Below are 138,220 nucleotides of genomic sequence, written 5' to 3'. Positions count from 1 at the left end.
AAAGAGGCCAAGTCATACAAATGAGAGTCTTACCGGTGAACATAACACTCTGTTCCACAGCAGAAAGGACTCTAATCCCCAGCAGAAAGAGTCATACCGACAACACTCCAAATCCCCAGCTGGAAAGTGATACAAATGAGAGAGTCTTATCGGTGAAAATCTTTACGGACACCGTAAGGCGATGAAAGCTGAGAGAAAAACCAAAATGAGAGAGACTTGATAGTGAAAACCTTTTGGGCACTACAAGTCGAATAAGATTGAGAATCAGATGGGGAATTGCCAATTGAAGGTCTTGAAAGATGATTGACGGTAGAGGATAGGCCACATGTGCATGTCATGACCATTAGAGTCGGTATCTGCGTTTGATAGGTTTTTATTTATAGTTTCTTTTGTTAAAGAGTCATCTTTTTCCTTTGTCTTTTTATTCTGTTCCCTTTTATCTTTTCCTTTCATAGAAAAATTCCCCAGTAGAGTCTGTTTGGTCAGAACAAGTGAGAATTGACTTCAAAATATGCCATCAGCTTTACAATTATGCAAGATGAGATCTGGCTAGTACATCCAAGTGGTATAGTCAGCAAGGAACAAACGCGAGGCTAGTGTCAAGAAAGATATCCCTAGCAAAAGGGAATTGACAAAAGGATTGACGAGTGTCAAGAGGGATATCCCAGCCGAAATCAAAGGTTATTAAAACCTCAAGGCCGAGGCATGTGGACAAAGCAATGAGAGCAGTGAGCATGATTTGGGAAATTCATACTAGACTAAAAGGTCGGGAAAATGCCAGTTTCCGAGCTATGCCACAAAAGAAGAGGGATATCCCCAGCAGAAAGGGATTATCCCGGGCAAATAATATCATCCCCAACAAGTTTTGGAACGCAGAGCATGGAAGGAGAAAGGGAAAAACCATCCCATTAGGAGTATCACAACCAACCACCGCGTTTTAAACTAACAAATTTTGTTCGATTTGAAACAGGTAAAGGAAATGGCATTGATGACAGAAATGCATGCCACATGGGATATTATCAAACTGGGGCAGAAAATTTTCCTTTCATTTAGAAAATTTTCTGGAAGTCAGGTACCCATTTGGGGGAAGAATAAAGATAACACCAGTCTCAAATAAAGTGGTCTTTGAACCAGTGTTGCCCCCAACATAATAAGTTTCAATGGAGGAAGTTGTTCCCCAGCGGACAGAACAAAAGGGATGAAACTTGTGCTCAGAAAAGCGAAAGGCCAGTATCATTCCCAACAGCCTTCCGAAGAGTGAAGCACTAGTTCTGAAGGAATCAGAATCCCCCAGCAGTGTTATCCTCGACATCGTTATCCCCAGCTGATAACATTTTATCCCCCAACAGGTAAGTAAATAATTCCCCAACAGTGTTATCCCCAGCAGTTTCGAGGAGTCCAACACAAGTTTGGTGAAAATCGGTATCCTCAGTGGTTCCTTTTGGGGAAAGGCAAAACGAATCTTAAGGGAGGTAGTCTTCGAAGGAAGAAGCTAGCAAAAAAAAAAAGAAAAAAAAAGGGAAGTAGTTTGCAGAGGAATGAAACATCCTATTTAAAAGGAAGTAATTTTGGAAGGAGTAAGATAACATATTTACTCAGCAGAGTTATCCTCAGCAGTGTTATCCCCAGCAGGGTTACTCAGCAGTTCGCAGTGTTATCCCCAGTGGATCATCGAGATGTAGAAGCATCCTCGACAGAGTTTCGACCAAGTTTCAAGAGGGTTGGACAACCCAGAGTGGGTAAGGAAGAAAAGGAAAATTCATCCCCAGCAAAATAATCCCCAGCAAGTTTTGAGGATATTTTGGGTTCATCCGCCCTCGAATAGGATATTTTGGGTTCATCCGCCCTCGAATAGGATATTTTGGGTTCATCCGCCCTCGAATAGGATATTTTGGGTTCATCCGCCCTCGAATAGGATATTTTGGGTTCATCCGCCCTTGAATAGGATATTTTGGGTTCATCCGCCCTCGAATAGGATATTTTGGGTTCATCCGCCCTCGAATAGGATATTTTGGGTTTATCCACCCTCGAATAGGATATTTTGGGTTCATCCGCCCTCGAATAGGATATTTTGGGTTCATCCGCCCTCGAATAGGATATTTTAGGTACATCCGCCCTCGAAAAGGATATTTTGGGTTTATCCGCCCTCGAATAAGATATTTTATTTTTCAAAGTTGTTGAAGTCAGGAGCCACCTGGAGAATGGAGGTGTTAAAATTTTGAGGAAGTTGCTGAAGTCAGGAGCCCGCCTAGAGAATGGAGGCTGATTTATTTTTAAGAAGTTGTTGAAGTCAGGAGCCCGCCTGGAGAATGGAGGCTGATTTATTTTTAAGAAGTTGTTGAAGTCAGGAGCCCGCCTGGAGAATGGAGGCTGATTTATTTTTAAGAAGTTGTTGAAGTCAGGAGCCCGCCTGGAGAAAGGAGGCTAATTTATTTTTAAGAAGTTGTTGAAGTCAAAAGCCCGCCTGGAGAATGGAGGCTGATTTATTTTTAAGAAGTTGTCGAAGTCAGGAGCCCGCCTGTAGAACGGAGGTTGTAAAATTTTAAGTTGTCAAAGTCAGGAGCCCGCCTGGAGAATGGAGGTGTTAAAATTTTAATTGTTGAAGTCAGGAGCCCGCTTGTAGAACGGAGGTTGTTAAATTTTAAGTTGTAGTCAGGAGCCCGCCTGGAGAATGGAGGCTGATTTATTTTTAAAAAGTTGTTGAAGTCAGGAGCCCGCCTGGAGAATAGAGGCTGATTTATATTAAGAAGTTGTTGAAGTCAGGAGCCCGCCTGGAGAACGGAGGCTAAATTATTTTTAGGAAAGTTGTAGAAGTCAGGAGCCCGCCTGGAGAACGGAGGCTAAATTATTTTGAGAAAAGTTGTTGAAGTCAGGAGCCCACTTGGAGAATAGAAGCTGATTTATTTTAAGAAGTTGTCGAAGTTAGGAGCCTGCCTGGAGAACGGAGGCTAAATTATTTTTAGGAAAGTTGTAGAAGTCAGGAGCCCGCCTGGAGAACGGAGGCTAAATTATTTTGAGAAAAGTTGTTGAAGTCAGGAGCCCGCCTGGAGAATGGAGGCTGAATTAAATTTTAAGAAGTTGAAGAAGTCAGGAGCCCGCCTGGAGAACGGAGGCTAAATTATTTTGAGAAAAGTTGTTGGAGTCAGGAGTCCGCCTGGAGAATGGAGGCTGATTTATTTTTAAAAAGTTGTTGAAGTCAGGAGCCCGCCTGGAGAATAGAGGCTGATTTATTTTAAGAAGTTGTCGAAGTCAGGAGCTCGCCTGGAGAACGGAGGCTAAATTATTTTTAGGAAAGTTGTAGAAGTTAGGAGCCCACCTGGAGAACGGAGGCTAAATTATTTTGAGAAAAGTTGTTGAAGTTCCCGCCTGGAGAATAGAGGCTGATTTATTTTAAGAAGTTGTCGAAATCAGGAGCCCGCCTGGAGAACGGAGGCTAAATTATTTTAGGAAAGTTGTCGAAGTCAGGAGCCCGCGTGGAGAACGGAGGCTAAATTATTTTGAGAAAAGTTGTTGAAGTCAGGAGCCCGCCTGGAGAATGGAGGCTGAATTAAATTTTAAGAAGTTGAAGAAGTCAGGAGCCCGCCTGGAGAATGGAGGCTGAATTAAATTTTAAGAAGTTGAAGAAGTCAGGAGCCCTCCTGGAGAACGGAGGCTAAATTATTTTGAGAAAAGTTGTTGAAGTCAGGAGCCCGCCTGGAGAATAGAGGATGATTTATTTTAAGAAGTTGTCGAAGTCAGGAGCCCGCCTGGAGAACGTAGGCTAAATTATTTTTAGGAAAGTTGTAGAAGTCAGGAGCCTGCCTGGAGAACGGAGGCTAAATTATTTTGAGAAAATTTGTTGAAGTCAGGAGCCCGCGTGGAGAATAGAGACTGATTTATTTTAGAAGTTGTCGAAGTCAGGAGCCCGCCTGGAGAACGAAGGCTAAATTATTTTGAGAAAAGTTTTTGAAGTCAGGAGCCCGCCTGGAGAATAGAGGTTGATTTATTTTAAGAAGTTGTCGAAGTCAGGAGCCCGCCTGGAGAACGGAGGCTAAATTATTTTTAGGAAAGTTGTAGAAGTCAGGAGCCCGCCTGGAGAACGGAGGCTAAATTATTTTGAGAAAAGTTGTTGAAGTCAGGAGCCCGCCTGTAGAATGGAGGTTGTAAAATTTTAAGTTGTCAAAGTCAGGAGCCCGCCTGGAGAATGGAGGTGTTAAAATTTAAATTGTTGAAGTCAGGAGCCCGCCTGTAGAACGGAGGTTGTTAAATTTTAAGTTGGAGTCAGGAGCCCTCCTGGAGAATGGAGGCTGATTATTTCTAAGAAGTTGTTGAAGTCAGGAGCCCGCCTGGAGAATGGAGGCTGATTTATTTTTAAGAAGTTGTTGAAGTCAGGAGCCCGCCTGAAGAGAGGAAAGGCGTTTTATTTTCAGAGTTGTTTATTGAAGTCAGGATCCCGCCCGGAGAGCAGAAGGTTACAACAAAAATCCCCAGCATTCAATCCAAGTTAGAAATAGCAGAAGCTCGCCTCAAGAATGCGAGTCAACAGTCTGAGATGATCAACGGAAGCTAGTCACAAAAACAAAAACAAGAAAAGAAAAAAAGCAAGCATAAAAAAAATGAATCCAAAGTACGGAAGTGGAGAACAGATGTGGCCTGCTCAAGAACTAGCACCTACAACCAGCAAGTATCAAGGTTCAAATCCAAAGTCTGTATGAAGCACTATTCAAGACTCAAGATCATGTTTCAGAAGACTTATAGATAGGAATCCTTGTAACTAGTAGCTGATAGGCTTAGTTAGTCTTTTTCATTTTTCATTTTTGTAACAGCAGGACCGCGGACTGGAACCTCAACGGAATGACACCTCGATCGGCTCTTCACCTCGGTACACTCTACCATCTCTCTCATTTCCGAACTACACGTGGCCTGATTCCTTTATAACCAAGGATATGTAGACAGCTCAGATACCATGGCTCGGTCACATTCCCTTCCTTTCCTTAGTGTAGTCCCTCCAAATAATGGTCGGGTTAAAAACATGTCTAGTCGTTCTTTGTCGGAAAACTCTTCGTGTTTTCAGTCAAAGAGGGGCAGCTGTAGACGTGTGATTTTTGACCCTCCCCGAGAATTTTCACATTTTTAGCGTAAATATTTAATTTAGGTCTAATATAGCTATTTTAGCTAATTTTGACTATTTTTATTTTATTTCGTCACAAAAAGAAAATTACAAAATATATATATATAAATTTTAGTTTATGCATTTCTCATAAACTTGAAAAATACAAAAATGGTACTTTATATTTTTTATCTTCATATAATTTCGAAAATTACAAAAAAAAATAGTTTCGTTAACATTTTATAGTCATTTTAATCTTTAGAGAAAAAAAACAATACTTTATATTTTATCTTTATATAAAAAACGAAAATTACAAAATAGTTTTATTAATGTTTTGTAGCTATTTTAATCTTGAAAAAATATTAAAAAATAGTTTTGTTTCAAATGTCAGTCTTATTTTGGTAGTTATTTTACTTACATAGGATTAATTGAACAACGTCGTGTTCTTATTCTCGGGTCTGGGCAAAAGAATAATATTTGGGTTCAAACTACCCATTTTTATGCCTAATTTTCGGACCTAGCCCACAACAATCCAAACCCCCCACACATGGGGAACACGCATGGGGAACATGAACATAACACAATGTGATGGGGCTCACATTTGGAGACATTTGTCTCTCGCGCTTGTACACGTAAGACCCATCACATGCTTTTATATACACGGATAAGGCTAGAAGCTGGGGGAGGAGAAAAAAGAAAATTTTGAAAACAAATTGGAAGAAGGCACTGTTCACCTTCTTTTTCATCTTTTGAACTGAAGAAAACGAAAAAAAAAACGAAAAGGTTGGCCATTGCTTCATCGTTTTTCACGTCCAAACGATACCAATTTTCCGTCCCGTAGACCACTCCGTCGAGCAGCAGTTGCTGCAGCTGCTTCACGCCATAACCATCGCCACCCCTTCTTCCTCCATTGAAACCAGCTCCATACACATCCCGTCGACCACCCTCCGTCGCTGTTTCTGTCCAAACGACCCAGTCGCCATAACTAGCCCCAACTCCCACCGTCGTCCATCACCCACGAACAGCCACGAACACCATAGCCAGCCATTCGTTTCTGCTGCCTCTGCTTCGTCACCACGAACAACCACAGCAACAAGTTTAACCCCCGTTTCCTATCGTCAATACCACCCTAAATGACGACCATGACTGCCTGAAACCGGCGACCACCAGCAGTCCGTCACTCCAGCCACAGTCTTCTTCTCCAGCCAGCGACCCAAAACCCCGAATTAGCAAACCGCCGAGCAGCTGTTGCTACGTTCTTCTCCTTCGTCGACCACCTGCTTCGTCGACCACCTGCTTCGCCGCCCCAGTTTCTACTTCAGTCCGAAGAACCAGCAGTCTGCTTCTTCCTCACATCCAAATGACCCCTTCTGCTTCATCTTCTCGTATCAGTCTGTTGCGTCGGAAAAAACCAGCAGCAGCCAACATCTCGGGTCGCTGACAGTCTTGGTTCGAGCTTTCTATTTCCGTTGAGGTCGTCGTTGTTCGTCGAGGTCCGGTACGTCGAGGTTGTTGTCCGAGGTTTTGTCGCAGTTCCAACGCATCAGACGTTAATCACAAGTAGGTCACCTCTGCCCATGTCCTTCATATTTGCTTTTGGTAATATGTATATGTGATTTTTGAAATACAATCCTAGTTCATGCGGATAGTATGCAATTGAGCGATACATATATACATGATGTTTGTAAATTGCTATTTCATGCTAATTAACTCCGTATGGTATTGAAATTTGGCCGTTAATGTCTTTTCCTTTGTTTCGTTACTTTAAGTAGTTATTTGGCATTTTGTTTCTTCATGTTTAGATTGTTGTTATCCAAATATTTGTCACAATAGGTGTTTGGTACACATTCTGAAAGATGTTAATTATTTTAGTTTGTCTTAATAGTTGCTTATACGTGTAGTAGTAATTTTAAAATTATAGTAGTAATTTTAATTCCACGAAAAATACTCTTTTCATCAAATAAGTTCAATCTACAACCCATTGCCTCCACTTAATTAATTTTAGTCCTTTAGAAATCGAGGTGTGCCATCAGTTGAATTTTCCATGACATCGCAAAGTAGAAAATTGTAGTTGCCTTATGTTTGCCTTTTAAATAATAAAAATAAGACGAGCCTCGCCAAATAAAACGTACAGATTACGGGGCCCTCACAAAAAATGTATGGTTTAATTAGAATTCGGGAGGGCCGTTTAGCGAATTTCACGGCCTTCCCAAAATAATAACGTGATAGTCTCTTTAGGCGCGTGTTTAATAATTTAATTCACTTAAACTCGGGTGCACATTTATCTGACCCAAATCCAAATCTCAACGGAGTCAAAGTGTGTCGACGACCACGGGTACATTGATTGTGACACGGTTCGAGATACATTTTCACAACGTTGCAATTCCCTGTAAAATAATAATAATAATTTTTATGAAAGCGGTAAAAAGTTAAAATTTGCACATAAGTTCATATTTGTATAAAATCAGATAATCAAGCCGAAATGACAGTTGAGCGACCGTTCTAGAACCATGGAATTCGGGAATGCCTAACACCTTCTCCCGGGTTAACAAAATTCCTTATCCGGATTTCTGGTTCGCAGACTGTAATATGGAGTCATTCTTTTCCTTGATTCGGGATTAAAATTGGTGATTTGGGACACCCTAAATCTCCCAAGTGGCGACTCTGAAATAAGCAAACAAATCCCGTTCCGATTGTCCTTTAACTGAAAAAACTCCTTCACTCCTCACGGGGGCAGAAAAAGGAGGTGTGACAATAAGTGTGGTGCACAACACACCCATAAGCAAGACTCTACTAGACACGGCTTGTGGACTCCCTGGGACACGACTGTTGCGGAAGCCAAATGTATATAGTGTGAATAAGTCACAACTACTATACCAAAAAATATGACAGCCACCAAATAATAAATAAGACAATAAAACAACAATAAAGGAAACACCAGAATTTACGAGGTTAGGCTAATTTTGCCTACTCCTCGGATACAACCAATATTTTATTCCACTCCAAAAATACAAGTGACATAATACTAAAGAGAGAAGATACAAATGCCTTAAACAGATGAGAAGACAAATGAGAGGTGTGTTTAAATCCTAAACATTAAGCCTTCTTTTATAGGGGGAAAATCCCCCCATCCCTTCTTTTCCCACCGATGTGGGGCAAAAGGTTTTGCCAAATTCAACAAATCTCCACCTTGGCAAAATTCCACATCTTCAATTTTCTCTCAATAACAAATTTTGATTGTGTCTTCATCTTCAATCTTCAGTTTTCAACAATGTTGATCAAATCCAAACAATGTTGAAACTTGACCGCAGTCACCACCTTTGTCAGCATATCAGCAGGATTCTCCGTAGTATGAATTTTATTCACCGTGACTCCACCTTCTTCTATGATTTCTCGTACGAAATGATACCGAACATCAATGTGCTTCGTCCTTGCATGATAAACTTGGTTCTTCGCTAATTGAATAGCACTTTGACTATCACAAAAAATTGTGATACCTTTTTGTTCAACACCAAGCTCCTTTAGCAATCCTTGAAGCCAAATTGCCTCTTTCACAGCCTCTGTAATAGCCATGTACTCTGCCTCTGTTGTAGACAAAGCAACTGTTGACTGCAAAGTAGACTTCCAACTAACTGGTGCCTTTGCAAAAGTAAACACATAACCAGTAGTTGATCTTCGTTTGTCCAGATCACCCGCAAAATCTGAGTCACAATATCCAACTACAGACTGATTGTCTTCCTGCTCAAAAACTAACCCGACATCTACAGTATTATGAATATACCGTAGAATCCACTTCACAGCTTGCCAATGCTCCTTCCCTGGATTGTGCATATATCTGCTAATAACTCCAACAGCTTGTGAAATGTCAGGCCTTGTGCAAACCATTGCATACATCAAGCTACCAACAACATTTGCGTATGGTACCTTTGACATATACTCTCGTTCAGCTTCATCCATTGGCGACATAATAGTACTTAGCTTAAAATGGGAAGCAAGTGGAGTACTAACTGGCTTAGTCTTGTCATCTATGCCAAAACGTTGAAGTACTCTCTTCAAATATTCCTTTTGAGATAAACAGAGTTTCTTTGAACGTCTATCTCTAATTATCTCCATGCCAAGAATTTTCTTTGCCTCACCCAAATCCTTCATCTCGAACTCCTTCTTCAGTTGAATCTTCAACTTATCAATTTCTTCCGAATTCTTGGAAGCTATCAACATATCATCAACATATAGGAGAAGATATACAAAGGAACCATCTTTAAGCTTGTGCAAATACACACAATGATCGTATTTGCTTCTCTTGTACCCTTGCCGCAACATAAACTCGTCAAATCGCTTGTACCATTGTCTAGAAGATTGTTTCAATCCGTACAACGATTTTTCAAGTTTGCACACCATATTTTCTTTTCCAGCAACTTTGAATCCTTCTGGCTGAGTCATGTAGATTTCCTCCTCCAAGTTTCCATGTAAAAACGCAGTTTTTACATCCATCTGAACTAGTTCCAAATCCAATTGTGCTACCAAAGCCAACATAATTCTAATGGAGGAATGTTTTACAACTGGAGAAAACACTTCATTGTAATCAATTCCCTCCTTTTGAGCATATCCTTTGGCCACCAATCTTGCTTTGTAGCGAACATCTAATTGGTTAGGAAATCCTTCTTTCTTTGCAAATACCCATTTGCACCCAATTGCTTTCTTTCCCTTCGGGAGATTGGCCAATCTCCATGTATGATTCTGATGAAGGGACTGTATTTCATCATTCATGGCAATCCTCCACTTATCTTCTTCTGAACTTTGGACAGCGTCTTTATAAGTAGTAGGAACATCATCAGCTACAATTGAGGTTGCACAAGCAACCGTCTCTATGAGACGAACAGGTTTCGTTATTGTTCTTTTTGGCCTGCTGGTTGCTATTGATTCAAGTTGTTGTTGAGGTTCCTGAGTTGGAATCTCCTCTACTGGCTCTCCTTCCAGAGGGTAATCTTCATTTGTTTCCTCCTCTGCTTCTTGTGTAGGAAAAATAAATTTTCCCTCAAACTCCACCTGCTTAGAAGCACCTTTATTTTGTTTGGTATCTTCTGTTACCTTATTTACCATAGCAGATTCATCAAAGGTAACATCCCTGCTGAATATTACTTTCTTTGTCATAGGACACCATAAGCGATATCCTTTGACTCCAGAAGTAATTCCCATAAAAATAGCCTTCTTTGCCCTTGGATCCAATTTTGACTCTGTCACATGATAATATGCAGTTGAGCCAAACACGTGCAAAGAGTCATAATCTACAGCAGGCTTTCCATATCATTTTTCAAATGGTGTCTTGCCATCAATAGCAGCAGATGGTAAGCGATTAATGAGGTGGCATGCATATGTAACTGCCTCAACCCAAAATTCTTTGCCCAAGCCAGCATTGGACAACATACACTGTACCTTCTCCAGCAAGGTCCGGTTCATACGTTCTGTCACTCCATTCTGTTGTGGTGTATGTCTAACAGTGAAGTGTCGGACGATGCCATCATTTTCACAGACCTTATTGAAATGATCATTTTTGTATTCACCTCCATTGTCCGTGCGAATACACTTGATCCTCTTGCCTGTTTGATTCTCCACCATCGTCTTCCATTTGAGAAAAATTCTCAACACTTCATCTTTGCTCTTCATTGTATACACCCATACTCTTCGGGAAAAATCATCAACAAAGGTTACAAAATAGTGCTTCCCACCCAATGAAGGTGTTTTGGAAGGACCCCAAACATCAGAGTGTACATAATCCAAAATGCCTTTAGTATTATGGATCGATGTACCAAATTTAACCCTTGTCTGTTTCCCTTTAACACAATGCTCACAAAACTCCAAGTTGCAAGCCTTGACTCCTTTTAACAATCCTTGATCTGATAGAGTTTTCAAGGATTTTCCTCCAGCATGTCCCAAGCGCATGTGCCATAGCTTGGTTGCTTCTGCCTCTTTGTCGTCACTGGATGTCACTGTCGCTGTCCCAATAACTGTACTGCCACGATAGCGGTACATATTATTATTCTTCCGATTAGCCTTCATTACCACTAGTGCACCGGAGCATACTCTCATCACTCCATTTTCTGCAATGATTTTGAACCCTTTTGATTCAAGGGCTCCCACAGAGATGAGATTCTTCTTCAAATCTGGTACATATCGAACATCTGTTGATGTTCTGATCATTCCATCGTGGTTCCTTAATCGTATTGAACCAATCCCATATGAGGTAAGAGGGCTGTTATCTGCTGTGTAAATAATTCCATATTCTCCTTCTTGAAAATCCACGAACCAGTCCCTGTTGGGACACATATGATAGCTACAAGCCGAGTCCATCAACCATATGTCTGATGATGTTGATGACTCTGTTATAACTAATGAGAAGTCTGAATCATCACAATCAGCTACATTTGAATCCATAATGGCCTTTCCATTATTATATTTGGCCTTATTCTTCAACTTCAGACAATCTTTCTTCCAGTGCCCTTTTTCTCGACAAAAGGCACATTCATCTTTGCTGGGTCTGGATCTTGACTTGGATCTTCCCTTCTTTGTCCTCGTTTGATTTTGAGGACGACCCCTCACAAATAGTGCTTCTCCTTCTCCGCCCTTCTGTTTTTCTCGCTTTCTTTGTTCATAGCTGTACAAAGCCGAACAAACTTCTCTGAGAGAAACTTCGTCATTTCCATGGAGTAGAGTAGTTTCAAGGTGCTCGTACTCATCAGGAAGTGACGCCAACAACATCAAGGCCAAGTCACCATCATCATAAGTTGTATCCATATTTTGCAAATCTGTGACCAACTTATTGAAACTGGTGATATGTTCATTCATCGTGGTACCAGGAACATAGGTGAAGTGAAACAGTCTCTTCTTCATGTACAATTTATTTTGACTGTTTTTCTTCAAAAATTTATCCTCCAGTGCTTTCCATAATTTACTTGCAGAAGTTTCCTTTGTGTATGGATATTTCTGCTCTCTAGCAAGGTAGGATCGAATGGTACCGCAAGCAACACAGTTGATAATTCTCCAATTTTCTTCTCCAATAACATCTGGTTTCTTTTCTTCAATGGCCAGATCTAGCCCTTGTTGAAAAAGGACATCTAGAACCTCGCCTTGCCACATCCCAAAATGTCCGGACCCGTCAAATATTTCTACCGCAAATTTCGCATTTGACACAATTCTTGTCATAAGCGAAGATGCCAATGATGACGTATTGTTGACACTTGATGTAGATTCTTCTTGTTTATTGTCTCCCATCTTTGACACAAATATTATTTAATAGCTGACGACACAAATCAAGATTATTTCCTTTCTGGTGTGGAAGATCAGACTAAGCTGCAACCACAGAGCATACTCAGACAGAACCTTGACTCAGTTACCAAGATAAATCTTTTCTGATGTGGAAGATCAGACTATGCTGCAACCACAGAGCATACTTAGACAGTACCTTGGCTCTGATACCAATTGTTGCGGAAGCCAAATGTATATAGTGTGAATAAGTCACAACTACTATACCAAAAATTATGACAGCCACCAAATAATAAATAAGACAATAAAACAACAATAAAGGAAACACCAGAATTTACGAGGTTCGGCTAATTTTGCCTACTCCTCGGACACAACCAATATTTTATTCCACTCCAAAAATACAAGTGAAATAATACTAAAGAGAGAAGATACAAATGCCTTAAACAGATGAGAAGGCAAATGAGAGGTGTGTTTAAATCCTAAACATTAAGCCTTCTTTTATAGGGGGAAAATCCCCCCAACTTTTGTTTTCCCACCGATGTGGGACAAACATTTTGCCAATTTCAACAAATCTCCACCTTGGCAAAATTCCACATCTTCAATTTTCTCTCAATAACAAATTTTGGTTGTGTCTTCATCTTCAATCTTCAGTGTTCAACAATGTTGATCAAATCCAAACAATGTTGAAACTTGATCCTAGGCCATTAAGGTCATGACCTGAATAACAATAAGCCATATAAACAAAGGTAGACGAGCCAATCTGGATTGTTATGAGAAAAATCACTTTGTTAATCTGGATATATTGTGCAGATAATAATTAAATAGTCATGAAAATGAGTTCTTGATTGCTGTGGAAGGATTTTATAGTCCAATCGAAGCAGCTGGTGCCCTAGACGTTATAAGGCAGATAACGTTTTATACAAACAAGAGAAAATATGGCCCTTATGGGAGTGAAATCTGAAACTTATTTTAGTTCTTCAGCAGCAAGAGGAAAGATTGTTGGTTTTCATGGGAGAAATGGTGTTTACTTGTATGCCATTGGTGTTCACATGGAGTATTTCTAATTTCTTGTGATGCAGAACTTCAATATGAAGTTTAGATGTATGTTTGATTATGGTTTTAATATTGGCGGGATTAGCTGATATATCTAGAATGGATTTGTTATCCAACATACAATTTATTATCTGTAGACCTTTTTTCCTATGAATTTACTATATTTAATCTCTTTCTTAAGTTTGTTTTGAATCTCATTGATTTTATATCTTTCAGTTTCTTTTTTGTTGAATTTGTGTTACACTAAGCTAGCGTTTGACCATAAATTCCTAAATTTGTTTTGAAAAATTTGATTTGGATGAAATTTGGTTTGAAGATGAAAATGTGTTTGGACATCCGTTTCCAAAACATATTTCCCAAATTTATTTTGGAAAAACATGTATTTTATTAGCGTTTGTAAATATTTTGGCCCAAAACCAACTATTGAGCTGGTTTTAGGATTTGAGATTTGGGATTTTGCCATTTACAATTGAAAAATAGCTCATTTACAAAGTCAGTGAAAAATAGTCATTATTTAATGGAGAGATAAAATTTGGGCAAAAATATCCTTAGCTAAAACACAGAAAAAATCTAGTATAATATGTTTGATTATGAAGCTCATGCGTACATATACAACATATTGGGTTGCACTTCAAACTTCAAAGACACCTTGTAGTTAAAACTCTAACATAATATGCTGGAATATACATACATGGTATTTTGAACTCCAATATATTATGCTGGAATTCTATGTGTAATCAAAGAGTTCAAATTCCAATATATTATATTGGAATTTTTTCAGATTATAACTTAGGAGTATTTTTGTTCAAATTTTATTACTGCATGGAAAAGTAACTAAATTTCAATTACTTTTAAGACAATCGCTAATTTTCAACTGCCAATTATAAATCAGGCTATTATTGACTTTTACGCTATGAAATGCTTTTGCATATATATATAAAGGAGGGAATAGAAAAGATGACTTGGCACCTCTCTTTGGTCAAGAAACCTATTTATCTTTTTTCTCCCTTTTTTCCTTTTCTCCCTATTTTTTCCTCATATAGTAAGAATGAAAGCCTCAATTATTACTGCCTCAACGTTTCATATTCCTTAATAAATGCAGACAAGGAAGTTTACTGCTGATTTATTAATTTAATAATTGCTTCTTTATGACACCAAATAACATAATTGTAGTTTACTAAGAATTTAGAGAGTCAAGAATTTCAAACGGCTTAAAGCATGCACTAGAAAGGCAAAGAATGTTTTCTTCAACTTCCCCTCACTATCTAACTATAAAATGCATGTCTTTATATTTTTCGGTTCTATGGATAACTAAATTTCTCTCTCTAAATCTCTTCCCAATTTATAATTGTTTTTGAAGGATGCTTTCAGTGTGTGTTGGTTGTGCTTGGTGTGTTTAGCAAGGGTAGGTTAAAGGTGCTTTGTACTAACAATTGTTGTAATTGGAAAATATTACTTCTGTTATTTAGCATTCCTCAACACACTATAAGAATTTATTTTGGTCGATACCAAAAGGAATGTGAAGAGTTCTCAAGCTTGCAAGATAAATCCTTGAATAATTTCCCAGGCTTGCAAGATAAAAGGTCTTTTTGCTTTTTCTTTTTTCCCTTTTATATTTACTCATTTTATTTGAAAATTGTACTTTTTTGTTCACTATTTTTTCTTCTCTTTTAGGTAACAAAACTAAATTCTCTTGACGGTTTTTGGCTTTTTGAAGAAATTATGGAAAAAATACACGAACCAATCACAAATTAACCTGTAATGTAACTAGAGTAAGAGCTTTATATAAGTCCAACATGAACATTTGATATACTCCCTATTTACATGTTGAATTTGATTCTCTTCTAAATTAATTTATAATATGTTTATATAAAAATATTTTCTCTAATATATAGTATTATTTATGTATACCTGATAATATAGTGAGATGTATAAAGTTCTTTTTAATATTATTCATGTACTTTGAAGTTTTGTATACGAAATGTAGTATTAAATATTTACATGTTACTTTTAAATAAAAATTTACTCGCATCAAGTTATGTTTTATGAATTATAAAATGAGTTTTGAAGAACTTATAGCGGTAATCTATGTGAAAAAAAGTAAATTGATTGTACTTGGTTTCAAGTCAATACGTCTTTGATAATTCGTTTGAGTTCTCATTTAGCTATTAATTACTACTACAATATATTAGTATTAATTAAACAAAAGGTAACTGCAGAAAATAAGAAAGGGCCAACAAAAGTTGGTGTGATCAAGATAGTGTGAGTTAGTATTTGTAATGTGATAGTGAATGTTCATCAATTTTCTTTTTTTGATCAATGTTGAGTTCTCGGTAAGGGACGTTAATGAAAAGTAATGAGTTTTAAATATGTTTTGTAATCTAATAGTATTATGAAATTATTATTTCATAGATTTAATGAGATCTGTTATGATCGTGCGAAACGCGGGCAAATTAACTAGTTAACGAATAAATGTGTTTGGTTTGATCTGGATGCGCCCTAATTCAGTTTATTGGATTCTTAATTTTGTTGGTTGGCTTGGTTAATTGAAAAGTTTAAACAGAATTACTTTCATTTAGTGCTAAAATAATATGTCCGACTGATGACCTTCATTTAAATTTATATTTGTCGAGCATGGTGAGCTATTTGATGCCCCTTTTTCTTTTTTTCCTCTCTTCTAATGTAATCCTTTGCTATAAATGAATTTTTTCTAAAAAGATGCCACTGTGGTTCTTCTATGTGTTTCTAGGTGTCATGTATATACACAAACACATATCTATAGCATTTTTCCTTTTCCTTTTTCTCTTTTTTCAGTTTCTTCTCTATATCACTTTTTTCTTCTTCTCAACGTTTCTATTATTTGAGTATCTATACATAATACTCTACGATGTAGGTGGCACACCATGCATTTCGAAAATTGACTAGTGGATTGTGGTAATGGACCACGCTGAACTTGGTTCAAGGTGAGACATGTGGATCGTGGTACTCGGCCATATGAAACTTAGTTCGTGGTGATGAGCCACGCGAAACTTAGTTCGAGCGGGAGATTGTTGGGTGTAGGACTTTTGAAAATATTGAAGGCAAAAAGGAAAATATTTTTTGTATATATATACATTTCTGTCATGTGACCAGGAGGTCAGGGTTCGAGCCGTGAAAATAACCACTTGCAAAAATGCAGGATAAGACTGTGTGCAATAGACCCTTATGGTCCTGCCTTTATCCGGACCTCGCACATAGTGGGAGCTTAGTGCATCGGAATGCTTTTTTTTTTATACACTTCTATATGTTATATACAAAAAAATATATAAGTTTTATACAGCTATCAAATGTAAATAGTTTTGGCTGCGGGCTAATATTGATCTTTGCCCATCTCTTAATGGTATAAGACCTTTTGAGGAAAATTGTGCAAACTTGACCCAAAGTGGATAATATGTTCTAAAAGCGTAAGTCAGATTTTTGAGAAAATACCTTTAGATCATGTTTGTTAGTTGTTATGTTTTAGGACTGCAGTTTAGCTTTGAATAGTAGCAGTTACTTTGATTGCAGTTACTTAGTTTAAATTCTGCAGTTATTATTTTCTCAGTATCTTTGTTAGTCTTTTTAAGTAGATTATGTGCTGATATTCAGGACTATGAAGTTAGTAGTTAAGTTTTTCTTATAAATTGTAACTTAGATTACAATGAAAAGTATCTTTGTTCTGTATTAGTCTTATGCTCTCTCTTTTTAGATTTCTACTCTGCTCTTCATTCTTTTAATATCCTGCTCTTTCATTAATCACAAATATTCACTTATCTTCTGGTTTGTTGATTAAAGTTAACAACAATTTTAAAAGTATCTTCTGACTGGTTTGGACCAACAATTTTTTAAAGTATGATTCCTAATTTATCCATACTAGGTAGTGGTACAGAGAGGGCCTTTACTCTCAAATCATGCAATGTAGTTTTTGAAGTCATCAGCCTACACATTGATTTTACTACAGTCCAATTTGTTATTCATATAAATTAAAATAAATATCAGTTATACATCCTATCTCTAAAAGAAGAAGAAAATTTTAATTTCTTTTAATCTGATACTTTTAAGATCAACCAATAACTGGAGCTGGATTTATTAAGTATGAACGCATGATCTTCTCTGCTCTACTTTTAATGTCAAACGTTTGGCCTTTTAGTTGCCATTACTTCTCATGTTTCTAGATTGAACTCTTATTTGGTTATTTTTTAGGCAGCATGCCATTAGGCCTTCTATATTCTCTAGGTGTAACATCTAATTCAGTAATGTGTATATATGTTTAGTTCTCTTCACCCAAGCCTTGTCACTCTCTAGCACATCATATCTGGTGAAAGGGAGAACTCGAAAAACAAACAGTAGATAACCAAAATGGTAACTGTTAGACCTCCGCCAATTGAACAAAAGTGTTGTCATGAGGCAATTGAGCTCGACTTGGCAACAAAAGTGTTGTCATGAGGCAGCAAGAGTGTTGCAAAGCTAGGTGCACGAGCAGCACCAATGTCAAAAATGGAAAACGGGCAAGTGATGGCCAAGGCTTTGACGGAGGCGAGGCAGCTTGGTAAGGGCTTGACAATGAGTTGCGGGCTGAGGGTGGAACTTGATCATGACAAAGACATCAAGGCATGAGGCATTGATGCCATTCCAAGGCAAAAAACGATGAGGCAAAGGAAGTCTAATGTGCAACGGGAAGGCGGTGCGCAGACAGACTTGTCATGACATTGAGTTGCGGCAAACGGGCCAAGTTCGTAGGCAATGGCAAAGGCAAATTGTGGCATAATGAAGCTGGACACAATCGCATTGGTGCCTGGTTCAAGCCAAGGCACGAAATTGGGCAGCAAGTCTTGGATTGACAAAGTCAATGGCGGTTACGGCACATGCTGAGCACATGGGCAGCAGTTGGGCTTTGCTAAAATGCTAGCAGGAGTTAGCAACGTTTTTGGGGCCATGATCCCACTATCCTTTAGCATGATTTACATTATCCTAGTAGTTGGGGGTGTCAACTACATTAATCTAAAGTAGTGGGTTGAGTGGGCAAATGCCTAAGCCTAAAAATAGGCAACTATTGTGTAAATGGGGCTAGTTCACATATTATAAATGGACAGCACCCTTTTCCTTTGGAGCATAGAGTGAAAAATGTGTAGAGTGCATGTTTGAGTTAGCAAGAGTCCTAAATCTGTTTTCATGAGTGAAAACAACCTAAGGCTAAGAGTAATCTTGTGAGGGCCAAGAGTGATCTTCATTTTTGTACACGGATGTACTTCGAGTTAAGTTTCTTTATATTCTCGAGTTAAATACAAAGTTGGGAAAAGAGTTTCCTGTATATTGTGCCTTTTGTTCACTTTAATTTTCTGTCCCTTCATCTGTTTTCGTTGCCTAAAATCAGTCTAAGCTTACTACATTGAAAAGCTGCCTAAATTAATCTAAGTCCAAAGTTACTGAAATTTTGGCCAAGTGTTGGAGCAGGCTGAAGTCAAGTCGAGACTTGGCTGCCGCACGGGCTATTTTTGTGTGACATAAAACACGCCTATGACAACTGGTATCAGAGCAGAGCAGATTTGTGACGGAGACACGATGGGCAGTGGCAAATTTCGTGGTCTTGTTCGAGAACATGACTGGTGGTAACAATGAACTGCGGGAAAGGCTAATGAAACTGGAAGCATTGGTGGGAAATGTTCCTGATGGTGAAAAAATTCAGACCCTTATGACAAGGCTTGCCTACCTTGAGGCAGAATTGGCAAGGCTGAGTCGAGAGAATGCGGATCTGAAGGCCGAGACAGTGGTACTACGACGCGTTGTGGGCGAAGATGCTCCTCAACGTGGTGTTGAATGTCTCAAGGTGAGAATTCCTGAACCTAAGGCATTTAGTGGTGCAAGGAGTGCACGTGAATTGGAGAATTTTCTTTGGGATATGAAGCAGTACTTTCATGTAATTCGTGTGCAAGACGAGATGGAAAAAGTAACCCTTACTAGCATGTACTTGAGTGAAGATGCTAAGTTATGGTGGCGCACTCGTGTGGCTGAAGATGAAAGTCTAGATAGACCAAAGATTGAGTCGTGGGAGCGGCTTAAAAAGGAATTGAAGGATCAGTTCCTTCCTAGTAATACGTCTTGGATTGCTAGGGACAAAATGAAAAAGTTGAAACACACCGAATCAGTTAGAACATATGTGAAAGAGTTCACATCCTTGATGCTGAGCATCAGCAACATGTCGAAAGAAGACAAGTTGCACAACTTCATGAGCGGGCTGCAAAAATGGGCACAACTTGAGTTGCAAAGGTAGAATATTCAAAACCTCGCAAGTGTTGTGGCTGCGGCTGATGCATTGGGTGATTTTCACTAGAGTGATGAGACTTCTGCTTCAAAGTCCATAGACGGAAAGAAGGACAAGGCAAAGGAGTGGAAGAAATGTGAAAATGGCAATGCAAATGAAGACAAGGGGAAGGGAAAACATGAAGCTCGAACTTCAAAGAGTAAGGAGAAGGGCAACAAATTCAGTGGTTGTTTCCTTTGTGATGGACCACATCGAGCGAGGGACTGTCCGAACAAGGCAGTGTTAAATGCTATGACTGCCGCGGAGAAGAAGGCTGCATTGGAGGTGCTAAATAGTGACAAACAAACTGTTGGTGTCAATGCAATTGTAGCTGAAGAGAAAGGGGTCAAGGTGTGTTGCCTGTCAACCCCTTAGGACTCATATATTGAGCTAACCTCGACGAGGGCGTCGAGTTTCAAAGGGTGTGGGTGGTTTGTTAGACCTACGCCAATTGATCTCGACTTGGCAACAAGAGTGTTGTCATGAGGCAGCAAGAGTGTTGCAAAGCTAGGTGCACGAGCAACACCAATGTCAAAAATGGGAAACGGGCAAGTGATGTCCAAGGCTTTGACGGAGGCGAGGCAGCTTGGTAAGGGCTTGACAATGAGTTGTGGGCTGAGGGTGGCATTTTATCATGACAAAGGCATCAAGGCATGAGGCATTGATGCCATGCCAAGGCAAAAACGATGAGGCAAAGGCAGGCTAATGTGCAACGGGAAGGCAGTGCGTGGACAGACTTGTCATGACATTGAATTGCGGCAAACGAGCCAAGTTCGTAGGCAATGGCAAAGGCAAATTGTGGCACAATGTAGCTGGATACAATGGCATTGGCGCCTGGTCCAAGCCAAGGCACGAAATTGGGCAGCAAGTCTTGGATTGACAAAGTCAATGGCGGTTACGGCACATGCTGAGCACATGGGCAGCAGTTGAGCTTTGCTAAAATGCTGGCAGGAGTTAGCAACATTTTTGGGGCCATGATCCCACTATCCTTTAGCATGATTTACATTATCCTAATAGTTGGGGGGTGTCAACTACACTAAGCTAAAGTAGTAGGTTGAGTGGGCAAGTGCCTAAGCCTAAAAATAGGCAACTATTGTGTAAATGGGGCTGGTTCATATATTATAAATGGACAGCACCTTTTTCCTTTGGAGCATAGAGTGAAAAACGTGTAGAGTGCATGTTTGAGTTAGGAAGAGTCCTAAATCTATTTTCATGAGTGAAAACAACCTAAGGCTAAGAGTAGTCTTGTGAGGGTCAAGAGTGATCTTCATTTTTGTACACGGATGTACTTCGAGTTGAGTTTCTTTGTATTCTCGAGTTAAATACAAAGTTGGGAAAAGAGTTTCCTGTATATTGTGCCTTTTGTTCACTTTAATTTTCTGTCCCTTCATCTATTTTTTGTTGCCTAAAATCAATCTAAGCTTACTACGTTGAAAAGCTGCCTAAATTAATCTAAGTCCAAAGTTACTAAAATTTTGGCCGAGTGTTGGAGTAGGCTGAAGTCAAGTCGAGACTTGGCTGCCGCGCGGGCTGTTTTTGTGTGACATAAAATACGCCTGTGACAGTGACCATGACTTTTCTTTCTTTTTTTTCTTGGCAATCTACTTTACTTTTTGTTTTGGTTTTTCTTGTTTTCCACTGCAAAATACTATTGATAAGATCTCTTCGAACTTCTGAATTCCATGCAGATATATAAAGCCATGTTCTTACTTAAGTATTTCTTCACCCTGGCCGGGGCGGATTTAGGGGTGGAAGGGGTTCCGAACCCTCCTTCGTCCAAAAATTACATTATATATATAAGGCAAAATCTTTTTTACCTCTATATATTAATTTTTGAACCCCTTAACATAACTCAAAAGTATAGTTTAGTGGTCAAGGGGCTTCAAAATCTTCATAATATCATAGGTTCAATTCCCACTAGCTACAAAAAATATTTTTGAACCCCCTTCGTGGAGATCCTGCCTCCGCCAGTGACCCTAGCCATTCTTCATATCTTTCTTGTAATTTTATATACTATTAGTTTGTTTATTTTTCAAAAGAGAGCCATTATAACTTGATAAGTACATGTTTTATGAAGGAATATCAAACAAGTTATGATCAAGCAAGGTCTATCTTGGTTGAGCCATGGGGAGGCACCAATGGATCAGAATGGAATTACAAGCTTAAAAATCCAATCAAGGAGATACTAATAGCTCATGGAGAAGTTATAGACTCCATTATTTTCCGAACCATTGGTGAAGAAGGTATCATAGATTCACCAAAGTTTGGTGGCAGGGGAGGAGATAAAAGACTCAAGGTATGTCAAAAATTATTGTAACCGCATAATTTTCTCACCATTTTGCACTTTCTTCATAAGTAAATGTTATTTAATGTCAAAGTAATACAATTCTTTTATAGAATAGTTATGTTTATTTTCATACTTCTCTTCACCAACATCTTCTTAGAAGTTTTAATTTATTTTGGCTATTTGAGTTTCTAATCCAATGTTCAGAGTAAGGATGTGTATAATAGATCCTTGTGATCCAGTCCTTCCCCGGACCACGCACATAGCTGGAGCTTAGAGCACCAGGTTGCCCTTTAGTTTCTAATCTAATGTGCATTATTCCCAACTTTGTTTTCTTTTCCTTATCTATTTCCAAGGGAAGGTTTGAATTACACAAATAACCAATCTACCATCTCTTAGTAATATCTGAATACTGAGAATTATTTAGATCATTTGTATAGCCAACATAGTAGCTTGATTTATTGGTTGATTGTTTGTCAGGTTACTATTGAGAATGCTCCCCGGGAATATTTGATAGGGATTAACGGCACATTAGGACATTATGCTGGCAATTTGGTTGTAAAATCTCTTTGTTTTACAACTAACTTAAAGATTTATGCACCATTTGGAACCAAGGCTGATGGAACTAAGTTTTCACTTGTAATGAAAGAAGGTGGTGCAGTTGTGGGTTTCCACGGGCGTTCTAGTTGGTACCTTGATGCCATTGGTGTTTATTTGCAGCAAGTTACTACATTCACTCAAGTTGAAAAAGTTGCGCCAAAGAAACCTAAAATTGAAGAAACTGCTGAATTCCATGACGTACGTACTTGCCACTCCTTTTTCTTGTACTATCTTTTATTTTCTTAGAGCTTGGAAGCAACGGTAAAGATGTCTCCGTGTGACCTATAGGTCACGGGCTAATGCTGGCATTAGGTTAAGCTGTTTACATTACACCACCTTGCATGCAGCCCTTTCGCGGACTCTGCGTAAATACGGAATGCATTGTGCACCGGGCTGCCCTTATATTTTGTTTTCTTGTCCGAATATGATTTTCCTACAGCTGGTAGTTAGACTTAGAGGTATTTGCTTATACTACTTTATCACAAATATGTGTGCCAATTTAGTATATAAACCAAAATTTCTGTAAGAATTTCAAACTACATGTAGAGTTTGTTCATGGTAATTTGTGTGGTTGTACCTGATATGTTATAGGCCTACATCTGGCACTGCTGGTAGAATGAAGTTCGAGTATTAGCAATTATAATTTTTAATGAAATTGATGGTGAACGTACATACAATATAATTGTACACCTCTCTTTTAACTGTATCAAATTGTTAACAGAACATCGATGTGATGAATACTCTTGTGCCGCGAAGCGCTGGACCTTGGGGAGGATGTAGTGGAAAACCTTGGGATGACGGAGTATTTACTACTACCACGCGACTGATCGTTCATGTGGACACAAATGTTTCAGCCATAACCGGACTGGAAGTTGATTATGTAAAAGAAAAAGCATCGTTTATGTCACACCATGGTGATAGAGCTGGGAGCGACAGAATTATAGTAATATTCTTCTTCTATTCTTTTCAACAAAAATTGTTCTTGTTATTTGATTTCGTTGGCATGACTCTGAATATGCTACAGATAAACATTGATCGTGAAAATGAGTTCTTGATTGGAGTTGAAGGATTTTATGGTCCGGTTGTGGTTGAGGAGGTTGGTGGGAGCGCTGTAGACGCAATAAAACAGATTACATTTTATACAAACAAGAGAAAATTTGGCCCCTACGGACGTGATATTGGAACTTATTTTTGGTCTGCAGCAGCAAGAGTGGGAGAAGTGGTGCTTGCTTGTACGCTATTGGTGTTCATATGGATTATTTCTAAATTCTGATATTTCTAGTTATGGTTTGTAATATTGGAAGGATTACCTGATCTATTTTGTATGTTTTTGTGATGTCCTGCTTGTGCTACTCGAGCATTTTATTTAATACTATGAGAATTTTCTTTTCTTGAATTACTTCTTTATTAGTCTATTCTCAAATTTGAGTTGTGTCGCATATTTTTTGCTATCTCAATTGATTTTGTGGAATCAACGTTAAGACTACGATAGCCAAAAACCATAGTGGACTAGGTACTTTGTAGAATCTGGCCCGTTATTTACGTAACAATCCTTTTTTAAGTGGCATAAACTTTTGTCAATGTGTGCCTCTAATTCCTTATTTTTTCATTTAAGCAATCTCTAGTCGAAGTTAAAGACTATAGTAGCATTGTCTGATTCGAAAGATGTTTTAGCAAGTGGTTCCTTTCAAATTTGCTTATTACTTTGATATTGGATCTTAACTTGTAACGTTTTTCCGCTCCCAATTCCTAATTTTAACAGTTCTATTTTTCGTTTAATCTCCTAGTTGAGTTTTAACATAACCATGATATTTTCGAAAAACTTTTAACATGGGTAAATACACCATAACAACGGTGAGTAGACTATAAATATCATCCACTTCTGATTTTAGCTAACACTTAAGTGGATTACTCAAACCTTTGTCTTGATAAGTTTGTAGTGTAATATCTCAATAATATCATTTATAATTAATCATCTGAAGACAAGTCATGGTGTTCGACATTTGCTCAATGTAAATAATCAAGGAATAGTAATTCATATCACGAAAACACTTTGCATGGAGTTATATTTAGCAGTATTAATTAGGCGACCATGATTAAGGGTCAAATAGCGGCACTTTGCATGGAGTTATATTTAGCAGTATTAATTAGGTGACCATGATTAAGGGTCAAATAGCGGCACTTAATTAGCGACGGTCACCGGTAACTCCCACAAATTGTATCAAAATTGTGGGACTTTCTCTGGCCGACGCAATTAATTATAATTTGCTTTCCCTCTTTTTTTTTCTCCCCCAAAACCTTTAAACCTTATTACCCAAAAAGTCGTCTCAGACCCGTCTCTCTCTTTCTCTCTCTAGTATCCCTGCCTCTCTCTTACAGTACTGAAAGAGCGTAGTTGTAACACCCCACACTTTAGACAGAGTCCCACATCGGTAAAACACAAGAGAGATGCTGGGTATATAAGTTAACAAGCCTTAGACCCTAGTGGTGCGTATTAAACCCGTGAGGGTGTCATGACCCGGTTCACCCTCCATGAACCATCGTGACGACACCTAGTCTCTACGACTAGGTAAGCCTAAAATGCAGAAGATAAACCAATTTGCGGAAGAAAAATAATTAAAAACAAAAATAGTAAAGTAAAACAGCGTTTAAAAGTGACGCTCGACATACACAATATCAACTCTAAAAAACTAATACATTTTCCCAAAACCCAGAATCTCATGAAACCACAAGCCTTTGAATGTCTACCAGTGTCTAACTCCAGAATATCTAATAAAGAAAAGAAATACAGAAGGGCTAATACTTAAAAGAGAGAATAAAAAGGGACTCCTCGGTCTGCGGACGCGGAAGATATACCTCGAAGTCTCTAGAGCAGTCGCCTCGCCTCAAGGGTGACAGAACTGAGTCGAAGTACCTGGATGTGCACATGAAAAACATGCGCAGAAAGGGCATGAGTGCACCACAGCGGTACTCAGTAAGTGCCAAGCCTAACCTCGGTCGGGTAGTGACGAGGAAGGTTAGGGCCCTACTGAGGTTAAATAAAATATAGGGTTCAACAGTGTAGAAATAAATAGTATAAATAAATACAACAGTAAAAGTAACGCAGGATATAAAGGACAACAACAACTACTACATAGGCAAAATAAACACAGAAAGAGATACAACTCAACACAAAGGTAACAACCGGGGATCTCCTAGGATACCGTCTTGTAGTCCCAAATGTAAATATCCAATGGATCTCCCACGATATCATCCCATAGTCCAACTCATAATGCGAGGGGATCTCCCGGAATACCAATCCGTAGTCTCAAATGTAAATACTCAGTACATGGGAAATCTACCGGGTGCGGTCCCGTATTTCCAATGTAAATGTGCAGGGGGATCTTCCGGAAAACCATTTCTTAGTCCTAAAGTAAACAAATAGGGGGATCTCCCAAGATACCGTCCCGTAGTCCCAAAGTAAACACACATCAACAACAAGAAAAGTTGCACAGTTCAATTCAAGTTCCATACCAAGGTAAATCAGGTATTTCTAACCTAGCATGTCGCACGTAATCCAAATAAGGAAGTTTGAACAAGTAAGGCAGTTAAGTCAATTTGACATGTTTTCCTATGCTAACAATAGGCTAAAATTGCAAGTAATATAAACAGGAAAGGAAACATACTAGTAATTACTTAATGAAAATCGGATTTCCAATAATTAGCACAAGTACGCACTCGTCACCTCACGCACATGGCATTTCAATTATCAATAATACCAAATCCTAAGGGGAAGGTCCCACACACAAGGTTAGGCAAGCCACTTACCTCGAACCGGCTCAATATTCAACCCGAGACCACGTTCTTGCCACGAGTACTCGACTCCAAATGGCCCAAATCTATTCAATTTAATTTCATTATGTAAATAAACTTCAAGTAACTGATTCTACAAAGAAATTCTAAGCTAATACGCAAAATTAGGTAACATGACCAAAACACCCCTCGGGGCCACGTCTCAGAATCGGGTAAAATTTACATTTCCAAAATCCTCATGCTCTCACGAGTTCAGTCATATCAAAAGTACCGAAATCGGACCTCATATGGTCCCTCAAATCATCACTCAAAGGTCTCTAATTAATCAAGCCCTAATCCCCAATTTACCACTGATTTTTCTTTAAATTTTCATGCTTATAATGATAAAATCACTCTAATAACGAGTTCAGGGACCAAAGACCTTACCCCAATAAATTCCTCTGAAAATCTCCCTTGAAAATGCTCCCAAAGGCTTCTTCCCATTTGAAAAGAGGTGAAAATAACTCAAATTTCGTGAAGGCAACTATTTATATGTTCTGCCGAGTTAATCTGCTTCTGCGGCTCTGAAACCGCATCTGCGGTCCCGCTTCTGTAAGGACATGGTCACATCTGCGACATTTCACTTAAGCCCAGCTACCGCACCTGCGGTTAATCTTACGCAGATGCAGTGCCGCTTCTGCGGTGAAACACCCGTTTCTGCGGTCCCTGTTGGCTTCTCCCCTTTCCGCTTCTGTGATGACTCTGTTGCTTCTGCGGCTCCGCACCTGTGGGACCTAACCGCAGGTGTGGTTATGACAAAGATCAGCAGCTTCAGCTGCTTCAAACCACTTCCATTTCTTCCGACAACTCTCTGAAATCACTCCGAGGCCCTCGGGACCTCAACCAAAAATATGAACAAGTCCAATACCACTGTCCAAACTTATACCAATCCTTAAAACACCTAAAACAACATCGAAACGACGAATCAACCACAGATTCAAGCCTAAGAACTCTCAAACTCTAAATTTACGCTTTTGATCAAAAAGTCTATCAAACCTCGTCTGAATGACCTAAAATTTTGCACACACGTCACATTCAACACTACGGAGTTTCTCCAACTTCCGGAATTCCATTCCGACCCTCGGATCAAAATCTCACTATCGAACTGGAAACTTCAAAATTTGACTTTCGGCATTTCAAGCCTAAATTAGCTACGGACCTCCAAAACACAATCCGAACACGCCCCTAAGCCCAAAATCACCCAACGGAGCTAACGGAACCATCAGAATTCCATTCCGAGGCCATATTCACACTGTTCCGAGTACCATCAAATTCTCAAGACTTAAAACTCTCATTTCGAGACTAAGTGTCCCAAAACTCTCCGAAACTCAAAACCGAACATCCCGGAAAATCAAAATAGCATAAATAAATACGGGGAGTGCAGTTAATAGGGGATCAGGGCGTTAATTCTTAAAACGACTGGCTGGGTCGTTACATCCTCCCAAACCTAAACATTCGTTCGGCCTCTAACAAGCAAAGAGACATACGCGAAGTAGTGAAAAAAATATGGGTAACGGCTGCGCATATCCTACTCGGTCTCCCAGGTCGCCTCCTCGACCGGCTTACCCCGCTGTTGAACCTTTACTGATGCAATGTTATTTGACCTCAACTTTCAAACCTGCCTGTCCAATATCGTCGTTGGCTCTTCAATATAATATAGATCCTTGTCTAACTGGACTAAACTGAAATCCAACAAGTGCGATGGATCACTGTGATACTTCCGGAGCATCGAAACATGAAATACCAGATGAACCCATGCCAAGCTGGGAGGTAAGGAAAGCTCATAAGCAACCTCCACAACACACTGCAATATCTCAAAAGGGCCAATAAACCTCGGACTCAACTTCCCTTTCTTCCCAAATCTCATCATGCCCTTCATAGGCGAAACCTGAAGCAAAACCCACTCTCCAACCATATAGGAAACGTCACGAACCTTCCGGTCTGTGTAACTCTTCTGTGTGGACTGGGTTGTACGAGTCTATCCTAAATCACCTTAACCTTCTCCAAAGCATCCTGAACCAAGTCTGTGCCCAATAATCTAGCCTCACCCGGCTCAAACCAACCCACCGGGGATCTACACCGCCTACCATATAAAGCCTCATACGGTGTCATCTAAATGCTGGACTAATAGCTGTTGTTGTAAGCAAACTCCGCCAATGGCAAGAACGGATCCCAAGACCCTCCAAACTCAATCACACACGCACGAAGCATATCCTCAAGGATCTGAATAGTGCACTCGGACTGTCCGTCTGTCTGAGGGTGAAATGATGTGTTCAACTCCACCCGAGTACCCAACTCATGCTGATAGGCCCTTTAGAACCATGATGTGAGCTGAGTACCTCTATCTAAAATGATAGAAACTGGAATACCATGCAGACGAATAATCTCCCGGATATAAATCTCCGCCAGACGCTCTGAAGAATAGGTAGTACACACAGAAATGAAATGTGCGGACTTGGTCAGCCGATCCACAATCACCCAAATGGCATCAAACTTCCTCAAGATCCATGGGAGACTAACTATGAAGTCTGTGGTGATACACTCCCACTTCCACTCTAGAATCTCTATATGCTGAAGCAACCCACCCGGTCTCTGGTGCTCATACTTCACCTGCTGACAGTTGAGGCACCGAGATACAAACCCAACTATATCTTTCTTCATCCGCCTCTACCAATAGTGATGTCTCAAATCTTGATACATCTTCGTGGCACCCGGATGAATGGAATACCGCGAACTATGGGCCTTGTCTAGAATCAACTCCCGAAGCCCCTCAACATTGGGTACACAAATCCGACCATTCATCCTCAATACCCCATCATCACCAATAGTCACATATCTGGCATCACCATGCTGAACCTTGTCCTTGAGGACAAGCAAATGAGGGTCATCATACTAACGCTCCCTGATACGATCAAATAAGGAAGACCGAGAAACCACGCAAGCTAGAACCCTACTGGGCTCCGAAAGATCAATCTTACAAATTGGTTGGCTAAGGCCTGAACATCCATCGCCATAGGCCTTTTCGATGCTGGTAAATAAGTCAAACTCCCCAAACTCTCTGCCCGGCGAATCAAGGCATCGGCTGCCATATTGGCCTTGCCCGGGTGATACAAAATAGTGATATCATAGTCCTTTAACAACTCTAACCATCTCCTCTAGCGTAAATTTAGATCCTTTTGCTTGAACAGGTGCTGCAAGCTCTGATGATCAGTATAAATCTCACAAGGAACCCCGTACAAATAATGATGCCAGATCTTTAAGGTGTGAACAATGGCAGCTAACTCAAGGTCATGGACAGGGTAATTCTTCTCGTGAACCTTCAACTGTCTGGACGCGTAGGCAATAACCCTACCGTCCTGCACCAAAACCGCTTCAAGGCCAATCCTCGAGGCATCACAATAGACAGTGTAAGATCCCTAACCAGTAGGCAGTATCAAAATTGGGGCTGTAGTCAAAGCTATCTTGAGCTTCTGAAAGTTCGCCTCACACTCTTTCGTCCGCTGGAATGGAGCACCCTTCTGGGTCAGTCTGGTCATAGGGGCTGTAATCGATGAAAACTCATCCACAAAATGACGGTAATAACCTGCCAAGCCAAGAAAACTGCAGATCTCTGTAGCTAAGAATGGTCTGGGCCAACTCTACACTGCCTTTACTTTCTTCGGATCCACCTGAATACTCTCACTCGACACCACTTGGCCTAAGAATACCACAAAATCCAACCAAAACTCACATTTCGAGAACTTAGCATATAACTTCTTTTCTCTCAAGGTTTGAAGCACTGTCCTCAGGTGCTGCTCATGATCTTCCCGACTCCAGGAATACACCAGAATATCATCAATAAAGACAATGACGAACGAATCAAGATACGGTCGGAACACATTGTGCATCAAATGTATGAAGGCTGCTGGGGCATTGGTTAGCCCAAATGACATAACAAGGAACTCGTAATGACCATATCGAGTCTTGAAAGCAGTCTTTGGGATATCTGGCTCCCGAATCTTCAACTGATAGTAACCTGAGCGCAAGTGAATCTTAGAAAACACCTGTGCGCCCTGAAGCTAGTCAAACAGATCATCAATACGAGGCAAAGGATAGCGATTCTTCACTGTAACTTTGTTCAATTGGCGATAATCAATACACATACGCATAGAACCATCCTTTTTCTTCACAAACAAGACAGGAGCTCCCCAAGGTGATATACTGGGCCGAATAAACCCCTTATCAAGCAATTCTTGTAACTGACCCTTCAACTCTTTCAACTTAGGAGGAGCCATACGATATGGAGGGATAGAAATGGGCTGAGTGCCCGACAACAGATCAATGCCAAAATCAATATCTGTATCAGGCGGCATGCCCGGAAGATCAGCTGGAAACACATCAGGAAAATCCCGTACTACTGGGACTAAATCAACTGAAAGGGTATCAATACTGACATCTCTCACATAAGCTAGATACGCATCACACCCCTTCTCAACCATATGCTAAGCCTTAAGGAAAGAAATAACTCTACAGGGAGTGTGATCTAAAGTACCCCTCCACTCAACACGCGGTACACCTGGTATAGCCAATGTCACGGTTTTGGCGTGACAATCAAGAATAGCATAATGGGGCGACAACCAGTCCATGCCTAAGATAATATCAAAATCTACCATGCTGAGCAACCATAAATCGGCTCTGGTCTCAAAACCACTAAGAGTAACCAAACATGACCGATAAACGCGGTCCACAACAAGGTAATCTCCCACAGGAGTAGAAACATAAATAGGGGAACTCAAAGAATCCCGAGGTACACCCAAATCCAGAGCAAAATAAGAAGACACATAAGAGTAAGTGGAGCCTGTATCGAATAGAACCGATGCATCTCTATGACAAACTAGTATAATACATGTGATGACAGAATTGGAGGCAACAACCTCGGTACGGGCAGGAAGGGTATAGTATCTGGCTTGGACTCCCCCTCTAGGGAGACCTCTACCTCCCCGACCTTCACTTCTAGCTGGCTGAGCAGGTGGGGTAGTAACTAGAGCTGTAACCATAGCCTGAGAACTCTACAGGGCACGCTGTGGCTGAGAAGTCTGTGGAGGTGCACCCCTCCTAAGTCTGGGGCAATACCTCACCATATGGCGTGTATCACCACACTCAAAACAAGCTCTGGGAGGATATGGTGGCTATGAATGGCTCGGGCCAGGTCTGCTGGACTGACTACTGAAAGCACCCCGCGCAGGAGGCATAGTAGATACTGGAGGTGCATAATAAAGTTCCTGAGGTCTAGAATGAGCCGGAATACCACTATCTGCTAGAAGAGCTAAATGAACAGGGCGACTTATATAACCCCTACCATGACGAACTGCAGCTGGGGCATATGCACCAGATTAATGGCCCGACTCTCGATACCTCTTGGCCTCTCTCTCCTCTCTCTCCCTAGCATGCATACCCCCAATCCTCCTAGCAATGCTCACCACTTGCTGATAAGAAATATCCATCTCCAACTCATGAGCCATGCTAGACCTAATGCTGGGAATAAGCCCATCAATAAACCGGCGAACTCTCTCACGAACAGTAGAAACCAAGGCTAGGGCATGTCTAGCCAAGCTAGTGTAATAGACAACATATTCCGAGACAGTCATAGCACCTTGGCGCAAATGCTTAAACTCTGCGCGCCATGCGTCCCTGAAGCTCTGAGGAACAAACTCTCTCAGGAACATATCTGAAAACTGAGTCCAGGTTAGTGAAACAACCTCTTCCGGACTGTTTAACTCATACGTGCGCCACCACTTATAGGCGGCTCCTTGAAGCTGGAAGGCATTTAAAAAAACCCCACTCGATTCCGATATACCCATAGTGCGGAGGATACGGTGACACTCCTCTAAAAATCCCAAGTCATCATCTGATGCTAACCCACTGAACATCGGAGGATCATACTTCTTGAACCTCTCAAGTCTCCGCTACTCATCCTTTGAAGTCGTTGCCCTGTCCTCGGCCTGAACTGGCACTGCAAGTGTTACACGAATAACCTCTGGGTCCTGATCAACATGCACACGCTGCTTAGGAGTGCGGGCGGCGGGAGTTTGTGCTCCTCCCTCGACTTGAGATGTGGCTGCAACAAGGGGAAGCAACCCTGCCTGAGCCAAAGTGGTGTACATGCTCATGAACTACGCAAGAGTCTGCTAGCGAGCTGGAGAAGTAGTAGCAGTAGGCGTACCAGGTGCCTGGACTCCGGCTGGAACTGCTGGTGGTACCTCGGCGGCAGCTTGCGCAGGTGCTCTGGCTGCACCACGTGCGCGTCCTCGGCCTCGACCCCAGCCCCGGCCTCTGACGGCTGCAGTAGGAAGCGCGCGTACCTGATCATCTCAGGTAGCACGTGTCCTCACCATCTATGAGAGAATAGAAGACAGAAGTTTAGAATTGTGATGTCAAAATCTCGCACGACAAGGAAATCAAATGAAGTGGAATTTTCCTAACAGTTACAAAGCCTCTCCTAGATAAGTACAGACGTTTCCATACCGATCAGCGAGACTCTAATAAACTGGCTTGCGATTCATGACTCCTATGAACCTAGAGCTCTAATACCAACTTGTCACGACCCGGTTTGCCCTCCATGAACCATCATGACGGCACCTAGTCTCTACAACTAGGTAAGCCTAAAATGCGGAAGATAATCCAATTTGCGGAAGAAAAATAATTAAAAACCAAATTAGTGAAGTAAAACAGTGTTTAAAAGTGTCGCTCGGCATACACAATATCAACTCTCAAAAACTAATACATTTTCCCAAAACTCGGATCTCATGAAACCACAAGCCTTTGAATGTCTACCAGTATCTAACTCCATAATATCTAACAAAGAAAAGAAATACAAAAGGGCTAATACTTAAAAAAGAGAATAGAAAGGGACTCCTCAGTCTGCGGACGCAATAGATATACCTCGAAGTCTCTAGAGCAATCGTCTTGCCTCAAGGGTGATAGGACTGAGTCAAAGTACCTGGATCTGCATATGAAAAACATGCGCAGAAAGGGCATGAGTTCACCACAGCGGTACTTAGTAAGTGCCAAGCCTAACCTCGGTCGGGTAGTGACGAGGAAGGTCAGGGCCCTACTCAGGTTAAATAAATATAAGGTTCAACAGTGTAGGAATAAATAGTATAAATAAATACAACAGTAAAAGTAATGCAGGATATAAAGCACAGCAACAACTACTACAGAGGCATAATAAACACAGAAAGAGATACAACTCAACACAAAGGTAACAACCGGGGATCTCCTAGGATATCATCTTATAGTCCCAAATGTAAATATCTAGTGGATTTCCAGGGATACCGTCCCATACTCCAACTCATAATGCAAGGGGATCTCCCGGAATACCGATCCGTAGTCCCAAATTTTCATACTTAGTACAGGGGGAATCTACCAGGTGCAGTCCCGTAGTTCCAATGTAAATGTGCAGGGGGATCTTCCAGAAAACCGCTCCATAGTCCCAAAGTAAACAAACAAGGGGATCTCCCGGGATACTGTCTCGTAGTCCCAAAGTAAACACATAGCAATATCAAGAAGATGTACACAGTTTAATTCAAGTTCTATACCAAGGTAAAACAAGTATTTCTAACCTAGCATGCTGCATGTAATCCAAATAAGGCAGTAGGAACAAGGTAGTTAAGTCAATTAGTCATGCTTTCCTAAGCAAACAATGTGCTAAAATTGCAAGTAATATAAAAAGGAAAGGAAACATACTAGTAATTACTTAATGAAAACCGGATACAGTGACCAAGGTGCAAAATTTGAAAGTTAAGTTTGATGGAAAAACAATCAATAACTACCTAGGCTTCCCGGAGGAGGGTGAGACTTTATACTTAGAAAATGTAGCATTGGGGGAGGATGCCCATCCATGGTTAGCTGAGTACTTGGCAATCCCAGGTACCACCCCAGCATGGTTGACAGCAGGGGTCAAAATTTGGAGGAGAACACTGAACTTCGAGGCGAAAGGGTGGGAGATATTTGTATGCAGCAGGCTAGACCCCACCACTCATGAGAACTCTCTTCCTATCTCTCGGGCTATATTGGTGGCGTCTATCATAACGGGGTACCCGATAAACATCGAGAATGTTATGTCCAGGATAATTATACGGGTGGTGAATGAAGGTGATAGATCCTACCCCTTCCCAAATTTCCTTACTATGTACTTTGAGGATCAAGATGTAGACAAAAGGAGATTTGATGTGAAGGTGAAAGCAAAAGCACCCTTTTACTGGTACAGCCTACAGGGTGATGACAACCCCAAAGGCAAAGCTCCTAAAGGCAAATTCACTGCTTCTACTGGCCAATCTGAAGAGCTAGTAGTAGTAGCTCCTACTCAGCCTCCTTTAGCTACCCCAGATATGGCCCAAGGACCCTTTACTGCAACTGCCCTAGATATCCCCTCATCTTCAGCCTACCCATTGACTGCCCACCGGTTGAGCCAAACCCTTGCGAGTATTAACAACTGGATGCAGGCAGCGACTTCTAAGCTGTCTATGCATTCGAGCTCGGTGGAGACCCTGTCTGTACCCCCACATCCACAAGTCGCAGTCTCAGTGGAGGAGACTCTTAAGGAGCTTCTGGATAACCAGAAGAAGTTCCTGGAGAACCAGAAATTGATATTGGATGTTGTAGATTCTCATGGAAAGGCACTGAAGGAGCTTGCAAAGGAGACAAAGAAGCTGAGAAAGACTCGAGCATCCAAGGAGTCGGTGAAAGAGTTGAGGATGGAGGTAGAGAAATTGAAGGCTGATCACTTGCCTTTGGACCTTTTATTGTATGACCCGGTTCCAGCAGCACAGCCTGAGTCAGAGCAGGAGACAGAGAGGCCAGCAAAGAGGAAGAGGGTGATCCCCCGAGTTGATGATGCAGTGATATATCTGGAGGACCCGCAGGGAGGTTCCTCTAGCCAGCCATAGGCCCCAATGCAGGTCCAGGTCCCAGTGGAGATACAGGTTACAGGGATCCAGTCACAGGTTCCCGAGCAGTCCGAGGACCCAGGGATCCAGGCTCATGAACCCATATAGACAGAGCGCTAATAGGGAATTTCTCTTTACTCTCTATCTTTTATTGATATTATTTTGGTTAGTTAGCATTGAGGACAATGCTAGCTCTCATTTGAGAGGGTAAGCCCTATTTTGATGACATTGGGTTGTATATATGACATTACTTTCTTTTTATTATGATTTCTTTTTACTTTTGGTATGTACATAATTTTACCATTTTAGTTCACTTTTCGTACTTTGTAACTTTGGTCTGTATATAAAGTTTTTCTGATGTATATATTCATTCCCCCTTATGTATATTCATCTAAATCCCCTCTTGTACATATTCATTCTACTTTCCGCATTTTCTCTTTCATAGCTTCTTATTTTATTTTGATGGCTTCTTATTTTGAGTTTTGTGTTCAATAAGCCTTTGATTTTCTTAATGTCATGGTTCTTTCCAAAGGTGGAATTTGTGTGAACCGGGTGGCTCTTCCCGATGATAGATGGCATGACAACCTTCTTAATGGTTTGAGTCTGTTTTCTTTTGCTTTTTGTGTAAGTAGTAGCTAGTGAGCAAGGGTGCCTCAAGCAAAGCTTCACTTGGGCCTAACACATTTGCCTTTGATCATATGGTCAAAAACAAATCGTTGTGTATAGGATGGTGAAAGTTATGGCCTTGAAACTCTTGTGTTGGCTGATAATCATCAAGTGGTTTTCGAGACCATTCGTGTTGCTCAAATCTTAGCTAAGGTTGTTGTGGGCCCCCGACACTATCTCTTTAGCAATCCTATAGCTTGTGTGGTGAGAATTTGAATTGCAAGTCCAAGTCCCAAGCCATTAGTCTAAAACTTGCCCTGAATGTTTGTCTAGGCAAAATTCTAAGTGTAGTTTAACTTGAGATGTGATTATAGGATCTCCTTGATCCGAATGATGTCTTGAAAACTTCCATAGCTACCAATGATAATATCCATAGTCAACCCTTTTGAGCCATAAACCTTTTTCTTTCAAAAATCATGATACAAGCATTTATCCATTCTAAAAATACCCTCTCTTGGCACCCAATCTTTCCTTAGCATAAGGCAAAAGTATAAGTTTGGGGGAGAGACAAGGAATGCAACAAAGTGGTAAAAGGTACAAAATGAAGAAAAGTAAAGGCAATGAAAAAGAAAGAAAATCAAAAAGTCAAAAATAATGATCAATGTAGAAAAAAATGAAGGGATTCAATAAAAGTAAAGAGATGAAAGGTGTGAAAAGTTGAGAAAGGAGAAAAAGGTTTGAAATGAACAAGAAAGAGTGACAGTGTGTTTCTTTAACCCTTAAGAAAGAAGTTAATGACTCAAAAAAGTCAAGAGAATGTGTGCCAAAATGAAGCAAATAAAGTGCTTAAAGGAAGACGTAACCTACTTAGACCAAATATTTCCTACCCTAAACCAAAAGCCTTCACTATATCTCCACAAAAGCCCTATATGATCTTGAGTTAGGTGAATCTTACATTAGTGGTGACTCACATAAGGGGCAAGCTTATGGTACTTAGAGCCGAACTTGTGACCTTTCTTTGAGAGAGATGAGTGTGTTTTCCACAATCCTTGTTCTGAGTGCTACAACCTAAAGGTGAGGTTTGCTTAGGGAGATTTGAGGAGTATGAGTTTGGGTTCCACAATAACCAAAGTAGTAAAAAGAGTTTCTTTGATGGGTTGAGTCAACTCTTGATGCTCTTGTGTCGTACTAAATCCATGGTGCTTAGAAGGTCGAATGTTGTTAATGAATCATTTGAATTGAGGGCAATTGTTAGTCCCAATTGATGCTAGATGAGGTCACTTTAGGTCAGCTGAATTTTCTTGGATTTACTCTTAAGGAGGTGGGTCTTATTTTGTTTGCTTGAGAACAAGCAAAAGCTTAAGTTTGGGGGAGCTGATAACTAGGGATTCTAGTTCATTTTACACTCTTTTTTACTTGAGTTTTGATTTAAAATGTATACAAAATAGTCCCAAAGGCTTACATGTTGTACTTGTTTGCAGGGTTTGGTCAAAAAGGTGACAGTTAGTCAAAATCAGCTCAAAAAGGAGTGAAACATGCACAAGTACTAAGAACAAGTCAAAGCACAGCTGCAACAGACCCACCGCGGCCGCAAGCCATTTAGTGCGATCCGCAATAAGAAGATTCAAAGAGGTGCACTTTTGGGATCCCAATGCAATTCGGTCCGCTGAGGATTTTGTGCAGTCGTAGTAGCCTCTTCGCGGCCGCAATCCATTTTTTGCGGTCCGCGAAGATGGGGGTTCAGAGAGTTGGGAGTTTTAAGATAAAGGCCAATACGGTCCACGGTCCTTTTTGTGCGGACCGCAATTGAAACCACTGTGGCTGCGGTGCATTTTATGCGGCCCGCGGTGGCCAGATTCAGAGGATGATTAATCAAGCCAAGAAGCCTCATTACGGTCTGCGGTGCATTTTATGCGGACCGCAGTACCTCGTCAGGGGTATTTTTGTCTAGAAAATTTGGCCTAGTATAAATATTTTCTTTTCACATTTTTATGGCAACTTTTTGTAATCTGTAAAAGATCAGAGCACGTGAACGGCATTTTATGTCCATTTTGAGTAATTTGTAGCTAGATTAATACTGAATCTTCTTTATCTTAGTTTGTAATTAAATCATATAGGTTATTCTTCATCTATTTTTTTGCTTTCTTCCATTATTATGAGTAGCTAGACCCATTAGCTAGGGTTGTAGCTCAACCCTAGTGTGGGTATTTGATGGGTCTTTTGATTTAAGGGTTAGATGTTTATGGGTAGTTGATATTTGGACTGATTTGTGTTTTCCACATTGAATTAGTGGTTGCAAACACTAATTTGTGTCTATTTGACTTGGGATCTTCTTGAGAAAGAGAGCTTGAGTCTAGAAAAATCAGCCCAACAAGGAATTGGGGTGTCATCAAGAGATTGATAGACTCAATTAAAGGTTTAAACCTAGAGATAGTAATACCCGACTTGAGCCTATATTGCTTGCATAATTTTGACACCCAATTGGTCTTGAGAAAGTCAATTAGGGCAAAGTCACTCAAGCTACCGAGAGGTATAGAGTGAGAAATTCCGTGCATTAGCTGTATCACAATCCCCAACGTAACGTCTTTGCTTTAGGCTTTAGATCCCGTCAAGTATTCACCTAGGAGAATTCACTTCCCTAGTGCCTCTTTAACTATTTAGAAAACCTTACAAGCAATCATTCTTAGTTTAATTTAGCTTATTATTATCATAAATATTAGAAGTAATAACCAACCAAAAGATGATTGGAAGCGTAATTAAGAGCACTATGCATCTCTAGTTTAGATAGGAATCTAATTCCCACTTCTAGTTCCCTGCGGATTCGATCCCGACTATCTCGGGTAAAAGCTGCTTCAACCGCTCTCGCCACTTTGTAGTGGTGTAGGGTTGGCTCCGATCAGGGTCCGATGATGTCCATTCCCTATTTGATGAAAGACCTGGCTGAGGTGACTGAATGAAGGTGCTCGCCCGCTTGGTGAATCATGGGGGCGTATTTTTTGCATTGCTCGCACCTTTTGACGAAGTCGGTGGCCTCTGTTTTCATCATGGGCCAATAGTAGTCTGTCGTATGAGGCATCTAATGAGGAATCGGTTACCGGTGTGAGCTCCGTAGTGGCCTTCGAGTACTTCTTCGAGGACGCGCTGTGTTTTATTTCGTCTTAGGCACTTTGCTAGGGGACCACCAAACATTCTTTTATACAAGTCGTTATTGACGATGTTGTACCTGGCCACTTGCATTCGAAGCTTCTTGGCTTCTTATTTATCGGGTGGTAGCACTCCGTCCTGCAAGTATAAGAGAATACGATTACGCCAGTCCCAAGTCAGGTTTATAGATTGTACCTCGATTTGATCTATTGATGAATGGAGGAGAGTGACCACGTCCCCCTCTTTGATTATGATTTTGGTGGACGCTGCCAGTTTGGCAAGGCCGTTTTCCTCGATGTTCTATGATCGGGGTATTTGGTCGAGCTGGCATTTATTGAACTCGGGTAATAGTTTGCAAATTTCGGCCTAATATTTCTATAGTCGTTGCTCCTTAATTTGAAAAGTCTCTGTGACTTGGTTGATGATGAGTTGTGAGTCGCATCGAAGGATGAATCATCGTGCTCCATACTTGAGTGCCAACTTTAACCATGCAATCACGGCCTCACACTCGGCCTCATTGTTAGTCATATCAAGGCACCGTATGGACTAGCAGACAATTTCGCCTGTTGGGACCTCGAGCACAAGTCCCAGTCCAAATCCTGATGCGTTAGAAGAGCCATCGGTATACAAAATCCATTGGCCATGTATTTTTGCAGAAGTACTGGCAGTTTCCCTTTCTACTTCAGACATTATCTTCGTACTGAAGTGGCGACGAAGTCGGCAAGAACTTGTTACTTTATCGTCGTTCGCAGCTAATGGGTTATATCGTGATCGCTCATCTCTATGGCCCACCTGGCCAATTTGCCCGATAACTAGGGTTTGTGCAGGATACTCATTAAAGGGAAAGTCATGACCACCGAGATGGGGTGGCACTAGAAATAAGGTTTAAGCTTTTGTGAAGCTACGACCAGGGCCAGAGCTAACTTCTCGAGTTGGGGTCACCTTGTTTCAGCGTCGACCAAAGTTTTGCTAATGTAATAGATCGGAGATTACGTACCTTTATTTTCACGTACCAAGACTGCACTTACTGCGATATCAGACACAGCCAGGTAAACAAGGAGGCTTTCTTCGGGTTCTGACTTAGTGAGCAACAGTGGTGAAGAAAGGTAGGCCTTCAGTTCTTTTAAGGCATTGACACACTTAGAATTCCATTGGAGTCCGTTATCCTTTTTGAGTACGCCAAAAATTTGTGTTACCTATCGGAGGACCGCGAGATGAATATTGACAAGGCGGCTATCCAGCCAGCTTTTGCACTTGTTTTTTGCTGGTTAGATTTTTGGGATTCCTTCTATGGACTTGATTTGGTCGAGATTGACCTCGATGCCTCATTGTGATACCACAAAACCGAGAAACTTTCCATATATCACGACGAAAGCACATTTCTCGGGGTTTAGTTTCATGTCGTACCTTCTGAGTATGTCGAAGGCCTCCCTCAAGTGGTTGATATGGTCTTTATTTCTTTTTGACTTGACCAACATGTTGTCTATATATACTTCCATGGTCTTGCCGAGGTGATCTTTGAACATTTTGGTCACTAGCCTCTAGTACATTGCCCCCGCATTTTTTAACACGAACAACATCACCTTGTAGTAGTACGTCCCCTGGTGGGTGATGAAGGTGGTTTTTCCTGGTCCTCCTCCTCCATGAGGATTTGGTTGTAGCTCGAGTAGGCATCCAAGAAGCTCAGCAGTTCGTGCCTGGCTGTGGCGTCGATGAGTTGGTCGATGGGGGGCAGCGAGAATGAGTCTTTTGGGCAGGCTTTGTTCAGATTTGTGAAGTCTACGCACATCCTCCACTTACCGTTCTTCTTTTTCACCATGACCACATTTGCGACCCACTGAGGGTACTTCGATTCTCTGATAGGACCTTTCACTAGTAATTTCTCGACCTCTTCACGAACCACGTAGTTTATTATAGAGTTTAACATTCGTCTAATTTGCCTTACTGGGGGGGGGGGTAAAATGGGTCAACGTTCAACTTGTGAGTTGCTATTTCCTTTGGGATACCTGGTTTGTCTGCATGGGGAAAAGCAAATAGGTCTACGTTACTTTTTAAGAATTGGTGAAATTTACCTAGATCTTGGAGTTTATGGTCGATGAAAGTTTTCTTGTTGTGGTCGTTGTCGTCTAATTGGACGGGGTCGAGGTCTTCAACGGTTGACCTCGTGTCTTCTATGATTTCAGGGTCGTTGATGATGTCTTTCCTTTCATCGCCATTTGACCCCGACTTTGTTAATTGTTATGCTTCCTCGGCCTTTTCTTTCAACTGTTGGGTGTATGTGCAGTCTTGGGTTATGCGGTAGCATTCTCGGGCCGTACGTTGCTCTCCCCGGATGCAGAATACTCCCCAAGGGGTGGGAAATTTAATGACTTGGTACAAACTAGAGGGAATGACTTTCATGGTGTGTATCCACTTTCGGCCTATGATGGCATTGCATGTCGTATCTTGGTCCATGATGTGGAACGTAGTCTCCAAGGTGACGCCACTGGCTAGGACGGGCAGTGTGATCTCTCCAGATGTCCGCTCAATTGCATTGTTAGAACTTGTTAGTGTGATGCAACATGGCACTATCGAGGATGGATGATGCATGCGCCATTTCCATCATCGACCATAATGTGTCTTACATCAAAATCAAAAACATGTAAAGTAATGATAAGGGCATCATAGTGAGGAAAAACCAAACCGTGGGTATTTGACTTATCAAAGATGATACTTTCTTCGAGTTTGTCATACCATCCATAGGTGATTGACCGCTTGAGTTTTTGGGTGGTGATGAACTTCAAGCTGTTGATAGATGCGTTGTCGCCTTTTCCGCTGATCATTTGAATGGTCCGGACTAGGGAAGGTGGTTTGGGCAGCCCCTGGAGTTGTTCTCGCCCTCGGGCAAAGTTGGCCCTCCCAGGATCGCTCATCAGCTTTTTCAGGTGCCCTTGGTGAAGCATGTTCGGACCTCCTGTCTAAAGGCGATGCAATCGTCGGTCTTATGACCGCGTTCCTAGTGGAATTCGCAGAGGGAATTTGACTTTCTGGTGCTCGAGTTGGACTTCATCTTCTATGGCCATTTTACCTTTGAGCTGAGCTTTTCCAGTGCGTAGACTATTTCTGAGGGGGAAACACAAAAATTGTGAGCTGATAATAAGGGGGCATACCTTTTTCGTTTCGGTGGATTCCCGTTCACGGCCTGGAAGGATCTTCATCGTGGCATGGAGGTGGTATGAGGGTGCCCCTGACATAAGGCTGATGTCTTTCTCGATTAGGTCGGGACCCTGCTAGTTCTCTCCTACTGTCGTTTCTTCGGTCTTTTCTAGACACCATTTGTACCGAGGTCAGATGTTGGGTAGGTCCGTTGAGATCGTCCTCATTGGCTCTTACCTTGGCACAATAGGCGTTATGTATCTCATCCCAAGTGGTTGGAGGGTATTTCATGAGGCGATTTAGCAACTTTTTGGTCGCCCGCGACCCATTTCTGCTCAGCCCATTCAGAAAAGCGGTTACCGCCATTCCTTCAGATACATTCGAAAGGGTCATTCTTACAAGGTTGAATCAAGCGAGGAAGTCCCTTAGCCCTTCGCTAGGCGATTGCTTAATGGCGAGTATGTTGTTCACCCTCGCCTCTGCTTTTTTGGCTCCGGCATAGGCAGTGACAAAATTGTCTGCCATTTCCTCGAACGTTTCTATGGATCACGCAGGTAGCTGTGAGTACCAAGTCAGGGCTCCGCTAGTTAGGGTCTCTCCAAACTTCTTTAGCAATATGGATGATACTTGTTCCTTTGTGAGGTCGTTGCATTTCACCGCAGTGACATAGTGGGTCACATGATCCTCCAGGTCCATCGTGTCGTCATATATTTTCAAGTACGGTGGCATTTTGAAGGCTTTTGGTATGATGTGTGATGCATCCTTGTCACTATATGGTTTCTCGACAAAACGACCGACGTCTCTTTTTGGCAGAAGTTTTGGGGCACCTGGTATTTGGTCTACCCTTTCTTGGTGCTCCTTCATTTGGCTACGGAGCATTTTTTTTCTTGTTATCCATCTCCTCTATTTTCCTCAAAATGGTTGTGAGGGTGTCATTACCTACATCACTAATATTATGAGTAATACCTAATGCGGGGGGAGCGTGCTGTTCGTCAGTTGTTGATGTGGCACCAGCTCTTGTTTATTCCCTATTCGAACTCTGAGCGGGCTTGTCGAGGAAGCCGGTTAGCGTATTTTCCAACCATGCCTCAAGTAACTTTTTTAGTGCTGGTGGTGCTTCTTCTATCGTGGACGTAGACACACCCTTTCCGTGCGAGGTCGTGACATTGTCGGGAGGTGGAGGTGAGCTATTTTGCCTGGGAGAGGTGTTTGGTTTTATGTCTTCACCCCCGTTTCGTCTACTTAGTTAATGGTGTTGAGGAGATTGCCGGTGAGATCGGCTACCGCCTTTCTCTTTTCCTCTCCATTGCCTGCCATAATAGATTTGTGCAAACATGGAAATATGAGATTTTGCAAAGTTTTGTTTATTCTTTTTTTTAGATCTAGAAGAAACTAAAATTTTAACTAGAAAATCCCAACAAATGACGCCAAATTGTTTGACCAAAAAGTGTTAAGCCTTTTAGCTAAACTAATTATATAAATGATAATGGAAAATTCTAGTTAAATATAATAAGTCATAGATCCAAGATTTATGGATATCAATAACATAAAAACCACATTCAAAGCTATTAAATATCAATGGGGTGTTTAATGATATTGTTATGAATGAATGAGGGGATAGTGACAATCAATAAATATGATAAATGGCAATAAATGTAAATAGAGAGAATGAGTCACCCAAATATTAAATGAGGTGGATGATTCTCCCTCTGACAGTGATGTAAGGTAACCAAACGTGAGAATATAAAGAACTTTATCAGATCTGATGTAAGAAAGCTTGGGACAAACAACAAATCGAATCTTTGGTAAAGATAATGTTTGTAGTTACTTGAGAGTCAACTTTTCTAGAGAGAGCTTATCATATATAATATTATATAACCCTTTCTTTTTCTCTCTCGTCCTACTTATATGGGACATATCCTTACCTAAAAGTACAAATGCAGACAATATTCGGCAGAATAGTTCTTTAAAATATCTTATTGCTAAACTAGCCGTTTTGGCCGATCTGAATGCTCGACCTCGACCTTAGCTGCTCGGCTCGCCAATGTTATTTCTTAAGCATGACCGCGGCCTAATTGATTCTTGATTGCCCTCTTTCAGACAAGGTCTCCTTGATCAGATTTTGACCCATACATCTATGAAGACATTTTTAAGTCAATATTAACCGATCATGGTACTCGTCTATTTTCAATAGTTCATCATGGAAAATCGTGCAGTAAATAAGAAAATTAAATAGTATACTTAAATATTACTTCAAGATCCAGGGTTTGATAACACCTCTATGTGATGACCCGCCATGTCATCATACCACATAGGCGCCATTTGGCATATATTAATGCTATGTGGAAGCTTACATAAGAAGAATGCTAGCATTTGTGAGAAGATTCTAGAGAGGCATGGACATTTCCTTAGGAAGAACCTAGATCTTTATGGATTTGCTAGGAAAGTCCTTGGAATCTTCTAGGCTTGTAGAGAATTCTAGAAAAAAACCCTTATCTTGTAAATATCAAGGACTTGTGTAATAATTAATATTTACACACTAGCCCCTAGAAAACTAGTATATAAAGGGGGTCATTCATTTGTAATTCACCAAGAAAACAATTCAAGTTCTCTCTAATACAAAGCTTCCTTTAACAATTCTCTTGTGTTCTTTCTTCCATTCTCTTGGAGATCTTGAGTGTAGTAAGGCTGACTTGACATAGCAAGAACGTGAGCAAGTTGTGCAAGATCGTGAGCGAGTTGTCAAGTGTCGCACGTGTACTTAGTTAGCAACTAAGGACGTGACATCGTGGTATCAGAGCGAAGGTTTCAACTAAGGGAATGGCGAACGATGGAGAAATTAACGTTGCCAACACCCAAGCCAACGTCATCCAGGATGCTGCTGGCAAGAGCGGCCGTAGCAAAAAAGAGGAATGCCACCAACAAGAGCCAGGAGGTGCCACCTGAGGTTGTGTCAAACAAAGGGCTTACATCCCAAGAACCATCTGCCACTGAGGCGAGCGAGGATGAAGTGGAGGTCCTTCCAGAGGACGTCTTGCTCGGTAAAGAGTTGGTGATGAAGATGAACGCGGGGATAGATACCGTGGAGATATTTGGCCAACGCTTGGGGAAGGTGGAAGGCACCCTTAATGTTCTTGAGGGGCACACTCTTGAAGAGATTGAGAGTATCCGAAATGACTTGGAGGGACGTACACAGACTGAGATGGAACTAAGGCAAACCATCACTGCCTTAGAGTGCAGACTCATGGAGGCTTTGAGTACTATCGATGCTATGAAGGCAAAGATAGAGTCACTCGAAGAGCATGTCAATGCTGGCGTGACCGAGGTAGACAGCAATGTTGTGGTGACGAGGGAGGCCAAGATCGAGGCTCCCAAACCCTCGGTGTTCAAAGGTGTTCGTGATGAACAAGAAGTGGAAAACTTCCTTTGGCACTTGGAGAACTACTTCAGGCACGACAAAGTGAGGGACGACGAGGCTAAGATTAATATTGTGGTATTGTACCTCTCAGAAACTGCCATGCTATGGTGGAGAAGGAAGATGGCTGACGTGGAAAAAAGTCTAGGTACTATTAGCATATGGGATCAGTTCAAAGGGGAGTTCAAACGACAGTTCTTTCCAAAGAATGTCTTGTACGAGGCAAGGCGCAAGCTTAGGGAATTGAAGCAAATAGGGAGCATACATATCTATGTCAAGGAGTTCACTACCCTTATGCTTCAAATACCCAACCTGACCAATGATGACTTATTGTTCCACTTCATGGACGGGTTGCAAAATTGGGCTAAGTAGGAGTTGCAACGCCGACAAGTCACTGATATAGACCAAGCCATAGTGGAGGCCGAATCATTGATGGATTTCAGGCACGACAAAGGCAATGGCAAGGAGTCAAAGGTTAACAATGTCAAAGGTGGGGGAGACCGTGGCAAAGTCAAGGAGATACAACAACAATACTCCAAGACTCAAGACTTCAAAAGGTCGAGTGGTCGTCAGGGCTACGCCGAGAAGAAGGCACAGGTCAAGAAGAAGGGATGCTATATATGTGGAGGGCCACATGGCTTCAGGAATTGTCCTGACCTCAAGAGCCTCAGTGCCATGGTACGTGAGCGGAAGGAGAAGCCACAAGGAGAGAGTCCGAGAACCGCACAGTTGGGTATGATCAGATTATGTGGTGTTGTCACGAAGCAAGCTATCCAACCTACCGAGAATGGCAATCAGTACGTGGATATCACCATCAATAACAAGCCCACTCGTGCAATGGTGGACACTGGAGCAACTCATATTTTCGTGATTGAGGCTGCCGCAAAGAGACTGGAATTGAAGCTTGCTCCAACCAACTCTCGCGTCAAGACCGTGAATGCCGAAATACAGAATGCTCGTGGGGTAGCTAATGGATTTGGTGTCAAATTGGGAACTTGGAAAGGTATGACAAACTTTACCGTAACCGCTATGGATATCTTTGACATCATACTGGGGCAAGAGTTCTTTAGACATTGTCATACTTTAATCAACCCCTACCTCCAACGTCTCTTGGTTATGGAGAGAGAAGGAGCTTGCATGGTATCTACATTGACTATGCCACACGAACAGAGCCAAACACAACTCTCAGCTATGCAGGTTGTCAAGGGGATCAAGAAGGGGGAGCCGACGTTCGTGGAAACCATCACAAGTCTGGAGGAAAATAAGAGTTTTCAAGAGACACTGCCGCCTTGCATAGAGAAGTTGCTTGAGGAAAACAAAGATGTCATGCCCGAGGAGTTTCCTAAGCACCTGCCTCCTAGGCGAGAGGTGGATCACAAGATTGAGTTGGAGCTAGGGGCTAAGCCACCCGCATTTGCCCCATATCATATGGCACCTCCCGAGCTAGAGGAGCTCAGGAAACAATTGAAGGAGCTGCTAGATGTTGGTCACATTCGCCGATCAAAGGCACCTTTTGGCGAACCAGTATTGTTCCAGAAGAAGAAGGATGGATCGTTACGTTGTTCATAGACTACCGAGTACTTAATAAAGTCACCGTGAAGAATAAGTACCTGATCCCGCTCATTGCTGACTTGTTCGATAGACTTGGGCAAGCCAAGTACTTTACCAAGGTGGATCTTCGAAAGGGCTACTACCAGGTTCGCATTGCAGAAGGGGATGAGCCAAAGACACCATGTGTGACGAGATATGGAGCCTTTGAGTGGTTGGTGATGCCCTTCGACTTAACCAATGCATCGGCCACATTTTGCACCCTTATGAACAAGATCTTCCATCCCTACCTTGATCAGTTCGTGGTAGTCTACCTAGACGACATAGTCATCTACAACAACACCTTGGAGGAGCACATAGAGCACTTAAGGAAGGTTTTCCAAGTCTTGCGAGAGAACGAGCTATACATCAAGAGGGAGAAATGTGAGTTCGCACAATCAAAGGTGCACTTCTTGGGCCATGTCATTAGCAATGGAGAGCTACGCATGGACGAGGCTAAGGTACGTGCTATCCAGGAGTGGGAGGCACCTATAAAGGTAACTGAGTTGAGATCCTTCCTTGGCCTTGTTAACTACTATCGTCGGTTCATCAATGGATACTCAGCAAAGGCCTCTCCATTTACTGAGTTGCTAAAGAAGAACAAGCCATGGGTTTGGACGGAGCATTGTCAAAAGTCATTTGAATGCCTTAAGGCAGCTGTAACAAAGGAGCCAGTCTTGGCATTACCTGACTTTGCCAAGATTTTTGAGGTGCACACAGATGCCGCAGACTTTGCCATTGGGGGTGTCCTGATGCAAGATAAGCATCCCATAGCATTTGAGAGCAGCAAGTTAAATGAGACGGAGCAGGGTTACACGGTACAAGAGAAGGAAATGACTGCCATTGTGCATTGCCTTCGTACATGGAGACATTATCTGCTCGGGTCGAGGTTCGTGGTCAAGACTGATAATGTGGCTACTAGCTACTTTCAGACACAGAAGAAGCTCACACCAAAGCAGGCTAGGTGGCAGGATTTCTTGGTCGAGTTTGATTATGCGATGGAGTATAAGCCAGGAAAAGGTAATGTTGTAGCCGATGCCTTGAGCCGGAAAGCCGAGCTTGCTGCAATTACTTCAGCAAGATGGGACATTAGGGAGGCTATAAAAGAAGGCATGCAGCATGATCTAGTAGCCAAACAGCTTATCGAGTTAGCCAACAAAGGCAAGACGAGACGGTTTTGGATAGAAGACGGCCTACTACTTACCATAGGTTGGCGGGTCTACGTGCCTAAGTTTGGGGACATTAGACGACGGATCATAAGGGAGAGTCATGATACAATGTGGGCTGGTCATCCAGGTCAACGTCGCACTAGGGCCTTGGTTGAGTCAGTCTACTATTGGCCATGCATGCGAGATTATATAGAATGTTATGTGCAAACTTGTCTTGTATGTCAGCAGGACAAGGTGGAGCAACAACAGCCCGGAGGACTTTTGGAGCCACTACCAGTTGCAGAGCTTCCATGGGAGAGCGTGACTATGGACTTTATTACTTGCCTACTGAAGTCCGACGGTTATGGTACTATTATGGTGGTCGTGGATAGATTTTCCAAATATGCCACCTTCATACCTGCCTCACCAGGTTGCACAGCCAAGGAAGCCGCCAAGCTGTTCTTTAAGAGCGTGGTGAAGTATTGGGGCTTACCAAGGCATATAATCAGTGATCGAGACCCCTGCTTTATTGGAAACTTTTGGAGAGAGTTGTTTGACATACTTGGTACGGAGCTGCACTTTTCTACTAGTTTCCACCCACAGACGGATGGACAAACAGAACGAGTCAATGCCTTACTAGAATGCTACTTGAGGCATTATGTAAGCGCGCATCAGAAAGATTGGGCAAAGCTCCTAGACATCGCCCAATTCTCTTATAACTTGCAATGGAGTGAGTCCACTAGGCGGACACCATTTGATCTAGCCACATGCCAACAACCACAAACTCCACATTCATTACCAGTCGTGTCCTAGGGAAAGAGTTTGGGGGCTTATCATATGGCCAAAGGATGGGAGGAGCAGCTCGACACTGCTAAGTCCTACTTGGATAAGGCAACTAAGAAGATGAAGAAGTTTGCTGACCGTAAGCGGCGTCCCATAGACTATAGAGTTGGGGACATAGTCATGGTGAAGTTTAACCCAAGACAGCTCAAGGCACTACGGGGCATGCATCAGAATCCAATTTGCAAGTACGAGGGGACATTTAAGATTGTCACAAAGGTAGGCAAGATCTCATGCAAGCTTGACATGCCATCGTATCTTAAGATCTACCCTGTCTTCCATGCCAGCATGCTTAAACCATATCATGAAGATAAGGATGATCCAAGTAGGGGTCAATCAAGTCGAGCGCCAATGACTATCACCGCCACACATGATCGAGAGATTGAGGCTATCATAGATTACCAGGCCAGGCGAAAACAAGGGCAAAAAGCCACCGCTATGTTCCTCGTCCATTTGGAAAGGGCAATCACCGGAGGAGGCCACGTGGGAACGATATGAAGACTTGTGGCAATTCAAAGATAAGATCCGAGAGTTTATGCAGCAGCACTGTGTCGCGGTCGTCGCAATATTGGGTGGGGGAGAGTGTGATGACCCGCCATGTCATCATACCACATAGGCGCCATTTGGCCTATATTAATGTCATGTGGAAGCTTACATAAGAAGAATGCTAGCATTTGTGAGAAGATTCTAGAGAGGTATGGACATTTCCTTAGGAAGAACCTAGATCTTTATGGATTTGCTAGGAAAGTCCTTGGAATCTTCTAGGCTTGTAGAGAATTCTAGAAAAAGCCCTTATCTTGTAAATATCAAGGATTTGTGTAATAATTAATATTTACACACTAGCCCCTAGGAAACTAGTATATAAAGGGGGCCATTAATTTGTAATTCACCAAGCAAACAATTCAAGTTCTCTCTAATACAAAGCTTCCTTTAACAATTCTCTTGTGTTCTTTCTTCCATTCTCTTGGAGATCTTGAGTGTAGTAAGGTTGACTTGACATAGCAAGAACGTGAGCAAGTTGTGCAAGATCGTGAGCGAGTTATCAAGTGTCGCACGTGTACTTAGTTAGCAACTAAGGGCGTGACATCTATCTCTAAAAGGAACAACAAAGAATATTTCAAGAATCAATGTTCTGTAACCCTTCTTTCTTTAAAGGGAATAACAATAACCACTTTTTTCCGTAACTTTATGTGTGGCTTAGTTATCCCAATACTCTTTTTCTTCCCATATATCTCTCCATGCACCAACGTCAAACCCAAAGACCATTATTCCAAGCTTCTCTATGAAAAATGATTTAAGCTCATGGTTAGCGATTGTTTCCATAGTCTTATTGGTTCGCCCATGGAATTCTGAACTTCCTGAGAATAGAGAATTTTTTCAATTTCGACGCTCAGAATATGCAGGTATAAAAATGTGAACATACAATAAATTAATATTGCTCTGCTTCTTCCATAAATAGGCTGAAATTGGTATCCTTATGATCAGAAGATAATTTTCACAGAGATAAGATAATACCAAAGAGTTTATGTGCAAAGATTAATAGAATTTTTTTAATCTATTCCGAAATCAGTCTCCTCGCAAAGTTACTTGAACCCCTCATGACTTCAGGTGCATCTTTGAATTTTAAAAATCCGTTATACAAACTATAAAATATCAATCTATTTATTGGAGATTGCCACTACTCAACACATTGAAAATTTTCAAAATAATTGATAGCGCACCACAATACCAAGAATAAATATATACAGGATTTCTAAAGTTTATCAAAAGCTTGAGATTACGTCTTTGGTATTTCCTATGCACGGCAAAATTTAAAGACGCCAAAATTTACGTCTTTGGATAAAATAAATTTTCTGCCTCTTCCATGAAATGGGATGCATTTTTATCCTTATGAGTAGTCAATTTTTGCGAGACAAGATAATACAAAGAACTTTGTGCCAAAATAAATGATTTTTTAGCCGAGCTAAGACTGAAGAGGAGTAAGTTATTCGAGACGTTGTAAACTTGACATACGATTATCATAGAAAATTTAGCACAAAGGATGAGTAGATACAAAAATACATCAAGAAATTAATATATACAAATCAGAGATTTTAGCTCCCCCTATATATTAACAGTTCAATGGGATTATAGAGGCGGTTTCCTTTCAGACACTTCTTGTCCATTTCTCTCATATGTTTTGTTTGACTTTACCTCCCAAATTAATCAATGTAAATATAAAGACATGAGCTTAGAGCGAAAAAGAGCAAATTTTCCTAAGGAAGGCCGAGAATTTGATTGCAACATCAATACAAATAATTGCCAAGTCTAAAAAAATATATATAAGAAACTGCGTAGTTATGATGCCAAAGGAAGGCTGTCACGATCCCAAACCGGACCCGATCGTAATGGCGCCTTTCGTGAAGACAAGGTCAGCCGACACAATTTCCAAATCAACCATTTCCCATTAAAAGTTGTTTTTATACCATTTATAACTCAATAATCTCATAATGAATATCAAAAGAAAAATGCGGAATAATTACACATGCCCGACATCGGAGTGTCACTAGTCATGAGCATCTACCAAGGTCTGAATACAACAACAACAGTCAAAAGTGTACTAAGTACAGTAATGAAAATGAGAGGAAAGAAGCAGTGTTGCGAACGTCGTGCAACCACCTTGCTAACTCTAATGACCCCGCATCTGAGCAATCAACATCCGCTACCGGGTTCCGAAATACCTGAATCTGCACACGAGGTACATGGAGTAATGTGAGTACTCCAACCCAGTAAGTAATAAGAGTAAATAAAGACTGAGCAGTAGGAAACGATGAATCCATAAATATGATAACTCAATAAGCACAACATGCTTTCAATCAGAATACAAGTCAAACGTCTCATTTAAAATCCAGCTTTTGGTAAAAATCATTTAAAATACTTTCCAACAGTTTCAGTAGGGGTTCGATACCATTTATAATAAAAGAGATGAAAACCATAATCGGCCCCTCAGGCAAAACATAGTTCGTAAACAGCCCCTCGGGCAAAACAAGAATCATAAACACCTCACAACATAAAAATCTTAGTGGAAATAACAAAGCCAACTCAGTGATTAAATACTGAATATCTCATAAAAACTCCAGCTTAAATGAAAGTTGTTTAAAAATATTTGTTCCACATTTTCAACAGAGGCTCAGTATAAAAAGGAGTGAAAACAACAATTACATCAAAACAAGCCCCTTGGGTAGAGCATCACTCATATATGTATACAGCCCCTCGGGCAAGCCTCTCAGTCACTCGAGACTCAACTCTCATCAGTCCATGCTCACACTCAGCACTCACACTCAATAAGTGCAATCCAATCCGTATATCGCTGCGGCGTGCAACCTGATCCATATATATATAGTCGATTGCGCTCACTGGGGCTGTGCAGACTCCGGAGGAGCTCCTACAGCCCAAGCGCTATATCGCTACGGCGTGCAGCCCGATCCATATATATATAATCCTCACAACCAGGCCCTCGGCCTCTCTCAGTCATTAGCCTTACAATCAGACTCTCGGTCTATCTCAGTCATCAACCTCACAATCAGACCCTCGGTCTATCTCAGTCATCAACCTCACGATCACTCGGACCATCAGTAAAACAGGGAACTCAGCCCAAATAGTATTCACATTTTTAAGAAATAAAGTGATAAAACCAGATTTAAACAATAACAGGTAAAACATGACTGAGGATATGCTTTCAAAACAAATAAAGTGAGGAAAAATAGTGAAAATGCCTCTAAGGGTCTCAGCAGGTCGGCACAAGGCCCCAAACATGGCTTATAGCCCAAAATATAATATAAATCTCTAGAACGTGGAATATCATAAGATTTCAAATAAAATACGCGACTTAACAGTCGTATGGGACGGACCATGTCACAATCGCCAACGGTGCATGAGTCCACGCCGTCATCTAGCGTGTACGTCACCTCAAAGTAACACTACATGTGTAATCCGGGGTTTCAAACCCTTAGTATTTACAATCATTACTTACCTTGATCCGGTCCAAACTCTAGCCCGCGATGCCTTTGCCCGCATGAATCGACCTCCGGATGCTCCAAGTCTAGCCACAATCAGTACATAACTATTAAAATATGCTAAGAGAATAAAGCCCACTCGAAAATATCCAATTTACATCAAAATCCCGAAATTGCTCCAACCCGGCCTCCGGGCCCACGTCTCGAAATTAGGAAAATTTTATATCAATAGGATCCTTATCTCTCACGAGTTCATACATATCAAAAGTTCTCAAATCCGACCCTAAATGGTCCTTCAAATCCTCAATTAAAGGCCTAAGTTCCCAAGCCCTAGTTTCCCCAATTTTAACCTTTGATTTCCATAATTTCTAGCTTTAATCCATGAAATAATAGCATAGGAACGAGTTTTGGGTCCAAATTCCTTACCTCAATGAAGTTCTCTTGAAATCCCCTTCTCAAATCACCCAAGAAGCTCCCAAGCAGAAGTCAAAAATGGTGAAATAGCTAAATCTCGCGAAATGAAATGACTTATATGTTCTGCCCAGACCCTTCTGCATCTGCGGTCCAAAACCCGCTTCTGTGGTACCGCATATGCGGTCAAATCCTCCCCTTCTGCGAAATTCACTTACCAGCCGCAAACTGCATCTGCGATCCTCTCTCCGCATCTGCGATTCCGCAGATGTGATCTCATTAGCCGCTTCTGCGGTTTACTCCCGCTTCTGCGACGCCGTACCTGTGGCCCCCAAACCGCAAGTGCGAAAATACCAGAAGCAGCAATATCAGTTGCTGCAACAAGATTCCAACCTCTCCGTTAACCATTCGAAATCACCCTGAGGCCCCCGGGACCTCAACCAGAAGCACAAGCATAACCCAATACCTTATACAAACTTGTACCAACCTTCAAAATACCTCAAACAACATCAAATCAACCAAAGCACATCGGATTCAAGCTAAACTTTCTAAAATCTTCCAAATTTCGTTTTTGATCAAAAACCCAACCAAATCACGTCTGAATGACCTGGAATTTTGCACACACATCCCAAATGACATAACGGAACTACTGCAACTTCAGGAATTCTATTCCGACCCCTATATCAAAATCTCACCTATCAACTGGAAAACGCCAAAATCTCAATTCGCCAATTCAAGCCTAAACCTTCCACGGACTTCTAAAAATGCATTCCGATCACGCTCCTAAGTCCCAAATCATCTAACGGAGCTAACCAAATCATAAAAATTCCTCTTCGAGATCATATACCAACAAGTCAAATCTTGGTCAAACTTTTCAAATTTTAAGTTTCAAATTGGGAACTGTTCTTCCAAATTCATTCCGATTACCCTGAAAATCAAAACCAACGATTTACATAAGTCGTAATATATCACGCGGGGCTTTTCATGCTCGAGAACTGGCGAGCAAAGTAAAAAAGCTCAAAACGACCGGTCGGGTCGTTACAAAGGCAAATAGTTCCACATGATGATTACATTAAAGGACACCTCTATTGCCGGATTGTAGTTGTATCACAAATGATGAATATATTGAATTCCTAACTAATCCCTAAAATCTAAATCTAATTAGAGTCTCCATAAGATATTAAACATGATTGGCAGAGGAGCAACATAGCTTGCAGAAGAATGCTAATTAATTAGGTGGCAATTCAAAAATCACAGCAATAGATAAGACTGAGCATGGTGTATCTGACTGAGCATATTGTATCTAGATTTCTATTTATACCTCTTCATACTACACTTATTTTTCTGGAACATGTCAATCAAGTCTTATTTCTCTGAGGTCGCTATAATTTTCTTCAAAATGTAATATCCGGTTCATTGATCTACACAACAAACATATCTTTTTCTCCCCCAACATTAGAGAATGTCCAATATTTATTAAAATTATGCCCACAAAATTGACGATAATTTGTTGATGGTGAGGGTTCATGTCATACTATACCATAGAAATGTGCTAATTACACACACCAAAAAAAAGTTAACTTTTTTGGCAACAGAAAGTCTGCAAAAACACTAAAAAATATGGGAGCAGCAAATTACTAAGAGATTCACGGAAGCTTAATAGTTAATACAACGGCTCACTAGAGGAGTTTAACAATATCACAGTTTCAACATCCAATGCATTCATCAATGATAGGTTATATGCATCTTTGTTATGTTTTGATGATCTAACAAACTTAATGATAAGAACCAGATAAGGAACCTGTTACAAATTCTCAAGTACTTAAGAACAACAAATCTCAATCTGAGGGCGTGGTTAAATTCTTCAGAGTCAAAGAAACAATAGAGGAAACAGATGGACACTTATTCCCTTGCTGACTGTACCAGTCAATCCCCCCTCCCCCTCTTCCCCCACAGCTGTAAAGTTGCTATATGCACATGCAATAGTGCAAACAGTGCAGCAGTCAACTTTATGGGGAATGCCCTTGTACCAAACATGCTTGCATCATTCAAGTGATGTCACCTATGTAATATTAACATTGAAGCAAATGCAAAACAACACACTTGCACATTCAAGAATCTAAGAAGCATTTCTCTCAAGTGTGTGTGTCAATCCTGCAAGTGATACTCAAGGGCATCAAGAACAAAGAACAACATAACAAAGGACCGTTTCCTGTATTGAGTCATTACATGTCCTTAGTTGTGTTGCACCTTTGTTAAAGTACTTTACTTGTAATTCCTACTTAGCTTAGTTAGAAGCATTGTGTAGGAAACCTTTTGTAAAATCATAAACCTTGTGTTTGTATCTTGACTAGAGTTAGTTGAGTTGTAAGCTTTGTAATAGACTTATTACAAAAGGGCTTGTAATATAGTTGTTACAAGTTAGTGAGGGATTAAGAGGTTAATTCCTATGTTACAATAGGTTGTAATATGAAGTTTACTCAGTCGTGAAGTTTAAATCCTACAAGGGTATGTCGTGGTTTTTAATCCCGTGAGCTGGGAGTTTTTCACGTAAAACTCTACTGTGTATTTACTTACTGATGTGTGTGCTTTATGTGGGAACTAATAGAGAACCTGGTTCTCTATATAGTTTTGGTGGACCCGTAATTTCTACCAATGAGTATGTGTGTGTGTGTGTGTGTATATATATATATATATATATATATATATATATATATATATAAAGAACTCAATTTGGCGCCATGTATCAACTCAGCCTACTAATTGGTAACTCATTTTTCACTTATTGGTATCGGGTAGCTAATAAATATATATCTCACAATAATAATGTGTATATCAAAATGTATATCACAAATTTGTTTTCTCTATTTACATATATCAAAGTGTATATCAAAAATATATTTTCCTTCTTTGTATAAATATGGTGGATTATAATTTATTTTTGTCTCTATATCCAAGCATATAATACAAAAATAATTATATTGTTTGTATATCACTGCGTATAATACATCAAATAATATGTATACCAAAATGCAAATCGCAACTTTATTTTCCTTCTTTATGTATATCAAAATATAGAACAATTTTTTTCTTTTTTTTTTGTATAACCAAAATTATTTTTTTCTTTGTATATATCAATATAAAACAAATAATTTCTGGTAGATAATATATATATATATATATATATATATATATATATATATATATATATATATATATATATATATATATATATATTTGTTTCTCGGCATGTGCATTGCACGTGTATATTAAGTCATGTAATACCCGATTATATTTCTTGCACCTCTCAAGTGAAAGACAGAGCTTGATACTTGCAAAAATGAAGATGATTGGTCATTCATTTGGGTCATATATTGGGCATTTTTATTCGGTGTCAATGATAACTTTTTTATTACAGTGATCCAAGAAGTGTTTCTAATAAGTTTATCTCGAGCTTAAAATATTTTCTAAAGTCCAAGATAACAAATGGTTTACAGTTGCACTCTTAGTAACGTAAAGGATACACATAATAAAGAATAAAATAGATAAAATTAAAGCCAAACAATTCAAACTCAATTAAATTCTACTCATTTCCAAATTACGACTATTTTACATAACATATACAACTCAACAATAAAAGATATTTAGAACTCATATCAGAAATCAATTGATAAACAAAAACAAGGAGGAACATGAGAGGTTTGTATGAATATAAATGTTTTTTGCTAATTAAATAGAAGTGAATTTAAAAGTTGATTTTGCTGAAAATTAATAATATGAAAGTTTAGCAGATAAATAGAAGAAGATGACTGAAGAAAGAAGATGATGGTCTGGTGAAGAAGTAGTAAGAAGCCATTAACAGAGAAGATGGAAAAGGTGATTGCTTATTTTACCATGTTTTTGAGTCAAAATTTTCAAACTACGTTCAACGTACTATGTATTATGTCGAGTATTCCATGCATCCAACATCTTATGTATATATGCCTTTTAATTGTTTCTTTTTTATTGTAAAGAGCACAGTTTGTTGTACTAATAATAATTTGTCTTTCAAATCTCTAGAAAGGCAGGGAAATAGGATATAACGAATAATTACAAAGAAAATAACCATGCACTTGTATTAAGAAACATATTTTCTTAGTGATATATTTATTTGCAACAAATTATTTGGGTAGAGAGACAGGTAAGAAAATTCTAAGAGATTATCCAAATAAAGATAGTGAACCCAACTTCTTCTCAATCACTAATCCCTACACATCAAATATTATGATATCTTTTAATTGCTGGGTCATTAATATGAGACAGTTAACCATGTCACCTAACAACGCCTTATCTTTTATTAGGGAAAACTATCTATGTTTTGAAAGTATGTTAACGCCATATTCACTTCTTGGGGCGAACGTAGAAATATATAAAAAATTTATTATTTATCTTCTATTAGGAACCATGCTGAAATCTTGATAGTTTGGAATGGTGTAGCACAAATGGTACTTCATCATTATGATGGTGAATTCAAAAATTTCACCAAGCGGGCATTACATGTTAAATTAAGTTTAGTTCACATGATGTATCTAAATGCAGCAACATTGAAAGCACTTCCAAATTATAAATTTATCTATTATGTTGGATCATCAAAATATTTTTATTTTATGAACTTTAAACAGAGAGAAAAAAGGAGGAAAAAATAATACTTGATAAAATATGTTTTGGCATGTTATTAAATCAAAACAAAGTTAAAAGTTAGGCAATTAGACGGTGGAAAAGATATTTATGGATTAACTTAGTTATCATACAAATGAATAACACGATTTACATGAGAATGCATCTTTCATTTGCAAGAAGCTGATATGGCATTTACCGAAGTGAGCATATTACAGTTTATGTAACGTATTAAGGGAATCAAACAACAATAGCATGTACAATATAGTCATTATAAGAGTTTTATTTAGAAGAAGATTATTCACTCGATAGTTCAAGGGCGGCCAGACCCTAAAGCATGTGAAGCACTTGCTTAAGGCCCCAAGAATTATAGGGCCCCAAAATTATTATTTCTCTATATACAATATATTATTTGTATAATTATTTCTTAGTATTGATAAATTTATTTCTTTATTTTCATATTAATAATAACTTAGTATCTTCCTCTAATTAATATAACCAAAATAGTTTTCCGTCAATCTTATTTTACGTTTTTACTGAATTATATTTCTCTATTCATTAGTTAGTCATGTAAATATACCTAATAATCTAACATATCATGTATTTTTCTCACATAAATTATACTCCCTCCGTCCTAATTTATATGAAGGTATTTGAATGGACATGGAGCTTATGAAATAAAGAAAGATTTTAAAACTTGTGATCTACAACAAATCAAAGAAACTTATGTTGCTAGAAATTATCTTATTAAGGGTTAAAAAAAATCAAAGTTGAATTATTATTAAATATAGAAAAGGGCTGACTAAAAAAATAAATATATCACATAAGTTGAGACAGAGGACGTATGTTTTATGGATTCTCTCATTTCACAAGTTAAATTCATTCAATTTTTTGTACTTTATAAAACCAAGTTCTTATTTTTTTCATTTCATACTCACTTCTCATATATATATATACACACACACTTGAGGAATTAGACCAAATAAATACCTTAGGAAATAGCCAAACATACATAATAGACATAATTAATTCCAGTGAAAGACATTTACTTATAATATATATGACAAAAAAATAAAATTAATTTTGTGGTACCTGAAGTACGACTACAGTACTACATAACGGCAAATTCATGTGCTCCTTCCATGTATCTCGTTTTTGCAATTGTCCTGCTTTCATCTCGAAGTAAATTTTTAAGAAAGAAGAAAAATAAATGGGAATGATAATGAGAGAATTAAAGTAACCCAAAACTTGGTGTCTCTTTGCAAACGCTTTTTCCCTCTTTCCAAGCGTCGGTTCTTTTCCTTGTTGTTTTATTTTTGTAGGCATCTTTATGTATTGTAGGTGTCTCTTTGTATTTTTTTAGTTTAATAGGTTATTAAAATAAAAAGGTATTTTAACTTTTAAATTAAGAGGTTCTTGTTTTTAATATAGTATAAATAAATAAATATATAAACACACACATTGATATACAAGATGGGAATTTGATTTATTAAGAGAGAAGAAAAACGAATACAGTTATCATGTTCATACTGCATAACGCATCAAATAGACACATTGTAGTTTTCTTTTTCTTTTTCAATGAACTTGTTCCGACATAAATGGGCTAGGTTGCTCTATAGGCTCTGCCATATGCCAAGTGCAGCCGGCGTTTATGGGGGAGAAATTCAAAAATAGCCAGATTTACAATTGGTCGTTACCCAATTTTAAAAGTAATCGAAATTTAGCCACTTTTCATGTAAAGATAAATCTGAGCGAAAACACTGTTCAAAACCCGGAAAATACGCCAGTATATTATACTGGAGTTCTAGCATAAGTATACTTGAACTCCAACATATTATACTGGAGTTCCACGATAAGTATGCTGGAACTCCAGCATAGTATGATAGAGTTCCAGCATAAGTACACTAGAACTCCAGCATAATATATTGGAGTTCCAGCAAGTATAATTGTCCAGTATAATATACTGGAGTTTGGAACACCGGTGCTCCAGTCTCCAGTACATTATACTGGAGTCAACAAAGTATACCGGTCCAGAATAATATACTGGAGATCATACACAGGTGCACCGAACTCCAGTATATTATGCTGGACTGGTCTCTGTTGCAGCAAAATAGTGGCTATTTTTTATTGACTTCGTAAACGCTAGCTATTTTTGAATGACCAGTCCGAAAATTGACTATACCGTATTATTTTTACTGTTTATGGTAGTTTGGTCCTATATATGTTTGTTTAGGTCCAATCAATAGGGCTTAACCTGCAATCGACAATTCAAATTTTCACGGATGTGTAATCAGATCTCACTGATATTTGCATGATTTGCAATAATATTCCCTAGACCGTGTGAGAGAGAAGCAATAGAAGAAGATATAGGGGGAGAGAGAAATGGGGAGAGAGAGTAAATAGAGAAGTAAGAGCCTGTTTGGATGGGCTTAAAAGATGGTTTGACCAGCTGATGAAATTCAAAAATATCCAGATTTACAACTGGTCGTTCAAAAATAGCCTAGTTTCAAAAGTAATCGAAATTTAGACACTTTTCAAGTAAAGATAAATCTGAGCGAAAATACCGTTCAAAACCCGAAAAATACGCCAGTATATTATGCTGGAGTTTCAGCATAAGTATACTTGAACTCCAGCATATTATACTGGAACTCCAGCATAATATGATGGAGTTCCAGCATAAGTACACTAGAATTCCAGCATAATATACTGGAGTTCCAGCAAGTATACCGGTCCAGCATAATATATTGGAGTTTGGAGCACCGGTGCTCCAGTCTCCAGTATATTATACTGGAGCCAACAAAGTATACCGATCCAGCATAATATGCTGGAGTTCATACACAGGTGCACCGAACTCCAGTATATTATGCTGGACCGGTCTCTGCTGCAGCAAAATAGTGGCTATTTTTCATTGACTTGGTAAACGCTTGCTATTTTTGAATGACCAGTCCGAAAACTGGCTATACCGTGCTATTTACTTTTTAACTTGTGAAAGCGTTTGGCAGCCATAAAAAGGGCTTAAAAAAGTTAAAATCTACTTTTAAAAAAAGCCAAAATCAATAAGTTGGAAAACCCAACTTTTTCGAAATTGGCTTAAAAGTCATATTGCTTTGACCAAGTATATTATATTTTTATCCTTTATAATTTTTCTTAATCCTGAAATTACCCCTTAATAGAAAACCCTACAACATACTAACTTTTTTTTTTCTCCATTCTTGCTGCAGCAACCTTCTTCTCCATTCTTGTTATAACATACTCTGCATTCTTCTTCCTCTTCTTCCATAACTTCCCTCTTTTTTCCTTTCATTTCTTTCTTTACATTTCATTCATTATTTTCCCCTCTTTTTCTTTTTCTTTTCCTTTCATTTCTTTGTTTACGCACTCCTCATATTTTTCAGTAAAACACTTTTACATTTGGTTTACTAATAGCAGACCAAATATATATACTGCTCCTTTCTGTAAATTTCATAGGTCGTAACTACGACTTTTGTGGCTAATTTGCCAACTTTTTCTTTTATCTTTTTTTGGGATTTTCATTTTTCAACTCAAGAATAGAAGCAACAGCAACTCAAGAATGGATTTGATTAACAAAGAAAACGCGTAGAGGGTTTATGACATTTGCATTGAAAACTAAATCCGATAGCTTTTGCCTATATCCGATATTTGTATTGAAAATTTCATTAAATGTATAAGCATATTTAACTTGGAAACTAATTCATTAATCCAGTTATTATTGTTTATTAACTTGAGATTTCTGTAGGAACCCATAAACTTCTGGATCCGTCTCTGTCGGCCTTATAGATCTGTATATCACATGCATAACTTTATATATCATGTTGAGTCGTCCTATATCGAATATTCTCTTATATTTTATTCTGATTATCTCATGACGACCTTTCCGGCAAATTTAAGCATGATAGTGTAATAATGAGAACGCAAAGAAAAGAAACTTAAGTATCTAGAGAAGCTAACTTATCAAATGATGAACTGCTACCGACAGTATCACACCTAATTCCACTGTTTAACCAAGAAAGTGAATGCACGGTTTAGCACTTAACCCAAAAAAGATATCCTCGTCAGTCACGGAAAGTTATACATGTAGAACAATAAATGAAATACATAGCCATTGTTTTTATGAATATTCAACGAAACCCAGTTTGGAGCTGCAAATATGCCCTGCTATCTCTTCTACCATTGTTGTATGACTTGCCCCAACCAGCAAGTGGCAGTAAGATATCAGGCCGGTCATGGTCACACCATTCAAAAATTAAAAGTAGTTTCACACTCAACACGCCCTTACCCCGTGGAGGGGGAGGGGGGAAGATACAAAAAGGAATACCACTAGCGACGGTAGCCCTCTTCGTATTCGGAAGAGAGGAGGTGCAAATACAAAAGAACCCCACTCGTTAGCAGCCCTCTTTGTTTCTACAAGGGAGGGGAGAGACAGAAGGCATAAGATCGAAAATCAAACCAAAAATTGCCTCAATATCAATGAGTTACAGCACCAGCAGACAGAGGCACATATGTGCTGAACGACTCCCATTGAACTTCTCTTAATATTTTAAAATCTTTTATCAAACCCAGCTTTATAGAGCCAGATGTTCCAGCTTTATAGTGTTGGGAATAAACCCCTTGCCAAAATAATATTCACGGTAATAAAGCGGAATAATAATGTAGCACCGAGATACGGTAATTAACAAGAATAAAAGAGTAACAATGACACCAAGATTTTTACGTGGAAAACCCTTCTGAATAAGGGAAAAAACCACGACCCCGAGAGGAGCAACTGATATCACTATAGTAAGGAATTTTACACTTTGTAGGTCGGAGATAAATACTCCAAAGACCACTACAACACTCAAAAGAAATAACCCTCTTTTGATATTCCCACCTCACTACAATATCGCTCACTCTCTATTTTCCTCACAGACTATTTTCTTATACCTTGTCTGTGAAACCTCACTCTTTCTTTCTCTCTTTGTTGGTGTGAAGAAATGAGAGTTGAAGCTCTCCTTTTATAGCCAAAGCTTCACCCTCTAAAGCCTACAATATTTGACAATTTACACACACTTTTCACAATTCAACAAAGTTGGCTACCAAACCAAAGAAATTCAACAAGGTTGGCTACCAAACCAAACTAATTCAACAAGGTTGGCTACCAACCAAACCAAGTCAACAAGGTTGGCTACCAAACCAAAGAAAACTCTTATTAGGCACATGCCTAATACTTCTTCAATGAGATGGACATCATCAATCTCCCCCTCCAGTCTCATTCATCCAGAGGAGGTAGCACTGTCTTCTAGTTTGAATGCATGCCGACAAGTTCTTTGCATATAAAGCAACCTTATTAAATACTGAAAAAGAATCTTAATTAAGGGGAAAAGAAAATACTCAGATCTAACCTTGCGCTTCAGCAATTTACCAAAATTCTTCACCCACTTTTGCCATCCTTCTGCAAGTGCACCAGAGAGCTCGCCACTGTCGTAGGCAGCTAACAAGCTCTTAGCAACTTCAGAAACCCCATCTTCTAAGATTGGTTTTCCTTCAGCGCTGCAAATGGCATTGCGTATATCATAATAAGTAAGTCACATACTATAAGCTTTTCTCCTTTAATTTAACATCATTTCAGGCCTTGTAATAGATAATTGGTTGCTCTTTACAAAGAATCAATGTTTTGTTGAATTGTCTTTTGTATTCAATTTGTAAAGGACTAAATGGGGAATCATTTTTGTGGAAATTATCTTTTCTGTTCGTCTTGTAAATGGGGATAACCATCCGTTTTGCTATAATTAATACCTTTACTTATTCGAACAAATTAAGCTCATTAATCAACAAATATTTTCATTAACACCTTAATGAATAGACCAAGTTGAAATTGTTGAAAACATAATTAAGTAAATAAAAGTATGTTCTCTCTAACATTTTAAGCTTTTAGTTGAGATGGTTACACACTTCAACAATGTACCAGAGCAGGCTGAGGTCTTGGGGTCGAGTCTCATCGTCACCTAATATCAAAAGGAATTTTCACGTGTTTGGCTCATAAAAAAGAATCAAGTCCGCATGTGAGGGGCTTGTTGAAGACATTTTCTATCTAGACTATTCATTCTCTTTAACTAGAGAACTTTTCATCTATAAGCATCACATAGTACAGTTTCTCAAGAGGATTTCATAAATCACCTTGCCAAAGTTTCATATAAAGGATAAGATAGCAAACTTGAAAGCGCTTTCTCTGAATCTGTTATCAAGTCAATCCCATCCTTCAGGAGCAAAACAGCATCCTGTACATATAGAAAAGTTAACAGGTATAAGAACCATAACTCCAATGTACACTGAACATCAACTTTTGAATTGATGTTTAACGAATAGCATTTATGCAACAGTCATTGGGTAAAGGGGGGAATATTTTCAGCATTTCAAAAGTTTCGATCATGTTTGACATTTAGCTAATTCTGTACCTGATGCATTAAGAATCATACCAGCAAACAAAACCGCCAGTTGTGTATTCTACCTCGACTAATTCAACTTTTGCAAAAGTTCGGTCTGATTTTCAGTTAGTGAATTTTGATAACTGAAACGGAACCGTAATAAATTCCGTACGGCTTCGTTATAATTTTCGACTAAATTTACACCTACCGTTAGTACACTAAACAAATTTGCCCTTATACCTAACGGATATCCACAGTGGCCATCTGACGCAGTAAATAAAATGCTAAGGTAGATTCCATGTCACCATTTTTTACTAATATCTTATTTTTTACATTTATCAAATTAGAAAATTTAAAGAGAAATTATCCCACATTTAACCTAGTTTTGTTTAATAACTCACTCCCTCTCTCCTTTAGCAGTTATCGGCGACGGCGAGATCAACAGGCCAGTTAACCAGCAAATCAGATCTCTCTTTACTTAACTCTCTCCCTTTTTTTCCACCCTCCTCTCCCTCTCTCTCATATACTGTATCCGCCTGCAACCTACACGAAAACACCCACCCAGCACCAGAAACCAAATCTGTCCGAACACCACCGGAAGCCACCAGACCCAAAAACTCTTCGACCACAATTTACCTTTCTTGCTTACCCAAATTCAGATCCTAGTCGAAAAAAAGGAAACGATGGTGAATAGCACTGGCCTAAAAAACGGCAAGTCGGGGAAATACAAATATAGATCTGTCCAAAAATAAGAAAAGCAGCTCCACCACCAGTATCTTGCCGGAAGTTGCTTCGGCGTTTGTCGCCGTTAGTAGCAGTGTCTGACATTTTCTTTGCCACTATTTAGCTGATTTATTTCTTAATTGGATATAATTGATTTGAATAATACTACACTGCTAATTAACCTTGGCCAAGAAAACAAGCAAGAACTTTCAGGTCTTGAGTCCTTTTCTTTTTAACAATCAATGAAGACCTCGATTTTATGTGATCCCATGTGATCGATTCAAAGATAATGAAAGTATCTAAAGCTTATTCTCGACCTCAACTTCTTCTACTGTGCCACCTGACATGGCTCTTTGTAAGGTTCTGATAGTGCTTTGCTTTGAGGATGAAATTTGTAGAAGAAAAATATGTTAAATTGTAGAGAATTTTTTCCAAGGGTTTCTCTTTTTTGGGACAATTTCTTTTTAAATTTTCTAATTTAATAAATTTAAAAAATAAAATATTTTTAAAAAATGGTGACTTGGACTAGGATGCTCCAAGGGGCTAATCGATAATTTTCTTTGTACTTTCCATGTGAGAGTTGTAAAGACCCGTAAAATTCTTAACCAAAACTCGGGGTTTCGTGGTGCTGAGTTGGATTTCGGCGTTATTAGCGGTTCGGCCCTTTTGGATTGAACCGTACCTTTCAGACTTGGAGGAAAATGTTGCTCAAAAGGACGCGTTTCTGCGGCCCATTATGCGACCGCATAATCACTCTGCGGACCGCATAATGGCCGCAGAGTGCAACAGAAAGTTGGCCAATTTTGAGGCTAGTTATGCGACCCAATTATGCGATCGCATAATCGCTATGCAGGTCGCATATTAATCGCATATATGCCCTGAACTTTTGTGAAAGGGAAGTTCTGCGGTGCATTATGCGACCGCAGAACAGGTGTGCGGACCGCATACTGGTCGCATACACAGTCAGAAAACTCAACTTCCTAAGGCCCCTTCTGCGGTGACTTTGCGGGTCGCATAACCATTATGCGGTCGCATATGTGACCGCAAACCTGTGTCGGGGCACCCATTTTCTTAATTTAAAACCGACCCCCATTCCGTTAAACACCCCCCCCCCCGGGCCATTTTCAACACATTTCTCTGATAATTAGAGTAAGAGGGAGGGGTCAAAGAGAAGGGAAGGGGTCTCCACTCCCTCCCAATAGGTAAGTTTCTATCACCCAAGCTCTCAATTCCATATTGTAGCTAAAGGGACCATTAGTGCGGTAATTCATGGGATTAGGGTGGTTACCTTGCATGCATGTGATCCTAAGGTATGTGGAGGAGTGCTAAAACAAAGATAGGAAAGAATGGGGAGTGGGTTGGGGGAATCTTCCACTAAAAAGGAGTCATGAGACCCTAACTCATAATGTTTGATATAATGCTCAAATGAGCTAGGGTTATGATCAATTTCTTAATAATGACTTCAATTGTGCTACATTGTTAAATAGATTGAAGGTGCTAAAGGTTCCGGAACTTGATGTAGGAATTAGGAAAAGACTCAATTAAGGTATGTATGGCTAACCCTCTTCTTCTTAGTGTTGAACTCTTGGTATCCGAATAATTGGCGTGAGTTCCGAGTTGACCATACTAGATGGATTGCCTTAATGTGTTGGGTTGAAAGATTTTGTTCCAAATTTATTCTAAGTGTTTACCCTGAAATCATGACAGTTGAAAATGTGATTATGCTCCCCAAGTGCTCTTTTTCTTTCCTTATGTGTGCATGCCTTATATGATAGCACTTGTCGTCATGGATTATGAAGTTATTTGAACGAACAATAAAATGGGAAGACTTGAATTATAAAAATGTGTCCAAGTGCTAAGAATTACTTAATAAATGGGGGTGTTTGTGCCATGTAATGAAAAAATGGAAAGAAATGTGAATTCAGGAATAATTGAAAGAGGTTATGTCCCAAGTGAGATGGCTTAGCCGATCGGGCCGAGATCGGACGTCATGCTATACACATGGTGGCATTTACGTTGGATTTCTAATTATCATTGTGAATTTAGATATATCTTACTTGGAATGACTTAGTCGGTCGGGCCGAGACCGGACTCCGTGTAAAAACATGGTGGCATCATGGATTGTGGTACTTGGCATTAAAGATCATTAACCTAAAGAGATGGAAAGATTTAACCGGAACTATGTGAATCTTATTTGGTGTTCCCTTGTAATTCCGTGAAGTACTTGTTGATCTCATAGTTGCCTTCTATTTGTTCATTGTTCATCCTATTAAGATTTGTGTTTGTCTTACATACTAGTACTATTCGACAGTACTAACGTCCCTTTTGCGGGGGCGCTACATCTTTGAATGGATGTAGGTGGGTCTATCACATATAGCGTTGATTGCATATAGTGGTGCTCTTTTTCTCTCCTCACAGCAATCTTGGTGAGCCCACATTCCTCCCAGGGGTTATGCAATCCTCTTTTTGTGTAAATTTCCATATTTTAAGGTATAGTCGGGGCCTTGTTGCCGGCATTGTCATATTGGTCTTTTGTATCCTTAGAGGCTCCATAGACAGTTATGCGGGTCATGTATGGGTGTCGGGGTGGTCATTGGATCACATTGTATTTTGAAACTCTTCGCTACTAGATTGTCAACTGTATGTAATTTTGGAAACTTAACTATGGCATATTGTGTTTAAGTAAAAATGAACTAGCAACGTTTATATATTTATATAACTAATCTCTCCTGTGTTTAACAATTGGTGATGCATTACTTCTTCGGATTATGAATGAGTCGGGTAGGAAAGGCTGGATAGGCTTGCTCGACCAGGTTCACTCGGTTGCGCACTGGTCGCGCTCCCCGAGGATTGGGGCGTGACAAGTGTTTAGCCCTATTTGTTAATTGTCCTCAGCCTAGTATTAAAACAAGTGAAATTAATGTTTTACAATGTTATAGCTACAACTAAGTTTCAGGAACATCACTAGCCTTATATCCCCCAGATCCCAGAGTTTTAAATTAGAAAATTAGAAAATTAGAAATTTAGGATTCTTTTACATCAACACACATCAAATTAAGATTTTCAAGTTTTGATAGAAGGTTGTTAAAATTGCCATCCAACTCCTACAACTCCACAGTTTTATGGATCGAAATATACTGAAGCAACCCTGCCATGAAAACACCTTAATGTGATATACTTAGAGAAATATACCAACCTTTCCAACATCAAGTCACTTTTACATTATGTGACAATAAATTTCTTAATTAGCTTGCTAGTTAACAGCACAAAGAATGTGTTTCACACTTCTAAATTGTAAGTCAAGTTCCAAGATGTTGACTTTCCTGATAGCCTCTAAGGGTAGTACATTTTGATATCATATTACAATTTTCGTTCCAACTCTTTTATGAGACATTTAGGTCATAAATTTATAATGTTTTATAAGGTACTGGGGTATCTTTTTTTCTTTTTCCGGTAACTTTGCATAGAGACACTATCTGCAACAATTTATAACTTGAAGATCCGACCCCAGAGAATCTTAAGTTATCCTAAGTAGGATCTTGAGTTTAATGACTTAGTGTCATATCCGGCACCAAACATCCCTGATTCTTCAGTCATGCAGAAAGAATCCCTGATTTAATTCAACTGGCCGTGTTACACTAGGTCTATCCAGAATCAGCCAGCCAAGTCGTAGCAGACCATCACATGGTAAAACAACTACCTATAGTGGTACTGCTGCTTGTTGCATTTCATACAAGGGTCTGCAACCACTTTATCCCAACTTGCACCAACAGTGCATTAAGAATAAGCTCCATCAGAAGCTATCAGTCACAATACATAAGAAGGTGCTCCCAACCATTAACACGGAACTGTCAGATCACATCACATTGCACAAACATAGTTTATTCTTCTTGGATTGATAAAACTTAGAAGGGATAGGAACAATCACTTAAGGAAGAATGAGAGTCAAACTCTTCATCGAACAGGCTAGAAGATGTGGTGGAGAAGAGAAAAAAAGAGAAAAAGTTCTACCTGTATAAAGATTCCTTGTGATTCTGTAGTGATGCCTGCATCCTTCCACCTTTCACCAATAATTCGGTTCAGCTCTTCAGATGGTATAGATCTCAAATGCTGACCATTCATCCACCTGAAGTTCATATTCAGATTTTAAACAAGAATCAAGAAATGTAAAACCAAGAAATCCTATCTATATAGCAGAAGAAAATATAATACCTTAACTTGGTCGAATCAAAAATGGCACCACTTTTGTTTACACGTTCAATTGTGAACTTTTCAACTGCAAATGAGATGAGAAGCTATCACACTTGAAAGGCAAATAAATAGAAATGAATGCAAGCTAAAATTAGCTATGTGAACATCAGCATAGAGGCAACCAACTGACCAAGTTGTTCAAGAGTGAAAAACTCATTTTCTGTACCATCACCCCATCCCAAAAGAGCTAGATAATTCGCCATTGCCTGAGGCAAATAGCCCATGTCCCTGAACTGTCAGGGAAAAGGAAAACACTGAGATTTCTCCCTTTTCCAGTTCAAAAGGAAAGGGTAGAGAAAATCCAAAGCAAAGGAAGAACATATTTTGCCCGACATGTAAACCCCTAAAATTGTTTCAAAAGGGAAGCATGCTCGTGTCTATCATTTCTGACCGGGGTACGCAGTTTACCTCTCATTTCTAAAGGGCAGTTCAGCATGAGTTGGGTACGCGGGTCGAGTTGAGCATAACATTTCATCCTCAAATGGACGGTTAGTCCGTGCGTACTATTCAGATTTTGGAGGACATGCTCCGCGCCTGTGTTATTGACTTTGGAGGTTCTTGGGATCAGTTCTTGCCGTTAGCGGAGTTTGCCTACAACAACAGCTATCAGTCGAGCATCCAGATGGCTCTCTATGAGGCGTTGTATGGTAGACGGTGTCGACCACCGATTGGGTGGTTTGAGCCGGGGGAGGCTCGGTTAATGGGTACAGACTAAGTGCAGGATGCCTTAGACAAAGTTAAGATCATTCAGGATAGACTTCGTACAGCTCAGTCCAGGAAAAAGAGTTATGTCGACCGTAAGGTTCGTGATGTGACATTCATGGTCGGAGAGAGAGTGTTGCTCCGAGTGTCGCCCATGAAGGGCGTGATAAGATTTGGGAGGAAGGGCAAGCTAAGCCCTAGGTTCATTGGGCCTTTTGAGATAGAGTGGGAGAGGTGGCTTACAAACTTGTGTTGCCTCCAGGTTTATCAGCTGTGCATCCAATGTTTCATGTGTCCATGCTTCGGAAGCATCATGGCGATCCATCCCACATGTTAGATTTCAGCACTGTCCAGTTGGACAAGGATTTGACCTACGAGGAGGAGCCGGTAGCTATTCTAGACCGGCAGGTTCGTCAGTTGAGATCGAAGAGTTATCCTTTGGTTCGTGTGCTGTGAAGAGGTCAGCCTGTTGAGGCAACTACCTGGGAGTCCGAGTTCGATATGCGGAGCAGATATCCCCATATTTTCACTGACTGAGGTACTTTTCTATGTTTGTTCGAGGACGAACGGTTGTTTTAGAAGTGGAGAATGTGATGACCCAAAAGGTCATCTTTTGTTTTAGACCTCGAATCCGTGTTTCGAGGCCTTGAAAACCTCATTTTATCTCTTATCAATTTGCGTGCACAGTCCGGGCGTGTTTCCAAAAAGTCTTTACGTGGAAATTTGAAAAATAATAATGTTGCCTTTAAAAGTTGGTTTTAGTTGACTTAGGTCAACATTTTAGGTAAACAGACCCGGATCCGTGTTCCGACGGTCCCGTAGGGTCCGTAGTAAAATATGGAACCTGGGCGTATGCCCGAAATCGAATTCTGAGGTCCCCTAGACCGAGAAATAAATTTTTGATAAAATTGTTAAACTGAAATTCCAAAGGTTTTGAGAAATTAGTAAATGTTTGATCTCGTTAGTATCGGGCCCATATTTTGGTTCCGGAGCCCGTTACAGGTTTAATATGGCAATTACATCATGTCTATGAAATTTGGTAAAACGGAGTTTATTTGACGTGATTCGGACCTTTGGTTGAGAAAATAGAAGTTTGAAACTATCTTAAAAATTTTATTGATTTTGATGCTAAATCAGTAGTTTTAAGTGTTATTGTAGCAATTTGATCGCACGAGCAAGTCCGTATGATATTTTTAGACTTGTGTGCATGTTTGGTTTAGAGCCCCGAGGGCTCGGGTGAGTTTTCAATAGGCTACAAAGTGATTTGAACTTAAGGAATTTTGCTGGTGTGCTTCGGGTCTGCAGACTTCGCGTCTGGCTCGCAAATGCGAGCATCGCATTTGCGAAGTTATTTCGCATTTGCGATCAAAAGGCTGGGAAGGGGACCTTCGCATTTGCGAAGCTCAGCGTCACAATTGCGATGAGAACGTAGGCCACATTTGTGAACACTTGTTCGCATTTGCGAAGCTAGCAAGCCAGGCCCATCTTCGCATTTGCGAAGTAAAGTCCGCATTTGCGAGTTCACATTTGGAAGTTCGCATTTGCAAGCATGTGATCGCAAATCTGATACCTGCAACTGTTCAAAACGATTTTTGGACGAGGTTTTTCATTCATTCTCCCATTTTTCAAAACCTAAAATTCAAGAGGCGATTTTCCAAAGACTAGTTCTTCCCTAAATCATAGATAAATGATTCTTAACTCATTTCTTTCGATCTATTTCATCTTTTTACAAAATTTCATCCTAGAATCTAGGGTTTTTCATGGGAGAATTGGGTGTTTTTGGGTAGAACTTAGGAATTTCAAAATTTGGGGATTTAGACCTCAAATTGAGGTCGGATTCCAAAACCAATTGTATATCCGGGCTTGGGGGTGAATGGGTAATCGGATTTTGGTCCGAATTTTGAGTTTGGGCCAAGCGGGCCCGGGGTCGAGTTTTGACCTTTTTGGGGAAAATATTATAAAACCTATAATTATACATTGGAATTGATTTCTTTAGCGTTTATTGATGTTATTATGTTAATTATGACTAGATTGGTGGTGGAATCGAGAGGTAAAGCGGTAATTGAGCTTTGAAATACCCGTTGGCTTGAGGTAAGTATTTGATCTAACTTTGACTTGAGGGATTAGGGATCCCCGACTTATTTGCTATGTGAAATCCCATGTGTGTGGCGTATAGGTGTGGTGACGAATACTTATACGCCACCAAATTATTTATTTAGCCTGTTCCCTTCCCCGTTTCCTTATATATTGCTTTCCTGTCTTAACTGCTACTTGCTTATTGATGCTTCCATGTCTAATTGCTTCTTGTTAGATGTTGCTTTCCCTATTGAAGGTATTAATTGTTCCGTAGTTTCATTATATCATATTGTTAGTTTATGTAGGATTGTTGACGTTTCATGGTATACCTTGGTTGGTCTCGCTGTGTAGTATTAACTGTTGGAGTTTCATAATGGTATAGATCTCCTGTTGTTATGATTTGAGGTATTAATATTGTGGATGGTGTTGAGCTAAATTGTGAAATACTTGTTCTTATTTTATGATTGGTACTGATATGTTGGGATCGGGTTGCACTCAGCAACAGGAGGAATAAGGGTGAATTGTGATTATCTGGTGGGATCGGATTGCGCGCTGCAACAAGGAGTAATAAGGTTGGACATGTGGGATCGGGTTGCACGCCGCAACAGGAGGAATAAGGATGATATATTGAGGAGGAATAAGGGTGGACTAGTGGGATCGGGTTGCACGCCGCAATAAGGAGTAATAAGGGAGAATGTTTAAACTGTTATTGATTATATAGTGGGATCGGGATGCGCGCCGCATCATTTGCTGCTTATATATTCTTCTTCTGCTGAGAATCATTATTTTGGTGTTGAAACTGCCTTAAGGATTGGTTATAGCTGTGTATTAGTAGAACGACAAGGTTACGTATTTTCTTAATGCAAGTTATTGTCATATTTCATTCCATATTTTCTTTTTGCCCTATTATAAACTATTGCAGGATATATTGTTTATACCCCGCCGTAGCCTCGTCACTACTTCGTAGAGGTTAGGCTCGACACTTACCAGTACATGGGGACGGTTGTACTGATACTGTACTCTACACTTTCTGTGCATATTTCGGAGCTAGTAGTTGCTGATCGAGAGGTCGATTGTTGATACTTCAGACAGGAGACCCAAGGTAGTCTTGCAGGCGTCCGCAGGCCCTGGTGTCCCCTCCTATCTTTACTTCATTTCTGTTTTACTTTCTTCGAGACAAATGTATTTTCTTTCAAACCATTACTTGTAGTATTCATAGAATGTTCGTGAGATGTGACACCAATTTCTGGGTGGTATCTATTTCGGCTTTCGTTAATAGTATATGAGTAATTAGTTAAATTATGTACTTTCACTTTTATTTTCACTAATTTAGTTTTGTTAAATTTTAATTATAAAAAGGATAAAGAAAAAATGTGAAATATTATGTAACGTTGGCTTGCCTAGCGAGTGCAATGATAGGCGCCATCACGGTCCCGAAGGTGGGAAATTCGGGTCGTGATAGAAGAGTCAAGGTCTACGGACGTCAGGCAGCTTCCTCGAAATCTTCGAATGACTAAGCTGCTCAGATAATCAGCACCCACTGTGACCGAAAACACTGTATCTGCACACGAAGTGCAGGGTATAGTGTGAGTACAACCAAATCAATAAGTAATAAATCTAACCTTTGGACTGAAAGTAGCGACGAGTTTGAGTAACACATTCCACATGCAGTATGAACAGTACCGAAACTTACAACAGATATAACAGTGATATCTCAGAAATTTAAAATCTACAAGAATTTTGACATGCTTGTAGATTTTGCAATAAAACTCAACACAGAACAGGGCAGATCCAGCCTAAAATGCAAATAAACCAACGCAGATCCAGCCCAAATATAAATAACTACTAGCATTGCACCCACTGTTGATGTGCAGACTCCGAAGGGGCCGATCCAGCTCAAGCGCTATATTAAGTCAAATACTGGCATGAATCAATAAAGCATGCCACGGCGTGCGGCCCGATCCCATGAATAGCACTCACAATATACCTTCAATCTCACTCAGTCATTAATCTCTCCAGTCTCTCAGCTCACCAGAATCATGATAATCAGCCCAGACAATGATGATATGATGTATCAAATAAAAGACAATCGAGACTAAGATATATTATGCAAATAATAGTTGTGACTGAGTACAATTGTAACAAATTAAGCAAATAATTCGACATGTAATACTACCTCTGTGGTTCCCAACAGTACCAACAGGGAGCCTAAATAGGATTTCTAACATGACTGACAACTCAATTGCTCTAACACATGGTGAAAATGCGGGAAGCAACAAGATTATTCAGCTATGCAGTTCCATGGAATCGACCAAGTCACAATTCTTACGGTGCACGACCACACGCTCGTCACCTAGGATGTGCATCACCTCAATACGAATTACATAACATGTAATTCGAGATTTCGTACCCTCAGAGCCAAGTTTAGAAGTGTTACTTACCTCAAACTGTGCAAAACTCTACTCCAACAAGCCCTTGCCTCGCGAAACGGCCTCTGAATGCCTCAAATCTAGCCAAAAAGAATTCGATACGATCAACTCAAGCTATAGGAAACAATTCCATATACAAATGCTAAGTTCTTGATCAAAAGTCAAAAAGTCAACTCAAAAGTCAACTCCCGAGCACACGTCTCGGAATCCAATAATAGTCATAAAATCCCAACACCCATTCAACCATGAGTCCATCCATACCAAAATGAATCAAATCCGATACCAAAATCTCGATCAAATTCCCAAAATTCGGCCTAAGAACTTTCCTCCATTTTCCCCCAATTTTCCAACCCAAATCACTAATTAAATGATGAAATCAAAGACATAAACATGGAATTTAACCAAAACTAAGTAAGAATCACTTACCCCAATCACTCCTTTGAAAATCTCTCCAAGAATTGCCTCCCGGCGAGCTCCCAAAATCAAATTTGTATTATGAACTCAAACCTTCATTTTTGAGATTTAATATTCTGCCCAGAAGTCCTCAATCGCGATCTCGGCTCTACCTTTGTCCAAATCGAAGTGACGACTAAGTTGGGAACGGCCGGGGCGGGATGTATAGTTTCGACATTCTACATATATAGTCTTATTAATTCTTGCTGTTTGAAGCTATTAACTTCTGGTAGTATTCCCAGATTTTTGAAAAAATAAATTATTGATATATTTGGAAGAATCAGTGGCAATGTCTAGATTTATTGTATTCAACAGTAGTCTTGATAATAATATTTTGATTGAATTCGAAGTCTTGGATGTTGGCTTTTTAAATATTTTACTATAATATTTTCTATCATTAGCCATAACCATTTAGTCTTTTAATCTCATACACCGTAAAAAAACCTAAATTAAAGTCTTAATTAGACTCTGTACTAAGTAGATATTTGGATGTTATATGGTTGTTATGGCTTTCTTTTCCATGTCAACATGCTTCTTTATCTTCTTCTATTTTAATTGGTACATTGACTTTCTCATTTTCTTCCTTTGGGAAAGTGAGTAGCTTAATATCTTCTTGAATTTCTCTTTTAACTCTAACATGTTCTTCTTATGATGTTTTTTTTTGTAACTCCGTATAAATAAAACTCTCGTTCATAATGACAATTGTGTCCTTTTCTAGTGGAAATTAACTTTATGGTTCTAGGCTATTTTGGACCTTTATAATATACTAATATCCATGAACGTGCGTTGCACGTTAATAATGGCACATGATGATTTAAACATTTATTTATATGAAGGAACAATAAAATTTAATTAATAAGAGAAATTTTATGTATAATAATACAACAATCATCTAAATGCCGAAAAATATTATTACATTAGCATAATACATGAATATAAAATAAAAGGACATCACAAAACTTACACAAATAATTAACTTTGTCATATTAGTTAGATAATTGTGTATTATAATTTAAAAGCATTTAATGTGGTGGTATCTTAAAGAACACTTCGTTGTGGACAATATATTTTTGTGTGTATGTTCCCTTCTAATGTTTTGGTTGCTCTGCCTTAACCAGAACTCTTGTTTTCGATCTTGATATCCCTCTTGAAAGTGCAACATATAGTTGTTCGTGCAAGAAAACATATTGCGGTAAATATAGTCCAATATTTAGGATGTTTGTCCTTGTACTTTATTTATTATATTTGCAAAACATAAACATACTAAAAAATATTTTCACACAAATTTAAAAGGATATTCCTTAGTTTCGGGAGACGAAAGTTGAATTCAGGGATAAGAATATACTTAGAAGCACATTAACCAGTATCATAATTTTTACATGTGTGGCGTTATTGTCAATACTTCTATATACTATTTGTGTGCTATTACATAAGCTATTCGGCGTATTTAAGTTTTTCAGTAGCATGACGGGCATATTTTTCTTCGAAATCAATCTATATACAATGGAAGATCAACTTAGTCTATTATATATACTGTGACATTAAAGTACGTAAGAAATAATAAACTTGACAACAAACATGTATGGTAGAAGGCTGTTTGGTATTAAAGTATACAATTTTTCTTCTTGGTAAATTATTGGTACCATTTTTTGTTGAGCCAAAAACAGAAAAATATTTTGTTTTAACTATAAAATTTTGCAATCAACCTTTTATTTAGTTGATCAACATATTCATTTCTCCTAGCCAAGATATCTTTTTAATTCCATCATGCATTTGCACAAATTGCTTTTTAATCTAATTATAGAAATATTTTTGTGTCATCACGTGTTTTAGAAATGAATTCTGCATTCTGAGGCCTTAAAAACCTCTTTCAGTATTACCTCGATTTGTGTGCGCAGTCCGGACGCATAACCGGAAAGCCATTATGTGAAAATCTATGGAAAATGATGAATTTTGACTTTAAAATGAATTTAAGTTGACTTCGGTCAATATTTTGGGTAAACAGACCCGGACCCATGATTTGACGGTCCCGGAGGGTCTGTAGGAAAATATGGGACTTGGGCGTATGCCCGAAATCGAATTCCGAAGTCCTAAGCCTGAGAAATGAATTTTCAAAGAAAATTATTTTCTGAAATACTTATGAGATTTTAGAAATAAAATGTGTTTAAAATTTGATGGTATCGGGCCCGTATTTTGGTTTTGGAGCCCGGTATAGGTCTTATATATGATTTAAGATGAGTCTGTGAAATTTGGTAAGAAACGAACTTAAAACAACGTGAATCGGACCGTATTTGAGAAAATTGGAAAATTTTGAAGTTCTTAGGTGATTTCATGATTTTGATGCTAAATTCATGGTTGTTGATGTTATTTTGGCGATTTGATCGCACGAGTAAGTCTGTAGGGTGTTTTTGAGGTAGTGTACATGTTTGGTTTGGAGCCCGGAGGGCTCGGGTGAGTTTTGGATAGGCGTCGGAGTGTTTTTAGACTTAGAAATCTGGTCTTTTTACTGTTGCTGGTGTCTGAGTTTTTAACTCTATGCAATCGCGTGGTGTGACGACTCGGCTAGTCGCCTCATGAGTTACCGCTCCATTTCATTCCTGCTTCTTATTGTTTTGTATAATGATTCTATATGTGATCGGGTTGATTGGTTAGGATTCGGAAAGGATTTGGTAAAGTTTGAGAAACTTAGTCTCTTTTGAAGAAGCTTAAGTTGAAAAAGTCAACCGGATGTTGACTTATATGTTAGAGGGCTCAGATGTGAGTTTCGATAGTTCGGTTAGCTTCGCGAGGTCATTTGAGACTTAGGAGCATGATCAGAATGAGTTTTGGAGGTTCGGAGTAGATTTAGGCTTGAATTGGCGAAGTTGATATTTTGGCGATTTACGGTTGGTAGATGAAGTTTTGGTATAGGGGTCGGAATGGAATTTCGAGAGTTGCAGTTGTTCAGTTGTGTCATTTGGGATGTGTGTGAAAAATTTCAGGTTATTCGGACGTAGTTTGGTTGAGTTTTTGATCAAAAGCGGAATTCGGAAGATTTCGGGAACCTAGGCTTGAATCCGGTGTGTTTTGATTGATTTGATGTTGTTCGAGGTATTTTAAAGATTGGTACAAGTTTGAATAAGGTTTTGGGATATGTTGGTACTTTTGGTTGTGGTCTCGGGGGCCTCGGGGTGATTTCAGATGGTTGACGAGAAGTTTGAAGAATTGTTGCAGCTGCAGATTGTGGATCACAGGTGCGACGCCGCATATGCGGGAAAAAGGTCGTAGAAGCAGAAGTTGGGATGTAGGCAGGAAACCGCAAAAGCGGCGAGGAGGACCGTATCTGCGATGTCGCAGATGTGGATAAGGGATCACAGATGCAGAATAGAGGAACATAAGTGAAAACCGCAGAAGCGGTTGGTTGGCCGCAAATGCGGTACCGCAGAAGCGTTTATAGGGTCGCAGATGCGAAAATGTCTGGGCAGAAGGTATAAATTGTCTCCTTCGCGATTTTGAGCTATTTTCACCATTTCTAATTCGGGTTGGGAACCTTTTGGACGATTTTGAAGAGGGATTTCAAGGGAACTTAATTGAGGTAAGAAATTTGGACCTAAAACTCGTTCCTATGCTATTATTTCACGGATTAGAGCTATAATTAATGAAATTTAAGGGCTAAATTTGGGGAAACTAGGGCTTGAAAACTTAGACCTTTGCTTGAGAATTTGAAGGACCATTTGAAGTTAGATTTCATAATTTTTGATATGTATGAACTCGTGGGGAGATAAGGAATCTATTGATGTAAAAATTATCGAATTTTGAGACATAGGCCTATGGGTCGGGTTTTGGTAATTTCGGGATTTGTGTTGTAAATTGATTATTTTCGCTTGGGCTTCGTTCCCTTAGAATATTTTGATGCCGTGATTTTGATTTTGGATAGATTCGACGTGAGTGGAGGCCGATTCGAGGGGCAAAGGCGTCGCGAGCTAGAGATTTGACCGGTTCGAGGTGAATAATGATTGTAAATGATGTTTTGAGGGTATGAAACCCCGAACTTGCACATCGTTGTGTTATATTGAAGTGACGCACACGCTAGATGACGAGCGTGGGGTCGTACACTGTTGGGGATTGTGACTTAGTCCATCCCGAATGACTATTTACCGCGTATTTGACTGAAATCTATTTGCTATCATCATTATTTGGGATAAATGCCATATTTGGGCTTCGTGCCAATTATTTGAACCCTTAGGGGACTTTTATTGTTATTTCCTCACTGTTGTGACTTTATACTTGAACTCAGTCATGTTATATTTCACTATTTTCATACTCAGCCATATTTACTCTGTTTTAACACTTAAATGATCTTTTAAATGATGTTTTGGGCCGAGAATCATGTTTTACTATTGCCCGAGTGGCTTGTGAGGATTTTGACTGAGTAAGGCCGAGGTCCTGAGATATGTACGCCACGAGGTGGCTTGATTGATATGAGGCCGAGAGCCTAGTGATGATTCCAGTAGATGGCTTGATATTGCGCTTGGGCCGTAAGGGGCCCCACAGGAGTCTGCACACCCCCAGTGAGCGCGTGTACCCATTGTGATGTGAGATTTAGCTCTAGGGGCTGGTATTGTTCTAAGATGTTGCCCGAGAGGCGGATTTGTTGATACGGTGCCCGAGGGGCGAACCTTTATGTGTTTATCTTTTCTTAATTGCCTGACAAATATCACGACCCGGATTCCCACCCTCAGGAGTCGTGATAGCGCCTATTAATGGGAGCTAAGCAAGCCAATCATCAAACAATTACCTTTTTACCAATTTTATTTCTCTTTAACAAACATAAAGCGATAACGTATAAATAATGGAAGTTTAAATTTTAAACGGAAGTAAACAATGAAATATCTGAAATCTGCATTTATTACAACTACTTAAGCCTTAATCACCCAAAACCTGGTGTCACAGTGTCACAAACGGTCTAAGATTTGCTACATACAAAGTTTGAAGAATAACCGTACACTGTTTCTGAAGTAAGGAAAATGAAACAGGGAATAAGGGATAGAGGGAGACGCCAGGGCCTGCGGATGCCTATAGGTCTACCTTGGATCTCCGACTCCAAACTACGGTCCAAGAGCTGCTCCGAGATCTGCACATAGTGCAGAGTGTAGTATCAGCACAACCGACACCATGTGCTGGTAAGTGCCTCGCCTAACCTCGGCGAAGTAGTGACGAGGCTAGGACCAGACTACCAAATAACCTGTGAAATTCAATATATATAGCGAAAAAAGAAGTACGTAAATAAACAGTGAAGTATAGGAGGGGGAGCATGCTGCGGGGGAGATATCAATTCCGAATAGAAGGACATCAAGTAAACGAATGAGGCAATATAACTCGGATATCAACAAAGAATCAGAAATCAATGAATGCACGACATCACCCTTCGTGCTTTTACTCTCGTCCTCATCAAAGCAACCATATAATAAAAAAAATGTGCACGGCATCACCCTCCGTGTTTTTACTCTCTTTCCTCACCATATAATCAATATAATCGGCACGGATTGGTACATCGTGCGGCACATCATCACCCGTCATGCTTTACACTCTTTCCTCCCAATCATATACGGCATCACCCTTCGTGCTTTAACTCTCTTCCTCACCCAAACAACAATCACAAACAATAGGGCAAGAGAATAAATGAAATTACAATAAGAATCCCGGTAAGGGAACAACAATTTAACAATTAAGTCCCGGCAAGGTAACAACATCAATAACATTAATATCCCGGCAAGGGAGATAACAAATAAATCAACAATGGCCCGGCAAGGGTGACAACATAATGATCTCCTCTCTTTGTCACCTTTACTTCACAATTCACTTCACAACTCGAGCCAAACTCTAGAGGTTCAATTATCACTTATACTTTCACAATTCACTTCACAACTCGAGCTAATGCTCTAAAGGTTCAATTATCACTTATACTTTCACAATTCGTGACACAACTTCAGCCAACGCTCCTCAATGTTCATAGGTCACAATTCCTTCCACAACCTTTACACAACAGATAAAAACCATCACCAAGGCATGAAAGATACAACGAAGTAATGATAATCACAATATAAAGACTCACGTACATGCTAGACACCAACGTATAGATACCCGTCACCATGCCTATACGTCGTACTCAACAATTACCACATAGAAAATAGGACTCGACTCCTAATCCCTCAAGTTAAGGTTAGACCAAACACTTACCTCGATGCCACAAACACAATTCACGTTTCAATTATAGCTTTACCCCTTGTTTCCACCACCAGTTCACTCGTATCTAGTCACAATTTACTTAATTACATCAATAAACGCTAAATGAATCAATTCGAATGCATGAAAATGAATTTCCCAAAGTTTTAGCCAAAAAGCCAAAAATCTCCCCCGGGCCCACATGGTCAAAACCCGAGGTTCAAACCAAAACCAGATTACCCATTCCCCCATGAACCCAAATATATAATTTGTTTTGAAATCGGACCTCAAATCGAGGTCCAAATCCCCAATTTTTGAAAAACCTAGGTTCTACCCAAAACACCCAATTTCCCCCATGAAAATCATTGATTTTGAGTTGAAATCATGTTAAAAGATGTTAATTATTGAAGAAAATGAGTTAAAATTAACTTACAATCGATTTGAAAGAAGAGTTGTTCTTGAAAAATCGCCCTAGGGAGTTTGTGTTTTGAAAAGATGTGAAAATGGGTTTAAAATTCGTTTAAGTATAAAAGTTGCAGGTTGTAGATGTGGGAAATGAGAACAGGGCGACCTGTGCGGGGTTGAGAAATGCGAAGGGAGGCTCGCATTTGCGAGCTGGGAATTGCGAACCAGGCATCGCATTTGCGATCACTGGCCAAATTGGGAAACTTCGCATTTGCGAGAGGGAGCTGGCCTAGGCTTCTTTCGCAATTGCGACAAGCCGCTCGCATTTGCGATATCGCACTTGCGAGCCAGGCCTGCTATGCACAGCTGAAAAACCTGCAATTTTCTAAGTCCGAAATGCACCCTATGGCCTATCCAAAACTCACCCGAGCCCTCGGGGCTCCAAACCAAATATACACACAACCTCAAAAACATCCTACGGACTTATTCGTGTAATCAAATCACTAAAATAACATCATGAGCATCGAATTAAACCTCAAGATCAATGAAATTTCTCAAAACTTCTTTAAACATTAATTTTGCATTTAAGGTCTGAATCACGTCAAATGGATTCCATTTCTTACCAAACTTTACCGGCAACACATATAAATCATATTGAACCTGTACCGGGCTCCGAAACCATAATACGGGCCCTATACCATAGGTTTCACATAACATTTCACTTTAAAAAACCTTTATATTTTTCAGAAAATAATTTCTTTCAAAAATTCATTCCTTGGGTTTGGGACCTCGGAATTCGATTCTGAGCATACGCCCAAGTCCCATCTTTTCCTACAGACCCTCCGGGACCGTCAAATCACGGGTCCAGGTCCGTTTACCCAAAATGTTGACCGAAGTCAAATTAATTCATTTTATAGTCAAAATTTATCATTTTTCATAGATTTTCACATATAAGCTTTCCGGCTACGCGCCCGGACTGAGCACGCAAATCGAGGTGATGCTAAAAGAGATTTTTAAGGCCTCGAAACATAGAATTCATTTTAAAAACAAGTGAATTCCCTCAAAACATAGAATTCATATTCTTGAAATTCTTGTCGTGCGAATTTGTTGATCCGAGTACTAAACTTATATTATTCTATTCTCTCATAGATGGTGAGGACACGCACTACCGGTCAGGATGAATGACCACTAGTACCACCAACTGTGGCCACCAGAGGCGAGGACGCAGTCGTGGTCGTGGTAGCGGCAGAGCAGCTAGGGCAGCACCTGCAGATCCACCAGCTGCCCCAGTTCAGGATCAGGTCCCAGTTATAGATGCTCCAGCAGCACCAGCTCAGGCACCAGCTGTGCCCATTGTGATTCCGGGTCTTCAAGAGGCCTTGGCTCAGATCTTATCAGTTTGCACTGGAATAGCTCAGGCGGTTTGAGCCACTACAGCCACAACTACTTCTTAGGCCGGGGGAGGCAATCAGACTCCCGCCGCTCGCACGCTTGAGTAGGTCATGCAGGGACTTCAGACGCCGGGGGCACATCCAGCTTAGCCGGTTGCAGCTGCTCAGGACTATGTAGTTCCTGCCATGCCAGAGGACGAGCAGCGTAGGTTGGAGAGGTTTGGTAGACTTCAGCCTCTGACCTTCAGTGGTACAGAGGGCGAAGATGCCTAGGGTTTCTTGGATAAGTATTAGAGGATGCTTCGTACAGTGGGTATTCTGGAGACCAGCAGGGTCGCTTTCACTACTTATTAGTTTTCTGGAGCTGCCTTCACTTGATGGGAGGATTTTGAGAGGCGTAGGCCTGTTGGTGCAACACCCCTTACTTAGCAGCAGTTCTTTGTTCTCTTTCTGGAGAAGTTTGTGCCGCAGTCTCGCAGAGAGGAGTTACACAGGTAGTTTGAGTGGTTGCATCAAGGGGAGATGACTATATCGCAGTATGAGTTTAGGTTTTCCGAGTTAGCTTGTCATGCCATCTGGTTGGTTTCGACAGATAGAGAGAGGATTAGGAGGTTTGTTGACGGCCTCACTTATCAGCTTCGTATTCTCATGACCAGGGAGAGGGTGACTGGTTCTACCTTTGAGGAGATTGTGGATATCGCCCGTGAGATTGAGTCTGTTCATCGCCAGGAGAGGGAGGCCAATAGGCCTCGAGGATCCAGCAGTTATATTGGTACTCCTTCTAGAGGTCAGTTTCAGCATGGTAGAGGTCATCCATTTAGGCATGCTCAGCCAGCTCACCCAGGTTATCGTGGGCGTTATCGGGTTATGGTTCTCATAGTTCTCATCAGGGCCAGTTATCACTTAGTGCCCTTCCAGCTCAGAGTTCGTCCCGTGCTCCATCAGTTCAGGGCTCTTCTATGTCGAGTGCATCTTCTAGTCACTCTGGTGCAAGGGGTTCCCTTCAGTCCCCTTCTCCAGCACCTGGGAGTTGTTATGAGTTTGGAGAGATGGGTCATATGTGGAGGCAGTGCCCTCGTCGTCTTGCGAGTTCATCTCAGCAGAGGGGTTAGTCATCGGCTTTAGCGCCTGTTACTTCATCATCACCCACCCACCTAGCTAGGGGTGGAGGTCAGTCAGCTAGGGGTTGCCCCAGAAGGGGAGGTCGATCAGGTGGCGGTCAGGTCTGCTTCTATGCACTTCCAAGCAGACCCGATGCTATTGCTGCAAATACTGTTATCCCAGGTATTGTCTCAGTCTGCCACAGAGATGCCTCTGTATTATTTGATCCCGGTTCCACCTTTTCATATGTGTCATCATACTTTGCTCGTTATTTGGGTATGCTCCGTGAGTTTCTTGCTTCACCTATTCATGTATCTACCCCGGTGGGCGATACTATTATTCTACCGTGTGTACCGATCGTGTGTGGTGACTATTGGGGGTTTGGAGACCTGTGTGGATCTTTTATTATTGTGTATGGTGGATTTCGATGTCATTTTAGGCATAGATTGGCTATCTCCATGTCGTGCTATTCTGGACTGTCACACTAAGACAGTTACATTAGCTATACCGGGTGTGCCACAGATTGAGCGGTGAGGTGTGACTGATTATGTTCCCAGTAGAGTGATCTCATTCTTGAAAGCCCAGTGCATGGTTGGGAAGGGTTGTCTTATATATCTAGCCTTCGTGAGGGATCGGTGTTGGGACTCCCAGTATTGATTCTGTTCCAGTTGTAAGGGATTTTTCCAATGTGTTTCCTGCAGACCTGTCGGGCATGCCACCGGATAGGGAAATTGATTTTGGTATTGACCTGGTGCCGAGCACTCAGCCCATTTCTATTCCTTCGTATCGTATGGCACTAGCGGAGTTGAAGGAATTAAAGGAGCAGCTTTAGGAACTCCTTGATAAGGGGTGCATTCGGCCTAGTGTGTCACCTTGGGGTGCACCGGTTCTATTTGTGAAAAGAAGGATGGCACTATGAGTATGTACATTAATTATAGGCAATTGAACAAAGTAACAGTTAAGAACAATTATCCTTTTCCTCACATTGATGATTTATTCGACCAGCTTCAGAGAGCGAGAGTGTTCTCCAAGATTGATCTCCGTTCAGGTTATCACTAGTTGATGATAATGGATTCGGATATTCTTAAGACAACTTTCAGGACCCGATAAGGTCATTATGAGTTCTTGGTGATGTCTTTTGGGCTAACCAATGCCCCAGCAGCATTCATGCATTTGATGAATAGTGTGTTCCGGCCTTATCTTGACTCGTTTGTCATAGTCTTCATTGATGATATTCTGGTATATTCGCATAGTTAGGAGGAGCACGCAGAACATTTGAGAGTTGTGTTGCAAAGATTGAGGGAGGAGAAGCTTTATGCAAAATTCTCCAAGTGTGAGTTTTGGCTCAGTTCAGTGGCTTTCTTGGGGCATGTGGTGTCCAGCGTGGGTATTCAGGTTGATCTGAAGAATATAGAGGCGGTTCAGAGTTGGCCCAAACTGTCCTCGGCTATAGAGATATGCATCTTTCTTGGTTTGGCGGGTTATTATCGCCGTTTTGTTCAAACTATCACATCACCCTTGACCAAGTTGACTCAGAAGGGTGCTTCATTTCTATGGTCGGACGCGTGTGAGGAGAACTTTCAAAAGCTCAAGATAGCCTTGACCACAGCCTCAGTGTTGGTTCTGTCATCTGCTTCAGGTTCATATACCATGTATTGTGATGCTTCGAGAGTTGGTATTGGTTGTGTATTGATGAAGGAGGGTAGAGTTATTGCTTATGCTTCTCGTCAGTTGAAGCACCATGAGAAGAACTACCCCGTTCATGATTTGGAGTTGGCTTCCATAGTTCACGCATTGAAGATTTAGAGGTATTACTTGTATGGTGTGTTTTATGAGGTGTTTACTGATCATCGTAGCCTCCAACACTTGTTCAAACAGAAGGATCTCAATTTGAGGCAGTGGAGGTGGTTGGAGTTGCTTAAGGATTATGATATCACTATATTGTACCATCCGGGAAAGGCCAATGTGGTGGCCAATGCCTTGAGCCGAAAGGCGGTGAGTATGGGGAGTCTGACATATATTCCAGTTGGGGAGAGACCTCTTGCAGTTGACGTTCAGGCCTTGGCCAATCTGTTTGTGAGGTTAGATATTTCGGAGCCCAGTCGGGTATTGGCTTGTGTGGTTTCTCGATCTTCCCTATATGATCGCATTAGAGAGCTCCAGTATGATGATTCGCATTTGCTTGTCCTTAAGGACAGAGTCCAGCATGATGATGCCAAAGATGCAACCATTGGTAATGATGGGGTATTGAGGATGTAGGGCCAAATTTGTGTGCCCAATGTGGATGGGCTTTGGGAGTTGATTCTAGAGGAGGCCCATAGCTTACGGTATTCCATTCATCCGGGTGTCGCGAAGATGTATCAGAATTTGAGGCAGCAGTATTGGTGGAGGAGAATGAAGAAAGACATTGTGTGATTTGTAGCTCGGTGTCTCAATTGTCAGCAAGTGAAATATGAGCATCAGAGACCGAGTGGCTTGCTTCAGCAGATGGATATTCCAAAGTGGAAGTGGGAGAGGATCACTATGGACTTTGTAGTTGGACTTCCACGGACTTTGAAGAAGTTCGATGCTATTTGGGTGATTGTGGATCGGCTGACCAAGTCTGCGCACTTCATTCATGTGTGTACTACCTATTCTTCAGAGCGGCTAGCAGAGAGATCTATATCCGGGAGATTGTTCGCTTGCATGTTGTCCTAGTTTCCATCATTTCAGATAGGGGCACTCAGTTTACATCATAGTTTTGGAGGTCTGTGCAGCAAAAGTTGGGTACTCAGGTTGAGTTGAGCATAGCTTTTCACCCTCAGACCAACGGGCAGTCCGAGCGCACTATTCAGATATTAGAGGATATGTTGTGTGCTTGTGTCATTGATTTCGGAGGGTCATGGGATCACTTTATACCGCTTGCAGAGTTTGCTTATAACAACAGCTACCAGTCGAGTATTCAGATGGCTCCATATGAGGCTTTGTATGGGAGGCGGTGTAGATCTCCAGTTGGTTGGTTCGAGCCCAGTGCGGCTAGGCTATTGGGGACAGACTTGGTGCAGGATGCTTTGGAAAAGGTGAAGGTGATTCAGGAGAGGCTTCGTACAGCGCAGTCGAGGCAAAAAGAGTTATACGGACAGGAAGGTTCGAGATGTGTCCTACATGGTTGGTGAGAAGGTTCTATTGAAGGTTTCTCCCATGAAAGGTGTCATGAGATTTGGGAAGAAAGGTAAATTGAGCCCTCGGTTCATTGGGCCTTTTGAGGTGCTTCGGAGGATTGGGGAGGTGGCTTATGAGCTTGCTTTGCCACCCAATTTGTCGAGTGTGCATCCGGTATTTCATGTTTCTATGCTCCGGAAGTATATTAGGAATATGTCTCATGTTCTGGATTTCAGCACGGTTCAGTTGGATGGTGATTTAACTTATGATGTGGAGCCAACAGCTATTTTGGAGCGTCAGGTTCCAAAGTTGGGGTCAAAGGATATAGCTTCAGTGAAAGTGCAGCGGAGAGGTCGACCCGTGGAGGAGGCTACCTGGGAGACCGAACGGGAGATGCGGAGCAGATATCCTCACCTATTTGAGGCTTTAGGTATGTTTCTTGACTCGTTCGAGGACGAACGCTTGTTTAAGTTGGGGAGGATGTAACGACCCGGCCAGTCGTCTCATGAGTTACCGCTTCGTTTCTCCCATTCCTGCTTCTAATTTCTTTGTATAATGGTTCTATATGCGATTGGGTTGATTGGTTAGGGTTCGGAAAGGATTTGGTAAGGTTTGAGACACTTAGTCTCTTTTGAAGAGGCTTAAGTTAGAAAAGTCAACCGGGTATTGGCTTATGTGTTAGAGGGCTCGGATGCGAGTTCCGATGGTTCGGTTAGCTTCAGGGGTGATTTGGGGCTTAGGAGAGTGATCTGAATGAGTTTTGGAGGTTCGGAGTAGATTTAGGCTTAAATTGGTGAAGTTGATATTTTGGCCATTTTCGGTTGGTAGGCGAGGTTTTGGTATAAGGGTCGGAATGGAATTCCGAGAGTTATAATAGTTTCGCTGTGTCATTTGGGATATGTGTTCAAAATTTTAGGTTATTCGGACATGGTTTGGTTGGGTTTTGATCAAAAGAGGAATTCGGAAGATTTTGGGAACTTAGGCTTGAATTTGGTGTGTTTTGGTTAATTTGATGTTGTTTGAGGTGTTTTGAAGATTGGTACAAGTTTGAATAAGGTTTTGGGATATGTTGGTGCTTTTGGTTGACGTCTCGGGGGCCTCGGGGTGATTTCGGATGGTTGACGGGGAGTTTGAGGAATTGTTGCAGCTGCAGATTGTGCTGCTTCTGGTATTTCCGCACCTACGAATTGGGGACCGCAAGTGCAACGCCACATATGCGGGAAAAGGTCGCAGAAGCAAAAGTTGGGATGTAGGTAGGAAACCGCAAAAGCAGTGAGGAGGACCGCATCTGTGATGTCACAATGCAGATAAGGGATCGCAGATGCGGAATAGAGGAACATAAGTGAAAACCACAGAAGGGGTTGATTGGGCGCAAATGCAGTACCGCAGAAGCGGTTATAAGGTCGCAAATGCGAAAATGTCTGGCAGAAGGTATAAATTGTCTCCTTCACGATTTTGAGCTATTTTCACCATTTCTAATTCGGCTTGGGAGCGTTTTGGACGATTTTGAAGAGAGATTTCAAGAGAACTTCATTGAGGTAAGGAATTTGGACCTAAAACTCGTTCCTATGCTATTATTTCACGGATTAGAGCTATAATTAATGGAATTTAAGGGCTAAAATTTGGGAAACTACGGCTTGGAAACTTAGACCTTTGCTTGAGGATTTGAAGGACCATTTGAGGTCGGATTTCAAAACTTTTGATATGTATGAACTCATGGTTAGATAAGGAACCTACTGATGTAAAAATTATTGAATTTCGAGACATGGGCCCAGGGGTCGGGTTTTGGTAATTTCAGAATTTGTGTTGTAAATTGATTATTTTTGCTTGGGCTTCATTCCCTTAGCATATTTTGACGCCGTGATTCTGATTTTGGATAGATTCGACGCGAGTGGAGGCTGATTTGAGGGGCAAAGGCGCCACGAGCTAGAGATTTAACCGGTTCGAGGTGAGTAATGATTGTAAATGATGTTCTGAGGGTATAAAACCCCGGACTTCCATATCATTGTGCTATATTAAAGTGACGCACACGCTAGATGACGAGCGTGGGGTCGTGCACTGTTGGTGATTGTGACTTAGTTCGTCCTGAATGACTATTTTACCACGTATTTGACTGAAATCTATTTGCTATCATCATTATATGGGTTGAATGCCATATTTGGGTTTCATGCCAACTATTTGAACCCTTAGGGGACTTTTATTAATATTTTCTCACTGTTGTGACTTTATACTTGAACTCAGTCATGTTATATTTCATTGTTTTTGTACTCAGCCATGTTTACTCTATTTTAACACTTAAATGATCTTTTAAATGATGTTTTGGGTTGAGAATCATGTTTTACTATTGCCCGAGTGGCTTGTGAGGATTTTGACTGAGTAAGGCCGAGGGCCTATGTTGTGAGGAAACATTTGGTTATGATTATGAGGCCGAGGGCCTGAGATATGTACGCCACGGGGTGGCTTGATTGATATGAGGCCGAGAGCCTAGTGGTGATGCCACGAGATGGGTTGATATTGCGCTTGGGTCGTAAGGAGCCCCTCCAGGAGTCTGCACACCCCTAGTAAGCATGGGTACCCATTGTGATGTGATATTTAGCCCGAAGAGCTGGTATTGTTCTGAGATGTTGCCCGAGGGGCGGATTTGTTGATACTGTGCCTGAGGGGCAAACCTTTATGTGTTTTTCTTTTCCTAATTGCCTGCCAAATTACCTGCTTAATTGTTGAAAAAGGCTTTTTATGAAGTTAAATTTGAGTTAAAGGACTTTTACCTATCTTTCACTGGTTTACTATTTTTAAGGGTTTTAATGCTTCATTATAGCATGCCTTGTGCCTTACGTGATTTCCTGCTTTTAGTCTTTCTTTATGCTTATTACTCATTGAGTTGGAGTACTCACTTTACTCCCTACACCCTATGTGCAGATTCAGGCGTATCTGGTCCCGCTCCCGAGTACTGATCATTTCTAGCTTAGGCGGATCCGAGGAGTCTCTATGTAGCTGTCGGCGTTTACAGCCCGGAGCTCTTCTCTATCTTATTTCTTCATGTTCTTAGTTCTTATATTAAACTTTGTAGTTTGGTTTGGAGTATTCCGGATTGTTTAGATGCTCATGACTAGTGACACCCCGGTATCGGGCTATGTTGGGTTGTATTCTGCACATTAGGAGTTCACTCTACGCGAACGTACCCGGGCTGACACGAACGTATAGAATAAGAGATAGGTCGGGGCTGGGTAGTTTTAACCCTATGTGAATGCGGCCCCTAGCTCGCGAATGCGTAGGTCAGGAGAGTCAAACCTATGCGATCGCATAGTCTTGTTCGCGATCACATAGCATCTTTTTGCCCTATCATTTAAACAGTAACAGAACACATACAGGATTTAACCCAAAACTCATAACTTCTTCTTCCAAACTCCAAATTGGGCGATTTTTGAAAGAGAACTTCACCACAAATCCATAGGTATGTAATCTTAGACTCATTTTCTTCAATTTCCATTAACATCCATTAGATTTCTAGGCCTAAATCATGTTCTTAAGGGTAGAAAATTAAGGATTTGGGTAGAGTTAGGGCTTTTTGTATAATTGGGATTTAGACCTCGTTTTGGAGTCGGATTTTGGAACTAATTACATATTCGGGCTCGTGGGTGAATGGGTGATCGGATTTTGGTTCGAACCTAGTGTTTTGACCATGCGGGCCCGGGGTCGATTTTTGACTTTTTGGGAAGAATGATAGGAAATCTATAACTAAGCATTGGAATTGAATTGTTTAGCGTTTATTGATGTTATTAAGTTGATTATGTCTAGATACAATCGATTTGGATCCAAATCCAAAAGGAAAAGTGATGTTTGAGGCTTGAGTTGGCCGTGGAAGTTCAAGGTAAGTGTTTGGTCTAACCTTAGCTTGAGGGATTTGGAGTCGTATCTTATTTGCTACATGTTAACTGTGGAGTACGACGTATAGGCATGGTGACGAGTATCTATACGTCAGTGTCAAGCATGCCCGTGAGTCTTGTATTGTAATTGTTATAACTCTGTTGTGGTTTATTGTGCTTCATATAAGGATTATCATTGTTGTTCCCTTGCCGGGATGTTATCATCATTGTTGTTCCCTTTTCGGGATGTTATTATCATTATTGTTCCCTTGCCGGGATGTTATTGTCATATTATTGTTCCCTTGCTGGGATGTTTGTTTTGATATTATTGTTCCCTTGAATGGATGTTGTTGTAATATTATTGTTCCCTTGTCGGGATTCTTTTATGATCGGTGTTGATAAATAAAATAGGAGCGGGTTGCGCGCCTGCAACAGTAATATATGAAATGGGAGCGGGTTGCACGCCTGCAACGGTAATATATGAAATGGGAGCGGGTTGCACGCCGCAACGGTAATATATAAAATGGGTGCGGGTTGCACGCCTGTAACGATAATAGATGAAATGGGAGCGGGTTGCACGCCTGCAACGGTAATATATGAAATGGGAGCAGGTTGTACGCCTGCAACGGTAATATATGAAATGGGAGCGGGTTGCATGCCGTAGCGGTAATATATGAAATGGGAGCGGGTTGCACACCTGCAACGGTAATATATGAAATGGGAGCGGGTTGCACGCCTGCAATGATAATATATGAAATGGGAGCGGGTTGCACTCCTACAACGGTATCAAATGAAATGGGATCGGGTTGCACGCCTGCAATGGTATTACGTGTGTACCTGTTCTTCTATTTCCTTATCTTTGCTAGTAATTGATTTATGGCATTCCTTATATTTCTCTATTGTTGTTCTATCGTTATTTGTTACTCCCCGCAGCATGTTTCCCCCGCCCAACTTTAGTTGTAATTATCTGCTTTATTTGCACTGTATATGAATTAACTGCACAGGTTATTTCGTAGTCTGGTCCTAGCCTCGTCACTACTTCGCCGAGGTTAGGCTAGGCACTTACCAGTACATGGGGTCGTTTGTGCTGATACTACAGACTGCACTGTGTGCAGATACTGATACTGGAGCGTTTGGACCGCAGTGAGGGTGCTATCTTCAGTCCATACAGGCGACCCGAGGTAGTCCTGTAGATGTCTGCGGGCCTTGGCGTCTCCTCCTATCTTTTATCTTGTTTTTTTTATTTATTTAGAGACAGATTTTGTATTTCATTCAGACCTTGTTTGTAGTATTCTTAGACTGTTTGTGAAGATGTGACTCCAGTTCTGGGTAGTCTTGTTTAAACAGTTGTATTGGATATACTCAATAGTTTTATTATTTTTCTTTCGCTTGTCTTAAATTCCGATATCTTTAAATTATTGCTCATAATTGCTAAAGGATTAAAATGGAAAAAAGGTAGATTGATCAAGCAGTCGGCTTGCCTATCTCACATTAGTAGGTTCCATCACGACTCTCGAGGGCGGAAAAACTGGGTCATGACAAGTTGGTATCAAAGCTTTAGGTTACATAGGTCTCACAATTCACGGCCAAGCTTAGTAGAGTCTGAGGGATCGGTACGGAGACATCTATTTTTATCCCCGAGAGGCTACGGAGTTAGGAAAAACTTCACATTTATTCTTTCATATCGTGCGGTTTGGTTTCTCAATGCTAATTGAATTTCTACTCTGTTCTTTCGTAGATGGCGAGAACACGCGCTTCCTCATCCACTAACCAGAAGCCCGAGCCCCAAGTAGCAGCTCCTACAAGAGGCAGAGGGCGAGGCCGAGGTCGTGCTAGAGTCTGAGGTAGGGGCAGAGCTCAGCCCAAAGCAGCAGTACCAACGGCGGAGCCTCCGGGCGGAGCTCAGCCCAGAGGGGTTTATTGCTACCCCAGTACTCCAAGATGCTCTGGTCCGTCTAATGGGCCTTATGGAGAGCGTCACTCTGGCAGGATTGCTTCCTGTAGCACTAACCGTCACTTAGGCTGGAGGAGGAGCCCAGACTCCTGCTACTCGCACTCCGGAGCAGATGGCTCCCCAGTTTCAAACTCCAGCAACTCAGCCAGTTAGAGTAGTTCAGCCGAGTGTGGTAGCTCAGACCGGTAATGGAGCAGCTATGTTTGCCGATGCTTTGTGGAGATTGGACAAGTTCACCAAGCTCTTCACTACTACTTTCAGCGATGCATCTTCTGAGGATCCCCAGGATTATCTAGACAATTGTCATGAGGTTCTCAGGAATATGGGGATAGTGGAGATCAATGGGGTTGACTTTGCTACTTTCCGCTTGTCTGGATCCGCCAAGACCTGGTGGAGAGATTATTGTTTGGCTAGTCCATCCGGATCACCAGCTTTGACTTGGGAGAAGTTTACTCAGCTATTTCTGGAGAAGTTTCTCCCTATCACCCAGCGAGAGATCTACCGAAGGCAGTTTGAGTGTCTCCAGCAGGGTTCTATGACCGTTACTTGGTATGAGACCAGATTCATCGACTTGGCTCGTCATGCTCTTATCATACTTCCCACTGAGAGATAGAGGGGGTGAGGAGGTTCATTGAGGGACTTATTCAGCCGATTCGATTTTAGATGGCTAGGGAGCCAAGGAGTAAGATTTCTTTTCAGGAGGAAGCCAATATGGCCAAGAGAGTGGAGATAGTTCTATCGCAGAGAGGTGGTCAGGGGTCTGACAAAAAGCCTCGTCATTCAGGCAGATTCAGTGGCGCCTCGTCTGGAGGTAGGGATTAGTATGGTAGAGGACATCCTCCTAGGCCTTCTTAGTCGGCACTTCAGGTTTCTCATGGTGCTTCAGGTGGTCGTGGTTCTCATATGCAGTATTATGATCAGCAGTCCTACAGTGCACCACCAGCTTCTATCAATGCACCGCCACCTTAGAGTTTTCAAGGTCGTCATCCCTAGTAGCCGAGGGCTTGTTTTACTTGTGGCAACACGAGGCACATTGCTAGATATTGCCCTCGAGTACCAAGCAGTTCTCAGCAGCAGGGTTCACGTGCTATGGTTTAGGCACCAGGTGTTCCACCACCCGCTCCGCCAGCTAGGGGTGGGGTGGAGGTGCTAGAGGTGGAGGTAGAGGTATTAGAGGTGGAGGTCAGGAAGCTAGAGGTGGAGGCAAGCCAGCAGCAGGCCATCCCAGAGATATAGTTCAGGGTGGTGGGGTCCAGCTCTGATGTTATGCTCTTCCAGCCAGGCTTGAGGCTAAGGCTTCCGATGTAGTTATCATAGGTACTGTTCTGGTTTGTAATATATATGCGTCAGTACTATTTGATCAAGGTCTACATACTAATATGTGTTATCTTATTTTTCACCGTATCTAATCATGCCTAGTGATTCCTTGAGTTCCCATGTATATATGTCTACATCGGTGGGTGATTCTATTGAGGTAGATCGAGTCTATCGTTCGTGTATAGTTGTGATTTGGGGTCTAGAGACTCGTGTAGATTTGTTACTTTTGGACATGGTTGATTTTGGTGTCATATTGGGGATGGACTAATTATCACCTTACCACGCTATCTTGGACTGTCATGCCAAGACTGTGACCTTAGCCTTACCGGGTTTACCTCATTTAGAGTGGAGAGGGATTCCTGGTCATTCTACCCGTAGTGTTATCTCTTATGTGAAGGCTCGGCGTATGGTCGAAAAGGGGTGTTTGGCCTATTTGGCATATGTTCGTGATTCTAGTGTCGAGGTTCCTTCTATTAATTATGTGCCTGTTGTTTGTGAGTTCCCTGAGGTATTTCCTTCATACCTGCCGGGTATGCTACCCGATAGGGATATTGACTCCTGCATTGATTTTTCTTCGGGCACTCGACCCATTTCTATTTCGTCGTATCGTATGGCTCCGCCTGAATTGAAAGAGTTGAAGGAGAAGTTGCAAGACTTGCTTGAAAAAAGCTTCATTAGACCTAGTGTCTCGCCTTGGGGTGCGCCGGTGTTGTTTGTTAAGAAGAAGGATGAATCGGTGAGAATATGTATTCATTACTAGTAGTTGAACAAGGTTACAATCAAGAATAAGTATCCATTGCCGAGGATCAATGATTTGTTTGATCAGCTTCAGGGTGCCAAGGTATTTTTGAAAATTGACTTGAGATATTTCTATCATCAGTTGAGGATTAGGGAATCCGATGTCCCTAAGATAGCTTTTCGCACTCGTTACGGCCATTATAAGTTCTTGGTGATGTCATTCGGGTTGAAAAATGCTACAGCAGCTTTTATGGATTTGATGAACTGAGTGTTCAGGCCTTACTTGGATTCATTTGTGATAGTCTTCATTGATGATATTTTGATCTATTCCCGCAGCCGGGAGGAGCATGAGCATCATCTTAGGGTGGTTCTTCAAACTTTGAGGGATAGTCAGTTGTATGCTAAGTTTTTGAAGTGTTAGTTCTGGTTGAGTTCAGTTGCATTCTTGGGTCATGTTGTATCGGCAAAGGGTATTCAGGTTGATCCGAAGAAGATTGAGGCAGTCAAGAACTGGCCTAGGCCAGTATCAGCTACAGAGATCCGGAGTTTCTTGGGAATAGCAGGCTATTATCGCCGGTTTGTGAGGGGTTTTCGTCTATTGCAGCCCGATGACCAGGTTGACTCAGAAGGGTGGCCACTTTAGATGGTCAGACAAGTGTGAGGCGAGCTTTCAGAAGCTCAAGACAGCTTTGACCACGACACCAGTGTTGGTTTTGCCCACAGGTTCAGGTCCTTATACGGTTTATTGTGATGCATCTCGTATTGGACTTGGTACGGTGCTGATGTAGGATGGCAAGGTCATTACCTTTGCTTCACGACAGTTGAAGATTCATGAGAAGAACTATCCGGTTCATGATTTGAAGTTGGCAGCCATTTTTCACGCGTTGAATATTTGGAGGCATTATCTGTATGGCGTGGCATGTGAGGTGTTCACGGATCATAAGAGTCTGCAGTACTTGATCAAGCAGAAGGAGCTGAATTTGAGGCAGAGAAGGTGGTTGGAGTTGTTGAAAGACTATGATATCACCATCTTATATCATCCGAGAAAGGCCAATGTGGTGGTCGATGCTTTGAGTAGGAAGTCCGCCAGTATGGACAGTCTTGCTTATATTCCGGTTGGTGAGAGACCGCTTGCTTTGGATGTTCAAGCTTTGGCCAATCAGTCGTGAGGTTGGACGTTTCTGAGCCCAGCCGTGTATTAGCTTGCACCATTGCTCGTTCTTCATTATTGGAGCGTATCCGAGATCGGCAGTTTGATGATTCTCATTTGTGTGTCCTTAGAGACACAGTGCATCGCGGAGGTTCCAAGCATGTTACCTTTGGAGATGATGGAGTTCTGAGATTGCAGGGTCGAGTTTGTGTGCCTAATGTGGATGGACTTCGAGAGTTGATTTTAAAGGAGGCCCATAGTTCCCGGTACACATCCGAGCGTCGCTAAGATGTATCAGTATTTGCGGCAGCATTATTGGTGGTGGAGAATGAAGAAGGACATTGTTGGTCATGTGGCTCGGTGTTTGAATTGTCAGCAGGTTAAGTACGAGCATCAAAGGCACGGTAGTTTGTTCCAGAAGATTGAGATTCCTGAGTGGAAGCGGGAGCGTATTACTATGGACTTTGTTGTTGGACTCCTACGGACTAAAGGGAAATTTGATGCAGTGTGGGTTATTGTTGATAGGTTGACCAAGTCAGCACATTTCATTCCTTTGGCAGTCTCCTATTCTTCCGAGAGGTTAGCTGAGATCTATATCCGGGAGATTGTTTGTCTTTATGGTGTGCCCATGTCTATTATTTCGGATCAAGGTACGCAGTTTACCTCACATTTCTGGAGAGCAGTTCAGTGAGAGTTGGGCACACAGGTTGAGTTGAGCACAGCGTTTCATCCTCAGACGGACGGGCAGTCCAAGCGGACTATTCAGATTTTAGAGGATATGCTCCGAGCTTGTGTCATTGACTTTAGAGGCTCGTGGGATCAATTTTTGCCTTTAGCAGAGTTTACCTACAACAACAGCTACCAGTCGAGTATCCAGATGGCTCCTTATGAGGTTTTATATGGTAGGCAGTGTCGATCACCGGTTGGATGGTTTGAGCTGGGAGTGGCTCGGTTGTTGGGTACGAATCTAGTACAGGATGCCTTGGACAAGGTCAGGATAGGCTTCGTACAGATCAGTCCAGGCAAAAGAGTTATGTCGACCGTAAGGTTCGTGATTTGGCATTCATGGTCGGTGAGCGAGTATTGCTTCGAGTTTCGCCTATGAAGGGCGTGATGAGATTTAGGAAGAATCGCAAGCTTAGCCCTAGGTTCATTGGCCCGTTTGAGATTCTTGATCGAGTGGGAGATATGTCTTACAGACTTGCATTGCCGCCGAGCTTATCAGTCGTGCATCCACTGTTTCATGTGTCTATGCTTCGGAAGTATCACGGCAATCCATCCCACGTGTTAGATTTCAGCACTATCCAGTTGGACAAAAACTTGTCTTATGAGGAGGAGCCAGTAGCTATTCTAGATCGGCAGGTTCGCCAGTTGAGATCGAAGAGTTTTCCTTCTGTTCGTGTTCAGTGGAGAGGTCAGCCTGCTGAGGCATCGACCTGGGAGTACGAGTCCGACATGCGGAGCCGTTATCCCTATCTTTTCCCCGACTCAGGTACTTCCTTCTTATGTCTGTTCAAGGACGAACGGTTGTTTTAGAGGTAGAGAATGTGATGACCCAAAAGATCATCACTTATTTTAGAAATGAATTCTGCGTTCCAAGGCCTTAAAAACCTCTTTCAGTATCACCTCAATTTGCGTGCGCAGTCCGGGCACGTAACTGGAAAGCATTATGTGAAAATATATGGAAAATGATGAATTTTGACTCTAAAATTAATTTAAGTTGACTTCGGTCAATATTTTGGGTAAACAAACAGTACATGTGATTTGAGAGTCCTAGAGGATCCATAGGAAAATATGGGATTTGGACGTATGCCCGGCATCGAATTCTGAGGTCCCAAGCCCGAGAAATGAATTTTCAAAGAAAATTATTTTCTGAAATATTTATGAGTTTTTGGAAATGAAATGTGCTTAAAATTTGATGGTATCGGGCTCGTATTTTGATTTCGGAGCCCTGTACAGGTCTTATATGTGATTTAAGATGAGTTTGTGAAATTTGGTAAGAAACGGACTTAAAACGACGTGAATCGGACCGTATTTGAGAAAATTGGAAAATTTTGAAGTTCTTAGGTAATTTCATGATTTTGATACTAAATCCATGGTTGGTAATGTTATTTTGGCGATTTGATCTCACGAGTAAGTCCGTAGGGTGTTTTTGAGGTAGTGTACATGTTTGGTTTGGAGCCCCGAAGTCTCGGGTGAGTTTCAGATAAGCGTCAGAGTGTTTTTGGACTTAGAAATCTAGTATTTCTGCTGTTGCTCGTGTCTGAGTTTTTAACACTATGATATTGCGTGGTAACCCTCACGAAAGCAATGCACAAACGGGAAGGGGGCAGGTTTGCACTATGTGATCGCATAGAACCAGGTGCGAATGCGGAGCCTTTGGAGTTCACTCTACGCGAACGCACCCGAGCTGACGCGAACGCATAGAATAGGAGATCGGTCGGGGGCTGGATAGTTTTAACCCTATGCGAACGCATCCCCTAGCTCGCAAATACGTAGGTAAGGAGAGTCAAATCTATGCGATCGCATAGGCTTGTTCGCGATCGCATAGCATCTTTTTGCCCAGTCATTTAAACAGTAACAGAACACATACGGGATTTAACCCAAAACTCATAACTTCTTCTTCCAAACTCCAAATTGGGCGATTTTTGAAAGAGAACTTCACCACAAATCCATAGGTATGTAATCTTAGACTCATTTTCTTTAATTTTCATTAACACCCATTATATTTCTAAGCCTAAATCATGTTCTTAAGGGGTAGAAAATTAGGGATTTGGGTAGAGTTAGGGCTTTTTGTATTATTGAGATTTAGACCTCGTTTTGGGGTCGAATTTTGGAACTAATTACATATTTGGGCTCGTGGGTGAATGGGTGATCGAGTTTTGGTCCGAACCTCGTGTTTTGACCATGCGAGCCCGGGGTCGATTTTTGACTTTTTGGGAAGAATGATAGGAAATCTATAACTAAGAATTGGAATTGAATTGTTTAGCGTTTATTGATGTTATTAAGTCGATTATGTCTAGATACAATCTATTTGGAGCCAAATTCAAAAGGAAAAGCGGTGTTTGAGGCTTGAGTTGGCCGTGGAAGTTCAAGGTAAGTATTTGGTCTAACCTTAGCTTGAGGGATTAGGAGTCGTGTCTTATTTGCTACGTGTTAAATGTGGAGTACGACGTATAGACATGGTGACGAGTATCTATACGTCGGTGTAAAACATGTCTGTGAGTCTTGTATTGTAATTGTTATGACTCCGTTGTGGTTTATTGTGTTTCATATGAGGATTATCATTGTTTTTCCCTTGCCGGGATGTTATTATAATTATTGTTCCCTTCCCGGAATGTTATTGTCATATTATTATTCCCTTGTCGGGATGTTGTTGTAATATTATTGTTCCCTTGCCGGGATTATTTTATGATTGGTGTTGATAAATGAAATGGGAGCGGGTTGCACGCCCGCAATGGTAATATATGAAATGGGAGCAAGTTGCACGCCTGCAACGGTAATATATGAAATGGGAGGAGGTTGCACGCCTCAACGGTAATATATGAAATGGGAGCGGGTTGCACGCTGCAATGGTAATATATGAAATGGGAGCGGATTGCATACTTGCAACGGTAATATATGAAATGAGAGCGAGTTGCATACCTGTAACGGTAATATATGAAATGGGAGTGGGTTGCACGCTGCAACGGTAATATGTGAAATGGGAGCAGGTTGCACGCCTGCAACGGTTATATATGAAATGGGAGCGGGTTGCACGCCTGCAACGATAGTATATGAAATGGGAGCGGGTTGCACGCCTGCAATGGTATCAAATGACATGGGATCGGGTTGCACGCTTGCAACGGTATTACGTGTGTACCTGTTCTTCTATTTCCTTATCTTTGCTAGTAATTGATTTATGGCATTCCTTATATTTCTCTACTGTTGTTCTGTCGTTATTTGTTTCTCCCCGCAGCATGTTTCCCCCGCCCAATTTTAGTTGTAATTATCTACTTATATTTCTGTTGTATATGAATTAACTGCACAGGTTATTTGGTAGTCTGGTCCTAGACTCGTCACTACTTCGCCGAGGTTAGGCTAGGCACTAACCAGTATATGGGGTCGGTTGTGCTGATACTACACTCTGCACTGTGTGCAGATACTAATACCGGAGCGTTTGGACCGCAGTGAGGGTGCTGTCTTCAGTCCACACAGGCGACCCGAGGTAGTCCTGCAGACGTCCGCGGGCCTTTGCGTCTCCTCCTATCTTTTCTCTTGCTATTTTTATATATTCAGAGACAGACTTTATATTTCATTGTGACCTTGTTTATAGTATTCTTAGATTGTCTTTGAAGCTGTGACTCCAGTTATAGGTAGTCTTGTTTAAACAGTTGTATTGAATATACTCAGTAGTTTTATTATATTTTCTTCCACTTGTCTTGAATTCCGTTGTCTTTAAATTATTGCTCATAATTGCTAAAGGATTAAAATGGGAAAAAGTAGATTAGTCAAGCAGTCGGCTTGCCTAGCTCACATTAGTAGGCACCATCACGACTCCGGAGGGCAAAAAATCCGAGTCGTGACAATTATTGTCATTGGGATTGATAACCAAGTGTTCAGGAAGAACCAAATCATCTTTTATTGGATGCTCTTATTCTTTTCCAACACAAAGCATAGTCACTAAATGTTGGATCTGTTCTTACTTTATATTTTTTGTCAGTTGAATCTTTTTCATTTGAGGCCAGAAGTATAACTTTGGCAATAGATTTTATAGTCTCTGCTTTTGTCGATTTTGGAACTACTGGTAGTACTTGACATAATTTACCTCCCAAATCATTAATTCTTTTACTAAACGGTTCATTAATGTCCAATATATCTCTAGAACTCCATTTGACCCTTAGCCATAAGTGCTTCATCACATATTATTAATTTTACTTTTCTTATAAATTTAGCATCATTGGTCTGCTTTGATATATTTGTGATAGTTATTTAAGTTGTTTGAAGAGGCATATCAAATCTAAAGTGGGTGGCCTCACAATAAAATCGTTGTTGGTACATCACTTGCTATTATTTTTGTAACAATGTCATGTCTCTTGATATGATATTTGCAAGTAATGTGTGACATAGAAATATTATTTCGATTCCGCCAGAGGCATCTACAAAGAATAATCTCGTTATAACAGAGTCGACTCTTTATAATATAGTCTTAAAAGCTTATTTTTGTTTAGGATTTAGCTTTGATTGTGCTTCCTCAGACACTTGTATAGCATTTTGATTCTTAATAATATATTAACCTTCTTACTTTGTGTTCAAGCACTCTTTTTATGTACCCTAAGATTTCTTTTAACTTGAATAAGAATTTTATTCATATGATGAATTTAAAATATAATTGAATTGGATTCTTTTGCTAAATAATTAATTAAAAGATTTAATTATTTGATTTTTAATATAAAAATAATTTATTCTATGTTGATTCGGATGTTAATATTAGCTTATCTCTTGTTTTGAATATTTAACTTAATTATAATTTTATCCACCATAAATTTTATTTTCAAAGAGTAAAAGATTGAAATGACATTTCACTTTTAGATCTTTATATATGTAGAATCATTAGTGGTATTGACTTTTACCTACTATTTTTTTCTCTTTCTCACACATTTATATTCTTAAATATTTTCTTAGTTGTTGTTTAATAATTGGGTAATTTTTAATATTCCATGAAAAATTGATAAAAACAATTATTTGAGTAGGAACATAATTCAAATATAATATAAAATATATTATTGTGGGGTATATTTTTTTCTCAATTTCAACTCTTTATGCAGTCCATTTAATATTATTTTTTTTGGTATTGGATATTATGGAGTGGTAATGTATCGCCAATACAGAGGATTCTAATGAAATTGATTTTATTAAACCTTCCTACACATTTTTAATAAGAAACTAATAGACAAATTTTGTTAATTTAAAAATCTTAAATATTAAAAATTAGCAAAGAACATATTATAGCCCAAAAAATAAGTTATTGCATTTATGCCCTTTCCCTATGAGTTCTTCCATTTACTATTTTAGGGCTATTTTAGTATATTAATATTGTGTTTATACTTTTATAATAATATAGGCTCTCCTTTTTTCTAAATGGATTTGGACAATATAATACATTCTCAAATTAAATTAGTAATAGGATATTATAATACGTCTTCAAATTAAATTAGTAACAGAAATTTTTAAGAAATATATACTAAAAGTAAATGTATATCTTTTTCTAAATGGATTTGGACAGTATATATTCTCAAATTAAATTAATAATAGGACAATATAATACGTTTTTAAATTAAATTTGCAATAGAATTTTTTTAAGAAGTATATTCTAAAAGTAATAGGATTACATGGCTAAAAGTTTTAGGATTATACTAATAGGATTCCTAAAGGTAATCATATATAATTTCAAACGTGTATTATGTAAATTTTAGTTGATTAAAAATCTAAATTATTAGGTGGGCTTGACACGAAGTCCCATAAAAGCAAGAATCTTAAGCAGTCGACTCTAAATAGAAATACTTACAATAACCAAATAGTAACAAATTTGAATTTTTTTTATTTGTGAAGATAGAAAAGATTTTTCCTTGGATTATATAAGAATAATTTGATAAGAACGATATTATGTTTCTTATAATTCTTTCACCCAATTTGTTTTGGGTGAATAAAAGAAATGAATAACATATTTAGTCCCGGTAGGATTGAAAGTTTATAGAAGTTAATTCTTAATATAACATGGGCACCGTATCTGGTTACATAATGTAGAGAATTTTAGTTGATTTCAAGTCCTATTATTATTAAAACTTTAAAGATTACAATTTTATCCAATATTAATAATATTTTTAAGGCTATTACATGACTAAAGATATTACTTGTTTAATTTTATATGAATTAGACAAATGGAAAGTAATTATACTAATAGGATTCCAAAAGGTAATCATGTAGGATTCCTAACGTGTAATATTTATATCCTAAAACTAATTGGATTATAAGGCAAATATCTAGAATAATTCCGATTATGTCCTTTTATTCTGAGTTATTATGCTTAACATATAAGGTTATTTTTATAAACCGACATTGTATTTATGCTTTTATAATAATAATATATATATTGTCACGACCCGGATTTCCCACCATCGGGAGTCGTGATAGCGCCTACTCGTAGAAGCTAGGCAAGCCACGAAATTTAAAATTTTTAACTCCTTCACTTTAGTCCTTTTAACAATTTGTAATAACAGGTGATCAATATTTAAATAGTAGCGAAAGACAAAAATATGCGGAAGACTTAGACTAATATAATACCAAAATCAGTACGAAAATATCAACATATGTCTCTACCCAGAAACCAGTGTCATAATATTCACGGACTGTCTATGAATACTACATACAGATGTCTGAAGAAAAGAAATACAATTACAAATAAAAACAGAACATATAAGTAGATAGAAGAGACGTCGGGTCTGCGGACTCCTGCAGGATTACCTCGGGGTCTCTGTTGACTGAAGGCTAGCTCCCCAAGTGCTATTGTCCCAGTGTTGCTCCGGTATCTGCACAGAGTGCATAGTGTAGTATCAGCACAACCGACCTCATGTGCTGGTAAGTGCCTAACCTAAGCCCGGCAAGGTAGTGACAAGGCTAGGACCAGACTTCAGATAACCTGTGCAATTACATAATATACGGCGGAAAATAAAAAGGAATAAGCAGTTTAAATGGGAGGGGGTACATGCTTCGGGGAACATATCAAATCCAACATAAATAAAGAGAAATATGAGAGAAACAACTCAAAATCTATAACAACTAATAATAACACTATTGCGGCGCGCAACCCGATCCAATATATATCTAACATAGTTGTGGCGTGCAACCCGATCCCATATATATAACATTGTTGCGGCGTGCAACCCGATCCAATATATTTAACATTGTTGCGGCGTGCAACCCGATCCAATATATATAGCATTGTTGCGGCGTGCAACCCGATCCAATATATATAGCATCGTTGTGGCGTGCAACCCGATCCAATATATATAGCATTGTTGGGGTGTGCAACCTGATCCAATATATATAATATTGTTGCGGCATGCAACCCGATCCAATATATTTATATACCTTAAACTCAATCGTACCACGAGTCCCGGCAAGGGATCAACAATAAACTACACTATCCCGGCAAGGGAATTCAACAGTGAAGTATATACGTCCCGGCAAGGGAGAATCAGCTATAACCAATATCAACTCAATCCTTACTCATCTCAGCTAACACCAATACACAACCTTAATTAATTTCCACATAAATAAACTAAAGCCTTACTCAACATCGAGAATCACCGATCAGAACATCCGTAGAATCAATCAAGAACATAACACATATCAATTTAAGACTCACGGTTATGCTCGACACCAACGTATAGATACTCGTCACCATGTCTATACGTCGTACTCAACAAGAAGCAATTAACAAATAGGACACAACTCCTGATCCCTCAAGCTAAGGTTAGACCAAACACTTACCTCGATGCCACGAACACAATTCACGATTCAATTATAGCTTTACCCCTTGATTTCATCGCCAATTCGCTCGTATTTAGTCACAAGTTACTTAATTACATCAATAAACGCCAAATGAATCAATTTGAATACATAAAAATGAGTTTTCCAAAATTTTGCCCAAAAAGTCAAAAATCACCTTCGGGCCCACATGGTCAAAACTCGAGGGTCGAACCAAAACCTGATTACCCATTCCCCCATGAACTCAAATAAATAATTTATTTTGAAATCGGACCTCAAATCAAGGTCCAAATCCCTAATTTTTGAAAAACTAGGTTCTACCCAAAACCCAATTTCCCCCATGAAAATCATTGATTTTTGAGTTGAAATCATGTTAAAAGATGTTAAGGAGTGAAGAAAATGAGTTAGAATTCACTTACCAACGTTTTGAAGAAGAAAGGTTATTTGAAAAATTGCCTCTTATGTTTTTGGAGTTTTGAAAAATGAAAATAACTAAAAATCCCATTTTAATATACCCCTCTCAGACCCCCTGTGCGGACCGCATAAAATGGAGTGTGGCCGCACAGCTCACCAGGTTGACTGTAGTGATATGTTCTAGTATTTTGGCGATAACGTTCTCTACAGATATCCAAATTGTGATTTCTTTACCTTTCTGGAAACTAGACACGAAGGACTATAGATGTCATTGTTAAATCATCTCAAAATTCTTTGTAGATCAAAAGATATAGGTCTCCGAAGTCGGACTAGTGAAATGTTCCTCACCGCGGACCGCACAGAATCTAGTGCGGCCGCAAAGCCCTCACTGCGGTACGCACAAAATCTAGTGCGGCCGCACAAGCCCCTCCGCGGAAGCATTCCTCTTTGTGCGGACCGTACTGGTCTGTTCAGAGGCCTTCCACCTCTCTGAACCTACAACAGCTATGTTTTTAAGCCTACAACATTCCGAAACCTACCCGAAACGCACCCGATCCCTCGAAACTCCAAACCAAGTGTGCATACTAACTCAAAAATATCATATGGACCTATTTGTGCGATCACATCATCAAAATAACATGTAAAATCATGAATTAAACCTCAAAACTCAACATTTTCATCAAGAACTCTCAAAGTTCATAACTCTTCAACCGGAAGTCCAACTCACGTCAAATAAACTCCGTTTTTCACCAAATTTCACATTTATCTTTCAAATACTATAACAAGTTTGTACTGGGCTTCGGAACTAAAATACGGTCCCGATAACAATGGTTTCAAACATTAATTCTTTTCTTTATTTCTTAGATAATTCAGTAAAATAATTTCTTTCAAAAATTAATTTCTAAGGCTTGGAACCTCGGAATTCATTTTCGGGCACATCCCAAGTCCCATATTTTACTGCGGACCTCTCGGGATCGTCAGAACACGGATCTGGGTCCGTTTACTCAAAATGTTGACCAAAGTCAACCATAATCAAATTTTTAACTCTAGAATTTCTATTTCTCTTATTTTCACATAGAAGGCTTTTTGGATATAGGTCCGGACCACGCACGCAAATCAAGGTGGGGAAAATGGAGGTTTTTAGGCCTCAGGACACTGAATGCACTTGCAACACAAGTGATGACCTTTTGGGTCATCACATTCTCCACCTCTAAAACAACTGTTCGTCCTCGAACGGACATAAGAAGGAAGTACCTGAGTCAGGAAAAAGATGGGGATAACGGCTCCGCATATCAGACTCGGACTCCCTGGTCGATGCCTTAGTGGGCTGACCTCTCCACTGAACACGAACAGAAGGAAAACTCTTCGATCTCAATTGACGAACCTGCCGGTCTAAAATAGCTACCGGCTCCTCCTCATAAGACAAGTCCTTGTCCAACTGGACAGTGCTGAAATCTAACATGTGGGATGGATCACCGTGATACTTCTGAAGCATGGACACATGAAACACTAGATGCACGGCTGATAAACTCGGCGGCAATGCAAGTTTATAATCCACCTCTCTTACTCGATCAAGAACCTCAAACGGGCCAATGAACCTAGGGCTAAGCTTGCCCTTCTTCCCAAATCTCATCATGCCCTTCATAGGCGATACTCGAAGCAATACCCGCTCACCGACCATGAATGCCAAATCTCGAACCTTGCAGTCGGCATAACTCTTTTGCCTGGACTGAGCTGTACGAAGCCTATCCTGAATAATCCTGACCTTGTCCAAGGCATCCTGAACCAGATCCGTACCCAACAACCGAGCCTCTCCCGGCTCAAACCATCCAACTGGAGACCAACACCGCCTACCATATAAAGCCTCATACAAAGCCATCTGAATACTCGGCCAGTAGTTGTTATTGTAGGCAAACTCTGCTAAGGGCAAAAACTGATCCCACGAGCCTCCAAAGTCAATGACACAAGCTCGGAGCATATCCTCCAAAATATGAATAGTCCGCTCGGACTGCCCGTCCGTCTGAGGATGAAACGCTGTGCTCAACTCAACCCACGTGCCTAACTCTCGCTAAACTGCTCTTCAGAAACGTGAGGTAAACTGCATACCTCGGTCCGAAATGATAGACCCGGGCATACCATGAAGACGAAAAATCTCCCGGATATAGATCTCAACTAACCTCTCGGATGAATAGTAGACTGCCATAGGAATGAAATGCGCTGACTTGGTCAGCCTATCAACAATAACCCACACTGCATCGAACTTCCTCTAAGTCCATGGGAGTCCAACAACGAAGTCCATAGTGATCCGCTCCCACTTCCACTTAGGAAGCTCAATCCTCTAAAATAGACTACCAGGCCTCTAATGCTCGTACTTAGCCTACTGACAATTCAAACACCGAGCCACATATGCAACGATATCCTTCTTCATTCTCCGCCACCAATAATGCTGCCGCAAATCCTGATACATCTTACGCCCGGATAAATAATGTACCTGGAACTATGGGCCTTCTCTAAAATCAACTCTTGGAGCCCATCCATATTAGGCACACAAACTCGACCCTGCAATCTCAAAACTCCATCATCACCTAAGGTAACCTGCTTGGCACCTCCGTGCTGCACCATGTCTCTAAGGACACACAAATGGGGATCATCATACTTCCGATCACGGATACGCTCCAATAAAGAAGAACGAGCGATCGTACAAGCCAACACACGACTGGGCTCAGAAACATCCAACCTCATGAACTGATTGGCCAAAGCTTGAACATTCAAAGCAAGCGGTCTCTCACCGACCGGAATATAAGCAAGACTGTCCATACTTGCTCACTTCCTACTCAAAGCATAGGCCACCACATTGGCCTTTCCCGGATGATATAAGATGGTGATATCATAATCTTTTAACAACTCCAACCACCTCCTCTACCTCAAATTCAACTCTTTTTGTTTGAACAAATACTGAAGACTTTTGTGATCTGTGAACACCTCACATGCCACGCTATACAGATAATGCCTCCAAATCTTCAACGCGTGAATAATGGCTGCCAACTCCAAATCATGAACCGGATAGTTCTTCTCATGAATCTTCAACTGCCGCGAAGCATAGGCAATGACCTTGTCATCCTACATCAATACTGCACCAAGTCCAATGCGAAATGCATCACAATAAACTGTATAAGGCCTTAAACCTATGGGTAAAACCAACACCGGTGTCGTAGTCAGAGCTGTCTTGAGATTCTGAAAGCTCGCCTCACACTCATCTGTCCATCTGAACGGGGCACCCTTCTGGGTCAACCTGATCATCGGGGATGCGATAGATGAAAACCCCTCAATGAACCGACGATAGTATCCTGCTAATCCTAAGAAACTCCGAATCTCTATAGCTGATGCTGGTCTAGGCCAGTTCTTGACTGCCTCAATCTTCTACGGATCAACCTGAATACCCTCCACTGATACAACATGACCCAAAAATGCAACTGAACTCAACCAGAACTCACACTTCGAGAACTTAGCATATAACTGATTATCCCTCAAGGCCTGAAGAACCATTCTAAGATACTGCTCGTGCTCGTCCCGGCTATGGGAATATATCAAAATATCATCAATGAAAACTATCACGAACGAATCCAAGTAACGCCTGAACACTCGGTTCATCAAATCCATAAAAGTTGTTGGGGCATTTGTCAACCTGAATGACATCACCAAGAACTTATAATGCCCATACCGAGTGCGAAAAGCTATCTTAGGGACATCGGATTCCCTAATCCTCAACTGATGATAGCCAGATCTCAAGTCAATCTTAGAAAATACCTTGGCACCCTGAAGCTGATCAAACAAATCATCAATCCTCGGCAATGGATACTTATTCTTGATTATAACCTTGTTCAACTGCCGGTAATCAATATGCATTCTCATCGACCCATCCTTCTTCTTAACAAACAACACTGGCGCACCCCAAGGCGAAACATTAGGTCTAATGAAACCCTTCTCAAGCAAGTCTTGCAACTGTTCCTTCAACTGTTTTAACTCCGGCGTGGCCATACGATACGGCGGAATAGAAATAGGCTGAGTACTCGGTGCCAAATCAATGCAAAAGTTAATATCCCTGTCGGGTGGCATACCCAGCAGGTCTGAAGGGAAAACCTCAGGAAACTCACGAACAACAAGCACAGAATCAATAGAAGGGACTTCAGCACTAGAATCACGAACATATGCCAAATAGGTCAAACACCCCTTCTCGACCATACGCTGAGCCTTCACATACGAGATAACATCGCGGGTGGAATGACCAGGAGTCCCTCTTCACTCTAAATGAGGCAAACCCGGTAAAGCTAAGGTCACAGTCTTGGCATGACAGTCCAAGATAGCGTGGTAAGGTGATAACCAGTCCATTCCCAATATAACATCGAAATCTACCATGTCCAGAAGCAAAAAATCTACACGAGTCTCAAGACCCTCAATCACAACTATACATGAATGATGGACTCGATCTACCACAATGGAATCACCCACCAGCGTAGACATATAAACAGGATAGAATCACTAGGCATAACCAAATATGGTGCAAAATAAGAGGACATATATGAGTACGTAGACCCTGGATCAAATAACACTGAAGCATCTCTATCACAAACCAGAACCGTACCTGTAATAACTGCATCTGAAGCCTCAGCCTCGGGCCTGGATGGAAGGGCATAACATCGAGGCTGGGCCCTACCACTCTGGACTACATCTTTGGGATGGCCTACAGTTGGCTGGCCTCCACCTCTAGCGGTCTGAGCTCCACATCTAAATCCTCTAACTCCACCTTTAACACCTTTACCCCCACCTCTAGCTGGTTGGGTGGGCTGTGGAACACCTGGTGCTTGAACCATAGCACGGGGACCTTGCTGTTGCAATTGAGTACCCACCAATCTTAGACAAGCCCTCCTGAAATGACCATACTCACCACACTCATAGCATCCACCTGAGTGTTGTGGCTGAGGGAACTGAGACTGACCCTAGCGACCTGAATGACCACCCCGAAAACTCTAGAGCGACGGTGCACTGATAGGATCTAGTGGTGCACTGTAGAACTGCTGATCAGAATACTGCATCTGAGGACCACAGATACCTGAAGCACCGTGAGAAACCTAAAGTGCTGACTGGAGAGGCCTAGGAGGATGGCCTCTACCATATGAATCTCTACCTCCAGACGAGGTACCACTGAATCTGCCTGAATGACGAGGCCTTTTTCCGACCCATGACCACCTCCCTGTGACAGAACCATCTCAATTCTATGGGCCATATTGGCCGCCTCCTAAAAAGTAATCTCACTCCTAGCCTACCTAGCCATCTGAAGACAAAGCGGTTGAATAAGACCGTCAATAAACCTCCTCACCCTCTCTCTCTATCGGTAGGAAGTATGACAAGAGCATGGCGAGACAAGTCGATGAATCTGGTCTCATACTGGGTAACCGTCATGGAACCCTGCTGGAGACGCTCAAACTACCTCCGATAGGCCTCTCTCTATAATGGGGAGAAACTTCTCCAGAAATAGTTGTACAAACTGCTCCCAAGCCAAGGCTGGTGATCCGGCTGGTCTAGACAAGCAATAATCTCTCCACCAAGTCTTGGCGGATCCAGACAAGTGAAATGTAGCAAAATCGACCCCATTGGTATCAACAATCCCCATGTTCCTAAGAACTTCATAACAGTTGTCTAGACAATCCTCGGGATCCTCAGTAGATGCACCGCTGAAAGTAGTAGTGAAGAGCTTGGTGAACCTATCCAGCCTTCAAAAAGCATCGACAGACATAGCTGCTCCATCATCGATCTGAGACACCACACCCGGCTGAACTGCTCCAGAGTGCGAGTAGCAGGAGTGCGAGTAGCAGGAGTCTGGGCTCCTCCTCCAGCCTAAGAGACAGCTGGTGCTACAGGTAGCAAGCCTACCCGGGTGACACTCTCCATAAGGTCCACTAGTCGGACCAGAGCATCCTGAAAACTGGGGTGGCAATAAACCCCTATAGGACCTGAGTTGGGGGCCGGAACCTCATCATCAAAATCAACCTGAGGCTCCGCCACTAGTGCTGCTGCTCGAGGCTGAGCTCTGCCCCTACCTCGGCCTCTAGCACGGCCTCGACCATGCCCTTTGCCCCTCGTGGGAGCTGCTGCTGGGGGCTCGGGCTTCTGAGCGGTGGATGAGGAAACGCGTGTTCTCTTCATCTGCGAAAGAACAGAGTAGAAATTCAATTAGCATTGAGAAACGACACCGCACTACAAGAAAGAACAAATGTGAAGTTTTCCTAACTCTGTAGCCTCTGGGGATAAATACAGACGTCTCCGTACCGATCCCTTAGACTCTACTAAGCTTGTTTGTGAATTGTGAGACCTAAGTAACCTAGAGCTCTGATACCAACTTGTCACGACCCGGATTTTCCACCATCGGGAGTCGTGATTGCGCCTACTCGTAGAAGCTAGGAAAGCCACGAAATTTAGAAATTTTAACTCCTTTATTTTAGTCCTTTTTAACAATTTGTAATAATAGATGATCAATATTTAAATAATAGCGGAAGACTTAGACTAATATAATACCAAAATCAGTACGAAAATATCAACATACGTCTCTACCCAGAAACCGGTGTCACAATATTCACGGACTGTCTATGAATACTACATACAGATGTCTGAATAAAAGAAATACAATCTGTCTCGGATACAAATGAAAACAGAACATATAAGTAGATAGAAGAGACGACGGGCCTGCGGACGCCTGCAGGACTACCTCGGGGTCTCTGTGGACTGAAGGATGGCTCCCCAAGTGCTATAGTCCCAGTACTGCTCCGGTATCTGCACAGAGTGCAGAGTGTAGTATCATCACAACCGACCCCATGTGCTGGTAAGTGTCTGGCCTAACCTCGGCGAGGTAATGAAGAGGCTAGGACCAGACTCCAGATAAACCAGTGCAATTACATAATATACGGCAGAAAATAAACAGGAATAAGCAGTTTAAATGGGGGGTACATGCTTCGGGGAACATATCAAATCCAACAGAAATAAAGAGAAATATAAGAGAAACAGCTCAAAATCTACAACAAGTAATAATAACGTTGTTGCGGCGCGCAACCTGATCCAATATATATCTAACATAGTTGCGGCGTGCAACCCGATCCAATATATATAACATTATTGCGGTGTGCAACCCGATCCAATATATATAACATTGTTGTGGCGTGCAACCCGATCCAATATATATAGCATTGTTGCGGCATGCAATCCGATCCAATATATATAACATTGTTGCGGCGTGCAACCCGATCCAATATATATAACATTGTTGCGGCGTGCAATCCGATCCAATATATTTATATACCTTAAACTCAATCGTACCACGAGTCCCAACAAGGGATCAACAATAAACTACACTATCCCGGCAAGGGAATTCAACAATGAAGTATATATGTCCCGGCAGGGGAGAATCAGCTATAACCAATCTCAACTCAATCCCTACTCATCTCAGCTAACACCAATACTCAACCTTAATTAATTTCCACGTAAATAAACTAAAGCCTTGCTCAACATCGAGAATCACCAGTCAGAACATCCGTAGAATCATTCAAGAACATAACACATATCAATTTAAGACTCACGGTCATGCTCGACACCAACGTATAAATACTCGTCACCATGCCTATACGTCGTACTCAACAAGAAGCAATTAACAAATAGGACACAACTCCTAATCCCTCAAGCTAAGGTTAGACCAAACAATTACCTCGATGCCACGAACACAATTCACGATTCAATTATAGCTTTAGTCCTTTATTCCACCGCCAATTCGCTCGTATCTAGTCACAAGTTACTTAATTACATCAATAAACGTCAAATGAATCAATTTGAATGCATAAAAATGAGTTTTCCAAAGTTTAGCCCAAAAAGTTAAAAATTACCCCCGGACCCACATGGTCAAAACGCAAGGGACGAACCAAAACCCGATTACCCATTCCTCCACGAACTCAAATATATAATTTGTTTTGAAATCGGACCTCAAATCGAGGTCCAAATCCCCAATTCTTTCAAAAACCTAGGTTCTTCCCAAAACACCCAATTTCCCCTATGAAAATCATTGATTTTGAGTTGAAATCATGTTAAAAGATGTTAAGGAGTGAAGAAAATGAGTTAGAAATCACTTACCAACGTTTTGGAAAAGAAAAGTTATTTGAAAAATTGCCTCTTATGTTTTTTGGGTTTTGAAAAATGAAAAATAACAGAAAATTCCGTTTTAATATACCCCTCTCAGAACCCTTGTGCGGACCACACAAAATGGAGTGCGGCTGCACAACTCACCAGGTTGACTGCAGTGACATGTTCTAGCATTTTGGCCATAACTCTCTCTACAGATATCCAAATTGTGATTTCTTTCCCTTTCTGGAAACTAGACACGAAAGGCTAAAACTTTCGTTTTTGAATCATCTCAAAATTTTTTGTAGATCAAAAGATATAGGTTTCCGAAGTCGGGCCAGTGAAATGTTCCTCACCGCGGACCGCACAGAATCTAGTGCAGCTGCAAAGCCCTCACCGCGCTCCGCACAAAATCTAGTGCGGCCACACAAGCCCCTCTGCGGCAGCATTCCTCTTTTGCGGACTGCACTGGTCTTTTCAGAGGACTTCCACCTCTCTGAACCTACAACAGCTATGTTTTTAAGCCTACAACATCCCGGAACCTACCCGAAACGCACCTGAGCCCTCGGAACTCCTAACCAAGTGTGCATACTAACTCAAAAACATCATATGGAGCTACTCGTGCAATCGCATCATCAAAATAACATGTAAAATCATGAATTAAACCTCAAAACTCAACATTTTCATCAAGAACTCTCAAAGTTCACAACTCTTCAACCAGAAGTCCAACTCACGTCAAATAAACTCCATTTTCACCAAATTTTACAGTTATCTTTCAAATACTATAACAAGTTTGTACCGGGCTCCAGAACCAAAATACAGGCCTAATAACAATGGTTTCAAACATTAATTCTTTTCTTTATTTCTTAGATAATTCAGTAAAACAATTTCTTTCAAAAATTGATTTCTAAGGCTTGGGACCTCGGAATTCATTTCCGGGCATACGCCCAAGTCCCATATTTAACTGCGGACCTCCCGGGATCGTCAGAACACGGATCCGGGTCCGTTTGCTCAAAATATTGACCAAAGTCAACCATAATCAAATTTTTAAATCTAGAATTTCTATTTCTCTTATTTTCACATAGAAGGCTTTCCGGATATAGGTCCGAACAACGCACGCAAATCAAGGTGGGGAAAAAGGGAGGTTTTTAATCCTCGGGACACTGAATACACTTGCAACACAAGTGATGACCTTTCATCACATATATAGAGAGAATAGATAGATAAATATATAAAACAGAAAGAATGAGCTAAGATATTAAAATGCAAAAGAAAGTGAAAGAAATGTAAATAACGTTAACAAGTAAAATTTCGCTCCCCTGCAAATTCCGTTAAAAGTACATATCAGGCACGCACCCAACTTGCCTCACAAGTCACACCTTCGCCCCAACATCTGTGATTCTGTTCTGTATTTCCATATCTCTCTCACGTGCCAAAGGGCATGTGAAATCATGCGCCAAAGAAATTTTACTGCAATAACCTTTTTAGCTCAGCGGGAATATTCTAGAAGTTATTTTATTAGTTCGTATGCTCATTTACATGTTTAAAGTACACGCATGCCTTGATGTACATGCTAAAAGAAGGATGTTAACGATCGTTATCTAAAGCTTTAGTAGGTATTGCTATTTGGCAGTAACATTATTCGAAAACATCAGTTCTACAATATCATTTGCTTTTGGGTTACTGTTCGGTGTGTGTTCGATATTTGTATTGGAACTTGATTGAACGTGTTCGATATTAAGGGTAAAACGCTTCCTAATATAAAAAAAAATGCACACTACTAATATTTAATCAGTACTTTATTTTCTGTTGGTAATAAGGCTGTATTGTGGTCCGGGCTTGGCCCGGTCTAGTCGGCCAAACGGGCCAAACGGGCCGGTTCAAACGGGCCTGGGCACTAGTAGTGCAAAAGCCCGTGGTGGGCCGGTTCAACACAAATAGCTCGTGAGCCCGGGACCGTTAAGCCCGGGACCGGCAGACGGGCCTGGGCCGGTTCAACCGGGCCCAACGACTAATTTAAAAAAAAAAATTAAAAAGACAAACGGTCAGATTTTTAAAATCTAGCCGTTGGCCTTCAAAATTTATCCGTTGGCCACTTTAAAAAATAGTCATTTGGCCCCCAAACTTTTTATAATTACATTTTTTCCCAATTCTCAACTATAAATACCCCTCATTCTTTCATTTTTACTCACAAATTCATCAATCTCTCTCATTTCTCAAACTCAAATTGAAGTATTCAAGTCTTCACTCATCTCTCATTTCTCAAACTCAAATTCTTAATTCAAGTTAAATCATGTCCGGTGATTCTACATTGCACCCATTTGTTTTGGAACACTTTAATGTGGTAGAAGAAAATGAAGAAGTTTACATAATAAAGTGCAAGAACTGTGGTTGAATCTGCACTCGTCGTCGAAAGGAGGGCACAGGCTCTTTAAGGAGGCATATAAAGAGTTGTCTTGCGCGTTCTCCAGACATTCGTATTTAAGATTTTAAGTTGATTTGAGACAATTTGTGTTATTTAAAATTATTAGACGTATTATGCTTAATGTTCTAGTTTGTTAGATTAATTTGAAGTATTATGTTGAAGGTATTGAACTTTAATTTGAAGTATTAAATGTAAACTTTAATTTAAACTATATCTATAGCTATATATATATATATATATATATATATATATATATATATATATATATATATATATATATATATATATATATATATATATATAATACATATAAACTATATATAATATTGTTAAAGCTATATACCCTCCTCAAGCACAAGCTCTGACCACGTTTCAGTTTTATAATCAGAAACAATCTCAATTTTATCAATCCTTACGATTCTAAAACATTTTAACGGTAGATTTATCCTTGAGCTTATTAAGCTCTGACCACGTTTCAATTTTATAATCAGAAACAGTCTCAATTTTATTAGCAAATTTTTTTGATAAATCAATTGGTCTAATATTTAAACTATAAAGTTTCTTATCAAGAAGGTTTGCTAAGTCATCAAGAGATTTGATGATAAGTCTGCTATTTTTAATAAACATTTAATTATATAAGACAATATATAATTATATATACACATAATACACTGTTATATATACATATTATACATACTATATATATTTATATAGCTATATATAAACAATTTATAATAGTATATACATATATAGTTTACAAGAAAGTGTCTTAAATTAAAAAAAAATAAAAAAAATAGCCCGAAACGGAAAAGCCCGTTAGGCCCGCGGGCCCGACCCATTTAGCCCCGAACCATGTAGGCTTAGGACCACCGTGGGCCGGTTCCATACATTGGGACCATGAAGCCCGGGACCATTTGGCTCGGGACCGCCAAAGCCCGGCCCACCTAAGCCCAGGCCCGGGCCACAATACAGCCTTAGTTGGTAATCAAACCAAAGAACATTTATACAAGTATAACATAACTTTGAAGAAAGTCATTAAAAGAAAGACAATGTAAACAACAAAAATGTATAGAACAGAAAGAATGAGCTAAGATATTAAAATGAAAAAGGAAAAACGGAAATAAAATGAAATATTCACTATCAAGTGAAAATTCGCTCCACTACGAATTCCGTTAAAGATACAGATCACGCACGCTGCCACCCCTCTCACAACGTCAGCAATTCTGTGTTTCATCTCTCTCAAACCGAAACTTTGATTTTCCCCATTTTGGTTCGAGTCCGGAACCAAAATATGGTTCTTTTGGACTCAAATTACACAAATAGGTGATAAAAAAATAACCTTTTTATATATAGCGTCATAATACCTGGCGCTATATACTAACAGTAACAGTGCCGTTAAGGTATAGCGCCAGGTATTGTGGCGCTATACTGTAAAAGCTGACATGGCCAGGTATAGCACCACAATACCTGGCGCTATATATACAGCACTAATGTATAGCACCAGGTATAGCGAACCTGAAGGAGGTGGGAGAAGAAAAATGAAAAACACAATGGAATTGTGAAGCACAAAAGGATCGAAAAAAAAATATAAACTGGAACTTGGGGAGGTGAAGGCGAAACTGAAAGAGGTAGAAGAAGAAAAAGAACAACTGGAAGAACGATTTAAGTGGTTGGAGCGGAGAATAAATAGCAACCGCGGCTAAACATTGACATATATGTGTTTAGTGTATTTTTCATATTTCATGTATTTTTATTATGTTGGCCTGCTATATTTGTGTTTGTGATTGCGTTTGTACTGTAGTAATGTTTTCCTTGTGTGTTGTACTAAATTTTATTTTAATTGAAGTAGAAGTTAAGTTTAAGTGTTTGTGTTGTACTAACTTTTATTTTATGAAACTATCAAACGAATGGAGAACTAAAAAAAGTAATGCGCATATTCGATTAAATAATATTGTTAATGTATACAAAAATATTATTTATACCACGTCAATGTGTCCCGCATTCGGTGTGTCTCAATGCAACCGCTGGCCTGAGGCGCATCCCCTCCCGCCCGGGTACGCTATCAGGATCATCATCATCAAGTCGTCTCCTTATAGCTGGATGCGGCGCAGGATGACATGTATCGGTGGTGCTGTCAGCTCCAGTAGAAGGCTACATAATAATATGAAACTTAGTATAGAAAACTACATAACAATTCACAACAATTTATATTGTCTTACCATCATCATCTCTAGATCCTGAATGTAGTCATCTGTCGCAGCATCGCATGAAGCCTTAAAAAGGAAATTAATAAAGTTAAAGAAAATAAATAAGTTACAGTTAAAACAAATTCAAATTCAATACTAATAAACTCATACCTGCGCATGTGATGTGGAGCCATAACTCAGTCGGCGCCCACTATAAAAATCTCGGGTCGGTCGATCCTCAACAGTGGTAGACGGGCCTGGGAAGTATCTACCCCAATCCACCCCTTGAATATCCGAGCCTGTGATCAATAACTGACTCGATAGGGTCACCTGCGATGGCACTAGAGAGCGATAAATTCCAAGGCTGTAAGACGGCATGTCCGTCTCATGCATGCCACCTGCCATATCAGCAGCAACATCATCAGCAGGAGCCTCAACGCCCTCTTGCTGGGGACCACCTCCTCTCCGCCCATGACCACGTCGTCCGGCACCACCAGCTCGTCGGGCATCACCAGCTCGTGGGATACTACAGCCTCGCTGGTACGTGGTTGGGTCCATATAATCAGCCTCGTGTGCCAAACGCTGATCCGATCGGGCTCACTGCAGTGTCTGCGCAGCCACATCCATGAATCGACGACTATACTCCTGCATGGCCACAGGATCGTGGACATAACTCTGCATCTGCTACCCCATATGATAGACGGTATGCAATCCAATCGCCTGCACAAAGTAAATAATATAAACTACATATTTGGCACTAAATTATAGCTATATAACTAATAATAATAGAAAACATACCATGGCCTCGTGTCTCCCGGCGTATGGGGCGTACCGACCGTGTGCCTGATGAACTGGATTCCTGATAAAAAGTCGGGAAACAGTGCGGTACCATGCCATATAACGTGGAATAGAAAAGTGCTGCGGAGGTGGGGTCAAGTCCCTCGCCTGTCCCAGGTACCCAACTGCTCGTTAAGCCATGCCATAAATGTGTCGTCTGCCCTGGACCAATCATCCCTCTCATAATGTAAAGCATGCCATGCAGGCGGAGTCGGTATAAGCTGCGGAAGGCCAAACTGACGAAATACCCGCTCGGAGGCATGATGCTCGACAATATCGAGGGATATGATCGGGACAGAAGCCCTCCAAATATATCGGCCAAACGTGCAATACGCTGGCAGGGTACCTATCACCTCATCGGTGTACGACGTCCAGATGAACTATCAAATAAGAACACAAACCGTTAGTATGCGCATTACTAAGTTAATCTATAACAGGTAAGTTTAGTTAGATATTCACCTGTGCGTTTTCCAGCAGATCCAACACATCCCTGCAGAGGGGGAGATTATGATGGGCATCATACTCTCGTGCAAGAGTACGACGCATAACCCACCTACATGCACTATATTACTAGTCTTTAAGCAAATAAATAATTTAAACCAGATAAAACACAACAAATACATTGTAATCACAAAACATTCACAAAAATACATATAAAGCAATAATAATAATTTATTAACATTTTATTAACAAATAATAACGATTTCACAATTTTTACATATTTTTTTGCAATATTAATATCTTAGTCCGGATAAATATAACATACCAATTTAATCGCAAAAAAAAAACACAAAACAACATACAACACATTCAAAACAACTAATATGCATTATTTATACGAGTTTGGACATAAACTAAATCGGAATACCTCGATTTATGTTTTTTCGGAAAGTTGAAGATTTGGAACTTTGACTCCGAAACAAGTAACTCACAACAATAGAAGGCTTGGCTATGATGTGGGACCAACAATATCTACTGGATGGTTGGGGGTCCACACGAGCTTTTTGGGACGTTAATGGAGGGGGCGCTATTTTTTTTAAAAACGAAGGGGGTAGTGGGCAGAAACGTGGGGGAAAGGGAAGGGGATCTATTATTTATGTATATTAAACGCGATTCACTACCGCATTTTATATAAAACGCAGTAATGAACCACACTTTATATACTTGTCTTATCAGCTGCCAGGTAAATCACGGTTTGTTACCGCGTTTAACCTTAACGTCCCAAACAGCCGTTAAGATAAAACACGGTTCATAACCGCGTTTTATATAGAAATATAACTTTTTTTACACTCAAAAACGTGTTTTGAGTCCAAAAGAACCACATTTTGGTTTCGGACTCTCAAACACAATACTAACACTGAACGTTGCAGTGTGTGGCAGGTCTACAATCAACAATGTATATGCTCGATCGTCATGACACGTCACGTGAAAAACTCAAGTAAGCTCAAGACTATTACCCCTGAATTATTTTGAATTGGAATATTACCACCCCTAAGAAGTATAGATTGATTAGGTATTTGGTTTGATTGTTACTCGATACCTATACTTGCGGGAGGTAGTAGGTACCCCGTGGAATTAATCGAGGTGCGAGTAAGCTGGTCCGGTCACCATGGTTATAAGAAAAATGATATTTGGTTTGGTTTTTGGATACACACACACACATATATATATACCTCTCAAAAATTTTGTTTTCAGGGAGGGGAAACATTTACAAATTGGGATCAGAGGTAGGTCAGGAGAGAGGAAGAAAGAGAGGCGATGATATGGGACGGGGAAGAGGAAGGGAAAGGAGAATGGGACTCGAAAGACGACGACGAAGGAGAATGGGACTTGGAAGACGAAGACGACGAGGAAGGGGAAGGGGAAGGGGACTTTGAAGAGGAAGAGGACGAGGTCGAGGAAGAGGAGGACGATGGGGACGAGGAGGAAGAACAGTAGCACAAGAGGCCAAGGCATTAAAGCACAAGAGTAAATGGAGGCAGAGGAATATCACAGAGTAAGAAACTTGGGTTAGTTACTAGCAAATGAAAAAGAGAAAGAAATTGCCGTCTTTAGCATTAGTTATCTAGGAGTTTTCAGTAGACTGGTGCATAACTAGTAGTTTGCTCTATTCCTTTATGTAGTTAATCTTAACTATGCATAATTTTGTGGGAGTCTGGTTTTCAGCACTTTAGGCTGAGCATACCTTTAGAGTTCCTGCTTGTGCAGGTCTTATTGACTGGCTTTAATTGCACTTTAGTTGCTTGCAGTTCGATGGATATGAATTCCTGAGTATGATATACAGATACTTTGTTGATGGTTTAGTTTGATGATACTGTGCTTTGGTTCAGAGAAAAAATTAAGTAATTATTTGAATAGTCCCAGAAGTATGCTCTCGGGCACCTTTCCCGAGCCTAACTTTTTCTAGCCTTCCTTTTCCTCAACCACTTTTTTAGGGGGAAAATCCGATAATTTAGAACAGAATTTATTCCAGTCTTCAGTTATTTTCAACAAAGTAATGTTTATTTAGAACATAGAAGAAGATAGAGTTTATTAATGCAGGTTTTAAATCAAATGACATCACAAGTAGATGCTCGGGGGTGGAGAAATGGTTTGATTGGGTTGAACATAGCAGGAATTTAATGAGACAAATTACTATCAGCATTAATGTTTCGCCGATCACAAGTACAACTGTGTCAGACAAAGATCTATGGGGTAGATGCCTTGCCGGAAAATTTCAGGCTTCTTTTCAGGAAACTCCACTTTGAACGATGTCCGGCGATGGGCCTGCAACTCATGGAAATAAGCATGTGGGGTCAATGTGTTTGAGATGAAAGATCATCAATTTCTGTTTGAACTTCCATCAAGGAAGATAGTTGAACATGTCTTGTCTGGCGAATGGAGTTGGAGGAAAACGAAGTGGAAGCTTGAATGGGGGAGCCCTACCAGTGATTGCTGGCCAGATGAAGTTGAAAGAAACTGAGTTGGGGTAAGGTTGCTGGGACTACCTATGAATGTTTGGTCTCAAAAGGTATTCAAAGAAATAGGGGATTGCAGTGGGGGATAGACCGGTGACTACTCTGAAAAATCATCTCCATTGGGCACGCATTAAAGTAAAGGATGATGGTAAAAAAGTTTAATGCGAATGTTATTTCATTAGAAGTCTCACTGTGTTTGTCAAATTAAACAAATGCACAAGCTTATCAGATTTACCAAACAAAGCGGTAGCAAGTTAAAACAGTTTTACATCCAACTTGAGATGACTAAACAACAAGTATCTAGAGTATACCTGCTTAGAGAAGATATTGGTTCAGAACATCATCTTCAGAAATCTTCTATTACCAATAATGAACCTTATAAATCTTTTATCCATGAAGCAGCATGGCCAACCCACTATGGTAGTTTTCTTACATCTTAATAGCATTTAGATTAATCCTCCAACATATGCAATCCAAGCAAATTGAAGCTCACATTTCATTTTCTCTGCAAGCAACAATACATTATGGGGTTTAGCTTCGTCGAACAAAAAAAAAAATCAATGAAGAAAAGAAAGAAAGAAAGAAATAAGAACATGCTGGCTTACATTGTAGAGAAAAATAACATTTCCCAAATTATCTCAACTTGAAATAAGCTCATGTTATTAAATTCAGCAATCAAAGTGAAAATTACATGTAATTCCAAATTATCCCAATGTTCCTCTATGTAAACCTACCCACGTCCAACAAAATTAATCAAATCAGAACCCAACCTCAATTTGTTTCCACTTTTCTGAAACGGATCTTACAGTAAAAGAATCAATTAAAGCACCTGATATGCTAATCAAGCCAAAACCCCAAAGATCTAATCTTTTTGCAGGTCAAAGATCCGATCTTTTTGCAAAATGAAGCTTGCCAAAAATCTGATCTTTTTTGCAGAAGAAGCTTGACAAAGATCCAATCTTTTTGCAAAATGAAGCTTGCCAAAGAATTGATTTTTTTTAATAATAAGATTAGCGAGGGTACAATCAAAATCTATTCTTGTTTACTAACACAAAAGGACGAACCTTGTTTCTGACGAGAATTTCTACAATGAGATTGGGATAGAAAGAGAAAAATAATGTTTTGTTTATTTATTACTGTACTAGTATTTTATAAGTAACTATTACAGAAGAACAAAACAAAAAGGAAAAAAAATCAGTTCGAGGGACAATAGAAAGGAAATAGTACACAATCCCGAATAGAAAGAAAACTTAGGTTAATGACCAAAATGAAAATTTAGGTTATGTTTGGTGAAAGTGCTTCATAAAATATTTGGAAAAGGCAAACAACAAATTTAACACGTGAGGTATAGCTTTAATCCAATTTTTTTGTCCTTGAGTAATTTGATAAAAGCATATTTATAGCCCGTTTAGCCAAACTGTAAAAATCAGCTTATTTTGAATGTGTTTTTTCTCAAAGTGTTTTTCTCAAAAGTAATTTTGGTAAGAAGCAGCTTGTGTTTGGCTAAATAATTTGAAAAGTACTTCTGAGCAGCAATTGGTGTTTCGTCAAGTTTTAAAAAATTGCTTCTAAGTGTATTTTCTCAAAATACTTTTCAAAAAAGTACTTTTGGAGAGAAGCTATTTTTTGTTGTTTCTGCTTCTCCTCAAAAGCACTTTTTTCCTTTCAAAAGCTTGGCCAAACACCTTAATTTTAGAAAAAAAACACTTTTGACTAAAAAAAAAAGTGCTTTTGCCTCAAAAGAAATTTGGCCAAACAGACTATTAACCTTCAGAAAATTTAAACATATGATTTTACCCCCTAATACACGTCCTTTCTTATTTTGATTTCTTATGACAATTATTCCAAATTATTTATCATATCATATCATATCATCATACTATATTACAAGTATGAAGACCTCAAGGGAAAGTTAAAAGACCAAAATACCCATTAAAAGATGGATGGCCATTTTTCCTTCAATCAAATATTACTCCGATAATGTTATTGTGTGCGTAAATATAATTATACACTGACGTTTTGTTTCTTTCATCCTCCGTATTAATAGCATTTCTATACGTTCTTACATTCTTTACAGCATTATAAATTTTCTTACTTATTACTAATTGTTTGTATCTTTCATCTTCTACTGAAGCAATAACAATGTTCTTGCACAACTTTTCACATTCTTTAAAGTATTCTATAAAAGTGCAAAATAATGTGTCTAAAAATTTATATATAGTAAATTAAAATAAAATGCATCAAAGAAAGATGGCTTTCTCTTCGAAAATAATATTTTTAGTGGTTTTTCTCTTTACCAAACAACTCGTATTCTATCAAAAACTTTCTAATAGAGAACAAGAAGTAGAAGTAGGGTTGTGCACGGATCGGATCGGATCGGATTTAGCACATTTCGGATTCGAATTTCGAATTTCGGATTCTAGAAAATCCAATCCGAATTATATCGGATTGGATCGGATTTTAAAGTTTGGATCGGATCGGATTTCGGATCGTATTATTATGCCTCAAAGTTGCAAACTAATATGTATATTTTCTCTGTAAAAGAGGTAATACATTAAGAAAAATTCATGTTTGTGCAATTATGAGAGTAGTATGGTGCCAATATAGTTAAATCTAGCAATTGTAAAGGTAATAACTTGGAGGAAGATGTAAAGGAAGTAAACTATCCGAAATTAAAGTGTAGTATTTATACATTGCCTAATAATTTCGGATTTCGGATCGGATCGGATTAAAATATACCAATCCGAATCCGATCCGAAATCCGAAATTTTAGTAAATACAATCCGAAATCCGATCCAATCCGAAATTCAAAATCCGAAATTGAATGGATCGGTTCGGATTTCGGATATCCGATCCGAATGAACAGCCTAAGTAGAAGAATATATGTATATTAACAACAAGCGGATTCTTTGCAGTTTCCTCTTCGGTCTTCTCATTTTTTTTTAAGTGTCACTTTATCTTTTTTATATAAAAAAAATTCAAATTCTTCTCCGAGTCACTATCCCTTCAAGATCTCTTTCTATGTGGTTATACAGTACTGGTCGTTTTATATTTCATATTAATTTTTTTTGTTACTTCCGACGAGTATTCATGGAACCGCACAAATATTTTTTTCCTAAGATATATCATCATCCATGTTAGAACTGGTAATTATGATAGATAAATGGTGATATTCAAATTAAAGTTCATCCATGTTAGAACTAGTAACTACAACAGATAAATGGTGATATTTAAAGTTTGAAGTCTATTCTAACTTGAAGTCACCCACTATATTTACTTACAAATTGTATTTTTTTTTTTCTTTTTGTTAGTTCTTCGAAGAGTTTTAATAGTAAAAATGATATTAATGCAAACAAATCATGTAAAAAGTCACAAGCATGTTCAGCTTACATGAAAAATTTTCAGGACTTTATTGAATACCTTTAAATTATCATCTTTTATTCAAATAGGCTAATTATTCATCAAAAAGAGTTTGTAATTTTTCCATTTTATATTTTTTATTACTCATTATACATATACTTTAATATACTAACTTTTACGTACGTGCGTCGCACGTAATATTAACTTAATTAGTCAAAATAATACTTAAAATTTAAAATAATTGGAGAATGAACCTACAAAAATAATTAACTTAATTAAGTTAGTTAGACGTTCCCTTCTGTCGCTTTAGTTTGTTCTGTTATGTCTAGAACTTAATTCTTTTCATTTCATTGATATGCCTTTTGAAAATATGACATAAAGTTGTTTGAGTGAGAAAACATGTAGCCGCAAGTGCAATACAATATTGGCGATTATTTGAACTCACCTCCAAAAATTATTACATTTTCACCAAACTACATCAACGTTCTTGTATAACTGAAGCTCTTGTCAACTATTTCGAATGTCCTTACTTAACTACATATTTTTCATCCCACATACCAAATTATGATTTTCTTGTCTATTTTAGTATCATTATTGTACTTTGATATTTTTGTCTTAATTGTTTAAAAATGTATGTCAAATCTAAAGTATGTTGTATGGATCAGGTAAGATAGTTGTTGCTTTATTATATTCAAAGCAATAAAGTGTTAAGCGTACACATGTTCTACGTCGTCAAATCCCAGTATTTCTAAGAGGCTAGATCTAAATACCCCAGTGATAATTGGTCAATTATCAACATCTTCACTAGTACCAGTCAATGGAACAGTAAATCTGGTAAACCAAGATCAAAATCAAGTAAGTATCATAGGTTCATAGGAGAAATCAGTAGTAGAAGAGGTGGCGATAACAAATGAGACTACTAGAAGTAAAGCTCCATGGACAACTCTGTTTCAGAAGAATAGATTTGTCACCAATAGTATGTCACTATCCTATCTTCCACCACAATTGTTGATGGTCAACCTATGGTTCAATTAGATAAATTAGAGGTAGAAGAGGAAGAGAACAAATAGAGATGTGCGTTGATTGCATATGTCATAGGTGATGAACCATAGTATAATGTAATGAAGCAATACATCAATTTGCACTGGTCACATGTCACTGAACCTGAATTGTTCTACCATGATGAAGGCTATTATATCATTAGATTCCAATCTATTACAGATGCTCGAGAAATATTATGTGATGGTCCTTACTCGATTGCTAATAAGCCCATCATCCTAAAACCATGTACTTTTGACTTTCATTCACAGAAGAATTCCCTACTGTTATGCCATTGTGGGTAAAGTTTCCTAAGTTACCTATGTCGTGTTGTGGAGTGGGCTCTCTAAGCAGAATTGCAAGGGTAATTGGAACTCATGTCTTTGTTGATGAGTATACTACTAAGCATACTCAAGTATCCTATTCTTGAATGCTTATTGAAGTTAATGTTACAAAAAAATTGGCCACTGAAATTATAGTTATTGATCCTTATGGAAAGATGTTTCTGCAAACTGTAAACTATGACTGGAAACCTGTTTATTGTGACAAATGTTTGGTTGTAGGATACAAATATACCAACCAGGCACGACCTGTAATGCAGCAACCTAACCAGACAAGAGAACAAGGAGTAACGAGGTTATCACACAAGAATGGAGAATAAATGGGCCTATACATAATGCAACTAGACCTCAGAATGTAACTTCATCTGAGGAACATCAACAAGATGGCAACAAAGTGGAAACTGCATATCAAAGAGGAACAACAAGGGTACCTGATCCTAAGGGGACTAATGACCAACACAACATGATTCCTGTAGCTGAGAAGCAGGATGACAGAGGCAAAGCAGTGCAAAGTCCTGAACTTAACTTCATCAACTTCCCACATTTAACTCCCATCCCAGTGAAGAACAGATTTGAGTTGTATCAACAAGCAGACATGAGGAGCACATTCTACCTGGGGATAGAGGTGGAAATATCTTACAACAATGAGAATTGGTTGATCTGGAATATAAAGGGTGTAAATAAAATGTATAAACAAAAGAAGGTTAGAGAGTATATTAGGGAAAATAAAATCAAGCTAGTAGGAATTATAGAAACTAAAGTGAAGGAAGGGAATGCTCAAAGGATCTCAAAAGCTATTGCTCCTGGATAGAGTATACTGAAAAAATACAAGGATGTTAGGAATGGAAGGATCTGGATACTATAGGATACCAATAACTTGATCATCAATGGTATTAAAGATGATGCTCAAATGATACTTGTCATGTAAAAAGTAGAAGATATGATATTGACTGCTTACTCACCGTAATTTATGGCCACAATGGCCTAGAACAAAGAAGAGCCCTCTGGGATAACTTACAATAACTATTGCTGAGTATAACAGTACCATGGATGATAGCTGGAGATTTTAATACAGCACTATACCCTAATGATAGAATGTCTTGTAACCCAGTAAGCTACTCAGAATTACAAGACTTTGCTGCCTACCTACAATATACCACATTGATAGAACTACCTTAGAAGGGTGACTACTATACATGGTCTAATAAGCAACCTGAAGCAGATAGAGTCAGTAGTAGATTGAACAGAGTTTTTGACAATTATGAGTGGATGATGTCCTAGGGTCATGTGGAAACAAATTATGGATTGCTTCAAATTTCAGACCATACTCCTATGCTATTAACACTAACATCTTCTACATGGAAAGGTAGAGTGCCTTTCAGATTTTTTAACATATGGGCAGCACATGAAGACTTTTCTCAAATAGTTGCTAGCATGTGAAATTCACGAGGTACACAAGGTACTTTGAAATCAGTTTGGACAAGATTGAAAAAGCTAAAACTTGCTTTGAAAGCTTTAAACTCTAAGGAATTTAGGGGCATCATTCAGAAAATTGAGAAGGCTAGAATAGATCTGAGGGATATCCAAGAAAAAATCTCAGAGAATCGCACTAATGGTTTACTAGATATGGAGAACAAAACACTACCGAACCTTGAGAAGTGGTCATTAATTGAAGAGAGTGTGCTGCAGCAGAAAGCTAGAGAGTAATGAATGATAGAACTCAGAAGAAGCAAATCACAAAAATCACAACTTTACAAGGAAACAAGTTGACTAACCCTGATGCTATCAAAAGAGAGATTGTTGATTTCTACAAAAGCTTAATGGGATCAGCTGCCACTTCTTTGCCTGTCATCAACAGAATGTACATGAAGAATGGTCCTACATTATCTCATCAATAAAGAGTTGATCTCTGTGCAAAAGTAACTAATCTAGAGATTGTTGAGAGTCTTAAAGCAATTGGTGATGATAAAGCTCCAGGTATTGATGGATTTAATACAGTCTTCTTCAAAAAGGTATGGGACATTATCAACACTCAGATCACAGATGCTGTAAAAGAGTTCTTCATAACTGAAAAGATTTATAAGGCCATAAATTGCACCACTGTTACATTAGTTCCCAAAGTGACTAAACCTACCACAGTCAAAGAGTATAGACCAATAACCTGTTATTCAATCATATACAAGATGATCTCTAAGATCTTAGCTTCTAGATTACAGAAAGTCGTGCCTTAAATTATCTGTGAAGCTAAAGCAAGCTTCATCTCTGGTAGAAAGATTGCTGACAATGTCATCCCAGCTCATAAGCTAGTCAAATCTTACACTAGAGTCCAATATATATCCTAGATGTATGATAAAGATTGATCTCCAAAAAACTTATGACTCAGTAGAATGGATCTTCTTACAATAGGTGATGGAGGAGCTTGGATTTTCTGACAAGTTTATCAGGTGGATAATTGGAATACATTAAGACAGTCAACTATACTATCCTTGTGAATGGAGAAATCACAAAACCTTTCAATGCTTCCAAGGATCTTCGACAAGAAGATCCTATCTCTCCTTTCCTTTTTGCAATAGTGATGGAGTACTTGAGTAGATCTTTACATGATCTTAAGATGGAGCCTACCTTCCAATATCACCCGGATATAGGAAGCTGTACATAACTCATATGAGTTTTACTGATGATCTCCTATTATTTGCTAAGAGTAATTTATCCTCAGTGGCCACACTAGATAGATGTTTATCTCAGTTCTCTAAGGCAGCAAGTTTGCAGGCTAATTTGGGAAAAAGTTCAGTTTATTTTAGTGGGGTGAAGCAAGATGTGAAGGAACGGATATTGACTCGCCTGGGATTTGAAAAAGGATCCTTCCCTTCAAATACCTAGGCATTCCTTTGTCTACAAAGAAAATAGCTCTCGTACAGTGACAGTCTTTGATTGAAAAGATCACAGCTAAGATTTCTTCCTGGAGTGCTAAAAAACTATCTTATGTTGGTCGTATGTAACTGATGTAGTCTGTAATCTTTGATATCCAAGCTTACTGGGCTCAATTGTTTATCTTACCTGCTAAGGTATTGAAAATGATAGAGGCACTCTATAGAAGCTACATTTGGTCTGGAACTAACACAATAACCAGGAAGGCCTTAGTAGAATGGGGAAAGATATGTACTCCCAAGTCAGCTGGTGGACTTAATCTCATCAACCTTCCTTTGTGGAACAAAGCAGCAATTGCCAAAACTTGCTGGGACTTAGCACACAAACAGAACAAACTGTGGATAAGATTGATCAATGCATACTATAGCAAACAACAGTAGCTACAACATATGCCAATACCACAACAAGTCAGTTGGATGGTGAGAAGAATAATTGGAACAAGAGCAAGTATACTGCAGGCATAGAACTTAAGTGATCACAGCAAGAGCATTATTAGACAAATATACCTACTGCTTTTAGGAGACCTACCAAGAGTTAGTTGGAAATGTCTAGTCTTCCACAATATTGCCAGGCCAAAGGCAGTCTTCACTATGTGGTTGTTGCTTCATGGTCGATTGCCAACTAAAAATGGATCAGCCAACTGGGGTTTAACTATCACCCCTCAATGTGTTATGTGCCAAGGACAGGATGAATCAAGGGAGCACCTCTTTATCAAATGCCCACACACTACAGAACCGTGGGAGAAAGTCATGAAGTGGGTTCAAAGTTCATATGTGCCCAACGCCTGTTGGGACCAACACCTTCAGTGGATCATCAAGCAAGGAAAAGGGAAGTCCAAGAAGGCTAGAATCTTCAGAATACTATATGGATCGAAAGAAACACACGTTTATTTGAACAAAGGTATCGAGGCAGCGATGTTCTTGTACGGGAAATAGCATATATCTACAATGTCAAAATAGCTACTCGAGCTAAGAGTTATATACAACAATTCTACATAGGAACATGGTAGATTTATTAGTGTTATCTGTAAATAGGTATACTTTGTTTTGCATTTTAAACTTTTGAGATAGTCTGCTGAGTTAGCTTGACTATGGACTTGTACAATTCTTCCTTGGTGATTAATACAAAAGAAAGTTAATTACCAAAAAAATACACATGTTCTAAAACCCTTTTATAACTTCCTAGCTTTTGTTATCACAGTACTTTGATAAATCTAGTCCATGGGTAAAGTTTCTAAGAATTGAATATTCTATGGTTGTTAAACGAAATGCAAATGATTCCGGCTTTTTTACATTTTCGTTCAGATTGATGACTCGGCTCCTCAATATAACCAAATTATAGTCACAATTAGTCACAATCATGGAGGAAAAACAATTGCACGTGGTAACTATTAAGATGAATTTTCACCGACAAGGGTTGTGGTGGAGTGGTAAGTACTCCTTTAGACTTAACTAGAGATCTCTAGTTCGAGCTCTGAGTATGGAGTCGCCTTTGTTAGGGAACGCTTTATCCCTCCCTCTCTCCCCCTCCCCCCAACGTGGGACTTTCCGATGCAAATCCGAATTAATCGGGTTTTGTGGGTACCGGATAACATGTGAGAAATTAAAAAAAAAAAAATTTAGATGAATTTTCTTAACATATAGCATAGCATTGTTGAGAAGGTTTTTCACAATTGTTGGAATAATAAATACACGTTAATCACATAAATCACTATAGCCACCTGTTTCCTCGAAATATAAGAATTTAGCGAATATTAGCCAACACTATTTCCTCCATTATCTAAACATTTATTTCTCCTATACCTAGCATATTCAATTTAATAGGGTCATTGCAAGGAGAACCCTTAAATGTCAATATTAGAAATTTAAAAATAAAAAGAAAAAGAAATTACAGTAATAGTATAACCACGGAGCAAAATAACTACATCGAGTTCACAACATTTTATTTGAAATATTATCAAAAGTTACAAAGAAGTATATCTTTTACAAAATACTTTCGAAATTTATTCCACATTAGTTAAGTCAAAATAATTTTAAGGTTATAAAGAAATCTTTACTATTTAATATGTACTACAAAAAATTAATAAGAATAACGTGAACATAAAGAATAGATACATTTAAAACAATCATGTTATTCCAATATAATGTTCTAAAAATAAAATATAAACCCATACCTCCAACAATTAAACATTCCTTTTATAAAAAAATAATATTTATTATCTAGAATAAGGTAAATATGAAAAGGATAGATAGTTTGCAGAAGAAATTAAATTCATAAATCCACTATTTTCAAAGTGATATACACTTTCTTCAAGAATTTATAAAATCTATATCTTATTTTATGTGGATATCCTATTTGCTTGGAAAGTTTCAGTTGATTTTCACATTTTCTGAATATGTTAATATATTTTTTAGCTTCTGTCACAAAGCCTATCCAAATATTTTTTTTTTGTTTTAAAAACTATTTTAACCAAGCACCACACATAATACATTAATATGGATATTCTACAATATTTAATTTTTATTTGAATGTAATCTTGAATTTGGAGATAAATCATGGCACAAGAGCATCTAATTGTAAAGACAAACCACTCAAAAAAAAGTTGTTAAACTTCGATATACATACCTAATCTAACATGCATTAGTCTACTTTGAGAATTTTGAAAAAGTAATCAATTACTTATACTTAAGTAAAGATAAATAAATTAAAGAGTACAATCCCATCCGTATTAGTATTAGAATTATTTTGTTAATCTTTGTCATGTAAAAAAGAAAACTATTCATATAAACTTGCCCATAATTTTTTATTCTTTAAATAAGACTTCATATTTCAAAAAAATATTTTTAATTATTTTTCTCTTATTTTAGACTTTAAAATTATGAAAATTAAATCTTTTCTTATTGAACTTTGTAGTAACTCTTAATTTTTAGGAACGTAAAGTATATCACAAAAGATATTTAACCAAATTTAGTTTTAAACTTTATATGAACTAATATCAATTAAGACTTTAAAGGGTAGTAAGAATTTTTTTTACTTCGTTTAAAATATTATAAATGTTTGTAGCGCTAGCATTTAGTACTAAAATTTTCTTTTATATTAGTTTTGTAAAGATTTGACTTTTGAGCTTCCTAATCGATTAAAAAGAATTATCCTTCTCCAAATATAACTCAACATTCCCACGTTCGGAATTGCCGCACAAAGTTAAGCATATAGTGAGTCCAATTTCAACTCCTTTTGATGAACAAGACTCGTAGAGTTACCTTACTTTTAATACAATCTATTGAGTTTACGTTTTTGATTTTTGAAGGATATTTTCGTCCATCAATATTGTATTTATATATTTATAATAATATAGTTATAAATAGATATATGTATATATAAATATAGATATAGATATAGATAGATAGAGTATCTATATTATTTAAAACAAATCTATTCTAATTTATATGGGACACACGTACAACACAAATGTGCAGAAACTAGTTATTACTATAAAAGAATTACTCACAATCTTATCAATTTACCTTTTCTAATTTACACTCTTTCAGATCTGGTAAAAGAAAAGTTCTTTTACTATTTTTATTAAATAGGAATAGTGTGAGTAAACTGTAATCGAGAAAATAACTTGTCGTAGAAAATTCTAGACTTTTCGACAAAGTTTTGTAAGTTGATAAAAAGAGCAAATGTTGCAAACTTTAAGGGGTTGAAGTTTTACTCCTACTTTGCTTTTTGCTTATTAAAATAGTCTAATGTTATCTTCTTTCTCCAACTGGATTTTGTGCTTTCGTTTTCACTTAATGTTTATGTAACGATCCGATCGGTCGTTTTGAGCATTTGCACTTCGCTCTCCAGTTCTCGGGCATCACTAGCCCCGTATGATGTACTATGACTTATGTAAATCGTCAGTTTTGGTTCTCAGGTTAATCCGAACAGGCATGGAAGAATGATTCTCAACTTGAAGCTTTAAATTTGAAATGTTTGACCAATTTTTGACTTTTTAGTATTCGATCTTGGATTTGGATTTTTATGATTTGGTTAGCTCCATTGGGTGATTTTGGACTTTGGAGCGCGTCCGGATTGTGATTTGGAGGTCCGTAGTAGATTTAGGCTTTAATTGGCGAAATTAGAATTTTGACGTTTTTCGGTTGGTAATGGAAATTTTGATATCGATATCGGAATGGAATTCCGGAAATTTGAGTAGGTCTGTTGTGTCATTTGGGACGTGTGCGCAAAATTTCAGGTTATTCGGATGAGGTTTGATAGACTTTTTGATCGAATTCGGAATTCGGAAGTTTTGAAATTTCTTAGGCTTGAATCCGATGATGATTTGATGTTGTTTTGAGCGTTCCGAAGGTTGCAATAAGTCTAAATGATGTTGTGGGATGTGTTGGCATGTTTGGTTGAGGTCCCGAGGGCCTCGGGTGAGTTTCGGGAGGTTAGCGGATCAAATTCTTATTTTTGGAAGTTGCAGATTTCTTCAGGTTTCTGCTGTAGAGTTTTGCTCTTCACGTTCGCGATAGGGCCCTCGCGTTCGCGAAGAGATGTTGAGTGAGGCAGGCAGTTACCCTTCACGTTCGCGATGTTGGTCCTGCGTTCGCGAAGGTTGAGTCTGAATGTGCATCGCGAACGCGTGGCATAGTTCGTGTTCGCGTAGAAGGGTGGCGCAGACTTGGGCATCAGGCCCTAAGGCATCGCGTTCGCGTAGGCTAAGCTGAGTAAGGCATCGCGTTTGCGATGCGGTGTTCGCGTTCGCGTAAGAGGAAATTTGAGTTGTGAATTATTAGTGCTTCGCGAACGCGAGGCTTTGACCGCGTTCGTGAAGAAGGAATGTTTGCCTGGGCAGACTGTCTAAATAGTGGTCTTCGCGATTTTTGGTCTATTTTCCATCATTGTTGAGCAATTTTGGAGCTTTTTGTGAGGGATTGAAGAGGGAATCGAAGGGGAACACTTGGAGGTAAGATTTTTGAACTCAATACTTGATTCTATGATGATTTCTACCTAATTAGGCATGAAATTTATGGGATTTAAAGCCTAAAATTGGGGAATTAGGACTTGAAATTGGAGACTTTGATTTAGGGATTCTAGGGGTCATTTGTGGTCGAATTTTGATGTATTTGATATGTATGAACTCGTGAGAGTGTAAGGATTCCAGTAGTTGATTTATCGGAATCCGGCCCGGGGGTCGGGTTTGGCCAATTTTGGGATTTTTGAGTTAATTCGATTATTTTTGCTTGGGCTTTGTCCCTTAGCATGTATTAATGACGTGGAACTGATTTTGGTTAGATTCGGAGCATTTAGAGAATGATTCGAGAGGCAAAGGCATCGAGGGCTAGAGTTTGGACAGGATTGAGGTAAGTAATGATTGTAAATGTTGTCCTGAGGGTATGAAACCCCAAATTTCACATCGTTGTGCTACTTTGAGGTAACGCGCACGCTAGATGACGAGCGTGGGATCATGCACCTTTGGTGATTGCTACTTGGTCTTTCCTGTACGACTGTTAAGTCGCGTATTTAATTGAAAACTGTTTAATATCATTGTGTTTTGAAAAGTATTATCATGTTTTGGACTGAATGCCATATTTTGGCCACGTGCCAACTGTTTTGGACCCTTAGGGGCTTTTTACTATTATTTCTCACTGTTTTGACTTAATATCTGTACTCAGTCATGTTGTGCTTTACTATTTTCATAACTCAGCCATATTTACTCTGTTTTGATATTTTAAATGATATTTTGGGCTGAGCATCATGTTTTACTGTTGCCCGAGTGGCTTGAGAGATTTCTGACTGAGTGAGGCTGAGGGCCTGTGTTGTGAGGATATTATGGGATCGGGCTGCATGCCGCAACATGTTGTTACTGATTTATGATTTTGACGCCGAGGGCCTGATTTGTTATGCCACGAGGTAGCTTGTTTTGAGGTCGAGGGCCTGATTTGTTATGCCACGAGGTGGCTTGTTATGAGGTCGAGGGCCAGTTTGATTATGCCACGAGATGGCTTGTTATAGCGCTTGGGCTATAGGAGCCCCTCCGGAGTCTGAACACCCCTAATGAGTGCGGTTACCCAGTGTGAGTGATATGATATAGCCCGAGGGGTTGTTGCTGTTTCATGTTGTTGCCGAGGAGCTGTTCTTGATCCATGTTTTATCTGGGGGACTGTTCTTGATTCATGTTATGCCCGATGGGCTGATTACGAGTGATTGTGAGGTAGCCCGAGGGGTTGGTTCTATTGATATTATTCCCGAGGGGCGGTTTATGATACATGTTTTGCCCGAAGGGCTATTTACGATTCTATCATTTTCTCATTGTTTTATCACTCGTTTGAAACTATTGAAAGATGTTTTAAAAACGGAAGAGTTTTTACTGAAACTGAGTTTGAATTATGAAATAAATGATTTCTGTGCTGTTTTGGAAATGTAATGTATTTGCTGTAGCGTTATGACTTGGTTTGCGTATTTTCTTACTGCTCAGCTTTCATTTACTTTTATTACTAACTGAGTTGGCGTACTCACATTACTCCTTGGACCTTGTGTGTAGGTTCAGGTATTTCTGAACCCGGTAGAGGGTGTTGATCACTCAGTGGCAGATTCATCGGAGATAGCAAGGTAGTTGCCCGACGTTCGCAGCCCTGCTCTCTCTCTCTCCCCCTCTTATCTTCCTTAGCCTGTTATAGTATATTTTTAGACTCTTCGTTGTATTCAGACCTCAGTAGATGCTCGTGACTTGTGACACCCCGATGTCGGGCTTGTGTTATGCTTCTGCACTGATTATTTAGACCTTTATTATGGGATTTCTTGTTAAATTAATGGCATAAAATGACTTTTATAGAAAAATGGTAGATTTGGGAATTGTGTCGGCTGGCTTAGTTTCACGATAGGTGTCATTACGACCAGGTCGGATTTAGGGTCGTGACAAGTTGGTATCAGAGCCTAGGTTACATGGGTCTCACGAGTCATGAGCAGGTTTAGTAGAGTCTCGCGGATCGGCACGGAGACATCTGTACTTATCCTTGGGAGGCTGCAGAACCTTTAGGAAACTTCCCATTCTTGAATTCTTATCGTGTGACATTGATTCAGCTTGAAATGTAACTCTTGAAATTCCTTCCTCGCGTTCGTATGCGCGCATGAGCGCTCGGTATCATATGTGCATCGACGGCTTGTGATTCCCTGATCGAAGGGTGAGATGTGATTTTTGTGTGTTGATGTTGGGCCAGTCTGGAGGACTTGAGTCCGGGTTTTGCCTATAGCTTGAGCACTGGGGTGTTGATTGTGTGAGCACGTGCTTCTGGATTTATTTTTTCGGTAACATCCCTATCAGTGGAAGTGATGACTGGATGGCTATGTGGAGTATGATATGATTGCGAGATATGTTCATACGATTTGAATGTGACGAGAAAGGTCTGCTTTAGGATAGAAAGAACTATTTGGTGCTTGATTTCTATCTTGATTTGATGTATAGTCCCGAGTTATGGGTGTGCAAAGAATCTTTTAATGTTGTCTTGTTGGGGAGTGGAGTAGATTTCATGTCGTGAAATGAGTTCAGACTCAGGAAGACTAAGCTATTGCGTGATGTTTATGACGGTAGAAGGGTATAAAGAGATGTTAGTTTGAGGCGAAGCAGGTGGGTTATCTCCTGCTGAGTGTTCTGAAGTTTGTGTGATCCCTATGTTGTTTTGTAGCGAGTCCTCTTTTACCAGTGAATTACGTGTGCTACAGTTTGAGTTTGGATCGCGTATGAGAGTTGTCTTGACTGTTACGAGGGTGAACGCAAGATTTGCAGAAGATTTGAAGTACTAGATGGCTTGTGTTGCACGAGCTTATGAAGGATTGAGTTTAATCTCACTATGGTATTATGGCGGTATTAGAGTATAGGCATTGCGAGTTATTATGTATATTTTTATCTATGGCTTTGAGCCAAGTGGGGGAGTCTGCTATTGATCAGTTAATTGCACGGTTATGTGCTATGTTGGTTCTAGTTTGAGGCGTACTGGTGAACCAGTTATGGCTTACAGAGGTTGAGATCGAGGATGGCTCAAGTAAAGGAAATTACAATAAAGGTTATGTTATGCTTTATGGGTATGTGAGGAACATTGGATGATTTAGTTGTTGTTTGTGAGGAATGTAACGTGTATGGAGTAGAGAAAATCGCTCGGTGGCTTAGAAGAATGGGTTACTTCTTTGAGTGTTCGAGTACTAATGGGGCATATGTCGTTTGGTTCATTTGATTAGTCTAATTGAAACCTGAGTAGAGTAGATGACTCCCGAGAATGGTTTTGAAGGATTCAAGATCTACATATAGTAATTGGGAATCTTCAGGATGTGTGTTGGCTAGAAACTGAGATTTATATAGGAGGATGTCAGGACTTGTGGCATTTCTGTATTATTATGAATTCTACATACCAGTATCAGGAAGGCGAAGGTAATGACT

General features: G+C 39.9%; 3 protein-coding genes across 8 annotated transcripts; 1 reads left to right on the top strand and 2 right to left on the bottom strand.

The window, feature by feature from the left end:
• The first annotated feature begins 49,235 nt into the window (after window positions 1-49,235).
• Window positions 49,236-49,736, top strand: LOC138890498 (uncharacterized). The gene has a single exon (XM_070173888.1). The coding sequence runs from the start codon at window positions 49,236-49,238 to the stop codon at window positions 49,734-49,736; it is 501 nt and encodes a 166-aa protein (XP_070029989.1).
• Window positions 49,737-63,570: 13,834 nt separating this feature from the next.
• Window positions 63,571-111,237, bottom strand: LOC138890497 (glutamate--tRNA ligase, chloroplastic/mitochondrial-like). The gene is made up of 7 exons (XM_070173887.1): window positions 111,055-111,237; window positions 110,312-110,452; window positions 69,827-69,929; window positions 69,658-69,721; window positions 69,457-69,571; window positions 64,475-64,575; window positions 63,571-63,847 (listed from the first exon to the last, which is right to left on the bottom strand). The coding sequence occupies exons 1-7, from the start codon at window positions 111,235-111,237 to the stop codon at window positions 63,571-63,573; spliced, it is 984 nt and encodes a 327-aa protein (XP_070029988.1).
• Window positions 111,238-118,067: 6,830 nt separating this feature from the next.
• LOC104210942 (uncharacterized) lies at window positions 118,068-123,337 on the bottom strand. Of its 6 annotated transcripts, none has more exons than XM_070172338.1 (7): window positions 122,737-123,337; window positions 122,443-122,636; window positions 119,634-119,736; window positions 119,136-119,554; window positions 118,509-119,057; window positions 118,371-118,424; window positions 118,068-118,302 (listed from the first exon to the last, which is right to left on the bottom strand). In XM_070172338.1, the coding sequence occupies exons 5-7, from the start codon at window positions 118,893-118,895 to the stop codon at window positions 118,138-118,140; spliced, it is 606 nt and encodes a 201-aa protein (XP_070028439.1). In that variant the 5' UTR covers window positions 118,896-119,057; window positions 119,136-119,554; window positions 119,634-119,736; window positions 122,443-122,636; window positions 122,737-123,337; the 3' UTR covers window positions 118,068-118,137. The 6 variants fall into 6 exon arrangements, with proteins under 6 accessions (XP_070028439.1, XP_070028442.1, XP_070028443.1 ...); XM_070172341.1 differs by having other exon boundaries at window positions 119,634-119,727; XM_070172342.1 differs by having other exon boundaries at window positions 122,902-123,337.
• Between the last annotated feature and the right edge of the window lie 14,883 nt (window positions 123,338-138,220).

The sequence above is a fragment of the Nicotiana sylvestris genome, chromosome 4 (genome assembly GCF_000393655.2).
Source record: "Nicotiana sylvestris chromosome 4, ASM39365v2, whole genome shotgun sequence".
In the NCBI taxonomy this organism is placed as follows: Eukaryota; Viridiplantae; Streptophyta; class Magnoliopsida; order Solanales; family Solanaceae; genus Nicotiana; species Nicotiana sylvestris.
The sequence above is the reverse complement of the archived record's forward strand: the minus strand, read 5'-3'. Positions and strand labels throughout refer to the sequence as shown.

What these genes read in the sequence shown, in the direction of transcription:
- LOC104210942 (XM_070172338.1), bottom strand. Translation starts at nt 118,895, where the DNA reads ATGGACCCAACCACGTACCAGCGAGGCTGTAGTATCCCACGAGCTGGT. An exon ending in GCTCCACATCACATGCGCAG is followed by an intron (nt 118,425 to 118,508) that starts GTATGAGTTTAT and finishes TTCCTTTTTAAG; the next exon opens with GCTTCATGCGATGCTGCGAC. An exon ending in AGGATCTAGAGATGATGATG is followed by an intron (nt 118,303 to 118,370) that starts GTAAGACAATAT and finishes ATTATTATGTAG; the next exon opens with CCTTCTACTGGAGCTGACAG.
- LOC138890498 (XM_070173888.1), top strand. Translation starts at nt 49,236, where the DNA reads ATGGCCAAAGGATGGGAGGAGCAGCTCGACACTGCTAAGTCCTACTTG.
- LOC138890497 (XM_070173887.1), bottom strand. Translation starts at nt 111,237, where the DNA reads ATGGGGATTGTTGATACCAATGGGGTCGATTTTGCTACATTTCACTTG. An exon ending in TAGAGAGAGGCCTATCGGAG is followed by an intron (nt 110,453 to 111,054) that starts GTAGTTTGAGCG and finishes CAATTGCAACAG; the next exon opens with CAAGGTCCCCGTGCTATGGT. An exon ending in GAGGTGGAGGCCAGCCAACT is followed by an intron (nt 69,930 to 110,311) that starts GTAGGCCATCCC and finishes TTTCCCTGACAG; the next exon opens with TTCAGGGACATGGGCTATTT.